Source organism: Amaranthus tricolor, chromosome 1 (genome assembly GCF_026212465.1).
Source record: "Amaranthus tricolor cultivar Red isolate AtriRed21 chromosome 1, ASM2621246v1, whole genome shotgun sequence".
Lineage (NCBI taxonomy): Eukaryota > Viridiplantae > Streptophyta > Magnoliopsida > Caryophyllales > Amaranthaceae > Amaranthus > Amaranthus tricolor.
The window spans coordinates 11,433,065-11,554,960 of NC_080047.1; the positions used below are offsets into that span (position 1 = coordinate 11,433,065).

General features: G+C 32.8%; 7 protein-coding genes, 1 long non-coding RNA gene, 1 other non-coding gene and 1 pseudogene across 14 annotated transcripts; 5 read left to right on the top strand and 5 right to left on the bottom strand.

Moving 5' to 3' along the window:
- The first annotated feature begins 7,603 nt into the window (after nucleotides 1–7,603).
- LOC130828073 (scarecrow-like protein 18) lies at nucleotides 7,604–9,053 on the top strand. Its single transcript, XM_057693906.1, has one exon. It carries the CDS (start codon nucleotides 7,650–7,652, stop codon nucleotides 9,051–9,053), a length of 1,404 nt encoding a protein of 467 aa, XP_057549889.1. The 5' UTR covers nucleotides 7,604–7,649.
- A 5,362-nt stretch (nucleotides 9,054–14,415) lies between these two features.
- On the top strand, nucleotides 14,416–14,506 carry LOC130801290 (small nucleolar RNA snoR114). The gene has a single exon (XR_009039552.1). It is a non-coding gene; the product is annotated as a small nucleolar RNA snoR114 (small nucleolar RNA).
- Nucleotides 14,507–18,432: 3,926 nt separating this feature from the next.
- LOC130800169 (pentatricopeptide repeat-containing protein At1g51965, mitochondrial) lies at nucleotides 18,433–22,675 on the bottom strand. Of its 2 annotated transcripts, XR_009039371.1 has the most exons (3): nucleotides 21,850–22,675; nucleotides 18,898–20,232; nucleotides 18,433–18,796 (listed from the first exon to the last, which is right to left on the bottom strand). XR_009039371.1 is itself a non-coding variant. In XM_057663567.1 (2 exons), the coding sequence occupies exons 1-2, from the start codon at nucleotides 22,597–22,599 to the stop codon at nucleotides 19,027–19,029; spliced, it is 1,956 nt and encodes a 651-aa protein (XP_057519550.1). In that variant the 5' UTR covers nucleotides 22,600–22,675; the 3' UTR covers nucleotides 18,433–19,026. The 2 variants fall into 2 exon arrangements, 1 of the variants encoding a protein (XP_057519550.1); XM_057663567.1 differs by having other exon boundaries at nucleotides 18,433–20,232.
- A 2,647-nt stretch (nucleotides 22,676–25,322) lies between these two features.
- On the bottom strand, nucleotides 25,323–26,497 carry LOC130800196 (uncharacterized). Its single transcript, XR_009039381.1, has 3 exons — nucleotides 26,171–26,497; nucleotides 25,934–26,016; nucleotides 25,323–25,435 (listed from the first exon to the last, which is right to left on the bottom strand). It is a non-coding gene; the product is annotated as an uncharacterized LOC130800196 (long non-coding RNA).
- A 172-nt stretch (nucleotides 26,498–26,669) lies between these two features.
- On the top strand, nucleotides 26,670–35,382 carry LOC130800189 (ATP-dependent 6-phosphofructokinase 3-like). The gene is made up of 13 exons (XM_057663588.1): nucleotides 26,670–27,105; nucleotides 28,565–28,611; nucleotides 28,734–28,773; nucleotides 31,582–31,644; nucleotides 31,764–31,901; nucleotides 32,106–32,264; nucleotides 32,358–32,411; nucleotides 32,502–32,570; nucleotides 32,677–32,806; nucleotides 33,189–33,454; nucleotides 34,236–34,281; nucleotides 34,359–34,513; nucleotides 34,936–35,382. Exons 1-13 carry the CDS (start codon nucleotides 26,929–26,931, stop codon nucleotides 35,077–35,079), a joined length of 1,488 nt encoding a protein of 495 aa, XP_057519571.1. The 5' UTR covers nucleotides 26,670–26,928; the 3' UTR covers nucleotides 35,080–35,382.
- Nucleotides 35,383–36,264: 882 nt separating this feature from the next.
- On the bottom strand, nucleotides 36,265–51,109 carry LOC130800180 (uncharacterized). Its single transcript, XM_057663578.1, has 15 exons — nucleotides 50,288–51,109; nucleotides 50,096–50,151; nucleotides 48,501–48,559; nucleotides 48,239–48,310; nucleotides 47,170–47,253; nucleotides 46,836–46,943; nucleotides 46,122–46,184; nucleotides 44,794–44,874; nucleotides 43,777–43,842; nucleotides 43,091–43,246; nucleotides 40,398–40,472; nucleotides 38,501–38,539; nucleotides 37,726–37,808; nucleotides 37,059–37,131; nucleotides 36,265–36,836 (listed from the first exon to the last, which is right to left on the bottom strand). Exons 1-15 carry the CDS (start codon nucleotides 50,983–50,985, stop codon nucleotides 36,669–36,671), a joined length of 1,881 nt encoding a protein of 626 aa, XP_057519561.1. The 5' UTR covers nucleotides 50,986–51,109; the 3' UTR covers nucleotides 36,265–36,668.
- A 4,115-nt stretch (nucleotides 51,110–55,224) lies between these two features.
- LOC130800201 (GDP-mannose transporter GONST3-like) lies at nucleotides 55,225–64,199 on the top strand (annotated as a pseudogene).
- Nucleotides 64,200–67,140: 2,941 nt separating this feature from the next.
- On the top strand, nucleotides 67,141–70,219 carry LOC130800213 (pentatricopeptide repeat-containing protein At3g49710). Of its 3 annotated transcripts, XM_057663667.1 has the most exons (3): nucleotides 67,141–69,527; nucleotides 69,637–69,896; nucleotides 70,057–70,219. In XM_057663667.1, the coding sequence occupies exon 1, from the start codon at nucleotides 67,220–67,222 to the stop codon at nucleotides 69,380–69,382; it is 2,163 nt and encodes a 720-aa protein (XP_057519650.1). In that variant the 5' UTR covers nucleotides 67,141–67,219; the 3' UTR covers nucleotides 69,383–69,527; nucleotides 69,637–69,896; nucleotides 70,057–70,219. The 3 variants fall into 3 exon arrangements, with proteins under 3 accessions (XP_057519650.1, XP_057519636.1, XP_057519644.1); XM_057663653.1 differs by having other exon boundaries at nucleotides 67,141–69,896; XM_057663661.1 differs by having other exon boundaries at nucleotides 67,141–69,896; nucleotides 70,098–70,219.
- A 3,227-nt stretch (nucleotides 70,220–73,446) lies between these two features.
- LOC130800230 (GDSL esterase/lipase APG-like) lies at nucleotides 73,447–77,494 on the bottom strand. The gene is made up of 5 exons (XM_057663678.1): nucleotides 77,023–77,494; nucleotides 75,896–76,026; nucleotides 75,551–75,784; nucleotides 74,539–74,794; nucleotides 73,447–74,448 (listed from the first exon to the last, which is right to left on the bottom strand). The coding sequence occupies exons 1-5, from the start codon at nucleotides 77,267–77,269 to the stop codon at nucleotides 74,252–74,254; spliced, it is 1,065 nt and encodes a 354-aa protein (XP_057519661.1). The 5' UTR covers nucleotides 77,270–77,494; the 3' UTR covers nucleotides 73,447–74,251.
- A 3,440-nt stretch (nucleotides 77,495–80,934) lies between these two features.
- LOC130800209 (probable LRR receptor-like serine/threonine-protein kinase At4g29180) lies at nucleotides 80,935–121,696 on the bottom strand. Of its 3 annotated transcripts, none has more exons than XM_057663637.1 (13): nucleotides 121,527–121,696; nucleotides 111,606–111,999; nucleotides 99,729–100,246; nucleotides 98,621–98,759; nucleotides 98,098–98,169; nucleotides 97,512–97,583; nucleotides 90,165–90,248; nucleotides 88,916–89,061; nucleotides 87,240–87,436; nucleotides 86,012–86,138; nucleotides 85,656–85,721; nucleotides 84,307–84,499; nucleotides 80,935–81,570 (listed from the first exon to the last, which is right to left on the bottom strand). In XM_057663637.1, exons 1-13 carry the CDS (start codon nucleotides 121,624–121,626, stop codon nucleotides 81,144–81,146), a joined length of 2,535 nt encoding a protein of 844 aa, XP_057519620.1. In that variant the 5' UTR covers nucleotides 121,627–121,696; the 3' UTR covers nucleotides 80,935–81,143. The 3 variants fall into 3 exon arrangements, with proteins under 3 accessions (XP_057519620.1, XP_057519600.1, XP_057519609.1); XM_057663617.1 differs by having other exon boundaries at nucleotides 111,606–112,134; nucleotides 121,527–121,693; XM_057663626.1 differs by having other exon boundaries at nucleotides 85,656–85,718; nucleotides 111,606–112,134; nucleotides 121,527–121,692.
- Between the last annotated feature and the right edge of the window lie 200 nt (nucleotides 121,697–121,896).

Here is a 121,896-nt window from a genome sequence, read left to right on the forward strand (position 1 = left end):
CAAAAATTGAATGCTACCATGTGAAAAAATCTTACAAAATGATGAATTAAATAAAAATTAATGAGAATTTAACGGAAAATACTACGACAGTTAGATAATGCATAAACTGGATGTTACCATGTGGAAAAATCTTATAAAAATACTACCACTGGCATTTCATAAAAACTAGATGCTACCATGTGGAATTTCCCTTTTTTATTAACAAAAATAACTCTTTTTTTTTAAAGAAACCTAATAAATTCATTGATAAAAATGTTATACGATATCTACAACATAATAACAATTAATCAAATATAGAGGTGTTCATTCTGGTGATAGGATAGGTTTCGGACGGGTGTCATTCGATTCGATTGTATTTCGGATCGGTTATATTTCGAATGCGTGTTGCTAAGGGTCACACTCGGGTCAGGTCGATTAGTCACGGTTTGGTTGAAGATCGGTTATTCGAGCTATCGGGTTAGCATCAGTTCGGTGTCGGTTGAAGTTCGTGTCGAGTTTCAATCGGTCTCGGATTGTCATCGGTTAATAATTGGTTCAGTTTTACCAGGTGCAGATCGGATTTTGGTATTTTTCAAGTAGAATTCGGCTACGAATTGCGAATTATTAACTACTATTGATCGAGTCAATATTAGATTATGTTGTTAGTCATTTTTTAATTGATGTCTTTACTTAAAGCAAAATAGTGAAAATACAAATCAATTAGTGATCATTAATACATTGTTACTTTTACTTATTTGACCAGAAATTAAAATTATAAAGTGCTATCAATTTTCATCTAATTCGATTAAAAGTAGTTAAATAAACGTTCACCATTGATTATTAACTCTAAATATATGAAACCATGTATTTATAAAATTTATTTTATTAAAAAATTTATCACTTATTATTTAAATGACTAATAAGATGATTGAATATGAGTCGATCATACTTCTATGTAAAAAATTGGTTCAGGTTTACAGTAGTTCGATCTAAACTTCGTTCGGGTTAAGTCGGTTTTAGCAGGATCGAGTTCGATCTCGAGCATGATTCAGGTCGGACATTATTAGGTTCGGGTAATCTCGGTTAACGGTTATGCATCGATTAGAAAAATCGGTTACAGCTCGGGTTCACTTTTCCCATTTTCGGTTGTCAACCGGTTCGGGTTTAGCTTCGGATCGAATAATTTCGATTCGATAAACCTAAAAAAGGAATATATTTTCTGGTCGGTTTATTTTCGATTTCGGATCGAATTTTCGGGTCGGGTCACTTTTGAACAGCTCTAATCAAGTACATAACAATTTTAATCAGACAAAATTCTATATAGTATAAGTCACAATTATTATAAAGGAGATCTAACATTGATGTCTTTCCTCTAACATATCGTTGCTTGATACAGTCTTCTCTGAGGGTGTCTTTAAATCTGGTGTAGCTTTGAAAAAGAAATAAATTTGATATTGTTGACTGTATTAGTCGAACTGATACCGATGATGATACCATTTACATTTTTACCATCAGATTGATAATAAGACTTCAAACTCTCACCATGACTTTAAAACCCATTATATGGGTAGATCGAATCCGATAAATAGATAAATAACTCTATAATATAGATAGAATGGACTTTATTTGGTAACCAAAACCGAAAAAATAAAAAATAAAAAAATTAAAGGCCTACCATTAACCATAAGGTTGATACACCAAAAGTAAATAATAGAAACTAGGGTTTTTTGAGAAAGAGAGAGAGAAGAGGAAACAAAAAGAATACTTATATACAAAATACTTAATTTGGAATTATTTTTGGAATTATTGTCTTCTAATTTAGGGCTCAATTTGTTTTTGTTTCTATATTTATTTAAAAATAATCTCATAATTTGTACATAAATTATTATGTGAGACGTTTCACTATAAGACGTATTTCAGACATTGCTCAACTAGTTTCATCTTCATTAATACAAATATTAGTATATAAGCTTTTTATTTTGAAGTTATTTCATCAAGAAAATGTTTCTCACATGGGTTGCTCTAATTTATATTTTTTTGTTGGGATTTTATTTGCACTTTTGGCTAATACACTAGGCCATACAAAGTAATAAACTTATTAATTTTTATTATTTTAAAATTATATTAATTTTAATTATACTTGCTTACATATATTTCTTTTACTTATTTTGTTAAAAATGATCAGCTATATGTTGTCGTTTTGGAAGTTTTATAATTATTTATTTTTGAATCAAAAAATAACTATTAAGGATAAAATTAGTTTCAAAATAAATACAATATCACAAAATATTCAAATATTGATTAATAATACTCCCTCCAACTCAATTTAGTTGTTCTATTTGATTTGGGCATAAATATTAAGAAAATGAAAGAACTACCTAAAATAGTAAACTTATATGCAATATTGAGTGTTTTTAATATTAAGAATTGGAAGGGGTCATCTAAAATACTAGATACATGTGCAATATTGGGTATTTTTAATAATAAGAAAATAAGTGGACTGCCTATAAATGTAAGTCTTAAAATAGAAATGAGACAATGAAGGTGAATTGCTCAAATAAGAAAATGGGACAACTAAAAAGAATTAAAGAGAGTATATAATTAATTTATTGTTTACACTAGTGATAAATTTTTGAATTCTTTTTTATTTAATTAAAATTTTTGTAATTTAATTAATATTTTTACATGATCACGTATGCACACAGGTATCATATTAGTTTGTCATATCTTATCTAGTTTTATTCTGTTTGTCTATTATTAAAGCAATCTATCATCTTATTAGACAAGTTCTTAAATACAGAAAATAATTTCAAAGAGGAATTACTAAAAGTAATTTGACAATTCTAATCTAAGTCATCACAGTAATAGGTAACTGGATAAAAAGTATTGTTCGGTTCTTTTAATTTATCTCATTTAATTATTTATTACTCCTTATTTTTTATGAGTTTGCAATATACTTTTCTATGATATTTTTAATTTAAATAATGTTTTCTCATAGTAATAAAGAGAATATTTTTTTATCAGGATTTTTTATTAAATGAGACAAATTCAAAAAATTACTTTTAAATTTTATTAATCGTTGCAGATAATAATATTTTGCGTAAAAAAAATAATCATCAAGTAATAAAATTAGAGTAAGTACCAAATATACAAGTTGTAAATGAAAGGAAATGGTACAAACTAGGTAGCTGACCAGCAGTCAGGAGCTAGCTATATCATGGAAATGAGATGGTTGGGGGTATAGACAAAGTAGGACATATGTAGGTGAGGACATAGAGCCATAGGGACATGTCTGAGGTACTTTTGATGGGACCCTCCGATTGAAGTTAGTAATCTTTCTGACCTTTCTTATTTCTCCCTCTTTGCCACACAATGCCATACAAAAATGAGGTACTCTAAGTAAATAACGGTAATTTGTATTATTGATAAATAAATCTTGTGTGTAAGAATTTTATAGGATGAAGTTTATAGGATTTAAATTTATTTTTTTATTTTATTTGTATTTGTTTTATCTTTTTATGGTGATTTACAAATCACGATAATTGATTAGAAATTTTGTTGAAAAATTACTCACTCTACTACTCTATTCAATGTCATTTCTCCTATTTTATGGATCCAATACAAAATAAACGAAATGGACCCTTTTTATAGAGGGTTGATTTTGATTTTTAATAGATGTGTGATTAAATAAGAGAGATAAATCTCAATATCATTATAGATACAGACGTGTCATATACCTCTTTATTGATAAAAGAACTAATCCATCTAATAAAAATGCATGTTGAATTGAGGTAATAGGCTAAAGTGAAATTACAATTTATAAATGGTATTTTACATTCTACGTGACGACATTGCTAAGTTGACATATTAGGCCTCTTCTACCTCTAGGCCCTAAGTTGAGACTTGAATTTCAAAGGTTTCAGTTTAAGAAGTTTGTTAACATTATTACTTCTATTACTTGGTCATACAGATACTCTTAATACTCTTTTAAAGACTTTTTTCAATGATAGGTATAAACACACCCTCATGTAAATTAAATCTTCCTATGCATTTCTTTTTCACTTACTATCTGCTTTTTAAAGTATGTGTTCCATTTCTTTGTTCAAAAAATTCTATTTTAAATAATGTTCTCTTTTATATTTAAAAAGTTATTTTGTGTTTCATTTTTATTTAAAACTTCACAATATTTTCCAATTTAAATTTTATCCACCGACTTTCATTTTCTAAAACTTATGTGAAAAAGTAATAGAACACTTGTCCAAAATGGATGAAGCATTTTTATCTTATTATATATTATTTCATTATCAACTAAGCTAAATTTTAAATTTGATAAGCCCACATCGTAGCAAAATTTGTGGGAATGATAAGTATTCTTTTGTTAGCCTAATAAATGTATTACATTAACTCCTCGTTTGTTTGGTGAGTGATTATGAAAATGAAAATTAGTACTCCCTCCCAACTAATTTAATTGTCCCATTTCCTTATTTGGTAAAGTCTTTTTACTTGTCCGATTTTTATTTTTGTCAATCTTTTTTTACCTAAATACTCTTAGTTCACACAAGTAATTACGAATATACCCCCATATACCTTACTTACCCAACTACCCTTCACTACTTACCCTTTACTACTTACCCTTTTTAGTGGACCCCACACCATCCTTAATAACTTTGCCCAAGCAAATGAGACATCTAAATTGATTCGGAGGGAGTATAATTTTATTTGAAAACTTTCTTGGATATTTTAATTGACATGCTTGATCAACTTCAATTATCTTATTTTCTTCATAAAATTCATTTTAATGCATTATTATTGGGAGATATGATATTAGGTGGTAATGAAAATTTATAAAAAAATAAATAAATAAATTGTATCAAAGTATCATCACTATGGGAATGACTTGAAACTGTTGATGAAATTTTACACTACAAGATCATTCTCATTACCACCATTTAGAACAACTCACCACACAGGCCGTAAAAAAATTATAGATTGTTGGAAATACTTCATTTGTATAAATTACCACTACAACGAAATATACTTTTCGCGAAATAGGATTTAGTGGCACAAATTAAATGTCACTAATTCATATTTTTAGTGTAATAATATTTGATTTTTATTGTAAGTTCAACAATAAAGTGATTTAGTGACACTTTATTTGGCTTTTAGTGACATATGTAATTGTTACTATTGTCTATAGTGACATTTATGAGAAATGTGACAAAACTTTAGTATGAATTTTATTATGTTACTAAAGGTGTAATAAATGTCACTAAATCCACTGCATATACCATTAGAAATTTAAAATTATGATATTTAAATTAAATGTCACTAAATATATCTTACTAATAAATTATGTTATAATGTACTTAGTGAATAATAATCCTTCTAATATGAAATGATTCATATAATTTAGGAAAAGAGTTAATACTCATGTGACAAATTATGGATGAGATAAAAAAATTAATGCAAGTAGATGAGACTGCAAAAAAGAATTGTGAAATCATTGCTTATGTATGAACGGTCGTAAATTTTATAAAGACAAGAGAATATACTAAATCCTTTTTCTATACTGTGTCATATAATATTAAATGTGACAATCTAATTAATCATTCATGTATGTGAGTTAGATAATTCAAGCACTATATAATCTACATGATATTTTCGTTCCTTCTTAAATACTTGCTACACAAGTATTTAGAGATCGTTTATTATTTAATTTAATTTTATATATTGCGGTTAATGTATAAAAAAAATATAGTAAATTGAAATCTTATTTGAATTGTTTGATTACTTATTTTCATATTATCAAAATTTTATAATTTTTAATTATGCATAACTCAAGATATATATAAATGATCAAATTACATACTAAATTACGGAATAAAGTAAAATATTACAATTATAATGAAATTGAGTAAGTATATTGCTATTGATTAGATCTCGAACTTGAAACTTGGTGACATATGATAGTTACTCCATTTCATAATATTTGCTTTGTTAAGAATTACTTGTTACATTATGATTATTATTGTTATTATTTATTTTGTAAGTTTATTTTATAAATTACAGTTATTATATAAAAAAATTTAGATTTGCACACGTTCATAACATTAACTTTTTTATAATTTTAGTTATGCATAATGCAATCTATACATGATCAAAATAACACATTGAATTGTATAATAAGTCAAATATAACAAGTATCATGAAACGAAGGAAGTAATTATTACACATTTTCCTTTTCATATGTTTCACGATACTTGTTATATTATTATTATATATATTTCATAAAATAACTTATAAAATATATAGCATTTACCCTTACTTTATTATTCCTATAATATATAACTTATAAAATACTTGTTTTAGTTGTTACATACCAGTTTTGCAATTAAACTAAGAAATAGATGTCTTACCTTTATGTTACTAATTAATGTCATTGTAAGTTGTAACCCGGATGAGTGTAAAATATGAAATAAAAAAAAAAGGAATAAAATAGATATTTATATAGTTAATTTTTTAACAAAAAATTAGTATAGGAATTAATTTGAAATGATTAAAAGACAAGCAATCCCTAAAAACCACCGTTATTTAAAAGAAAAAACTTAGTTGACTTGGTGGTTGGGTGGGTAACTACTCACTATTAATAAACAAATAAAATATACATCCTCTATTTTTATTTGTTTAATTATTTTTTGTGCAAATTTCAATGTAAACTTAAAAGTCAAATAATTTTAATTTTGAGTTTTTTAAAAATTCTAAAGAGGTGATATTTAAAAAATATATATTTTAGACAAATATATCATAATTACACATGGATATGTTTTTTCATATAGATAGAAGATAAATCTAAAATAAAATTTGACACTAAAATTAATAAAAATTCTATTTAATAAGAAGAATATATAAAAACGAAAAAAATATTTATTATTAGTGATCATTTTAAATTCCACAAACTCTTAATATCTATTAGTAGTAAGGTGCTTAGTCGATACATAGATGTACAAACTCTTATTTATACACAATAAGATGCCAATTGCACGAATGTACTCTCTCACTCATCACTGACTCACTCACTCACTCACTCACCCACCACACATCCTTTTTCCCAATTAGCGTAAGAAAGCGAACCAAAACTTGTTCCAGCTGCTTTACTTGCTCCCTCATTTTCCCCTTTTTCTTTCTCTTTCTCTTTCTATCTCCTCTTTTCCTTCATGATTATCAACTAGCAATCTCATCTCCCACAATTTCAACAACTCTATTATTCCTTTTGCTATTTCCTTACTCTCTTTGGTAATATTTTTTAGACTAACTTCTATCCTTATCTTTTGCATTTAATTTCCCTACTTCTTCCATTTATTGCTATTCCTATTCCTATTTTTTTGGTCTACCCTCTTGTTCTTTTAATACATCCTAGCATCTTTTCCCTCTTTTTACATCTGTCTTTTCTTGTCCTCTCTATAACACCAAATACCCAAAAATAAAAAACAAGAAAATTTCACACTTACTCTATATATTTCATCTATAATACAAGTAGTTTATTAATACTACTAGGGTTTTTGTTCTTTGATTCTTCCATAAAAATTCATCCCAACTAGTATACCAATTTGTTTCCATATATACCACTACCAAAACATAATCTAGCTAGCTAACGTTAGCTAGGGCAAGATATGCTAGGCTCTTCCTCATATAGTTCTGAGGAAGATCATCAAGATCACAAACAATCTTCACCATTGGATCTACCTCTTCACCCACCACCATCTTTTTTAGATTACCACCACCATCTCATCCCTTCCACTACTAATACCAATATTAATACTAATACTAATACGACTAATACTAATTCTTCAGTTCCTTCACCTTCGGTTTTACTTCCTTCAACCATTGTAACAAATCATTTTCCATTCATTCATCCTCGCCAACTATTAATAACATGCGCCGAATTAATATCTCGATCAGAGTTCACCTCCGCCCACCGTCTCCTCACCCTACTTTCCACCGATTTCGCCTCACAATCCGGCGACGCCACCGAAAGACTCGTTTTTTATTTCATCAAAGCATTAAATCAACGTTTAAATCGATGTAATACTATTGTTAACCATGATCTTACTTTATCACCAATCCCAAGACCGCCAATAATAAGAACAAGATCATATTCATCTTATCTTTCACTAAATCAAGTTACACCCTTTATTAGATTCACCCATCTAACTGCAAACCAAGCAATCTTAGAAGCAATGGAGGGTTTTTCATTGATTCATATTCTTGACATGGATATCATGCATGGTGTTCAATGGCCACCTCTTTTACAAGCTATCAAAGAAAGGTCAACAACTTTAGGGCGTATTTCTCCAAGGATCCGGATCACCGGTGCCGCTTTAGAGCCGACCCATTTAGAAAAAACCGGATCCCGTCTTCGTAAATTTGCTGAATCATTAGGGTTAGAGTTTGAATTCTATGAGCTCGTTCTTCAAGACTGTGATGAATTTGATTATTCTGAGGCTGTAACTCAAGCAATTATAATTAGGTCGTGTGATCAGGTGGAGGAAGGTGTAGCAATTAACTGTGGAGACTACCTACACCGTCTTTTAAAAGAATATGATACAAGGTCTCTGAGAAGGTTCCTTAGTAGAATGAAGTCATTAAACCCTAGAGTGTTAACAATAGGAGAAATAGAAGCAGATCATAACCACCCATTATTTTTAAGAAGGTTTGTGAATGCATTGGAACATTATGCGGCGATGTTTGATTCACTAGAAGCTACTATTCCTCCACAAAGTAAGGAAAGGGCGGCGGTTGAAGAAGGGTGGTTGTGGGAGGAGATAAAGGATGTTGTCGGGGAGGAAGGGGATCGGAGAAGGGAGAATCACCAGAAGTATGAGTCATGGGAGGTTGTGTTGAGAAGTTCAGGGTTTAAGAGTTTGGCATTAAGTCCATTTTCAGTGTCACAAGCTAAGTTGTTGCTTAGACTTCATTACCCTTCGGAAGGGTATCAGCTTCAGGTTCTTAATTCCAATTGTTTGTTACTTGGTTGGAAGAATTGCCCTCTTTATTCTGTTTCTTCTTGGCATTAAGCTAATTTTGATCAATTTCATATACTTTTTTTTCTTATCAATTTTCAACTTTATTTGCTAATAATATATATATATATACATATATATATATACATATATATATATATATATATATATACATATGTATATATATATATATATATATGTATATATATATATATATACACATATATATATATATATATATATATATATATATATATAATAAATGATTATCTATCTATATATGTGAATATTTGATGTATGATACTCTCCATCTTAGCTTACAAGTGTAGCTTGTCAAGTAATTAACTCAGCTAAAAATTTCAATTAGTATGTAGCTAAAGTGGAATATAAACTTGTAGCGTGACAAGAGGTAACGAGGTAACGAATTTGAATCTCAACCACCCTCATTTAAAGTAAATTATTTAGTGGTAAGTATGAAAAATTACATGTGTTGCATCCACACCTCTGGCCCAAAGGGCTCTCGTGTGAGGGTGCATGTTATAGAGTATATCACATATACGTGGGTCTCAACTATCAGTTTAACCTTTTGGTATAATTGGTTCCTTACAATTATACACTTTCCATGTCCCTTCATAAGTTATAAGTGTAGATAAAACACGCTCTTTTCATACTCTATGTGAAATAGTTTCTATTTAAAATGAGAGGAGAATAAGATATAAATCAAATTTGTGACCTTCCTTCATGTTTGTTTCACCAAAAGTAAGTAAAAATTTAGATATTTGGTTGAGTTGATTTCTTGTAGGTAACTTTGGAATAGTGATGAGAGTTGAAGCTTGAAGCTATGCTTTGTGTTCTTGTTGAATTGTGCTAGGGTTTTGCTAGCTTGAAATTGAAGGTTATTAATTATTTTAATAAACATTTTATAGTATTCCCCATTTTCTGCCTTGGATCTCCTGTTTTGAGACATTGATAATGGATAATATGTTAATTAATTGTAATTTTTCCCACAATGACCTATCTATGTTTGAGTGTTTTATTTCCCCTTTTTTGTGATTAATAATAATATGACAAAGGTTTCTTCTAACAATTACAAATAAGTCAATTAATTAAGAATATTCCTTAAATTGACTATTAGGGCATCTACTTGAAGATAGATTTTATCAATTTTGATTCCATAGAAAGTCGTTTTGTCCTTTTTGTATCAATTACTTCATTCGTGTGCTTCCATTTTTAATTAATTAATTAATGAATTAATTATTATCTATATTAATTCAAAGTGCTTTTTGTCCCTCCTATATAGTAATCCATAGGCGGATAATGAGGCATATTGTCTATATAAATAAGTATAAAAGATATTATTTTGTCTCCTAAAATTGGTTAAACTTTAAGAATTAAAAATATACTTTTAAGGTCAATAATTATTTTTTATATATACATATTGGATCCTTGTATGTAAAAAATGGGAATTGATGGTCTCTTGGACAAAGATAAGATGATTAAAAATTTCCCCATAATGTGGTCATTTGTCTCCTCAACAGAATTATGGAAGTTCTCAAATAGAGAAGGCAATGTTGCCCACTTTGCCTCCTATGAAAGCCTTTTCTTCTTTGATAAACTCCCAATAAGGGATCTTCCATGTCATATGGTTTTCCAAGAACATCATATCATATTTATCATTACCCTCCATCTAAAATAGGAGTATGTATGTTTTCCTATCATAACAATTGAGTTGATGGCTAGTTTTTATGGCTAGAGGTGCTATTTATAGGAAACAGCTTAAAGAAAAATAGGTCTTATTATAGGAGAAAATTTCTTTTATTGTAAAATTTTGTTAAGAAATCCTAGTATTATATTCGTTATTATATTTTCCTAATAATACTAGGATTCTTTAATTAATAATTTTCTTCTTCTGTAACTCATAACTTAATATTTTTTTGTGTGATCGAACCCATATTTTATAATTCGTATATGAAGGATTTGTTATTAGATTATCCCTCCTATTCAGCCTAAGTATCTTATTTGACTGGACATATTTGGTAATTTACTACTTTTATTATTTAATATCTTTTATTGTGTATAATTGAAAATAATAATAATTTGATATTAATAATCTTTATATTGAGATAAATTATATAAGATCTCACGTGACTATGTTAAAACTTAGATAGAATACAATAAAACTTGAACAATTAATAAACAGTGTTAAAAGTCAAATGAGACATAAATTAAGTATTTTATTCCTCTATTTTATTAAATAAATCCTAGATTAGACTAACCTATTTAAGTATGCTTAGGTTTGTTTCTCATAATAGTTATGATTTTTTTTTTTTTTTTTTTTTTTTTTGCAAGGCGACCTACTTAGTTAGAAATTAAAGCTCCAAAATGCAGGATTTGTTCCGAGTTACCAACCAAAAAATACTTATATCATTGCTATATATATTTTTTACCAACAAAAAATTGTGACATTTGTATGTGTTAATGTGCTTATAACTTTTTTTAAATGTGCATTGATAAAATAAAATAAAGATACATAGTCGAAAAAAGACATTATAAATATTACTTCATGTTTGCAGTGAAAATGGAATAATTGCATGGTAATCGTTCAAGATTTTTGGAATTTTTAAATTTTTTTGGTTAAGAGTAGGTTAAAGGTGGTGGTTGATGAGAACCAATTCCAAATCTCATTCAAAAAATATTATTTGCCGCCACTTAGACAATACTTTCTTTGAAAATTTATTAAATGTTGGATAATGAGTCTAAATGATAAGCCAAAGAATTACTTGTTTGCCCATTAATTTGAGAGAGAATTACATATATAGAGTACGACCTTCCTACTCTGTTAGACCTAAACAAAGTAAGTTAATATTTACCATAATTAACGTAGCTAATTATCCTCCTAAGAAAATGCACAAGATCACTAATTATACTCCTGGAATATATGCACGAAATATATGGCCTAATATTCCTAATACTAAACAATTTGGAATTGCTTGTATGTAGCAAAGCTTTATACTAATAATTAACCTTTTAATTAATTAGATATATAATTAAATCATGCATGTAACATGTGCTTCCAAAAATCATGTAACATGAAAATTTCTATAATGGATCCTTTTCAAAATCAATCACCACAAAAATAACTACATATTTATTTAGCTTTTATATAATAAATTAGAGATATCAATTTTCACTTACTGATAAAAAATATTTGTGAAAAGTTTACTATTTTTAAAAAACTAAATTATAGTGATTACTCATTAAAACCCACCAATGTAGAATCATCCAATTAAAAGGAGATACACCTAAAGACATTACATTATTGCATGCAAGTCGTCCGGCCTTTGCGCTATATTAACACAAGACATAGGTATTTTTAGAACTACTATTTGTGTTATTATTATATTATCACTTATATCAATTACAACACACACTTCCAATTGAAGAATAATTTGTGCATTAAAGCCTTAAAGTTTAGTATTTTTACAAATTACAACATTAATGTTTAATTTTTGTGTATTACAGCTATTAAAGTATCAAAATTTACAGATTCATGCCAAAATACAGAATTTCGACAATTTTGGTGGTCGGAATTTTAATTAAATGGTCGGAGTTTTTGTGTTTTGGCATGAACCTATAGACATTGATATTTTGGTCACTGTAATTCGCAAAAATAAACATTAAGGCTGTAATTCACAAAAGTGCTAAACTTTTAGACTATAATTCGCAAATTATTCTTTCTCGAAAGATAAAAGTTTTGTATTTGACTACTTCCACTTTTTATTAAAAGAGATTTGTAGAAAATTAGGAACGTAGGTATTTTTACACCCGATTTGATTTTAAGTGTTAAGTTTCATCTCATATGAGTTTGGTTAAGACTTAAGAGATCATGTCTAGAAATACCTACGTTCGAAAAAACAATGTAATTCATGTTGAATTTATAAACTTCATGAGATGAATAGAGAAAATAAACTCGTTAAACGAAAATAAAATAATTAAAATAAAATAATAAAAATAATTAATAAAAAAGAAAATAACTCTAAGTAAAAGTTATCAACTTAAATATAAATAAGAAAGTGGTAACATGGACATGAATGCTTTCTGGGGGCCTTTAGTTCATTTGATAATCATGATGAGCGAATATGAATTAATTTGTAAAATAATATTAAATGACTAACCAATAATATAAAAGCAAATTAGTTTTTCACTGATCGTTGTATATTTAAGTTACTCTGATGTTTTCACTCCTTAAATCTCAAATCGTTTTTTATAGTGGTAAACATGTCACTAATTTGTATTTTTAGTGACATATATAGTAACATTTGTAAAATAAACTTTATAGTAATAACAAATATATTTTTAGTGATATATATATTAGTGCCAAAAATTTAACTTTTTTAGTGGCATATATATTTTGACATTGAAAAATATGTCACTAATTTATATTTTTAGTGTTATAATTGTTAATTTTTATTTTGAATACCACTAGATTTAGTGACACTTTATTTAGTCTTTAGTGAAATACGTAGTTGTTACTATTGTTAGAGTAAATAAAATATATGGGGACCTTAATCATCAACTAAAGCTTTAGGTTGAGTTGGTTTCTTGACATGGTATTAGAAATTGGGGTGACAAGACGTCATAGGTTTGAATCTTAACCACCCCTTATTTAAAATGAAATATTCAGCGCTAGGTATGAGGAGTACATATGTTGCATCCACAATTCTTGCCCAAAGATCTCTCGTGTGAGGGGGCATGTTAGAATATATAACATATTTTGGGGCGTGTTAGAGTATGTAATTGTTACTTTAGCCTATAAAGGCATTTAAGAGAAATGCCACTTTGGCTATTTAACGTATATTAACAGCCAACATAGGTGATTTCAAACCCTTTGACGTTATTCCTCCACGGAATTGCATACTTGTAATGCAACATGAATGATCAAAAAATTTTGTAGAAGGTTCTTCACTTGAAACAAAGACTAAGATGGTCCCGAAGACTAAAAGAGTCCTTTCCAAAACTAAGAGCTAGGGTTGTGGGAAATTTTACCCTGAGTGGCTAGAGACTTCTAAACATGCTATTGCTAAGGTGAGGTTCCTTATTTATGAGGGAGATCGTTTCACCACTCTCCAACCTTTGATCAATCCTATGCTTGATAATGTATAGTGGTGCAAGATGGCTTTATGTTGAAATAGTTTGTCACACATGATTATTAAATTAAAAAATTGTGTATACACTTTATAAGTTATTGGAGTCCTTTCTCCTATAATTACGAAATGATCGTATAAAATTATCATAGTATGTTAGAGTGTATAACATTGTAACACTCCGGCCCCTCAGACCACCAATTCTAGTGGTAGAACACTATTCTATCACTCCATATACTCAGGTTTGAATTCTGAAGGTGAAAACGTCTCATAAGCTATGATGAAAATTGCGCAAAAGTGGTTGATTAGGGTCCTCCACTATCTTCCCCCCTCTTGGAAGAAACGATGTGCGCATCTGAGCTTATTCAAATGCTTTAGTGTGATATCTAAGATTTAGCTTTAAAAAGAATTGATAGATTACTCATATCAACAAGGTGCATCTTCTTTTCTAGGGAGCTTATTTGCTAAGAACTCCATAGTTATGCGTGCTTGGGGGAGAGCAATCTTAAGATAGGTGACCTCCTGGGAAGTTTTCTCGGATGCACACGAGTGAGGCCAATGTGCGCAGGAAATACCTGTGTTGGTTTGTGGGACCAATCTACAGTCTCTATGAGTAGTCATCGTCGGTGTTACAAACATATAATCCAGGAGCCTCAACCAAAAACTTAAGCCAATGGTAAACAACTGGCCAATATGTACTCTAACATAGTAACATTTTGAAAATTATGTAATTCACAACTATCTTATCATTTGATAGTCGTTACGCACTGCTAATAGCTTATTACCTTGTGAATGGAAATGGTGTTAGATTGTGGGGTAAAGAATTTAACGAGTAAATGAAATTAAAAGAGAATATAAATTTGTTGATGTGATTGAAATAGATTATTGGACCATTAGTAAAAAGAAAATAGGGTAAAGTAAAAAGACAATCAAAAATAAAAATAGAATGCAAATTAAAAATTGAGTGCAAATTTTATAGAACAGAATAGTATTTCATGCGATTCTCCAAAAAAATATAAGTAAAAGGACTATAATGAGAAAAGTAGAGAGTACTCTTACCATATTGTTTGTCTTTTTACAGGGAGAAGATCTTTCTAAAATCGTTTTGTCGTGCCAAACCCAGCATGAGATGCGGAAAGAAATATATGAACTTTTTAAGTCTTATTTTTTTTTATTAGTCTTTTAAAAAAAATAAGATGGGTTTTTTAAATAGTTATTATTGACTTGGTAGATTTAGTTGGTTTATTTAGCTTATTATCTGGTTTTATTTAATTGTTAAGTTTGACATATAATATGGATGTAAATATCGATTTATAGAAATTTTGGTTATTAGATATTGCATATCGGTTATTTATTTGAGAAAATATTATCCAGCATGCCAATAGTCAATGGATTTACATTTTAATTGTTTTAGAGTATGTTTTTACTTTTGAGGAAAAATTAATAAAAATAATCCAACTTTTTAATGATTTTCCTTTAATAATTTCACTTATTGATTAACCATGATTAATTAATATATGAAATTATTATAGGAAAATCATAAAAAAATTGTATTATTCTAGGTAATTTTTTTAGGTTAACTTTTCAACTAAATTAAAAAGTTATAATTTGCATATATCAAAAGTCTAAAAAACCCACAATCATTATGCCTGTTTTATAATGATTAACACATTTTATAATTTATTTTCAATTTCTCCTCAAACTTGTATGATCTGAATATATTCCACTTGCTCTTGATAAAACAACAAACCTATAAAGTACAAAATAGTTAAAGAGTATACTCTTTCCCTCCAACTCCTATCATTTATCATTTTGGTCCGTTTCACTTAATTTGCATTATTTCTATTTTTCGACAATGGTCCACCAATTCCTTTTAATTTCATTCATACCTTTTAACTCTTTTTAATTTCGACCACAATTCATTCTTTCTCTTTATTTATTACCATCATCTACCTTTTTTAAAAAAACACCAACATTCTCTTTGTATCAAACTAAACAGGACCGAGAGAGTTTTTTTTTTTTTTTTTGAGAGAGTACAATTATGGGTGTGTGCATTTTATTTTTATGCCAAACAAGAAAAAAATTAAATGTAATTGAAAAAAATTAAAACAGGTTAGGAATATCGAGAATTGAGGTGGTTGTATCTAATAGTTAGGAATTTAGAATACATTTAGGGGTGTTTGGTATAATGTAATGGAAAGGAAAATGATAAAGAGGAGTAAGGGTAAGGGTATGGGTTGTAGTTATATGTTATTTGGTATGAAAATATAATTGAAACATTTAATTGATCATAGAAAGGGAATTTGTTACTTAACATAAATGAGTGGTAACAAAGTAAGGGTATCCATTACCCTCAAGAAAAAGATTGGGTTAACCTAATATCATACCAAACAAATATGTGTAGTAATGGTAATTGAATACCTTACTTAGTATTAAAAAAATTATATCAAACACCCCCTTAAAGGCTAACATATATATCGTCTTTATATAGAGTTTTAAGTTAATATCTTTAATTATATAAATTAAAAATTATAATATTTTAAGTGTATGGACTATTGAGTGAGATTATATATATCGTCTTTGTATTATGCATTTGGTGAGATAATTTGCCAAAGTAAGGGGTATAATAGTACTCAACTCAAAACATTGAAATCACTAAGAATTAGATGAACTTTTAAGTTATATTAAAAAGTTTTACTTTTCCGAAATAAAATGTTATTTTTCATAGATTGAAAACAAAAAATCTAACAATGTAACAAAAAAATTACATTTAGACAGAAAATATTACTTTTGAGATAAGTTTTTTCCGAAGAAAGTTTCCAGATACTAAGCTCCTTGCCCTTCTTTTTATCCAACAATTGAGATTACGTTGTTACCGTTCTCATATAAACTTCATTTTCTTCATATATATTATATATATATATATATATATATATATATATATATATATATATATATATATATATATATATATATATATATATATATATATATATATATATAGGATTAGGTAAAAACAAGTAAAGTGGTGAAAACTGAAAACCATACTGAGATATACATATTGTCGCAAAAGGTGTATATACTATCTTATAGGGTATATATATTTTCGTGAAGGAAAATGTTTATATTTTTTACAGAAATGTCATCTTAATATGTACACGTTTTAAGCATGTTTGTATATCGTTTAGAACATGTCCAATTATTACAAAATTGCTATGCATATTATTTAAGTTTTTATGTACATTTGTTTTCAGTTTTTAAAACTTTAATTTGTTTTCACATGATCCAAAACCTATATATATATATATATATATATATATATATATATATATATATATATATATATATATATATATATATATATATATATATATATATATATATATATATATTGAACCAAAAAAGTATAATTTATTATCATCATCATCATATATCCCGCTCATAAAAAACTATGATCAGAGTTTGAGGAAGGAAAGATGGTGACAACTTATATCGATAAAAAAGAGCATGGTGAAAAAAATATAATTAAAATATGAAATAATTGAAGTTGGTGTTGGGTTGATCATGTGAAGCTAGTAGCATGTGACTGGAGAATGGAGATAGCTAAATGATGTAGCTAGTCTATGCAAAGAGCATTAATAGAGAAAACGAGCGTAAGTCAGTGGGCTTCAGATGATCCCAATTCCCCAGCCACAAACATTTGTAGAAAAGAGTGGATATTAAGAGAGGGCCAGATTGTGCAGTTATATGGGCACCCTAAGCCTATATATATACTCCAGTACACAGTAAATTTGATTGCGTGCTTATTGCTTTACCTGTGTCCTGTGTTGTGCACCTAAAACAACTACCTAATGCATTTAATTTGCCCATTTTCAATGTCTCTAATCATCAACCTTCAACGACTGAAATTGCTATATTTGACTTTTTAATGTGAGTTTCGAGAGTCTAAATGTCACTATCTTAGTATAGAGGAATATTGATGAAGTGAAAGTCCCTAAACTACATATAAATTTGTTTTATCAAGAATCATAGTATAACAATGCATGTAGAGAAATGAGACCTCCATTTGAATCTGACCTAAAACAAGGGGGTTAAGTTTAGACTAGTTATTATGATATTCATAAACTTATCCCGCTTCTTTTAGGGTTTAAGTTATTCATGAAATTCATAAACTAAAAGACTACAATATGTATCAATCATTGAACCAATGAATTGTGACTTCAAACCCTAAACTTCAATGAAAAATAAAGAGGGATAAATGTTTAGACTCTAAATTTGCAATAAAAAAATCTTTAAACTGTGAACTTTATTCTTTACAATTTGGGTTACAAGAACAAGACACACTGATGAAATAGAACGGCTCGGAGAGGATCAAGCCCCGAGACCTTTACCTACAGAAAGTAGGTAGTGCTCCAATTGAAAAAAAACCCGATTCTACTTAAAAATTATCAACTTTACAAAGGCGTCATGATATATAAATTACATGGAAAAAACTTCGAGGGCTGAGCAGATAAGCTCACACTCAAATATCTCTATAGAATGGAAGGTGCAACCATGAATACCAGCTTATCAAGACTGCAGTGCAGAAGACCAGGAGTGAATCTTTCTCAAACAATCAACAGACCCAGATATATCATGTGCCAGAACACCAGTCTGCATAAGACATCAACCGAGAATTCAAAGTTCATTCAAATAAAAATAATCTTTCTCGAAATCTAGAGTGATTGTGGTGCTCGTGCATAGTAACTTCTTACCTTCTCAATAAATATAGAGAGAAGAGATAACAAATTATGAGTACATGAGTACAGAAAATTTGCATCCCGGGCTCCGACCAAGTTTGATCATAGAAACAAGCAAGGTGCTTGGAACCATTCCGTATCTCATCATCGTAAAGGGCTAATAACCCATCCAGTAATTGGGTTTTGCTTACGAATCCTACGTGTCCTAAGAGAACCACTTTGCAGCCGTTCAAGAATGGAATAAGTTATAGAATCAGGTGTTAAACCCTGATGTTTGAGTTTAGCATACAAATCTACTGCTTCTGCTGTTCTCCCACTCCGCTCAAAACAATCAAGTAAGATATTATATGTAACAATATTAGGACTGCATCCCTGAGAAACCATATCATCAAACAGCCTGCTAGCCATCTCGACCTTATCCGTCTTTCCAAAGCATTCAATGAGTGTGCTGTACGTGACAACATCAGGACTCAATCCCTTCTCTATCATCTCCCGGAACCTCATATGAGCTTCATCAAGATCACCATTCTTCCCCAAGCAATTAATCAAAGAGTTGTATGAAACAATATCAGGTTTACAATCACTCTCCTCGAGCTGTTCGAATATTTTGACTGCTTCATCAACTTTTCCAGCTCTACCATAACTCGATATCAAAATATTATAAGTAAAAATATCTGGGGCAGGCCCATCCTTTTTCATCTTTTCATAAAGATCGTGAAGATGGGAAATCTGCTTTAACCTGCCAAGAGTAGAGAATACTGTGTTGTACATCATAGTATCGGTGCTTATCCCCTTTTCATGAATCTTATCCAGTAAATCAATGGCCTCCACAGTTTTGCCAGCATTACATAAGTTTTCCAGCATGGCCAAGAAAGCATCCCTATCTCCCTTATCATGAAATGTCCACATATTGCAAAATAGGCGATGTGCTTCACTTGCATGCCCCAGCTTGCTGAGTGTCCTCACTAGATATGCATATATTGACTTGGTCACACATTTCTTTGATAAATCAACAATCTCATCTAGTTTGCCAAGTTGTCCTTCCGCGACAAGAACATTGAGAATCAAACTGTATGTAAACTCATTGGGGCGACAATTGTTTTTTACCATCTTTGAAAAGAGAAAAATTGTCTTATCAACCATTCGATTTTTAGCAAGTGCCTCAATCAACGTATTATAAGCAATTGTATTTGGCACAAAGCCCTTCCCTAGCATGTCCTGAAATAAGGCCAGGGACTCATCAGGCTTGCCCATCTTTCCAGTCATTCTAATCATGATAGTGTAGGTATATTCATCAGGCTCGCAATGCTTCCTCTTCATGTCCTCAAAAACCATGTAAGCCTGATCAGCCTGTAGAGAGCTGTATATCAGATCATTAGGACTTAGGCCAGAGACAGGTAAAACAAAACCATGCAATTTTGACAGACATTATAAATGAATCAGAATCCAATATAAGGAACATAGTTCAAAATTTCAAAAGTTGAAATAGAAGCCAAACATGCTTCAACCAGCAGTCCACTAAATCCCCATGAAGACTACAGCGGTAAAACAAGATAAGATTATCATAATTTGCAATCAGTTCTCCTTATCCCAGAGGGGAAAGACGAAAAATGTGCTTTTGAGAACCATATTTTAAATAATCCATGTAATACAGAGAATCAATAACAATGGACTCGTACTTAATGAGGTGTACATTCAATGATTTTTGCAGGTCCTGGTAAGTTTCCTTTTGGTTAAGTTAGATTTGGATTGGTGAACCTTGGGTCTAAGCTGGAGAAAAGATAAAGTACTTCGGTTCGCAATCACCACCAATCCCAGCACCACTTTCCCTCCCCTGAAATCCCCCTCCCACACGACCCCCTTTCCCCTAAAAATCCCTCCCACTGACCACCACCAATTCCAGCACCACCACTTTCATTAACCATCGTTAAACCACAATCAAAAACCCTAGTCGCGTACCAATTTACCTCCAATTGAGACACCCCAACACCCATACCACCGTCATTAACATGAACCATTTGGGTGTATATTGTGTTTGTGTTTGTTCTTGCTACACTTGTGGGTGTCATGGAAGGGGAGGTGGTTGGGTGAGTGGTTAGTAAGGAGTGGGGTGGGTTCTTTTTCTAGGGAGGGTAGGGGTGGTTGGAGTGGGGGTTTGCAAGGGCTATTGTTGAAGTGAGGGGAGGGAGGGGGAGGTGCCAAGGTGGCGGTCAACGGTCAAAGGGAGAGGTGGGACGGTGGGGTTGTTTGTGAGTACAATGAAGGTGGGGGTGGGAGAGGGGGGGGGGGGGGGGGTGGGAGGGTGTTCTGTCAGGTATCCACCATTGTGAGTTATAGTACTTTGGATACTGTTCAACTTCAGATTTTTAAAATTACTTCGACTCCAAGTTGGTTCAGGTCACCAGCCTTGAATTACATTTGCACACCGCTTGATACAAGTTTAAATCCCATAGCAAGGTCAAACTTTGCAATCATAGCATACTTATAATCTTCCTATGCATGAATACACCCAAAACATTCAATTATCTAGTCCAAAAATTGTAAGCAAACTCCATGGTAAACCATCAAAGAATCCTTATACTTAGCATCATAGCAAAAAAAACTTTATCCCATGACCTTGCCTGAGAGGGGGCGATTGCATACATCAACTTGAATCCCCTTTGAAAGAGCAAAACTAATCAAACAATCCTCATAACCCACATTTTTCCAAGTAAATCACTCTACACTTGACCTTAAGCAAGCTCAAAAACGGTTCAAACTCGGTATGTAGAAATTCAAGAAATAAATGAAACGTACAAGTTACAACAAATATAATGACAACATTCAATCATTTTTTTTTATCCCATGACCTTGCCTGAGAGGGGGCGATAATTGTTCCAATAGAGACAAGACCCGATTCTCACTTAGAATCATTAAAATATGATATTAACATCAAAAATAATTATTCATAGAAATATATTACATTACCTTATTGTTTTTGGCAAGAGCATCCAAGAGCATATTAAAAGGAATAATATCCAACTTAAACCCTCTTCTTCTTATCATCTTATAAACATCAAACGCCTTTTCAATATCATAAGATCTCAAATACGCCTGTAAAACACACTTACAAGTATATGAATTCAGCTGTAAACCCCATTTTTTCAACAACTGAAAACACCAATCAACATCCTTAGCACCCAAAACCCCAATTAAAATATTAACAGTCGATATATTCCCCTTAATTCCTTCCTTTTCCATTTCTTGAATCACAGCACGAATTTTATCAACCCAAACCGACCCACCAAACGACGCTGCATTGGCTAGAATAAAAAGTAACCGATTATAGGAAAAGGTGTCATGGCGGAAATTGGCGAAATGGGTAGGACAAAAATGGAAGAATTGAAGAGAAAGTTGGGGAGAATATTGGATTGATTTGAGGATTAAAGAGGCTTCAGATGGAGTTAGGGTTAGCGCTATGGATTGGAGGTAGTTAGAGAGATCAAAGAAAGGGTCGGAAGAATTAGGGGATTTGAGGATTTGGGTGATTTTGCAAATTAGGTCACGGCGAGGAAGAGGGAAGCCGCGAGAATCGGAAGGAAGAGAGGGGGAGTGGACATGGGCGGAGAGAGAACGTCCGTCGATGGTTGTCGATGTTATTTTAGCGGTGTATTTTGTGGCGTAACAGCGGCGTTGTTGGTGGTTCCGGCGGTGGCGGAGATGTTGGAGGAGCTTCATTGTTTGAAGGGTTTATGATTTAGGAAGAGAAGGTAGAGCCGCTGAGGGTTTAACGGGAAGCAAACTGGGGGTGGGGACGTCGTCATTCATTTAGAACATAAAAATATAATAGTAAGAAACTAATATAAAAAATACTTAATACGTGACATTTTTTCATCTAATATGTCATATTCAGTAGTAAGTATTATAAAACGGGGGAAATAGCTTTTAAAACACAAATATTAGCTACTCCTATAATTTCTAGAAGTATCAAATTATAATGTTGTTTTTAATTAATGATTTTATTTTTTTATATAAGTATTATAATGTCTATTAATTTTAATTTATAAAGAATAAAAATTTTAAATAAAGTCTTGAATTTCTTTGAATTTACAATAAGGAGTAAACATTAATTTTATTTTATTTTTTTGGCAATTAAAAGGATATATTAACCTAAAAAAACCTTTTACAACCTAGATTATAAAAGGAAAAAAAAAAACGCCACCTAAAACATAAAAGGAAGGCAACAAACAAAGCAATCCGCCCACGAGAAAGAATAAAGAAACCAAAACAAAGGAAGACAAACTATACAATAAGGTTATTTTTCCTTTCATCCTTAAGTCTAGAAGCAACATAAAAGATGAGAGTGTTAGCCACAAGCCGAGCTGATAAGACTTTTCCTTCAAAGGTCCTGGCATTCCTTTGGAGCCAAGTCTGATATAACATTTTAGTCCAAACCATAACAGCGATACTAGCTTTGGAGAACTTCCTCTTGCACAACTTACTCATCAAATACACCTCATGCTCGAAAGAAAAAACTCAAAAAATGAAAATGTGATGAGTGATAAATTAATAGACCTTCTGAATGAAGCGACATCCATGAAAAGTAAACATTATTATTTATTAGTTATTTTTGGCTTATGGTTTCTCCGACTCTCTTCAAGATTAGGGATAAATATACCCTTAAACTTACAAATGCACAGGTTGTAATATTAAAGGTTCCACTACATCCCTTTAATTAGTATCAAAAATATAATAAAGTGTTTTTTAACAACTGTAAACATTAAATAAAAAAACTAAACTGCGTCAATAAAATTATACTTCCTCTTATTCATTATAATAGTATCATTTGACTTGGTATATTTGCGAATACAATAATTCAATCATTAACATATTTAATTGTGCATAATTAAAGATAAAAAAGTTGATATTAATGATTTTTGCATTGAAACAAATCAAACAAGATCTCACTTAATTATTTATAATCTATAGATTAAAAATCAAAACAAGTTTAGAGTGATTGATGAACAATGTCAAAAGTCAAATGAAACTAATAGCTTGAATTGAAGGGAGTAAAATAGTTAAAATGAGTAGATAAGATAAAATAAAATCTTAGTAAATGAGGCAAACTGCTAGTGAAAAAAGTTGCAAGGGTGTTTGTTAGACGTTAACTTTTTAGTCGACTTATTTGATCAACTGAAAATGTTATTCTTCTTACTGGCTTTTGAGCTAATTGAATAAGCCAATTATTTAAAAAGTATTTGATAAAATTAAATATTAGGTGTTAATTGTATATTAGATGAAAACTAAGCCAACAAACTAAAAACTATTTAACCAAGCTAAGTTATTATTATTTTTTTATTTTAGCTTAAAAACTAAAAACTAGGGGTAGAAATTTGACTTAAACTAAGTACCATGTTTGTTTATGGGGAATGGGTATAAGACTTTCAAGTCTCAACTTAAGTCCCACCTTTTATTTTAGGGAGTGTTTGGTATATGAGAATGAGAATTTGAGGATAAGAATGTGGGATTGGGATTGAGATTATTGGGAATTTCTGTAATATATTACCAATCCCTTGTTTGGTATGTTAGAACTGGTATAAGTTGAAAATTGTGGATATATATTGAAAATAGAATATGAATTGACAATTTTATCCCATTAAAAATTAAAAAAATTGTGAATTTTTTAAATAAGAGTATAAATGTCTTTTCAAAATAAAACTCAGTCCCCATTCCTAATACTTGCGCCCCTATGTATTAAAACCTTGGGAATTAATGGCCAAAATTTTCATTCCCATTCCCAATCCCTAATTTCAATCCCAATTCCACCGACCAAACATGGTATTTTATGATTTTTGAGAATTAAATTTTCATTTCCATCTCCAATTTTCACATGCCAAACACCTCTTAACGTCCTAAGGGTAGGAAGGAAGACATTTGGGATGAGATTTAAATTTGTTTAAAAATGACAATTTTGCCATTAATATAGTAAAAAAGACAAAATATAATAAGTATAAATTCGTAACTTTATAACTATTTTTAATTAAATCCTTTTCCATTGTTAAATATTACCAAATAAAAATATAAGACATTTTTTTAAAAATGTCATCCTAAATATCACATATAAGTCTCATGTATCATAATTCTTAGGGGTGTTCAAAACCGGATACCGGGTCGACCCGGTTCCGAAAAATCGGGTACCCGGTTTTCCGGATAGTTAAAATTGTGTTCCGGATCCGACCCGGTTTAAACCGGGTACCCGGTTTTGTTTTGTTTTTTTTTTTTTTTTTCTTATTTCTTTTATCAAATTTTTTAATATATAATTCAAATAATATTAAAATAATTAACTAACTTAGTCATAAACTATTAAAATACAAGCATTAGTTAATTAAAATACAACCACAATTCCTCAAATTCATAATTCCATGAACTATTAAAATTTATAAGTTCAAACTTCAGGCTCCATTACTCATCGAACAAGCGATCAACACTCTCTTCAAATTGAGTCCCTTCATTCGGTAGTGAATTTCCATTATCATCAAAAGACGACCCCATGTTCATCGCTAGTTGTACAATACTACAATCAAATCACAATCAGTTCATCATCATTTAATTTCAATCAGTTCATCATATTGATTTTCTGATTAATACAATCAATTATTTTCTCCAATTGTAAAGAAAAAAGCAAAGGATTAAAAAAGAAAATCAGAATATCAGAATATCAACACAATCAATTAACACAAAACGGTTCATCATCATTTAATTTCAATCAGTTCATCATTTTGATTTTCTGATTAACACAATCAATTATTTTCTCCAAATGTAAAGCAAAAAGCAAAGGATTGAAAAAGAATATCAGAATATCAACACAATCAATTAACACAAACGGTTCATCATTAGTTCACAATATCAAAACAAATGATATTAGATTAAAAATCAACAGTTCACTACCGAAAATCAGTTCATCAAATCAACAATTCATCAAATCAAAGGCTACCGAAAATCAAAATATCAAAACAAAAAAAAAGAATATTAGATTAAAAATCAGAATTTTGAACAAATGATAAAGAGCTACCGAAAATCTAGATGGTGGAAGCGGTGGGTAAGAATCCATGTAGATCTTCAATTCAATTCACTACCGAAAATGGGTGAATAAATCTGTGACAAAATCGAAAATGACAAAAAATAAATTAAATAAGCACTGAAGATGTTCTGTGACAAAATCCAAATTGCGAAAATGGTGATGAACTAAGATGCCGAAATCGAAGAAGAAGTGAAGAAGAAGATGGCAAAAAAATTAAAACAAACTTACCCAATTAAAGATGACGGCGTGAACGGTGAAGAAGAAGCAAGATGACGACGTCAAGAATTGAAGATTGAAGAAGCAAGATGGCGTCTCAGTGCAGAGTGAAGAAGACGGCAAAAATTGAGGAAGATTGAATGTGCAGGCGGGCGCAGCACGAAAGAAGGAGGAAGAAGACAGAATGAAGACGGCAAGGAGGAAGAACTGATTTAGGGTTTTCAATTGTCTTTTTATATTAAAATAAAAAAAAAAAAAAAATCAAACCGGATACCGGGTACCCGGTTTTCCAAATTTCGCGATCCGTATCCGACCCGAATTCCCGGTTTTAAAACCGGGTACCCGACCCGGATTATCCGAATTTTAGAAAACTTTAAAAATCGGAAACCGAATTTTCGGATCGAGTTATCGGAATCGAATTTTTTTGAACACCCCTAATAATTCTCATGCGAAACACCCCTAAAAGTGACCAGAAAAACAAAAGAAGCAACATATTTTCAGAAAACCATCAACGTGCTGCCCAGGTTTAAGCACGCAACACGAGTCACTTTTATTCTTCCGTCTTCCTTTCTAAAATCCCTCACAAGTCACTACCGTTTCTTCTCCATCTTCCACACCGCTTTTACAAAGTTCTTGCCATACATTCTTCTCATTCCTTCGAATTTCGGCTATCTAATCTTCCCTTCAATTACACGTTAAAAATTTACTTAATTGTTCTTAGATGAAATCTTGCACTTATCATTCTCAGTGATTTTTGATTCTGCTATGCGATGGATATGGATTCCAACTGTACTGCAATTGCACCGTCTAATAACCCCGTCAAATCCTCCCTCGGTAACAATGCCTCTGATTATTCCAATTATTTGTATCCCAAGATTGTGAAAGGAGACTGTGGCTTTGTTCTTGAAGATGTTCCTCACTTGTCTGATTACCTCTCTCATCTTCCTGTATGTTTTATTTCTTCCCTTATTTTCCGGCTTTAATTCAAACCATTTTTTATTTTTCTATGCCTTTCTTTAATTTAATTTTTGCCTATATATACGCGGTGGATTGTTGGAATTTTTTGCTGTTTTGGTCCCATATCTTGTATGGGTCCATTTCTTGGAGTACCTTTATTTAAAATTTGATGCAAAAAGTGGGAAAATTAACCCTATTTCATATCTTTTTAGTCGTTTTAGTCGCTTTTGTTGAATTTTTCAATTCATTCGTACTTGGTGCTGTAGGTTGAGGTAGGGAAAGCTCGGTGATAAATATAATTGAATTCATGCCTTATATGAAAAAGTAATATTTAATCCGTAAATGACAATTTCCGATTTTCTGAAAATACATCTGAAATTGTAAATATTTTGTGATATTTTCCCATAAATAAGCGGGTGACATGATTCACTCAAAATTAGATCAAAATTATTTGAAGATAGCCATGACCTTTCGACAAACTAACCAAGATCCGCCACATCAAAAATAAGGCTAAGTTGTCAATGTCTTCTGTTCTTTTATGTGGGAAAATTCCATATTTTTAAGTGTTGTTATCAATCATTTTCATTTGTGATGTTGGACAACTTTGTAGGCTAATCAGTTTGATGAATGTCTTCTTTTATATTATATGGCCCATAGGATGAATATCTGGAGTAATGCTTACCATTAATGGATTTAGCTTCTTGTAGTTACTGTATGCGTATGAAGTTTCCAACAATAATGTGGATTTAGCACATATATTGGTAATTTGGTGTAGGATAATTATCGTTTCTAATAGTATACCCAAATTCACCTCTGAAAAGAATCTTGGGTCAGTCTAGTGGTAGACCTTTCCAAGAATTGGTTCTTTTCTCCTTGCGTGTAGGAATACTTTAGCCTACCCCTGACTAATAATAAAAAAATACGTCTAGATCTGTAATTTGTTTGGATGAGTTTGACTTAATGTAAAAACTGCAAGATTGTTCGTTTTGATGAGTAGTAGGATACAGGGCCAATCTTGAGATTTTATGGGGTCAGGACGAAATATATTATGGGCTCTAATTTATAATTATGCTTTATGTTATCCGCTTTTTGTTTAATAATCGTGCATTTAGCTTGGTGGTTAAGTGCACAACCTAATTACACAAGGTCTCAAGCTCGAAGCATAAAAAGATAGTGTTTTTATTTCTGCTTTTATTGAGGAATTATTCATCAAAAATATTGGTATTGTTTAGGGGTCCCATTTTGAAATTTCGCTCCTGGCCCTCAAAATGTTAAAGACGGCTCTGACTAGGATTTATATTTGTAGGATATTCTGATTGAAAATTATGTCTCAATGAGTTTGATAATGAATCATTTGTGGCTTATCATTTTGAACCGGAAAGAGTTGCTTTTTAGTTCTTGCTAAAAAGAGATTTTTTTTTTCTGATATATTTTGATTTGTTTCTGCAGACATATCCAAATCCGCTGCAAGACAATCCTTCATATTCTGTTGTGAAGTAAAGCTCTCTTAGTAAAGCTAGTATTTCTTTCTTTTTGTAATTGGGACTTGCACATTAGTTTTACGCTTTATTTGTTCCGAGTATTAAACACTGAACATCGTAAATCTTCTTGGTTACAGGCAATATTTTGTAGATGATGATGACATGGTTAAGCAGTCGGTAATGACTTGTGCCTTTTTAGTGTTGGTTATATTGTCTTTTGCTTTTTTGAAAATTTTGTGTTTAACATAGTGGACTGAGAGATTACCATTTTTGATGATCTCATACTACATATTCATTGATATCACAAGGTTAGTTTTTGTAATTTGAAGTTAGAAAATATATTGAAATCGTGATCAACTTTGGGTGTATCTTCACAAAACATGACGTAGGATTATGTTATGAATTGGGTTAAAGGGCCCAAGGGCATTATTGACATTTTACTATTAGTTAGTCTTTTGGTTTTGTTTGTTACAATCGTTGTTATTTTTAGTATTTGTTGTTGGGCTTAGGCTATATAAACAGCCAGCCTTGTAATGTTTAGATAGTTTTTGGATATTTTGAATAAGAGGAATAAACAAGAGTTTGGGCGAACTCGAATTGCTCCACTAATAATCTGATTTTTGTTACGGGTCTTTGCCAATTTGTTACAATGGTATCAGAGCGGTACTATTTGGGTGGAAACTCGCCGGAGACGGCGTAAGATTTGACAATGTCCACGAAGTGGATCTTGAGGTGTTTTACTGAAATTTCACCGTTAGAAATGTTATAAAGGGCTGTCCAAAATAGTTTCATCCATTCATTCAAATCAACATCCACCAATGGAATTTATGAAATATTGGTAAAAAGGCATTTGTGAAATTTGTGATGAACATTTTGATTCGGAACATGATTTTAGTCAAAAAGGATTTTCACTCTTCATCCTCCATCAAGAAATGAAGGATGAATTAATGGTAATTATCTACCATAAAACAAAAGAAGTAGAAGAAAAAGAAGAAGAAGACAAAGAGATGGAAGACAATTCAGATTTGAAATACAAAGAGGAGTACCCAAATTTGGTGGAGAAGGAAAAGATAGGTTTGAGGAAAATGAGTAAGAAACTGTTACAACAGAATAAAGAAATAGGCCACAAGAAAAATAGAATGGACTGGAAAAAAAGGAAAATAAAGAAAAAAGGGGAAACAAAAAAAGAAACAAATAGGGAAAGAAGGAAACACAAAAGAATGGGAGAAAAGATGAAGGTAAAGAAATAAAAAAGATCAGTAGGAAAAAACAGGATAACATAACAAGGGAAAAGAGAAAGAAGGTACGTAAAAGAAGAGGCAAAGAAAGAGAGTACTTGGGCTCATGTGAAGGCATGCGGGGCGGCGCTGGTAGGGGTGCGTGGAGAAGGATCAGGAGAAGTGAGTGGAAATGCGTACCTAGGAAGAGAAAGAAAATCTTGGATGTACATGTTAATGAAGGTCGACACAAAGGAGGTGGTGGAAACGACGACGATACCTGGACGGTGCAAAAGGACGCCGAAAAATATGGAATCCTCGCCGGAGTTGAGAAGAAGACAGAAAAAGAATTGATGAACGAAAGATCAGAATGGCTCACTGTAAACATGGAACGGTTTACCGGCGCTAGAGGGATCTCCTGTGAAAGCATGTATCTTAGGGAAACCAGGAACCAACAACGGATTATCGGCATGATGTTCATAAAGAAGGAAGAGGGATCTCCTGTGAAGGAGTTGTTTACTTAGGTTTGGGTTTTGAAGACAGAGTGAATAATGGAGTTAAACATTCAACTGGGAAAGGCATTATCCAGGGTTTTTTAGGTTGAACTTTTGAACATGGGAATGACATTACAGATGACGTCAGGATGAAGTCAGCAATGCTTCAATCATACTTGGTTAATATTGAGACCATTCAGCTATCTTTAAATTCAAAGCCCAAGAATATTAGAGGATTTCAGCCCATTTTAAAATATTTTCAGTCCATTATTTTTTAGTTTTGACTCTTTATTTCTCAAATTCACACACCAATTTTTGTGAAGTTTTTTCTCACCCATTTATCCTCATTCTCGTTGCTAACGGTGGAAGGCCAACTAATTTTTTATCCACCTTGAGGGCAAGGTGGAACTTCAGGCGGTCGGTAATGTTATGAATTGAGTCCAAGGGTCCAAGGGTATTATTGACGTTTTACTATTAGTTAGTCTTTCGGTTTTGTTAGTTATGATAGTTGTTTTTTTTAGTATTTGTTGTTGGGCTTAGGCTACATAAACAGCCAGCCTCGTAATGTTTAGATAGTTTTTTGGATATCATGAATAAGAGGAATAAACAAGGAGTTTTGGGCAAACTCGAATTGCTCCACTAATAATCTGATTTTTGTTACGGGTCTTTGCCAGTCTGTTACATATTATTAGATAAAATCATACTACATATTCATTGATATCACAAGGTTATTTCATCATTGTTGTGTATGATGTTTTGCTATATGGATCAATTAGAAAAATACATACATTACACCCCAATGCCATTAAGTGACTCCCACCTAGAGGGGGGTTTTGGGGGGTCGAATTTATGTAACATTTCCCTTATTATTGATAACATAAACAAAGATATTGTCTCCGATCAATCAGAAATAACCTTTTTGTTATTACAAATGAAACGATGAAATTTTGGTACTGATGGACCTTGTTTTCTCTTGCACTGAGACAGAAGTTTCCCATATTATTAAATTGTTGTGAGATAAGATAACACCAAGAGTTGTGACTCGAAAATGGTGCATAGGCTATAGGAAACATTGATGATGAATGGGCTATTAGAAACTTCAATTTGGAAAAAATTAGGTGCTATTTATTTGTACCAAATGAATTATGTACTTCCACATTACCTTACATAGATAAAATGAATTACAGTATCCCTGAAACAAAGTTTGCTTGGTCCTTTTTGAGACAATTGACTCTTGTCTTGCACGTTTTGAGTATGTGAGTTTTCCCCTACAGATTATTGTTCATGAAGATAGTCCAAGGGGGACATATTTTAGGCGTGCTGGACCTCGGCAAAAGGTGATGAAATTTTCTTTCATGTTCCTCTTAATATGCTCTGGTTTCTTTTCTAATGTTGGCTAGTGCTTTGTCGTGGGATATGGTTTTAGTATTCTCTCTTTAACTTTGATATTTTACAGGTTTATTTTGAAGCTGATGAAGTGGAAGCTTGCATTGTGACGTGTGGTGGCCTATGTCCTGGTTTGAACACAGTTGTTCGAGAAATAGTTTGTGGCATGCACCATATGTATGGCGTCAGTAGAGTACTTGGTATTGAAGTAAGTTCATTTCTATAGCATGTTTATCTCTCTTTGATTAGTGCACCATGTTTTCTTCAAAATCCTTTGTAGCTTTTTCTATAACACGGTTCTATTTTTGTTATCTTTCATTAATTTTGATTATAACCAACGCATTCAAGTTAAAAGAGGGCCATGCTCCGGTTAATCTGCTCTCTATTAACTGAGTATTTGGAATGCATGTAGGGAGGATACATGGGTTTCTATTCTCGAAATACTAGACCATTGACTCCAAAAGTTGTCAACGACATCCACAAACGTGGTGGTACAGTACTGGGTACTTCACGTGGAGGACATGACACCAGAAAGATAGTTGACAGCATAGAGGATCGAGGAATAAATCAGGTACGCTAATCAGTACTAAATAATTACTAAGGCAGCATGTTCTACCGCCCGTGAAGATGTGATATACTGATATAGATTAGTTTTTTATTTAAGGTGTATATAATTGGAGGAGATGGTACTCAAAGAGGGGCATCTGTGATCTTTGAGGTAGTGAAATGATTGTTTATCTTCTCGAATTCAAGCTTATTACTTGTGGAGAGCTATTCTTAATGCTCAGTAATATATTGAATTTTATAGGAAGTTAGAAGACGAGGTCTTAAAGTTTCTGTAGTTGGTATCCCCAAGACGATTGACAATGATATTCCGGTAATACTCATTTCATTCTTCTAATTGGTTTTTTGGAATTTTATTTGCTAATTAGAAGTTTCATGTCAACCGTAATAAAATTCTTATTTTTGTTGGAACATATCAGGTGATAGATAGGTCCTTTGGTTTTGATACTGCAGTGGAGGCGGCACAGAGAGCAATTGATTCAGCCCATGTGGAAGCTGAGAGTGCTGAAAATGGTGTTGGTGTTGTCAAGCTAATGGGACGTTATTGTGGTAAGTAAGTTTTTTTTGGCTTCCTTATTCTACTGAGACCAGTGATGGACGCATGATTATAAAAGATGGACAGTAGTCTCTAGATTGACAATTTCTAATTGTATATTTGAAAAGATAAGTATAACTTATAAAATGCACTTGTGATAATCCTTGAGAAGCAAACCGTTATCTGAATGCCTTACACAGTGCTTCTAGAGTTGCTTCTTTTCGAAGTTATCAAGTGGTGCCACATAGGGCATATACTGCTTGTGGGGAGGGAATGAGTATAATTTTTTGTTTGTCAACTGTTTTTAAGCAACAATTCTGACTGTCACTTGGTCAGTGCTTTTTCTCATTAGACAACTTAAGGTTAATCTGATGCGAATTTGGCTAATCTGTACAGGATTCATAGCTCAGTATGCAACCCTTGCCAGCCGAGATGTGGATTGTTGCCTGATCCCAGAATCACCTTTTTATCTGGAAGGACCCGGTGGACTCTTTGAATATATGGAGAAAAGGCTGAAAGAGAATGGGCATATGGTCATTGTCATAGCCGAGGGTGCAGGAGAGAATCTCCTTTCGGAATCCATGCAAAATATGAATGAGAAGGATGCCTCTGGGAACAAGCTGCTTCCAGATGTTGGTTTGTGGATATCGCAAAAAATTAAGGTGGGCGTTGTTCATAATATCTTAACGCTCTGTGGGTTATTAGGTGCTATGTTGCATCATCTCATTAGCTTATATCTTTTACATATTTTGATCTTGCAATTAATGTCTGTTGTGTACGGCCTTGAGATTAATATAGTTATAAATTTCAAAGTGCTGAAAGAGTTTGTTCTCTTGCAATACCAGTCCTGGGTATACTTAGATAACTGGGAACATAATTTTTTTATAATGCACTATTTTTACTGAAGTCGTGACTCGTGAGAGCTTTTGGGAGAATTGGTGCACTTAGAAAACCCAGAAAGTATATTTACTTTATATAATGATTTATCATCCCCATCTAGTGGACTTTACAGAGTAAGCTTTACTTTTTAAGTGTGATCCTTCCCCTGATTACTTAGATGGTATGTTCATTCCAGACATAGCCAAAAATTCGCAGTTCTTTGGTTTGGATAGTAATGGACTATAGTAAAATGACTCATTGAATCAGGTGTATTTTGTATATATGTGAAGCAATTGATGATGTTTGCAATCATTGATAAATCAAAAACAGTGTCCTTTGTCTTTACAAGGGTAAGGCTGCATATACCCGTCCTCCACCCCCTCAACCTCGCCAAGGCAGTACTTTGTTGATTTTTTCACTTTTTCGCATCGAGTAATGAGTAATGCAATGATGTTATTGTTGATTGTGTTAATGGTAAACTCCATAAATTTTGAGCTTATATTCTGATGTGCATACATTATCATCATTTGTCCACTATGAAACTAAGAGCTTTTGTATCTGTAGGATTATTTCAAGCAGAGGGACTGGGTAATAAATCTCAAATACATTGGTGTGTTCTCAAACACTTTCTTTTGAGCCTGTGCTACTTCTCTCATGTGTCAGCCTCTGATAAATTTTTCTTGGCAGATCCTACATACATGATTCGTGCGATCCCTGCGAATGCATCCGATAATGTTTATTGTACACTGCTTGCACAAAGTGCAGTTCATGGTGCAATGGCAGGATACACAGGATTCACTGTTGGTTCGGTTAATGGTAGACATGCTTACATTCCATTTCAGGTAATGTCATTGACATCTCTATCTCAAAATAGTGTCAACCAAAAAATTTTGAAAGAAAAAGACAGAAATTTTGTTCTGCTTCCACCCAAGCAATCACTGTCGGAAGGTTGATTTGTATCGAGTATGTTCATGTTGTCAAGCCAAGTAGTAGGAGTATATAATGGTTATTTTTCCTGAGCTTTGTTTATAAGACAAACAGTATATTTTAGTGTTTTTTAGGATCTAGTAAGTAGTAACAAGCTTATGCTTGTTAAAGACACCATTTATGAAAAGTAGTTTACCATCAGCAGTTTAGTATGCTCAAGAATTGCCAAAATTAACGTCACCTGAAACCACTCAATTTTGTGACATTCGGTTTTATATATGTATCAAAGGTGGTCGTTATCATGCTTAATGAAGTGTATATGCCACTTTTTGTGCAGCGAATTATTGAGAAGCAAAACCAGGTTGTGATAACTGATAGGATGTGGGCGAGGCTCTTGTCCTCCACCAATCAGCCGAGCTTTTTGGATCCTAATACTCTCAAAGGACTGAAGATGACTGAAGAGTCGAAGAATAAGGAGTAGGTTGAGTGGCTGAAATCTAAAAGACGCTGATAATAATCTGATTGGAATATTTTAGACAGAAGTTTTGGCTGTCCTTTGCATAAGGTTTACTACTGACTACTGAGGTTCATCAAATTTTGAAATCAATCAGTAGGCATACTAATTGCTGGAACTTGTGGCAGTTTGATTGATGCAGGTTTGTTGATGTTAACAAGGTTTTTTTTTTGTTAGTAATGGTTCTTATACAAAATTTTGGGTTGTACACAATTTATACTATTTTTTGGTACTTAAATGAATAAAATTTGTGGTTGAAAAAACTGTAAATCCAGAGTTAATTCTTCAGGCCTTTATAGTAATGGTGTAGATTTTATTATGCACACCAAGTTTGATTTGTTGAAAACTTCAGTCCTGAAATTGATGGAAATCCCATTGAAAATCGGTAAGTTATAATCTGAGAATTTTAACCTGTAACTCGAAACTTGCCTGACCCAGAAAAAACGAAAAAACTAGGTTAAATTCGACTGAAAATTGAACCTGGTCCCTTAGAATATCTAATTTTGTCTTCAGTTCTAAGTAATTACTTTTTTTGTGGGGATCTACTATATTTTTTTATTAGTTTTATGAGTTTTTAACTATGTAGTCTTAAACGTAATATATTGGTCCTTGTCTTATTGATAAAAAATTATAAAAACCAAAAAAAAATTTTGATAAAAATTATTTAAATTATTTTTTAAAAAAACTTTAAGACCATTACGACTCATAAGGTAGGTGGTAATAGGAATGAAAATTAGTGTCATTGTAGTTGAAAAATCTCTTAGCTATCTTGATAACCATACTTGTCCAACTTCAATCATCTTATTTTCTTCATAAAATTTATTCCAATGCAATACTATTGAAAGATGTAGTATTAGTTGGCAATAAAAATTTGTAAACAAAAACTTTTTTGTAATTGAAGTTTCATCACCATTGGAATGACATGAAACTTTTGATAAAATTTTACACTATAAATCATTCTCATTACTACAATTTCATACCACTAACTAAACGGGCCGTTAGAGTAATCCAAATTGATCGAAACCAAAACAACTGACTCAAAAATGAACTGACTAACTGACTATTTTGACCGGTATAGACTATGTTTGAATAGAATGAAGTATTGCACATTTGTAATAAACCATGTCCATACCCTTTATGAAAAGATATAAACACACACCAACAATTCCCTCAACTTCGTAAGATGGATGCCACTGTGTTATGGTGCTAACTCTAAACAAACTTTGAAATACCAATCGAACCAGGACAATTAGCAATTAGCATTAGCAAATAGCATCCACAACAACTAACAAAAACATTAGATTAGCAAAATGGAACGCACATTTGTAGATTGCGCTTGTTTTATGCATTACATGAAGCTCTTTAAGTGGCCTCAACTTCCAAGTTTCAATACATGAAAGTATCTAGTGAGTAGTGACTAGTCTTAGCTTAATCTAACACATCCTATGTACATTTACATCCATTCACATTCCTAAATCTACATTACATAATAATATAAACAATCACATAATAAGATTGCACCAAAAGGTAAACTGAGATACCATACTTTTCTTTTCTCAAATTTTAAAGACTTCATTGATGACTTGTTTCAAATTCTTGCATCCCACTATCTTTAGCCCCTCAAAGCTAGAAGCTGGCAGAGATTTTTCAGCTGACTTTGGAACAATGCACGTTTTATATCCAAGTTTAGCCACCGTATTAACCCTTTTGTCAATTCGGGTAACCTAAAATGAAGTTTCCGATCAAATATACGACAAAAAAGCATTCAAATTAACTATCTTATCCTCACTCTTCAAGCGGTTTTCTGGAGTAGTATTTTAGAACAGATAGTTCCCAAATCTTGAATAAAAAAACATGCACAATAATGAAACTACAAGCAAACTTGCAAACAAAAATGTAATTTAGCAAAAGCCCTGTGAAAAAAATAGTACATATGATATACTTACCATTCGAAGCTCACCACCAAGGCCGATTTCTCCAATAAATGCGACATGGTTTGGAATAGGGACCTCCAAATAACTGAAGATGGCAAATGCAGAAATATTATTTTCATCATGATTAAATAAAAAGAAATGATAACTTTTTAGTTTATTTCATCATCAGCTTACATATGCATCAGAAAATGAAAACACAAGTTAAAAGAACTCAGCAAAATTACAGGCAAGTTATGTTGCCCACCCCATATGCAACTACTCACTAAGATGACAAATAAGATTATATAGTACTTTCTTTGTCCCTTTGAGTTTGCTACACTTTCTATTTTGGGTAGTCCCTTTGATTTTATATTTCAATTTTGGGTTGTGATCCTACATCCTCTCTGCTACTCTCATCGACGAATTAATTATCCCTCTTCATCTTATGTACATATTTTTTCATCTGCTTATCTTTTGTCTTATTTCTCCATTACAAATCTATACAAAGTATTGCCTCCAAAACTGCTGAGGCAAAACTAAGGCGTATATCACTTAAACTAGTGGACAACCATGTGAGAATTGAGTCAGGTTGGATCGAGATCAATAGACTAATGCTGCCATATCAACCTAATAACATGATTGCTTTCTTGAAATCAAAAAAACGGGGAAGTTGAACAAGCCCGTCGGAAGAAAAAAGTACCTGCTGCAAATTGCTGCCGCCACAGCTAAATCTCCAGCAGTTTCGGTGAGAGATACTCCACTAACAACATTCAGGTAAACATTCTACAAAAGAGGACTAATTCAGCATCTACCATGAGAAGAGATATATTCTACTAGGCAAGCAAACATTCTACAACAGGTAAAATATGAATCACCAAAATACTTTATCAAACAGGCATTATCAAATGAACACTCAAAATTTTCTCCTTCTATGTGAGTGTGGATAGCTTCTTTCTTTCTTTGTAGTTTTGGTTTGGGGGGAGGGGGCTAATTCTCCACAAATGGCAGAGTCATGCTACTAGCGGAGCTAAGGTCTAGCAGCATAAAGAAAATAAAGAGTTATATTTTGGATCACACACAGAACCATTAATTGGAATTTGGATCCAGCTGCAGCTCAACACTAATATAATGGGATAAATTTTCTTTTTTCTCATTGACATTGTCTTAAGAGGCTCAACATTATCATGTAACATAAATTCCAACAAATTTTAAAATAATCAATTAATTTGTAATTTGAGAATTTCAAGCAGGAATGACTATGAGGGCGGTTGGAGATGTATGCAGCCATGGCCCTAACAAGACAAAGAACACTTTCAAAAGAACCCTCAAAGAAAGAGGGTACAGAAATGCATTAGGTACTTCTAGTTATGGTTGGAATGATAAAAAGAAAAGAAACCCAGACACATCATGATAAACATTGAAATCAACAAAGTGAATACAATATGAAACGCAATGGAATTAGTGAAGAGAATTACACAGTCTTGCATTTTCATACCAGCTTGCTTCTTAAGAACCTGTAGGTAAACAATAAAAGCATTAGTCATATGCAGCAATAAGAAGAGTCACTCAACATCCAACATGAAAAATCAAGCTGCTACCCCTGAGCCGTGGCATATGATGTGCTCTTTGTAGCCTTATCCTAACTAAAAAACTTCAAGTTGTATGAAGTGGCTTTCTAACAAATATCTATTAAAACAATTATGAGCACAGCTGTACAATTTCTTTAAGAAAAAGCTGATACTAACTTTTCCATATCATAGACTAAAGGAAAAAGTAAAAACAATATATCCTTAATAAATATTCATGTATTAAAAAAAAAAACACAACTAAAAATTGTTCTAATTCAACTATACAAGTATATTTGAAAATATATAAACGTTCTAAAAGTATAGACTCCAATTTTTTCAAGTAGAGAGAACAAATATGTTAAAACTAAAAGTTTAGGGTTTAGGAACCAAAATCCATAGTACTGTAATTTGGGATTATACTTAACCAATACGGCTCATCAAACTATGTGTGATTCTTGTTTATGTCAAACACCGGATGGCATTTACAACAAAGGGCCGACTCAAATCAGCCTCTTTATTATTACAAGGGTAAGGTTCCCCTTATGGTGTCTAAATAAGAGCCCATTAACTGGCATTGGGAGTTTGGAACAATGTAACATTGTTGCTGATTTCCAACTCCACCCTAAGGTGTCTAATTAAGAGCCCATTAAATAAGAGCCTAACGTAGAATTTATGATAAACACAGTTAAACCAAAATATTACAAACTAGTAGAGGTGTTCATCCGGGTGATCGATTACGGATCGGTTTGAAATTGGATCTTGTGTTCATGTTGGTTTTTACATAATTGTAAATTCATTTTTGAAGTCGGGTCAAATCAAGTTTGGTTACAAGGTTAGGTAAATTTCGGGTTGTCGGATTTGTTTTGAACACCTATAGGTGCCCATGCAAAATGCAAGAATTGTGTTAGTATGGTTATTAATTTAACTTATTGTAAGTATTTATATTCGATTTTATTTTATTCACTTATTAGTAGCGAAATAAAATGACAATAGCAACATAATTGACGAATGCATGCATGAATACCGAATAAACATTATAATTAAACAATGAATATGTACATACTTAATATTGAATTCATTGCACTATTTGTCATTTTGCTAGCTGAATAAAATATGTATGTTATGTTAATATACGTTAGATTGTACACTCACCTTCAAAATAAAGAAATATTACCTATGAATCATGAAAACGCCAATTTTATCCGAAAACAACTCAATGTCTATTCTTATTACAATATAAAAATATATTAGCCTATTACATGTTCACTAATATAAATTGCATTAAGAATCGTCGGAATAAATACCTTAATTTGGATATCACCTAGTGTTTTTAATAGAAAAATTCTTTATTTTTAACCTCATGAGTCAAATCATACCATCATAATCAATAACATCATCAATAAATTGTACAAACACCTTACACTTACATTTTAAAATTATGATATGAGAAACATTATACATATTAATACAAACAAAGCTTAGCTTTATATCATTACTTCGAAGCCAACGTTCACTATAATCAGAATTATTTTTTATGTTTCAGAATCATATTAAAGCATCAAAGATTACACATTGATCTATTAAGAAAAAGACGATGTCACTAAAATGTTGTAATTTTTCATTTCCAACTCTTTTAATAGTATTAATGATATGATACCATTGCCAAAGCTAACAAAAAAAATTTAATTGTTTAAACAAAAAAGGATGTAATGGCCAAAAACTAGACATGCATTGCCACAACAAATAAATAAGAGCATGGCCCTAAGAGATTAAGGATACAAGAGCATGCAGCAAAGAGACATACCGAAATAATCATATCAGCTCTGCTTCCCTGAATACCGTTACAAGTTCTACCAACAGATTCCGCTACACATAATGCCTGCAAGTAAAATAGCAAGAGTATGTATTGCATTCAAAAGGCAGAAATATAGCCGGATGAAAAGGGAAAAAAAAATAGAGTTGAGCTGGAGAACAGTTTAACTATAACTTTTTTCTCAACTTTATAATAGCTAAGTTATTAGGCTGGTGACTTCTAGCTGAAAGAATTGCTTAGTAGTTTTGCAGGCAGCACTTCTGATATCAGTTTGTTTCCCGAAAAAGAAACTTAAAAAAACTCGGGACAACAAACATTATTCCTTCAAGATAATACTTATTCTGGTAGACATTATGACGAGCAACTAAGTCACGTCTATGAAGACATCTACGACTTTTGTTTCCTCCATTGTGTGGTGCATACAAGAAATGTATTCTCCTAAATCCTATCAGATAATTAGGCCGCAATATGCATTTAAATGAATGATACGGAATGTGCAAGTCTAATAATTTCCCAAAGTTTTGAACTGCCAACTCAGTAGACCCTAAGATCTAGAGAAATATCTGCAACCTCCCTCTGTTCCCCATGAGTCATAATGTTAGCATGTTGCAGCATTTGAAGCCAAAGAAGCTCCTTATATGATTACTAAGTCTATAACGGCAGCTTAGCAACTAGATCAGAGCAGGGTTCAACACGCTGATTTTCCAGAGAAAGAGTAGCATGTTAAGGAGATAATGTTGCTGCCTACTTCAAATGTGCGCCATAAAAAAGCAACACTTCACTAACTCCTATTGTAGAAAATTAAGTTTCCACAGGGTTGATCTAATCCTACCAATTACAGCTGCTGAGAAGTTCATCCCTGTTAGTTTTACTGTGTAAATTGTTAATAGCTAAAAGTTAAGCTATGATCACTTTAAACTTGATGCTTGTTAATAAAGGGATAATCATTTGTTGGTGTTGATAAAAAATGACGACACGAATGAGGTTGTGGATTAAGGAGAAGGTCAAGGTTCCAACTCTTAAAAAGGTTTTCAATTGTTTATCTTTTTTTCTAAGGAAAATATAATTCTAAAGGTCCGAACTTTTAGGTGGTTATCTTTCAAAGATCCAACCTTTCATTTATCCTACAATGGTGTGCGACCTTTGCATGTCATTTTGTTCTAAAGGACCTTCCAGTTTCTTTACCTTTATTCCAAAAAAACTGTCACGTGTCTAATTATTCTTAATTGTTATTTTTTGGAATTAAAAAAAAAAAACTAAAAGATATAAAACAAAAGGAAAATAAAAAACGCTTTCAAAATCAAAAAAAAAAAAAAAAAAAAAACCTTCCTCGCTGTTGAACAGCATTCCCCCACCCGCCCACACTATTGTCGCCACCCCCATCACTCTCTGCTTTCCCTGCGCCACCCCCACCCCTTCCCTTCCCCACTCAAATAACCTCAACCCCAACACCACTAACAACCCTCAAATTTTGTTCAAATTCAATCAAATTTGAGGCAAAATTCAATCATATTTGAGGCAAATTTTGATCAATTGGGGTTACGGTTTATTTAATTAATTGAATCTGAACTCTGAAGGGAAGAGGAAGTTGGGGTTTGTTTCATGTTAAATTTTCTAAGAAAAGGAGAAGGAAAAAAAGGGAGGCACTGGCACACACAAAGGGGAGGAGGGGGCGATGGAGAGGGGTGGCGCATTATGGTTGGTGGACGGCTGGAGATGAGGGGGGTTTTCTAGTATTTCTTGTTTTAATATTTTTGTTTTCTCTTACTTAAAGTATTTTATTATTTTCCTTTTTTTAAAATTGCCTTTCTTTTTTAGAAGTATTTAAGTTTTTTAATATTTTTCTATTTTCTCTTTTTCAATAATATTTATATTTTTTTAAAATTAGTTATTTATTTTCTTTTTTTAAGTTTTTTAATAAAATTACAAATGAATGACGACGTGACATGTGGCTTTCTTTTTTTTTAATTAAAATGAGGTAACCTGTTAGTAAGAGGTCATTTAGACCTTTAGAAGAGAATGGTATGCAAAGGTCCAATCTTTGTAGGATGAATGAAAGATCTAAAGACCTTTAAAAATATAATCACCTATAAGACAGACTTTTAGAAATAAATTTTCCTTTTCTTAAATGTTTTTAAATGTTTAAAATAAATTCAACCAAAAAAAAAGTTCTAAAATTTAAACAAAAATAACAATCATTTAGGGGATGACATGTGGCCCTTTTTACCTTTTCAAGGAAAAAGAATTCTAAAATAAAATTCAATCACAATATGTTAAACATGAGATTAAAAAAAATAAACAAGAGGTCAATTTTTTCTAATTACAATAATCATAATCATATTACATAATTCAATAGTCAACTAGTCATAAATTCATAATAGTAATCATAATTTTTAAGATTTTTGCTAGGCTATAGGGTTTAGGATATAGGGTAAGCGTTTTAGATGCGCTTTAGAGACTGATTCAAGGTGGTTTAGGGTTAGGGCCGATTAAGGTTGAAATTAGGGTTGAGGTAGGCCTAAACTAATCTGGTTTCTTAACCAGGTAAGGGCCATTTAGACCTGGTTTTTCTATTTCATGGTAAGGCCAGGCCACCCAATTGAAAAACCTATAGAGAACCCTTTGAAGATTTGAGAGGAAATCTTATGGGAGTAATGGGACTAAAAAATCAAAGCCACAATTACCTGGACTTCAATAAGAAAAGTGCGGGAGCCATCAAGGATTACAGCAACAGCAAGTCCAGCCAAAAGCTCTGAGTTTGAATGTTCCTGACTCATGAACATTTCACTAGGATTTGAAACAGCTTTCAGCCCAGACTCTGACATTTCAAATACTCCCAGCTGCAACAGATGTTCATACTCAATAAGTAACATTTAAACAAAATGACAACATCAATAAGACAATAATATCTATAGTAAGTTATTATTCCCAGGAGGTGGCAGCATAGTCCAATGTATTGGAAGAATTGGGACCCTATTCAAAAATCAATTGCTGAATTATAGTTGGTCTACTAGAAAAGGGATTTGACACCATACAACCGTTGATTTTTAGTTGCAAAATTTACAAATAGAAAAATACTCCCTCCGTTCACATTTTGATGTTCCCACTTGCTTTTTGTACTACTTTTAAAGAAGATAAAGATGAAATAAAGGAGCTACATCAATTGTTACAAAGGTTAACAACCAATACGCGCAGAGCAGAAGACATTAAAATAAAATAAAAGCACACGAGGAAGTATTTTCCTTTTTTCAAAAAGCATAAACAGCAAAACAATAGAAGTGCATGAGAGTTATTTCAGAAACTGGCAGAAGCCAAACTAGCCAGCAATAGGATTTGAGAACATAGAAAACTCAAGTAGGATATATAATACCTCATCAGTAGACCCAAAGCGGTTTTTCACAGAGCGAAGTAAGCGATGTAACGAATGCTTTTCCCCCTGAAACTCGAAGTAGAAAAAACATATCACTAGGTCTGCAAATTGCTTAACATATGCTTACCAGGAAATCTCCATAAAAGTACTCCCTCCTAAACATTTGTCACATTCAGGAGCGACAAAAGCTAAAGTACATGAAATTTTATCAGTCTACCCTGAGCTAAATCAATTCATCGACTTATGCTAGGAGACAGGTTATCATTCAAGAAACCGTTTAACTAGTCCACGTTTATATAAAAAACCAAATTTGAAAAATTACTTCAACATGAAAGAACTAGTAGATTAGGTTCCTGTTCTTTGAATGATATAAATCAGATAAAAGTAGTGAAGAAATTATAAAAAAAATGTCCTTTTAGCAAAAGAAAGTGGGCAGAAGAGGTATCCACAATCTGGGAAGAAGATGGTGTTTACACTTTACAATTTCAAGGAACTATATGCACAGACCAGCATGAACGTAACACTCACAAGGAAATTAAATAATGCTGATTAATCCATACAAATAACTTCCCTCAACCACAGACCAATAGGCTTTTCTTGTAAACAATATCCTATTCTTCTAAAAAGACACTAAAATAATGAGCGAAAATTTTCTGCAGTTCAAGTTCTATATACTTAAAGCCTATAATTATATAGAACTAAACTCCACAACAACAATAATGTCAGAGCTTTAATCCCTCAAGGTATGTCCGCTCATCCTTCGAAAAAGGAACGAACAAAATTTCCAATTCATTCCTTATCAAAGACTTAGAACTGCTGACTATTAAGTGGCATTACCAGTAATTGCATAACTGCTTACATTGTGCATTCCATATGTGTAATTTCAGAACTCTAAGGATCAGTGGCAGAAAGAGGTAGATAAATAATATGATGTGAATAAATCGTAAGCGGGAATAAACAATCATAAAATGTAGCTATCAAAAACTTTCCATTCAAACATTTAAAGGAAAAAACTACCTCCATATATAGAACAACATCTACAATGTGTTCCAGATATTGAGGTCCAGCAATATCTCCAGACTTGGTCACATGTCCAATCTGTCATAAAAAAAAATGAATGTGACAGAAACAATGGAATACATTTTCTGCAATAAAATACAAGCATTTACAAAAAGCTAAGCCCACACCAGAATACGACCATAAGAGGATGGGATAAACTGGCCAACATTTCAAGGTCAAGCTAATTATTAGCCTTAGCAACTCACACCATAAAACGCAGCACCCCCTCTGAGTGCCTCAAAGTTACACAGGGGCCAGGCCTCTTACATTGTATCAAGTTCTGAACTAACTTTTGCAGCATAAGGTTAAGTAAGAAAAAGGTATAAGGGCACTAAGCCAGTAACTAGCTAGTCCCACCACAAGGCCACCAAGCACTTCAAAAGAAAGGGGGGAGGGAGCCATCTAATAGTCCGTGCTAGTATAGACTATAAAATGCAGTGCAGTCCAATTACCGAGTATAAATAAGTAGATAGTACTATACAATTCGATACGCAAATAATTTTAAATGGAAATGACATTCAAACATATGTGGTCAACAAAGGAGAATCAGAGGAAAAAGTAGAATGTGGTCCAACAAAGGCCGGCAACTAAAATCCTTCATATACTATATTACATGGAGTAAATCAAAACAAATGGGACCTGGAGTGCCAACAGACTAAAACCATTTTACCTCTTGAGCAACCTAGGTAGGTTTGATGAGCACAATTGTCACACAACAATCAGATCTCCCTATAAAACAAAAACGTTTTATACCTCTGATTTTTTAAGTTCCAAAAAACTAATAATTGATCAGCTTCCGACAGCCCCACAAGCATCAATACTCATACAGAAACCTTAGAAACAATCACTGGATTTATCTTCACATTTTCAACTTCCAACTAAATTTGTAATACGAATGTAAGTAATAAATATTTTGAGGTGGATTTTTAAGTAGTAAATATAGTTAGTGGGTAAATCCCTAAAAATGGAGGAGAGATAAGAATAGGAAGAGGATTAACATTTGATCAAAGATGATGGTGGGAAGAAGATAAAGGGAGTTTATGAGAGTGTAAAGTAATTCACACCCTTTTTTAACAGTCATTTAACTTTTTCAGTATAGAAGGTCACATCAATATGTTTTCCAAAACATAAGGTTACCAGGAACTAGGAAGGAACATTAAAAAATGTCTACCATGCAGAATAGTCGGCATTGAGGTTACCTTATAAATTTTCCACACATTTAAATGATCAGAAAGCAAGCGAATAAGACAACAAAACAGCTTAAAGTTGACCAGCTCAATACCTACCAGTAGAACAGGGATGTTTGTCTGCTTTGCAAATCGGAGCAATGCTGCTGTGCATTCCCTCACCTATCGTCATAACGCAAAAATCAGGCCCCATCTGTAACTATACTTGAGCGTAGATGTATCATATATTATTTCTCAACAAGATGAATATTTAAGAAATTCACAGCTATAGCACAAACTGTGCTATACAGAAGCAACTCTATCTTCATCTTCTCTTTTCTTTTCTCTTTTTATTAATGGAGGTAAGAAGAAGGTTGTGATAGCATGATGGGAGACCAAGGATACCAAACCTAAAAGCAGAGGAGCTCAGGCATCAGTCACTTCTAGGATAGATATGTCAAGTACTTGGTAAAATGTTTTAGTTATAGACATAAGTTTATCACACTAGTTTCTGAAATGGATGCTGTATTTATGTGTAGTGAAGGAGTTCTCCAATTTCTAGTTTTAAGATGCGGTTTTCATAGAAAGTTGTAAAACTGATTGATGTTTCTGAAAAGCTGTATAGTTCCAGTTAAATCAATCAAAAGTATCCCTACAATACGCTTCTACATTGTGAGGTGACAATGCTATTAAGCGAATAGTCCACTAGGTACATAAGTTCAATCATCAGCCTCTTTTGGGAGCATTCATGGAAAATATCAGAAGCAACATATTATAACAGATTTTCGGAAGTTAATGATGTCTGAAAAATACTCTGGCATATCTGTATAATACCTGTGCCATTCCTCCGGGACTTCCAGGAACTCCTTTTAAATACACAGTCTGAACCGAATCAATAACCACAGCACAGGGATTAAGAAGCTGCACCTTGCTTAAAATATCCTGTAAAATAAAGGAAAATCAATCAATCACACTGGACTTCATAATTGTGAAAAACAGAAAATTTGTAATCCCATACGCATAGCATAAAATTATCTGCTTTGATTTTAAAAGGATTAAAAAATTGAATAAAAATAAATCAAATGCAAATGAAGAACAAGATAATTTTTATAAGAGAGATATGATGTGATCATCAAGTAAGCTTGAGGGAAAGTCAAATAAAATAAACCTCAACATCAGTACTTGAATACAGAAACAGGTTCTCTGCTTCAATCCTCAGCCGGTCTGCCCTATTTCCAATTTGCTCCACACTCTGGACAGAAAATGCCATAAATTAACAAAGATTGAAATGAAGGAAAATTTAAGAGAAGAAGAAAGCTTCAGCATTTCACTCATAACAGTTAAAAAAATTAAAAGAAACAAGGATCCTTATTAACATGTCCTTAGAAAGTAGTATTACCCATACAATGCATTGGTATATTAGGTAATGCACCTTATTTGGGGGTATTTTAGAGATTGCCTAGTTAATAGTTTGCTTGGGAAATAAGTTAGTAGTGGGAAGAAAACTGGTAATAAGTAGAGAGGAGGGAAAGAGAGAAGGTATGCAGAAACTATATCATTGAGGTAGTAAGTTATATACTCAATTTGGGAGATCTCAAAAAGTCAAGCTTATCGAATTGCTTGAAAACTATCCTTTTTTGTAATCTTTTAGGTTACATTTTAATATCAATATACATTTAGATTTCAATCTCTATACTCCCTCCGTTTCTTTTAAAATGTCAAATTCGGTTTAAGCACGTTTCCCAACGCACTAATACTACCCTTAATATCTATAATTGTGCATAATTAAAAATTATAAAAACTAGATATTAATAAACCTTATGTTGGGATGAACCAAACAAGATCTCATTTAACTATGTTTTAACTTAATAGATAAGAATGAAACACAAATTAAGAGTGAATGGTAAGTAGTGTCCAAAAACTAAATGGGACGTTCGAACGGAAGGAGTATTATCTAAGTATAGTACATTTTTCATCCCCATTTTTTGGCATCGCTGCAAATCCTTGTCAAACATCAGCCATGGATTTTTCAGTCTAACCATTGAGCCTAAAGTTAGTGTAGTGGATGTTCTATAGTGATTCACTAGCTCCAGTTTAATTGACCCTCAGAAATATCATCATCAAGCTGGGAGCAATTGTACTGCTAGGACAATTAATTAGCCCGCACCTTTCCTATATAAAATCATGAATACACAGCTGCCTCTATAAAAAAGTCAGGACATTTTGATGATACTAACCTCTTCACCAGATATATAAACCACTGGAGCCCCTGCTTGAGGATCACAACTTTCTGCTATTAAGGCAGCAATCTTCATTTAGAACACAATCAATTAGTGAAACATAAATACAATGAAATTCAAGAACACAGAAGAGTAAGGCAATATAAGTACAATGGAGAAAATTTTATCAGCCACATATAGCAAGTAGGGGTATAACAATGCCCCCCCCCCCCCCCCCCCCCCACTCTAGAGAACCTGATTCTTTTGTATAGATCCTCACCTGCAATAACAGAGTGCTCTTGCCAACACCAGGATCACCACCAAGCAAAACCAATGAACCTAGAAAAAGGAGAAGTGTGAATGAAATGCACCAAACTTTGCACATTCTTGCAGAAAGGAATGGAAATCTAGTCTTATTATCCATCAAAAGTTTTATAGCAAAAGTGGGAAAGAACACATAGAGATAAGAGATGTCTCATGAATTCAGGACAATAGCATAAAGGTATGTGTCATATACTTGTGTAACTATGAAAAAGTAAATAAGTTACTTCAAATTTGTAAACACAACAGAGTAAAAAAGTTACGCCTTAAAAGTATCAAGTAAAAAAAAAGAAATGGCTAGTCTACAAAAGTTTAATACATTATACATCCTAATCTCAATTTATCATCTAGAGGTCAGAGCTAATATACTTTGTTCGAATAGAGAAATGTGAAGAAAGGGAGAAATGTATTAACTGTATTCCTTCATTTGGAAAGAAAATTGAACAGTTTCAGGGAAATGAAAGAGAGATAAGTAGATTAGTTCAAAGTCGTATTTCAACTTGAATTACCAGTGCCACCAGTACTGTTATGATGAATTTACTCCCTTCTTCTTCTGTGTTACCCGAAAACGGAGCAGTTATTGATCATTTCCCTTCCTCCCATACCTCCTCTTTCTTTTCCTTCATCAAAAGCTATCCAAGAAAGTTGTCAATGCAGATATGATCACTTATGAGTTATGTTCATTAATAGGTTAGCACTATCTCCTTGGAAAAAGATTCATAGTGCATGAAGAGGACTAAGTAGACACCATTAGTTAACAGTTCCATAAACACAAAGTCCCATCAGCAAATTACCATAAGATGACATACTAGAATCTTTATACTACCACTGGTTTCAAAAGTTGATACACTTGCATAGTAGCCCGTTAGCCACCATTCATTAAGCAATATTGTCTTACATCAAACTTATTATTAATTTTTAATCAAAAAAAGTTATGTGGCATCTTATTTGATTTGTCTCGATGTATATTTTCATAATATCAAATTTAAAATAGTTTTTAACTTTGTGCAACTAAAAATATTAAAAGTCTAGATAATGCGTTGGATAGCATGAAAAAAGAAGTGTAACTATTAAAAACCGGAGAAAGTGTATTGGCACCACTTCGGCGAAAATTCGTACGCCCTAATTATCTACCCTTTGTACTTCCTGAAATTTTTTTAAAAACGCCACATTGCCTGATGGAAAATTCCTATTTAAGTGCATCGAGCCATCCATGGTTATTGGAGTGCAATAGACAATGTAATCCATGTTCACACTGTAGGTCCACATGGAGGTCTACAAATGACATTCTTCGTTCTACATCAAATCATCAAAATTGTAGTACATTCACATTCTACCTCATCATTACTTATTTTGAGAACCCATAAAAAATGATCCACTTAAAAGAAGAACCGAAGAAGTAACATATATATTTTTCTTTCTTCATAAACCAATTTAACCCCAAGCTCAAGACTTTTGTCAACAATAACAAAAAAGACCAAGTAAATCACAAAACATAGAACAAAAAAAAGAGACAATAAATGAAATTTGATAGGGAAATCGGTGAGTATATACCAGGCACAAGACCACCACCTAGAACTCTAGCAACTTCGCCTCCAAATATACCTGACCTACAAAATGAAAGATTTCACAACACAATTTCAGTAGCAAACACAAATTACAGACCATCCAATTCATGTTCCTCCTATTATTTCAGCTAAACATAGAAACACAACAATCAAACTAATAAATCATCGTAGAACTTACAATTGAATCCGCCAAGCGGAATCATCAAACCCACGATTGACATCAATTAACCTCACCGGAGCACTTTGTCCAGTCCTCTGTTGAGGCAACCAAGACCGCACCGCAGTCTCGGAAACCTCAAACCCACTAACCTTTCCTCTATCTTCATTCTCCGACACTGTAAATGGGTCCATAGTTCCAAAAGCTTTGCAAGCATTACAAGAACCCCACCATTTTGCTTCACTATGTCCACATTTAGAGCACACCCAATTCACTTTACTCTTTCCTTTCTTCCTTTTCCCATTGAAATCCCTAGTAAACGCATTCGTTGACGAATTTTGAACTGAATTAACCAAATTCCCATTCGTTTTTTGTTCATTGTTGTTTAATTTAGGGTTTATAGAGGTGGAATTGTAAACAGTCCAACTAGGGTTTTGTTCAATAAGTGGTTCTGGGATTGGAAATTTTGATGGATTATCTTCATTTTGAGGCTTAAAAGCAAGAAGAGATGATTCCGCGGAGTTTTTTTGGGTGAATGAGTGGAAGAAATTAGAAGTTGTTGGGTGTAGAAAGTGGCGGGAATATTGTGGGTTTTGAAGAATTTGATTGCAGAATGTGATTGAATTTGCTGGTGAGGAGAGAAGATGGAAGGTTTTATGGTTGAAATTGTAAGATTGAAAGCGAAGTAAGCGGAAAGCTGTCATGTCTGAAACCTGCATGCGGAAGAAAGAAGAGAAAATGGAGGATTACAGTTGAAAACACTTGAAATGGCCAAAAGCCGCGGAAGAGTAGGAGATATACCAAATTGTTAAATGTTCCCTGACCCCAGTCCTGACTCCTGAGTACTACTAATCTACAGAGTATTTGAATTAGAAAAAAAATTACATTTTTATATAATATATCCATGTGTTTGTCTATAATATACTTAGGTAACCAACTGACCTGTTATAGTTGGCAATTTATAAAAAATTAAATTGCAAATTAATGTAAAATTATAGAAAAATTTTGAAAGATTACATAAAAAAATTTGAATGATAAAAAAAATCAGAAATTTTTTTTAACATTTTTTAATATTTTTTCGATATTTATTTTAATTTATCTTTTAAAAATAAAACTTGCTATAGCAGGTCAACAGATTACCTAAGTTTACTCTAGGCAAACATTCACTAAAATTTGAGATTATTCATGGTTAATCAATAGATGAGATTATTATAGGAAAATCATGAAAAGATTGAATTATTATAGGTAATTTTTTTCTTTTAAATTAAGTAATTTTTATTAAAAAAATTAAGCTCAGAAAAAGTATTGTTTTTAGATAAGCATCTCTAGCCCAAAATTAAGGTAAGATTTTTATTCGCTATTATCAACAACGAACAAAAGAAAAAATGGTCAAAATATGTCAAACTCTTTTGTTAGTTGCTACTAACAACAAATAAAAAAAGTTTGACTTTTTTGACCGATTTATTTACTAACTATTAGTAACAGCAAACAAACAGAGCTCACATATCCACATGTTCTTCTTGAACCCTCAATTAGAATTTATTCAACCTCTCAAATCACTTTGTCTTCTCCCAATTTAACACTATTTAAGTGTTATGAGAGACATACTTGGGTTGCTCTATGGTAACAAAATTCTCCAATTTATGCATTGTTTTCATTTTAAGATTTTATTTTATATCTTATATTAATAATTCAAATATAGGTCACGTATTTGCACAATAATACTCATTAATTGATTTTAGACTTTATTATGTATGATTTTCAATCATAATTGTTGATGGTGAATCGCTAATCAAATTAAATTTATCAATGTTGAAGTTAATTGTTTTGTAAATTAGCGAATTTATTATTGAAAATGTTTATATTTTTTACACAAAAAAAGATATTTGTATTTCTTTATTACATTTCGTATTATAGTTGGTATTTAAATTTTTACTTTAGTTCACTTTAGAAATTAGTGAACAAGTAATATGAATGTTGAGTATGTTGCTCTTTATTGTGTTGTAGTGATAAAGATAGATCCAGCAACTCCAGGACTTCACGGTCCTAGTGTCCTTATTATGATGGTCGATCATAGGAATAGTTCACTTTGGGATGCCTAGGTCTCCGATAGGGACTCATATAATAACTTATGTGAGCAAGGTTCATGACATAGCGTATTTTTTGATAGATAGTGTCATAATTACAACACTGGTAGTGTCAAGAGATGCACAATTCTCATTTCCCATTAGGTGAGGCTAACATCACCTTTACTAGACGTAGATGTACATACACGGCTTTTCATTGAGGGGCATTGTGTGTCTACTATTGTACGCTAACTATCAAATAGGCAAGATATAGTTGAGTGTGTACTTGGTCAATACCCTCTCGCTAGTACAGTTTGAGGGAGTGGGTTGCACATCACTTGGTTGGCACATATCTTCTCACACGTCCCTAATGGTTCTAACGAGATCATAGTTGAGAGATACGCGAAGTCGTATCTTTTATATATGATCGATGTTGTCTTGTTTGTTGACAAGACCCACAGCCAAGTCTAGTTGTTGTATTTGGCATTACTAGACCAATCAACAATAATCAATCAAGGAGATTTTACGGGGCATACTCTTAGGTTTTCAGTTTAAACATTTCATTCATGAGGCTGAGCCAACCCAACCTTCTGATGAATCTACCATTGAGGGGGCAAAGCTCGTCTCCACCATCCAACGTTCATTTGGAGCAGATGGACTTGTCATATCTATACAATGGTGTGGGCTCCTCGCAGATTGAAAATGTCCATTACCATGCACTTCTCATACCCGATCGTCACATTACTACTTTTTACTACCGTTAGAGGAATACTAGACCACCACAGTTAGATAGGTTAGACGAGGAGGGTGAGGATTAGATTATGTTAACTATTATATTATTATTAATTTTATTATTGTATAAAAAGGACAATCTATAAGCAAAAGCAAAAAAGGAGGGGAGCTCCCAATAAAGCTCTAATACACTAGGCCTTAGCAAATCAAACCAAACAGAAATGCAAAAGGAAAAGCGCAACTAAAGCTTCGAGACGGTGGTTAATTGAGTTTTATTTCAATTGGTGTATATACCACTTTTTCTAAGAACAACCTGAGTTTGATTCTCACTAACCCTTTTTCTCTCCTCAACTTACCCAATAAAGAAAAGCTTAGAGAGGGTGATCAAACAACCACTCTTTAAGCTCATTACAAGCTATAGCACGACCCTAAAGTGGATCAAATTTACATCATTCCTTGGCCTTACTTATCAAAGAACATCTCCTACTCCACATAACATATAGAACCTCTGTCCATTACACCACAATAAGTTTAAAGCTTCAATTCTTTTTCTCACTAAGCTGTCATATGAGAATTTGCAAGTCAAAATCAAGTGCTATATACCTTGAAACCATGAAATCTGGTCATACGAAGGAATAAACAAATACAGTCAACTAATAAATGAGGATGTGACTCCTTATCAACACCACAAAGCACACAAATCTAGTAAACATACAAAACATCATTGGCTCAATCTCTATAGAGTAGGAAACCTTTTCCAAATAGCCATCCCAATATAGAAGACACTTTTTAGATTTGCTTGATTGTTGATAACAAAACTTATCGAAGGCACCTTTTGATGATCCTCTAGAGACCTGTTTGGTACGTTGTAATAAACGATGGTAATGAAAATGAAAATTAGTGTAATTTTGGTTGAAAATCTCTTGGCTATCTTGATGACAATGCTTGTCCAACTTCGATCATCTCATTTTCTTCATAAAATTCATTCCAATGCATTATCATTGGGAGATGTGGTATTAGGGATAATACACGGAAACAAAAAACTTTTTTTGATCAAAATTTCATTACCATGAGAATGACATAAACTTTTGATAAAATTTTTCAACTATAAATCATTTTCATTACCATTATTTAGTATTACGAGCTGTAAATGCTATGAGTAAACTTTAGAAATAGAAGTTTGAAGGGATCACATATTAGCCCAATCATTCTAATTTTGAACTGCCCTCCAAAAGTTTCCAAAGCATCCAAGAAGCATGGGCATAAGAAAGTCCACCAAAAGTAATCTTTGACAAATAAAATAAATTATTATGACAAAAAAATTTATTGTATTTAGTTTTTGACATAATGTCAGTTTTTTAATTATTTTTTTACAATTTTTCTAATACTCCATCTGTTTTAAAGAAATAAACCTAAATACAAATTGGGGCGATCAATAGTGTGTTTTTAATGATAAGTTTTCAGATGCGTATGATATAAAATATTCCTACTCAATAACCATGATTTGTAAATCACCATAAAAGAACAAGAAGAATAATAATAAACGAAACCAAAAAAGATAAATTAAATCAACAAAACTCTCACCATATCAAATTATACCACATATAGATAATTTATTAATCTCATAAATAACCGTTATTTACTAAGATATTCTCGTACCACATAAAGAGAATTTGTTAATCTCCATCAGTTCCCAGTAGGATGGTCATGGGGCGGGTCTGAAGCGGGTCTGGCAAGACTTGGACTTGAACCCTTTTATTTTTTATAGATACGGACTCTAAGGGTCCAAAATTTTCAGACCCAGACCAGACCCAGACCCTTCGGATCTAACCGTCTAGGGTCCTTGATGGGTCTTTAATGGGTCTTAAACAAAGTCTCTTTGATTGTCAAAATTGAACATTTTTGGAGTCTTTTTTATTTTTGTAAGCAACTTATTCTCGTATTACAAACACTTGTTCGAATCCATGAAATTCAAATACAAAATAATTACTAAAAAGTAAAAAAAAATTCAAATACACCTTGAGACCCGGACCCAGACCCGTCAAATATTTTCTGAATCCAGATCCGACCCGAATTCAATGGGTCTCAAAAAATAAGACCCAGACCCTTAAAAAGAGCGAGTCCGGAACGGGTACGTCCTGGACCCCTAGTTCCCGGTCTTCCACTATACCCAATTCCCGCACTAAAGTCTCAACAGTCTCTTTCTCTGGTTTCTCTTTGCAGTAATCGTTGTCGTCAACTTTCTCTACTCAAGTCTAGTTCATTACATTCTGCATCCTCTCTATTTTCCTCTCATTCTCACCAGACACCATACTAATTTCTATCCTGTAATGGTGTTTGGTTACTTCCATCGCAATCTCTTATAGCTCTTTGCATCTGGGTATCTTCCCCTTCCTCTTTCTCAATATGTTATTATTTCCGTTGTTTTAGTGATTAATCTGGATATTTTTTTTATGATAACTCATTTTTATTTGCAATCATTTTGATTTTTGTATTAATCTGAATATGTACATCTTCAAGATTGAAGGTCGGACTCTTTATTGCGTGATGGAAGCAGACAGCTAGGCAATACAGCAAGGATCACTGGATTATAGCTTGCATTTTGTTGCCCCCATTTTATGGTAAATAGTTGCTCAAATTTCTTTGCATCTAAATGGGTATTCCTAATTTCTTCTTTTGGGTGTTTTTAGTTTTACAATCTCAATCTTTAGAGCTTTTAGTTTAAGTTTATTGAAGACTTTTGAATTGTTCTGAAATGGCTTAACTGAAATTAGGGTGATTGACTGATTGGTACATCTGAGATTGCGTAAGACTATTAGTGATTGCTGAATTTGATTGTTACCGGCGAAAAGTGATTTCCTCTTGAATATTTTTTGTGTCGGTACTCCCTTCCTCTATATTCTGGGCTTTGCAACTGATTGAGAGTTATTTCCAGTAAGTAGAGAGATGTGAACAATGTGTATTTTTTTGTGTCCATAGTAAACAGTAGACCTAGGGCAGGTTGTGGGTAAGTTTAATGAACAAGGGCAAAATTTGGTCTGTCTGATTATTTTCACATTACATTAACCAAAACCAATCCCTTTGACAGAGATCATAGTAACTCATAGCAAAACTCTATACACGACAAACACAGAAATCCCAGCAACCTACTACCCTCACCCTTGGTCCTAGATGTGCTTGTTTCCGTGGAACATGTGTATATCACACGGGGTCTGGCCAAATTCATAAGCGTCTTAAATGCTATAATAGATGTGCCTCATCTCTACTTCATGTTTAGAACTTCATCCATAAACCTAACTACATCTATTTTGCCCATAAAACTGTGAGGAATAGAGGGGAGTAGGAGGGAGAATAAAAAATGGGATGTCGATCTTGTGGTTATTATGAAAGTGTTATGGTATAAAGGTATACGAGAATTAATCTGCTCAAGAACTATATTGTTAACTTCAATGGATTAATTGGATTTTGTTGGTACTTTCTTAGACATCATTGCGCAGCATATTGGCTGCATCACCACATCACAGTGGTAATTATTATAGGCCGCAATAAGCATGAAATCATCCACATTAGATAAACTAGTTTTCACTTGTCAACTGGAATGATTGCTCTAATTTTCTTTTTCCTTCAGCCTGGGAAACACGTAGGGAGATTTAGTTTGAACATTTGGGGCCTAATTTTGTAAAATTTTCTTCAATCCAGAAATTGTATTCAGGGTTGTTTTTAGCTTTTCATTGAATTCGTTCAGGCCCCATTCTCAGGTTTTGAATGTAATCTGTTAATGTTTACTGTCACTTTTTTTTCTTCATTTGATTTGCCAATATGTTGATATCACATCGTAGTGTAAAAATAAGGCCGCATCGCATTGCGTTGGCTGCATTGTAAAAGTTCCTTCCTTTAACAGTCCTATGTGACTTGCACCCTATTATACAAATATCTTTTGTTGTCTACCTGTCTCTCTGTTTAGTTGCTCTCTCATCTTTGTCGCTAGCTCCTACCTGTTGAAGCTCACCCACACTAAACAGCTAACACGATTGTCGAACCACTGAAAACCACCAATAAGTCATCTCCATCCTATCCTCTCTACTTTACCACGCCCTCAACCTCTCAATCCCTTCGTTAGTTACTGTAACCTTTAATAACTACTATCGTTAGATTAAACGACAGTAAAGAAATGTTTCATTGTTTAATTATACTGTAGTAATCATGGTTTGATATAAAAGTATATCTTGAGTTGCACAATAGGGAATGAGGAAAGATGTGTGAATTTTTTCAAAGGGGCGAAAGAGGAAATGAAAATGATTTTGAGAGCAACCTTGAGAGAGACCTTTTTGGTGCAAACCATTTTTGGTAATAGTGGTTCAAAGCATGATGGCACCAAAATTGAGGTGTTTAGTGTTCTAGTGAAGTGAATTTGGAACATAAGGTGAAGGAAAAGGGTGATAGAAGAAATTAGTTTTCAGTTTGATTAGTGTTAGGGTTTGCGGTGGTGTTGTTGTTGTGGTAAGGCTTGGGCTAGGAAAGAGAATCTGGTTGGGGAAAGAATGAGGAAGAGGGAGAATTGTGAGTTGAATTGGAGAGCTATGACGGGAGTGTTATGCAAAATTGTGGAAAACTGTAATCTTAGCTCCTAAAATCTTAACTAATTTTAGAAACTTTAAGAAGTCATGTGATAGAAAATGTGGATACTCTGATAGATGTGTGGATATACTTTGAAGGATAGAAAACGAAACTAAGATATAAAAAAAGTTTTAAACGTTGTAGATAGTGAGGATAAAATAAAAGAGTTTTAAGGTGGGTTTTGCATCTTCAATGGGAAGAATGTTGACAAACTGGTAAGGAAGATCAGAAGTTTTGTAACTTAAGAGATTTAACAAGAAGGCAAGGAAGACCAAATATGACTTGGAGGCAAGAGTGGAAAAAGATATGAATAATCTAGATTTACGAGTTAAGTTGGCAGATAATCAAAATGAATTAAAAAGGTGGATCCACGTGGATGATCACTAAGATTGATTTAATAGTTCATTTAGCCGATTCCAATGTTTTGGGATTAAGGTTTTGACATTGTTGTTGTAATGTCATAGGAAAAGCCGCTCTGGTATTATAAATACTCAATATAATACAAGATGAATTTCCAACACTTGCATAATCTAAAACGGGAGCTTTTGTGACCTTTTAGAGTGTGTTTGGATTGAAGGAAATGGAGGGAAAGGAAGGGGAGGAATTTGGAGGGATGAGGGATCTCTTGTTTGGATAACAAAATAAGAGGGAACGGATTTGGAGGGATTGGGTGTATGTTTTTTTGTTAAGGTATCGATCTTTCCAAAGTTGGAAAGATTTGAGGGGAAAACTCTTATCTCCCTTCATTTCTCTTCTCTTCTTTCCTAACAAACATGACTTTCTTCCCTTCTATTTCTCTTCCCTTTCTTTCCCTTCTCTCCGTTCCCCTTCCCCTTCCTCTTCCTTTCCTTTCTTTTCTCTCCAAAGTTGCTATTTAAACATTGTGTTATCTCCTTATTTTAGGATATCAACTTGGTTCTAGTTGGTTGTTTATTTGATTTTGAAATGACTAATTTGTAGGATTTTCTTACCTGAAAATTTTCTCAGAAAAAATTGGTTTTGTATGATTTGGGTTACTTAAGGATGAATGTGTTAAATGGAACTTCCAGATCATGGATGCCACGGTGGGCACTTGACTAGCATGGGTATGCATATGATGCAAGTAGTTCAAATTATACAGAAACCATGACTGACCAGGCATGAGTTGCGTATATTTTCTTAGTCACTAATTCTTTGTAATCTAATGTACCATTTTAAAAGTTACTGTAAATTAGATCTTATTTTCAATAGTTTACATATAATTCTTTTATTTGAATTAATTTTTGCCTTCATTTTTTATGGCTTAGACTAATGTCACTTGAGGTTTTTATATATGATGATGCCCCTATATATAATAAGCTTCTTTAGGATGTAATGCCAACCTTTTGTTGATTAATAATGAAAATTAAGATTTTTCTATCCATGGGACTCTGTCACCTTTCTTTGTAATTTTAGGGTTTGATTAGTTCTTACTTTGTATCTGGTTAATTGTGCTTAGCTCTTGAAGGAGTGGTCTTTCTGCCAAGTTCATATGCAAGTTCACATCTTTTGTTGCATTATTAAACTAAAGTTTGATCCAAATATCCTCAGTAGACCTTTTTGTTGATCTAAAATCTCCAGAGTTCCTTGGACCTTGATTGTAATCACCATCCATGTAGATCAGTTATGGAGACTGTTTTAATGGTCTGACTTGGTTTTTGATTGCGTTAATAATTTACAGCTGTGATTTAAAACTTGCTGACTTCTTGAATGGAATTTTAAGTACAAAAGAGCTCCACTTAAGTCATATGTTGGTTGTTTCAGCAAACAAACTCGTCTGAATTTTTGAAGCTTTGTTACAGATGTCTGCTGACCTCGAGAATCCAAAGTCCGCTGATGTGAATAAAAATTCTGATACTAATGGATCCTTTGAGTCTGAAGTACAAGTGACGTGGTATACCATCTTGTTGCAGCCTGCATCTGTATATGGAGTAGCTCCTGGGTATTGCCTTTCAGCATCGTTACTCTCGATCATCAATAAATGAGCTGTAATGAAATTCCCATATCCTGGCGCACTCACTGCACTGCAGTATTTCACCAGTGCTGCAGGCGTTTTAGTTTGTGGGTGGCTTAATTGGGTAGAACATAACCGCCTTGACCTTATGACCATGTGGCGGTTCCTTCCTGCTGCAATCATCTTCATTCTGTCTCTTTTCACCAATAGTGAGCTCCTCCTCCATGCCAACGTAGACACATTCATTGTCTTTCGTTCAGCAGTCCCCATTTTTGTTGCAATTGGAGAGAACCTATCTGCATCAGCCATGGCCATCGGCTAAAACTTGGGCCTCACTTGCCACCATCTTCGGTGGAAGTGTTATGTACATGATTACAGATTATCAATTCACAGTGATGGCTTATAGCTGGGCTTTAGCTTACCTAGTAAGCATGTCAATTGATTTTGTTTACATAAAACATGTGGTTATGACCATTGGATTGAACACATGGGGGTTGGTATTGTACAACAATCTCGAAGCTCTCCTTTTATTTCCTCTAGAACTGCTCATTATGGGCGAGCTGAAGAAGATAAAACACGAGATAACCGATGAGTCCGACTGGTATTCGTTTGGCGTCATCCTGCCAGTTGGGTTATCATGCTTGTTCGGACTATCTATCTCTTTCTTTGGCTTTTCTTGCCGAAAAGCAATCTCTGCTGCAGGCTTCACAGTTCTTGGAATAGTAAACAAGTTACTAACAGTAGTTATCAACCTTGTCATCTGGGACAAACATTCAACTCTTGTGGGTACAGTTGGACTTCTTATCTGTATGTTGGGTGGTGTTTTGTATCAGCAGTCAACAAGCAAACCAAAGCCAGTGAAAGCTGCAGAAGCTCAAAATAGCCAAGAGGAAGAACAAAAGCTGTTAGAGATGCAGAACAACAGAGAAGGCGATAACAATTTGGAGCCTAGCTCTGAAGTAAGCGAGGCAAAATAAGATGGGTTTTAAGAACTTAATATTTTTTTGTTGCCTGGTCTTTTCTGCTATGCCAAGGATCAAACCTGCCCGATAAGATCGGATGCAGCAGAGTGGTGTGTTCTTCTGGTGATTTGCGACGTTGCTGTGGCCTAGAACCTACTGATTCAACCACCATGTAAGCGATACATTCATACTTGAACCTTCATTTGTACACATCTTATTCTTTGGCTTCACCAACTGTTGAACATCAAGTCGAATTATTCATGCTATTTCAGTTCTTTTTATACGCAATATGTGACGTGAAATTTCATTTTGGTTGCTATATAGAGGCCCGTATATATTGGATTAATGCTTTGGCATTTTTGACATTATTTTTGGAGCCGATGCTTGTAGAAATCTTTCCTTTACATGTTTTTTTTTTTTTCATAATAGTCATTATTATTCCATGTGACCCGGTCAAACATAGTTGGATCGGTCCGTGTCGTCAATTTTACATTTTTCTCGGCATTTCCTACATAAGAAGCATCAGGAAGGTTCTAGAATGGTCTAGCGGCTTCTAGACTATTCTAGGGTATTCTAGAAGCATTTAGAACACTCATGAAGGATCTAGAATGTGCTAGAGGCATCTAGTACATTCATGAAGGTACTAGAGTATGCTAGAAAGTACTAGCATACTCAAAGGGTCTGGAAGGTGCTAGAAGGTTCTCGCTCTATCTTGTAAATACTAGAACATACTATAATAGTATAGAATCGTGTGGTGTATTTTAGAGTGTTCAGGGCATGTCTATAACCATATAGGTCTTTCTAGACATGTACATACTCTAGGAGAGTAGTGTAGGGCATTCTAGAGAACTCTAGGTTAGGAGCATTCTAGAATGACCCCAAGGTAAGGGGCCTTGCCTAAAAATAGGCTCTTAGGTTTATTTTTGCATTCAAGTTCCAACAGGTTCCAATAGCTCTTGTAAGTATCTAACTCTCTTATAAAATATCAATACAAAGCCTTTTTCCCACACAAATACTTTCTTACTAAGTCTTTCCTTAGCAAGTCTAACCAAGCTCATCGGCTTGCACACTTAAAGGGTCGAGTTTGAGGCTGAGCTAGTGCAATCATTTGTCATTGACACTAGTGCCGCACGGTTTTCACTAGGTGAATAAGTGAGCCCGTGACACATGGATATTGAATTGACGAAGATTAAGGTAGAGATTAGAAATAAAACTTCATACCATGCGAATGACATGACTTTTCATATAAGTTTAAGCTAAATGGTATCACTAGTAGACAATAATAAAAGTTATACACTTTTCTTTCAAAAATAAAGAGGAAAAGAACAACACTTGAATGATGACCCTAAAATTAGTTTACAAAGTCAATTATTTGGACTTTGGCTAGGCCACAAAGTCAACTCTCCCATCTGCTTCCACGATCCTCTTTGTAGACTTGGGCATCTTACAATTGATCAGTAGTAGAGTTGACTTTCCCAAGTCTTCCATAAGAATTCATTATCATAATTACTTAATCTTTATATACTTCAGTTCATCTCCTTGTAATCAATCAATAAGAATATATATAATATACTAATAGTTTAAACAACACCAATGGCAAAATTTCCAGGATTCTCCTCCAACAATTCTTCATCTTCCTCTTCATCTTCAAGCATTCCTTCATTCGTGTTCGGATCCTCCCCCTCCACACCTGCCAACCCATTATTCGGATCTTCTTCTTCCTCAAATGGGTTTTCATTTCCTTCTTCAAGCTCCACACCCACAACACAAACCAATGATGAAGCAACCATCAAAAAGATTCTAGAAGCCATAGAAATACTAGAAAAACTGGCTCAAAATGGTACTTTTCCCAAAGAAAAATTACAAGAAATCAAACAAGAGCTAGAAAAGAAATACCCAAATCTAGTCATTCCTCAAAGTACTTCTCAAAAACCAGGAAATAATAGTACTAATTCTTATCAAAATTCCTTAAATGTTAGCAATAATACTAATTTCTCTCTTGGATGGGAGAGTTTTATAAATCAACAACAAGAATTTTATAATAATTATAATTTTCTTCTTCAGCAACAGATAAATCAACAAGTTCAAGCACAATCTCAAATGATGGATCAGTATATGAAAATAATGCTTGCAAGTAGTACTATTCCTGCAAGTATTCCTAATTATTATGGTTATAATCATAATTATAATTATCCTAGTTTTAACCCCCCTATCCCTACCCCTAGCAATTATGGTAACAGTATTAATGGGTCTGGAGAAGCAATGAAGATGTTCTTTGAAATGATGGGGAAAATTAATACTCCTAATGATGCTCTTTCTAACAATGCCTTTGGATTTGGAAGCACCGGTACTTTTGGAAGTGATGGTTTTACTGCTATCAGGTTATTTTTTTCTGAATTACTTATCCTTTCCATTCTTTGGATTATATTATGGTTTTTGTTGGTTGCATACTTCATACTTGCATGATTTGGATACTGGTTTACTCTTTGGAAACAAATCCCTATCTGTTATCAATAAATATTACGCAAATTCTTGTATGAGCATGCCTCATACTTGGTTTGAATAGCCTAATAATAGAAACTTTTAACTACTAGGCTCTTGAGAGACCGTCTCTTTGAGAGATGTATTTTAAGCCCAACCTATTAAAGATTAATGTCTACTTACCCTATTTTTAATGCCTACTTACATTATCCTTAATACTTACTTACTGTATCCTTAATGCCTAATTTCAGTTTCTTATTAATGCCTAAGTACAATATTTCAAAAAATATGTAATGGGCCGGCCCAACTAGAGATGGTCTCTCAAAGAGACCGTCTTTCACAAGAATTTGTGAAATTTTAGCTTATAAGTTTCTTATTTTGAGGTCGTTTCACCATGAGACGGTCTCATACAAAACGGGCTGTAAATAGTAATCTTATCATTGCTAATCTCTTTAGTATATAATATACATGATAAATAGATTTTATTTCTTAATGTCATTCAACCACTTACCTTTTGTCTTATACTCACCTTTTAAATTGCTCCCTCTGTCTCCAAAAGATCATAACACTTTTCACTTTAATTAGTCCGTCATTTTAACTATGCTAGATTTCTATTTTGAGTAATGGTCTCACTCCTTTCTTTAATTCTCATACACACATCTTCTTTCATTTTCTCTTATTTTTAATCTCACAAACATAATTTAGTTGTCTTCATTATTTTAATAAACGTATAATGTCGTGGTGTTGCAGTTTCTTAGGACAGATAGGACATAGATACTATAAATGGGGGAAAAGCTGATACTAATTTATAATGATTTGAATTTGTGCAGTTTCCTGGGCAGTCTCCTAGGTGGTTTTGGCTTCTAAATGGTGTGATTCTATTGAATGTCCTTCATCCCTTTTTCTCAGTTGAAAGGTTGCCATTTGTCATTGTTTCCGGCAACTGGTTCAACTCGCTTCAGTTCACCTTTCTATATTTGTTCCTACGCATTTTAAGTTGTCTTTAAAAAGAAAGTGTAAGGATCGAGTATGTTTTCATTGTTGCAAAAGTACTTCCATCATACTTAATATATAATCATGGATGATTGAAGTTATGCGATTCACTTTTGATGTGTGAATTAAATTGACACTACTGGAAAAAAAAGCTATCAATTATGTGATATATGTTACAGTTTAATTTATAACGAAGCATAAAAATAATTGGTAAAATTAGGAAATTTTTTTTTACATTATATGCTTCATATAGTGGCTTATGCTCTGTTTTTAAACCGAAGCATCAACTAAACTTTATTTGCTGCGATTTCAAGTTCTTGAGGTCTATACCGCAGTATATAAGACCTAAAAAATCGTAATATACGAAATTTTTTTTCTACTATTATGATCTACTTTAGTCTTTATAAATTAATTTTTGTGTTAAATTACATCAAATTTCATTGTCTATCCGATTATTAATACCAAAAACAATCTGATCATAATAAATTTTAGAAGCTTGTTGTATTAAAAATTTAAATTACATTAAGTTTTATTATGTTATTACATTAAAATTTGGATCAATGAGAATTAGATAAGTCTAGCTATTGATTAAGTAGAGTTTTCCCTTTTTTAGTTTGTGATATAAGTTTAGTTTTCACTATTATAAAAAATAATTAATTTCCTCTTTTTGCCTATAAATTTTTTTAAGTCTTATGGCCGAATCAAAAAGTTAGATCAACACTATTAGTAATTTAGTTGTAAAAGAAAATGAAAGAAGATGTGTGTATGAGAATTTTGTTAGTGTCTTTAATAGTATTTATGTCCTATCTGTTCTAAGAAATTGCAACATCACAACATTGGTCGTATGAAGACAATTAAATTATGTATGTGAGATTAAAAGTAAGAGAAAATGAAAAAGATGTGTGTATGAAAATTAAAGAAAAGAGTGAGACCATTACTCAAATTAGAAATGTAGCGTAGTTAAAATGACGGACTAATTAAAGTAAAAAGTATTGCGATCTTTTGAAGATAGAGAGAGCAATTTAAAAGGTGAGTATAAGACAAAAGGTAAGTGGTTGAATGACATTAAGAAATGAAATCTATTTATCATGTATATTATATTACTAAAGAGATCAGCAATGATAAGATTAAAATTTACAGTCCGTTTCTTATGAGACCTGTTGAAATGATCTTATTATTTATACATTTTAAATTATTTTGATTTATTCTTTATAACCAAAATTATCACTAAAATACACTGCAATAAAAGACAATCATAACAATCTCTAAGAGACGGAATATAGTTGTAACACCCCGGCCCCTCGGACCGCTGGTGACTACTCTTGGAGACTGTAAACTAGCCCCACAAATCAACACAAGTCTTTCCAGCGCACTTTGGCCTCACTCGTGCGCACCCGGAAAAACTTCCCAGGAAGTCATCCATCTTAAGATTGCTCCCCTGTGGAGTTCTTAGCAAATGGGCTCCCTAGAAAAAAAGATGCACCTTGTTGATATGAGTAGTCTATCATTTCTTTTTCAAACTAAACTTGGGGTATTACAATAGTAATAGTAATGAGTATCTATGAGTTTCATAAAATTAAAAGGGTGTTATTAAACTTCGTCACCCCTTTTTATTTTATCGCCACCTCTAAAATAAAATTACGAATTTATCTCTGGACTTTAAAAAATTACAATTTTTCCATCTCCTTAAAATTTCTTATTTATACTAATACTAATAATAATAATAATAATAATAATAATAATAATAATAATAATATTTAAAAAATAAATTAAATATAATAATTAAAAAAAAAATAATATAAATGAAATTAATAATAATTTTTAAAAAAACAAAAAAAAAAACCCAGTCGCAGAAAAACCGCGGCTAGACCACGGTTTTCTTGCGACTGGGTATTTTTTTTTTGTTTTTTTAAAAATTATTATTAATTTTATTTATATTATTATTGTTGTTATTATTATTATTGTTGTTGTTGTTGTTGCTATTATTATTATTATTATTATTATTATTATTATTATTATTATTGTTATTATTATTATTATTATTATTATTATTATTATTATTATTAAATTTTTATATTAAATTTATTTTTTTAAATATTTTTTTTATTATTATTATTGTTAACTTTTTTATATTCTTCTTTAAATTTAATGTTTTTAAAATTATAATAGTGTTATTAAGTGCGATTAAGTTATTGTTATTTAATAAATGTTGTAATAAATTATTTTATTTTAATATATTATTATATTATGATAATGTTATTATAATAATTAGTTTTGAATTTTAGATAATTTATTTGAATGTTTAATTATTTTTTAATATAATAATAATATATTAATTAAAATTTAGTTGTTAATTAATTTTTAATTTTTTATTAATAATTTAAACAAAAAAAATAACAATAACAATCACAATAATAATAATAATAATAATAATAATAATAATAATAATAATAATAATAATAATAATAATAATAATAATAATAATCATAATAATAATAATAATAATAATAATAATAATAATAATAATAATAACAACAACAATAATAATAATAACAACAATAATAATACAAATAAAATTAATAAATTTTTTTTTTAAAAAAACCCAGTCGCAAGAAAACCTGCGAGCCAACCGCGGTCCAGCCGCGGTTTTTTCTACGACTGAACCGCGATTGGCTCACGATTTTTCTTGCGACTGGGTTTTTTGTTTTTTTTTTTAAATTTTTATTAATTTTATTTATATTATTATTATTATTATTATTATTATTATTATTATTATTATTATTGTTATTATTATTATTATTATTATTGTGATTGTTATTATTATTATTATTATTATTAAATTTTTATTGTTGTTTTAATTATTATATTTAATTTATTTTTTTAAATATTATTATTATTATTATAAATAAGAAATTTTAAGGGGTGGTAAAATTGTAATTGTTTTAAGTTTAGGGACAAATTTATAATTTTATTTTGAAGTGGCGAAAAAATAAAAAGGGTAACGATGTTTAAGGATTGAAATTAAAACTAAAATACTTACTTTTAAAACTTGTATCAGCATGAAACCAGGGCTATGACAAAAATGTTAATAGACTTTTAGTTCATTCATTGTTCATCATTCTTCTTATAGATGTACCAAACTTCATGGTTTACTCTAATCAACTTCTGTCAATTACTAAAATCTTGCATTGCCCACAAAAATCTTCTAACAGGAAAATCTCTTCATACCCTTTACATAAAATCTGTGATTCCTCCTTCAATATTTCTTTCCAACCACTTCATTCTACTCTACTCAAAATGCCGCCATCTTTCTGCAGCACGCAACACTTTCAATCTTACTCCATATCCAAATGTCTTCTCTTACAATACCATTATCGCAGCATACGTAAAAGAAGGTCAAATTCAAATTGCCCACCAACTGTTCGACAAAATTCCTGAACCAGATATTGTGTCTTTCAATACTCTCATTGCAGCGTATGCTAATAGAGGGGAGATTTGGCCTGCCCTTAAGCTTTTTGATGGAATTAGAGATATTGGTTTGGAGCTAGACGGGTTTAGTTTCTCTTCTATTATTTCAGCTTCCGTTAATAATGTTTTATTGATAACACAATTGCATTGTTTGGTTGTTAAAGGAGGGTATGATGTTTTGTACGCTTCTGTTAATAATTCTCTTGTGAGTTGTTATAGCAAAAATGGGTTTTTGAATGAAGCTAAGAGGGTGTTTTGTGAGATGAATGGGAGGGAAGATGAAGTGTCTTGGAATGCTATGATTGTTGCATATGGACAACATAAGGAAGGAGTAAAAGCTCTAGAATTGTTTCAAGAAATGGTTAAGAGGGGTTTATATATTGATATGTATACTTTGGCTAGTGTTTTGACTGCTTTTACGAGCTTAGTAGATCGGTTAGGGGGTCTTCAGTTTCATGGTCAGTTGATCAAAATGGGGTTTAACTCAAATCCACATGTGGGAAGTGGGTTAATTGATTTGTATTCTAAATGTGGGTGTAGTATGTTGGATTGTAAGAAAATATTTGAGGAAATTCCGGAGCGTGATTTGGTTCTGTGGAATACTATGATCTCCGGGTATTCCCAGTTTGAGGAGTTATCTGAAGAGGCTGTTACTTGTTTCAGAGATATGTTGCGCGTCGGTTATCGTCCAGATGATTGCAGCTTTGTTTGTGTTATTAGTGCTTGCTCAAGCTCGCAGTCTCCTTCACATGGAAAACAGATCCACTCACTGGCTCTGAAGTCTGATATACCATCGAATCTGATAGCGGTTAATAATGCCTTGGTAGCTATGTATGCGAAATGTGGAAATCTTCAAGATGCTAGACGGTTGTTTGATACAATGCCGGAGCATAATGTTGTGTCCTTGAACACCATAATTGATGGTTATGCCCAGCATGGGCTTGGGCATGAAGCACTGCATCTTTTCAATTGGATGCTTGAAATTGATATTATGCCTACTGCTATAACCTTCATTTCTGTGCTTTCAGCATGTGCACACACTGGGAAAGTTGAGGAAGGTCAGAAGTATTTTGATATGATGAAGAGGAAATTTGGGATCGTTCCTGAAGCAGAACATTACTCCTGCATGATTGACATGCTTGGCCGAGCTGGAAAACTTCTTGAAGCTGAACAGCTGATTGAATCGTTGCCATATAACCCTGGGTCTATTGCCTGGGCCGCTTTGCTTGGCGCCTGCAGAAAACATGGTAACATTGACTTAGCTGTTAAGGCGGCAAATCAAGTGCTTCTGACAGATGGTTCAAATCCTGCTCCATATGTCATGCTTGCCAATATGTTCGCTGATGCTGAAAGATGGGATGATGTTGCAAAGGTTAGGAGGCTAATGCGTAACAGAAACCTTAGAAAGAAGCCAGGGTGTAGTTGGATTGAGCTAAACAAGAAGGTTCATATTTTTGTGGCTGAAGATGCTTCACACCCCATGATAAGAGAAATATATGAGTACTTAGAGGAGATACTATTAAAGATAAAACATGTTGGTTATGTCCCAGATGTACGATTGGCGTTGGTCAAGGATGATGGAATAGGAGAAGAAAGAGTGAGGAGACTAGTTCATCACAGTGAGAAACTGGCTGTCGCATATGGGCTCCTGTCAACTAAAGAGGGAGAGCCTATCCTTGTTGGTAAAAATCTAAGAATATGTGGAGATTGTCATAATGCTATCAAGCTTATTTCTGCTGTCACTGAAAGAGAGATTACTGTCAGAGATGCCCGAAGGTTTCATTGCTTCAAAGATGGAAAATGCACTTGCGGAGATTACTGGTAGCACTTTTTGTTGTTCCTCCCTCATTTCAAAAAGAACCCCAGTCAATTCGGGGTTTCTTACAGAAATGCTGTTTTCCAACGTTGGACTACCTGGAGAAACTTGACTTCCTCGCTTACTTTCTGCCACTGATGAATCCAAGTCACAGGTATATAAGCCAGGAATCTGCCATAGGCCCATATTTAAACGATGACATATGTTAATGCTGTCGCCTTTTTAATGATAAATGATGATTCCTGATTTATTGACATTTGAAGTGAACTTCAAGCGATTAGCTCTGAAATTGAAGCGAAATCAAACAATGAATCCTGGTCACAGGTTTTTAAGCCAGGAATCATTACTTCTTGTGTTCAATCTTCATAGCCCTGGGGGTAAGAGATCCATTGGGTGGCTGGCATTTTGCAATTGCGATCTTGTAGCTCGCCATCAGATAGCATAACCTATATGAGCAAAGCAGTGTAGTCAAAAACACTTCATTGTTTTTGATCTGTTCTGGATTTACATGGGTGGTAATCAGGTACTCCATATTGAGATCTTAGTTAGTTTGTCATTTTGAGAAATATATTCCTCTAAACTACTATCTGGTCTCTCTTGACTGTAACAACTAAATTTAGTGGATTTCGTACATTTGGTTCTTGGCAAAACTGATGAATTATATATTTATATTGGATTTTTAGCTTCAGGAAATTTGGGTTTTAACATTCCTAAATCTTAATAGAGGAGTATATCAGAATGCTTCACATATTGCAAACATCTGCCATATCAATGTTGGAGGAAGGTGGTATCATTCTAGAGCTGCTCCTGTGTTTTCTGCAGATGGGGATGCCATGACAGTAAAATGTAAGACAACTCTGAACGCACTATTTTTCTTACTATAAAAAGGTTTCAAATGAAAATAAATTAATTAGCAAATTACTATCAAAGTTTTTGAAATTTTAGTAGATTTAATAATTGCTTAAAGATGATCACTAAGAATATCACTAAGAATATCAAAACAAATCACCGTTACCATCAAAGTTAATGTTCTATGTAATCACCAAGGATCAAACAATATTCCAAGAACTTATCGAGGGAGAAGTTACAAGATGTATCTTATTCGCCGATGACATCATATTTGCAAAAGAAACCAGGGATGAAGTCAATGGTAATCTTGAGATGTGTAGGCACGCGTTACAATCAAAATTGTTTTAAGTTATTCCAAAGTAATATATATGAAATGTCGTTTTGGAATAGAGTATCATAGCAATTGTGGTGTAATGTTTGATATGAAGGAATAAGGATCTCCGTCCAAGTAAGTGTTTCAAGTACCTGTTGGTAATTTTTTTATCAAGACACATATATTAATCAAGATGTTGAACATAGGATTCATTTTGGACGGCTCAAATCGAGAGTTATGATCGTAATCATATGTGACAAAAATGTGTCAATAAGGTTAGGAAAATTATTATCAGATTATTGTTTGACTAACATTATTATATGAGTTAGAATGTTTGAATTTCATAAAAGAACATTGTAGAAAATGAGGGTAGCTAAGATACACACATTATAATGGATGAATGGACATGTTGTAAGACATAATATTGGAATTGAAGACGTAACAAGGGCCTAGGAGTTGCATATATTGGAGATAAAACGAGAGAAAATTCTTTTATTTTGGTTTGATTATGTGCCAAGAGGATCAATATATGCACTTTTGAGAAAATTGGAAACTTTTGAGGTTTGAGTAACTTAAGAGGTCGGCCAAACTAAGTGAAATAGAGTACTTGATAGAGATTCAAGAATGAATAAAGTGGTTGGAACTTGGAATTATTAACCCTAACTTATCTTTATTCTAGTTGAATAAGAACTTTAGCTACTCATTTAAAATGATAAGAAAAATTCTAGGGTTAATTATCGTTTGTAGCACTAAAGAAAAGTTCCTCCAAGTCTAGTGGCAAAGTCTAAACCTTCTCATTCATTTAGATATGGAGCATTGTTGAAGTCTCCATAAATGCATTTAAAGTCATTGTATATTAAAGTACTTTTAGTTAAAAAGATTAGTATGTAAATATTATAATTATAAAGAACTTTAAAAAAATACTTACAAGAAGATAATCCTTCTCGACATTACTACTGACTTCATGGCGATAAGGAATATCATTCCTTACATACTTTCCACGACCTATTTGGAGGATCCAATTATTCAAAATAATATTTGATCAGTTGAAATTTATAACGAGGATCCATCATGACGGCAAAAGAAATAACAACACTATTATTTTCCCAATATTTATCAAATTTCATTTTCATATTCTTTGTCATATCTCTTAAAAACACATCTTCAATATCAGCAAATTGTACATATTGTACCAATATACATTCACTTCTCCACACACTTTTAAAGTACAAGTTGACAATTGGATAATTTCTCTCCAAAAACTGTTTTCTTATGTCATCAAAAGGTTATAAAAGTGCAACAATTTTTTCAACCTTTGACCAATCATCATGTGTCGGAATATTAGGAAGTTTTCTTTGTCAATTGTATTCAAGTTTTCATAACAAGGACAGTAAATCAATATCCTTTAAAGCATCATATAGGTAGAATTCCATCTTATAGGACAATTTGACCACAACTTCTTAGAAATATTGACACCGACACCAATTACACACTCCCTCAACTTTGCTTTTCGTGCTTCGGAACCATTTATATACTTAAGTAAGGTCTTAATGTTTTTTTTATTTCATCTCTAATGGTATTCAAACCATCTTGAACAATTAAGTTCAAAATATGAGCACTACAACGAACATGAAAATAATCATCATAAGAAGACAATGGATTATACACACTTAGACTATTAGCAAGCATTTTTTGCATATTATCATTGTACTTAGCATTGTCTAATGTGATGGAGAACACCTTTTATTGAAGCTTCCAATCTTTTATAAGTCCAATTAAATTTTCATGTATTATGTTGGCATTATAAGGAGATACATGATAAAAGGCAATAATTTTATTGTGTAACTTTCAATCATCATTAATATAATGGGCAGTTAATGAAAAGTAACCCTCATCCACAATTGAAGGCCACATATCAGTACTTAAGCAAAAATTGGAAGATACCTTGATGCTTATTTTTTTCTTCAACCTACGTTTTTCATGTTTATGGGCTTCTAAGCAATACTTCTTTACGGTTTTTCTACAAATAAATATACAATCTTCATTTAAGAAGTTATGTGTAGCTCAATTTTTTGCATCTTCAGCAAATGTAAAAGAATAATTATGTGAGCAACTAGTTGCTTATACAATGCAGGGTCAAAATGTTTCAAATTATTTCTCACCCCTTTTTTGTTTGTTAATTTCATCAGTTGCTCGTGCAAAGCAAGACTCACTATGACGCTTAAAATTTGTTGTTTCATTATTAGAATGAGCAAGAATGAAACCCTGTTTGCAATACTTACAAAGAGCTCTTGGAATATTATCCTCAAACATGTGGCCATCAAAACAATCATAGTCCTTCCAAACAGGAGAAGTCTATTTTCTTTTTTGATTCAGACGGTGGCACATCTATAATGTTCGTAGTAGATTGCTGTTCTACTCCACCTTGATCAGTTTCCATAACTGATTTCTTAGGTTGTTCTTTCTGTTATAAAGAAGTTGTTATTATAACTAAAAGTAGTTATTGTAACTAACTTTGGCTTTTTTCCTTTCCTCTACTTCTTGCCTCTTCTGTCTATATAAGCAAAGAGGTAGTTTAGAAGAATGACGTAACAGTTATACGTTCAGTCTTTTAGCAACCTGCTACGATCATTATAGAATCGCCACTGCTTGAATCTAAAAAAAAAAAGGGACTTCTCCTGTTTGAAAGGACCATAATTGTTTTGATGGCCACATGTTTGAGGATAATATTCCAAGTGCTCTTTGTAAGTATTGCAAACAAGGTCCTATTCTTGCTCATTCGAATAATGGAACAACAAATATTAAGCGACATAGCGAGTCTTGCTTTGCACGAGCAACTAATGAAATTAACAAACAAAAATGGGGTGAGAAACACAAGGGTAATCTGAAACATTTTGACCTTGCCATGTATAAGCAACTAGTGGCTAGGGCAATTATAAGACATGGTTATTAGTTTCCATTTGTTAAAAATGCTGGAAATCGAGCTATATATAGCTTCTTAAATGCACATTGTAAATTTATTTGTAAAAAAACCGCTAAGAAGTATTGCTTAGAAGTCCATAAACAGGAAAAACATAGGTTAAAAAAAATGAGCACTAAGGTGTCTTCAAAATTTTGTTTAACTACTGATATGTGGCATTCAATTGTGGATGAGGGTTATCTTTCATTAAATGCGCTTTATATTGATGATTTGAAGTTATACAATAAAATTATTGTCTTATGTCATGTACCTCTTCCTCATAATGCCAACATGATACATGAGAATTTAATTGGACTTATAAAAGATTGAAAGCTTAAACAAAAGGTGTTTTCCATCACATTAGACAATGCTAAGTACAATGATAATATGCAAAAATTGCTTGCTAATAGTCTGAACCGACCCAAATTCCGACCAATCGACCTTTTTTCCAGGTCTACCCATGAAGTACTGACTAGTCTAGCTCTGTATCTTACGGTTGGTCCAGAAATAAACGTTGTTTTATAGAACTTAAATATGCAAATTGGTTAATTTTGGATTTGATCATGTACACAAACACAAATCTTCTGATATAAATACTTCAATATCTACTGAATCGACATAATAAGTTCATGTGAGTATAATGTGTCATATATTTCAATACATACTGATCTCCTTCGCACTGAAAATGATACGCAGAAAAATACGTAGTACTTTCACACATCGTAGCAACAACAAAGACGAGGTTCACAGAACACAATCAACCGATGAGGGAAATGCCTTGGATGATGAGGGTATCCGCCAGAACCTGATTAGCAGCTTCAGAAGGATGCACACTGTCCCAAAATACATACTTACTAGCATTCTTGCATGTTCCTATCGACTTTGGATTACAAAGCAACGATGTTGTCTCGACTAGTCCTGTCCCACAGCACCCTCTCCTGGCCTCAGCAAATCCTACACAATATCTGAAAATGTCAGCAAAATTAATCTCATCAAGCTTGTATTGGATTTTTTACTTGTTGATAATGTAAGATGGTGATTTACCAGATTTAGAAGGATTCTGAACTAAACCGTAGAACGGTGTGTAAATGTCGAAAATAACAAGGGTAAGGTTAGAATGCTGCTTAGACAGTTTAGTAGCTGCTGAGTTCAGCTTCTTATTGAAGTTTTGGGCGTCTGAGTTGATTTTTGATACACAGCCTTCTTGATGAAACCCAAATAAGGTGATGGTTGCTGGTACACAACCTAATGGAGGAAGTGAAGTCACTCCAATTTTTCTTGCTCCTAATGCATACAAGCTCTGTAGAGGCCAACATTCATAAGTGTCACATTTTTACACCAAAAATAGTACTCCTCCGTATCAATTTGTTTTTCACAGTTTAACCAAAAAACTCTCACAGTTTTGTTAAAAATGTGACAAATAAATAGAAACGGATACGATAAAAGTTTAGGGCAAATCTAAAATAGTATAAGGTGGATTGAACACTCATCTTTATATATGTATTGAACTAACTCAATTGTTAATTTTCTATGTTATATGCAATTTAATTTTTTTATAGGATCTTTAATGAAATGACTCGGGCCATAACCTTAACAATAACGGATCCAAAATCCAAAATCGTGAGTAGCATCAATTTATTGAAGTAAATAATTTAAAAATAATAAAAAATTTGTCAGATTTTTACCCACAAAAATTCATTACTCCTTGATTCCTAAATCAATATAACTTAAAAATGTTAACTAATTTTTAAAAATTTTATGGGTAGCATGTGTTACCTAATATTTAAGTGTAGATCTGCATATGATGATCTAAGAAGTTCGAGCCTGAATTGTGATTGATGAAAGTAACATATGATTACCTGAATGATCTAAAATAATATAAGGTGCGTCGAACATTTGTCTTTATACATATATAATGTATTTAACCAACTAAATATTATTTTTCTGTGTTACATGCTATCTAATTTAATTTTCTATAGGATTTTTAATCAAATGACATGGATCATGGTCTGAAAATTCCGAGGCTAAATTGTGGTTGATAGTAACTTATGATTACCTGAATGAAGCTTGAGAAAATACCAATAAGGTAGGAAGAGTACTGATCAGGGGAATATAACTTGTTAATCAAAGGGTTAACATAATAGTTTTGGATCCAATCACTACTTCCAAAACTAACTAAATAAAGAGCATCCTTTATGATTGACTTTGCTTTGCTGCTACCACCTACTTTAGCCAGCTTTCCTTGGTACTCCTTGTACAACTCTAGTTGTTGTGACAGTGAAATTGCTTTCTGCACCCAACCAACATATAGGAAACCTCAAATCTACTCATTAATTTTCTACTTAAGTCAGTATACAGATGTATGTACTTCGTATAAAAAATATTTTTAAACAAATCTTACACTGAGGAGTGCTGTTTTGTCATCATAACCTGAACCGGCAGATGCAAAATTGGCACCGATAAGAAGGTTCTTTCCTGATGCTTGTGGGCTTAAATATGCGGGTGGGTATGTTGTGAAGCCCAGAGTATCAGCTACAACATCAAAACACTGTCGCCGTCATCATCATTATATATATACTTTTATTTCTACATGCGTATATTATTCTGTATCTGTTATTTTACTTCATGTGAAAATAACACGGAGATTAAAAAGTTAAATTGAATATGTTAGAGTAGTAAGGTCATTTAGAAATAAGGAGGATATATAGAGTAAATAGATCATGCTCTAAAATCATGGGCATCTCGTTTATTTTGGGTTTTGGGGCGAAAGATAAAAAAAACCTCTATAAATTAAAGTGTAATATACTTCCTTCATTTCATAATACTTGCTACATTTGAATAGCAACACTATTATCCTCCAATCTTGTTTCGGTAATTCCGGCTCATGTATAAGAAATAATATAGTCATATGAGATTTTGTTTTATTTTTCTTAAAACCTAGTTTTTTAATATGTGATTTTCATAATTTTTCGATCAAATTAAATAAATATATTTAATATGAAAATATATATTGATTTACGTGCAAAAAGAAATGTAGCAAATAATGGGTAACGAAGGAAGTATAATATAATTTTATTTAGTAATAAACATAAATAATATCTAAATTTAAATCAAGTTAATATCGACCTTATACATAAAAATACATTATTTAGACCCTATAAAATTTGAGATCGTAGGTGATAGCCCATTTTACCCTTGCTAAAAAAATAGCCATAATCTAAAATAAAAATGAGTAAATGACACGGTACTAAACAAAAGATGAGGCAAATTAAGAGCTACGAGTGATTAATCAATGAAGTATCATGGTAAACACTAATAACAATAGTTTTTGTATTATTAGTTGTTAAGTCAATTGTTTAATTTAACTGTTAAAAAAACGATTAATAAAAATTAATTATTTATTGTCCTTTTATTTGAGAAAAAGTAGATAAATGATAAAAAACAATTAACAATAATAATTTTTTGACCAATTAAAAAAATAAAAGACAAAGACATTTAAGAAGTAATGAGAGGGAGCAAAGAAAGTACCAGTGATATCAGTGGCTAATTTGCCATTACAAAATCTTCCAGTAGGTTTATGATTGATGAAATCCCTTCCATAAGGAGGATAATCAGCCTTAAAAACAGTGTAAATATAATCATTATTTCCAACATCCACTGAAGAATCACCAAATGTGCAGATTGCAGGAACTAAACTTTGTGCATTGCTCAAATCTACAAACACCCCACATACTAAACTTATACCCCAAACCAATCCTTCCAATTTCATGCCCATTATTATTGTCTTTCTTTTTATTTTTTAAAAATTAAGTATCTTTATTATTTTTTTCCTCTCTTATGATTAGTAAAATGTGGTAAATTAATTTGTGATCTTATGCAGTTTTAAGGGTCTAGTGCTGCTATATTTATTAAGGTGAGAGGAGTGCATTGAATGGGTGACACTTTAGTGTTTGATCTATTGCTTGTGATAGATGAAAGTAAGTGATCTAGGATAATCAACTTTATGATCTATTATCATGCTATGGGAGGGATGAAAGATGGCAATCCATATTTATAAATAAGGACGTGGTCAAAGAGTTTCTCGGCTCAAGAAATTTGCTAATTAGTTGGTCTTCTAATAGTTATAAACTTACTAATTTATCATTAATTAGGTAAGAGTCCGATTCTCCACCAATTAAAGATCGAATGATTAATTTTCTTTTCCCTTTTATCTGTAGGGCTTTCTGATCTTATCCCAATCAATAAAATTACACTTTATGATGATAATAAAAGTATCGAAGTCGGAGTATATGGAGTTAAGTAGTGATTCTAAAAAAATTATGATTGCAAACGATTGCAATTATATTTATACACCTATACTTAAACCTAAAATCTTTAACTGGGTACGTACTATAATATGGGACTCAAATGAAAATTTAAACTATAAAGGCAGGCTTTAATAAAAGTATGGTTTTACAAAATGATACTTCTTGAGAATAAAAATGATATATGTATTCTATTCCAATAACATTGCACAACAATTTTTTTGGCATATCTTTTGGGTCATTGAAAAAATATCACTAATTTAAATTTCTAGTGTCAAATTATTAGCTTATATTCTCTATTCTACTATAATATGATTTATTAACACTTTATTTGACCTTTAGTGACATATGTTACAATTAATATAGTCTATAGTGACATTCATTGAAAATGCCTCTATATCCAAAGTCACAAAAAACTTTAATGGGGTGTTTTAAATAAACTGCTAAAGAGTCGAATAAATATCACTAAAGACTAAAGTCATTATATATACCATTAGAAATTTAAATTAGTAACATTTAAATTATATGTCACCAAATACATGCAGCTAAACGCATATTTTGTTGTAGTATTGTAACAAAATTTATTCAAAATAATTTATAAGCAAGTTCAAGTAAATGATAAATGCAATAATAATTTACATGCAAGTTAAGCCAGTTATCTAAGATTTCATGTATCAAGTCCATCCATAGCTTTTACATTTAAAAAAAAAAAATACATATTCAGAAGTATAAACCAAACTTTTATATATTAGCCAACATAACGTTTATGAACCACATTGATATTATTATTGCTTAATTCTATTAGGAGTATTTTCTTGCACTTGTTATAAGTTATAAAAATTCTATAGTAATGCATCTATAAAATTGAATTCCAATGTTTTTAAAATTTTAATAATGTTGATTATTCTGGTTTTTCTCTACCAATTTTCCCCCAACCTTGAAGAGTGTTTTTTTTTTTTTTTTTTTTTTTTTTTTTTTTTACCATGTCAAAGACTCAAAGTTGTAGAGTAACATTTTGCAACAAACTTATCAAGACTTTGACTTAATAAATAGAACATACACAATAATAGTAAGTATATCAATTAAATAACCCTCATAATGGTGGCAATCCTAGCTTTTATGTTGTGACAAAGACAACCTACCTCTTACCTCCCAATAACTTCTATTAGTATGTAAACTAAATCTTTCACCAACTTCCATATTTACTACTAGTTATTAATTTCATAATTCAATACTCCATCTGTTTTTTGAAAAATTCCTCAGCGGAATTATGAATAATAGAATCTTTTAAATATTAGATATAATTGAATAATAAATTTGATGGAGGAAAAGTAGAGACTATAAACATTAAAAATTTAAAAGAAAGTTAGTGGAAAAAAATAGGGACCACAACTATTAAAAAAAATAGTTTTTTAAAGTTAGTGGAAAACATGTAGGAATTATAAACAATATAAAAATGTGAAAATAAAGTTAGTAGGAGATATGTAGGGACCATAAGTATAATAAAATATTAAAATAAAGATGAACAAAGTTAATTTTGTCCATAATTTGCAATACAAATAAAAAATTCTTTGTGGGAATAACAAATTAAATAGACCCAAAATGTCAAATTGGAACAACTTAAAGGAACTAAGGGAGTACTATAAATTTTTACAGAAGTTATGATTTGAATCTCTTTCACCCCAATTTATAAATTTCAAGTCGAACATTAGCACCATGAATTAGAATAGTGCATCCATACTTCTAATTCAAAGTGTCTCTTGCGAGAGGACATGATAAAGTATATAAGGTATCTTAAGGCTAAAGCTTATACCGATGGTTAAAGCCCATAATACATTATATACTCTATCACCTCCCTCACACGAGACGTTTTAGGCTAGAAGTGTGAATAGAGCATATGTTCTCTTTACACTTGACACTAATATAATTATTCCTCTTAAATAAGTGGTTAATTAAAATTTAATATACAACATTTAATCATGCAAACTCTGATACCATGTTAACGAACTAATTCACTTAAAAGTCGTTTAAACTTTTGGCTGTGTTAGCTCTTTAATAATTATAATAAATTTTATTAACAAAATGCATATCATTTAAGTATATATTCGAAGTATTAATATTTGTTTCTAAAGAGTTCATAAATACACACGTGAGTATTAAATTACGTCCAACACAAAAAGTGTCGTACTTGTGAATTTAAAGTGCACCTACTAACAATTATTGGGGTGACTAAATTTTAATGGTGGCAATGTTGAAAGTCCACTTAGAGGGAGTTCAGAATTCTAATGACTTGTGAACAATATTATTAGTGCTACACTTTCTGGCTTTCCTAACTAAATACAAGTATTTGGATATAGATTTGCAGATTACACTTTTTGGATTTGTAGATCATAGTTCTCACCTTTATTTTGACTTTTTTGGATTTTTTAAATCCGGCTTATGTTAGTTAATTTCGAATCTCTCACAAATTATATGAAGGAAATTAATTATTTTTTTAGGCGATGAAAATCGAAGTTCTGACATAAGGATATAAAAAAAACACTCCAGCCCTTACAAACTAATCTATAATTTTCACTTTAAAAGTAAAAATGGCTACATGCTTTGCCTTATCTTATAGTTTACAAAAAGGATATAAGAAATTAAAGAGGACTGAACAGTTAGAATGTCCGACTATGTACCATTTGATTAGCATGATCAATTAGAAAAGGCGTTTAATTAGCATGGTCAATGAAACGATATGTTTTTTATTGTTCAATGTTTTAATTTAAGAAATTGAACATTTCTTTGTGTATTTTGACTATACATTATACATTTTGATTATGTATTTTGATCTTCGTGTAAATATATATTTGATTCTGAGGCCTTGACGGGTCTTCGAGGCTATGGCAAAGCTTCAATAAATTGAAGCAAATTTGATTTTTTTGAAAAATAAATTATATCTAAATTTATTCAAGTTAATATATATTAACCTTATATAACAAAATAAAATTTTTAGGCCCTAAAAAATTTAAGGCTCTGGACGCGGTAGCCCGCTTTGCCCTTGCTAATCGACAGCCATGACTAACTAAGTACATTGCGTCAAAACCTTCACTAACATTCATCATTATATCTCAAAACAGACTTTAAAGTTCATCACTAAACATCTAAATGGGAGAAGTACATTAATATTGCTTAAGGAAATGTATCATCCCCTCTTGAATATAATTCAAGCAAACTACAAAGAAATGTCTTTTGGAGAGTGGAGACCCAAGTCTTTAATTTTTAGTTTGTCCCAACAGTATGAAAACAAATCACAATCAACAAGCAACCATAAACAAAATAACAAATACTCCTATAAATTAGGAGTTATAATTCTTGATGAGCTTGTTCAATATCAAATATTGCGTTGCTCGAAGTGGAAGAAGAAGCACGGTGCAGTTCAATTATAGAGCGTGGATTGTGCTCATTCTCGATTGCCAAGGACAACTTCAACTCACTCATCACTTCTTCCATGGTTGGCCTTTGGATACGGTTTAGTTGTACACATTCCCTTGCTATTTCTACAGCTTTCTTAACAGATTCAATGCTGTAATCTCCATTGAACCTTTGATCTAGAATACTTCGTTTATTGGCTTTGTCATTTGAAAGCACTGAATTTACCCAATCAATAATATGAATGCTGCCCTTCTGGTTTTGGCCTCTCGGCAGGATTGCTGGTTTCCCTGTGATCAACTCCAACAAAATGACCCCAAAGCTGTACACGTCGCTTCTCTCGTTTAATCTACCGGCGTTGCTGGATTTGCAAATGCCAACAAAAAAACACATTGTCAGACCAGTTTTCTGAGAATTTGGTGGCCTAAGGGGCCAAATACAGATAGATCATGTCCTCTGGGCGAAATTATATTTATCCAATTCTTTTTAGCTGTCCCGATTTCTTACTTGTGTAATTTACCTTTATTGTCTCATTTTTATTTTAAGACATGCTCCCTTTTAATCTCTTTACTTGTTCTATTTGATTTTGACATATTTACTAATGCACGTTTTCAATCTTAAATATCTCTAATTGTGTTTGAGTAAAATTTACAATAAGACGAACTAAGCAAGATCCCACATGACTGCTGTAACTTATGGATTAAAAAAAATTACATAATAGAAGTGATTGATGAATAGTGTTGAAAAACCAAATGGGACAAGTAAAGCGAACATGAAGGAGTAAATTTTTAGGTGGTCCCCTCATTTTCTTAACATTAAAAATACCCAATATTGCAGATGTGTTTACTATTTTAGATGATCCCTTTATTTTTTGAATATTTGTGCCTAAAACAAAGAGGATAACTAAATTGAATTGGAGGGAGTTTTAGTTTTTGCTCCTTTTTAAAGCAATTAACGGTTGGGATGGTTAATCCCATATTATCGACAAATTAAAGATAATGTGCACACTTTATAAGTTATTTAAGCTATTCTTCAATTGCCATATAATTTTGGAATGATATATATCTTCTCGGCTTACAAAATGTGCACTTTGTATTTCCTGTTACTATGCTATCATTTACGATAAGTCCAATTTAATTTAACCTCCCAAAAACAATGACATTATACTAATACTAAAGTATAAAATAGCCAAATAAGGTATATTTCTTGGAGCTCCTCGTCGTGATCATGGGATGTTGCCATCCGCGTTGTACGTCATCTCAAAAATTGTCCTTGTAAAGGCATTCGTCTCCGTTCCGATTGTGAACTTTCTTTGAATGGAGGGTATGATTTTAATTGAGTTTTATATACCAAAAAAACATAAAATTTAACTTCTTTGCACTTTGTTTAGTTTTATTTCAAGTTTTATTCAAGTTTAATTGAGTTAGTTATAAACCTAATTTTTATTCAAGTTTTATTTCAAGATTAATAATTTCCTTTCCCTTGATTTTATTTTCAAGCATGTTTATAATTTACTATTGTTCTTTTATTTCTTCCTTTATTGTTCTTGTTATTAATTTTTTATTTTGTGTTCTTTAATTTCATATTCATGTTTAGTATCATGTTTTATCTAATTTGTGATCAATATAATTAAAATTAGGTTAGAATCTTTGGCTAACATAATCAATAAAATGATAGTATAAGATTACAATTAACCCAATTAAATATCTCATTAAGCATAATGAAAATTCTAGGGTTGTTTTACAACTCTTATAATACTCCCTCAGTTCTACTGTCATCTTCTCATTTGTTTTTACAATAGTTATCAAATATAATAATTTTGTATTTTATTTTCAATTTATAAATTAAAACATAATTAAGTGAAATTATACTTGATTTATCATGTTATAAATTTTATTAATATCAAATTTTTATTATTTTAATCACGCACAAATAAAAATATTTGCAATTAAAATAAAACATTAACATATGTGCAAAACCAAATAAAAAATTAATAATAATCATAGCGATAAAGTAATAAACAATAGACTAATATATTGTGTGTATATAAAAAATTGCATATTTATCACTTTTTAACTCTTTCTAAAACGCTCTTAGAATGTTTGGTATGAGAAAATAAAATGTAAAAATGAGAATTTTTATTGTGTGTATCATACCTTTCATATTTGGTAAGTGGCTACGGGAATGGAAGTAGAGAGTGGGAATGGGATTATACCCTTTAATTCCCAAGAAAGTAATACTTTCTTAAATTACTTGTAACATTATATTACAAGATAATGTATTATTTATTCATCACCCTTAATTTGTGATTAGTTTTTAATCTATAATATATAATTTAAATTATAGTCAAGTGGAATTTTGTTTGATGCATCTCAATGCAAAAATTATTAATATCTGATTTTTATAATTTTTTATATATATAATTTGAGATATTAAGAAATAAATTAATACATTATACTAAGTGAAAAGTCAAATATTACAAGTATTTAAAAAGTCAAATATTACAAGTATTTAAAAAGTCAAATATTACAAGTATTTTAGAATGGAGAATAGTACCAAAAGAGGGATTAGTAATAGCATAATAGGTGAGTGTGAATTGAGAATGCTGCAAAAAGACTAATTTTACCCATATTTATTAAAATATCTACACATGTCATTAATTAAAAAAAATGGTATAATAATTTAATTTCAATCTTATTTGTTTTTTTATGGGTATGAGTTATTATTTTTCTTTCCTCTCCAAATTATAATCTTAGTTTTTCTATAAACGAGATATTATGATAATGATGATTGTAATTAGTAAAGTTTATAATTTAATCTCAATCTCATTCTCACAAGTCAAATATACCAAGGGTTAGATTCTATTTTAACAATTCACATCAATCAATTTTCAATCCCGAACCCATCTTTTAATCCCCAAATACCAAACACTCTTCATTTCCTAACAAACTCTTTACCGAAAAAGATTTTTTTTTAGTAATACCGAAAAAGTTTTATTATTTTTAATTTCCTAGTAAACCAAAAAAAAAATAAAGAAAATTAATAAATAAATTTCAAAGGAATTCCTTTTTTTTTAATAGAAAAATCAATGACTTACTCAGGATCCATATAACCGTGGGTTCCAACCAAATAACTCTTGGTATTATCATCTTCACCTTCACTTTGGAACATTCTAGACATCCCAAAATCAGATATCTTTGCGTGCAAATTATCATCCAATAAGATGTTGGCCGGTTTAATATCTCTATGAATAATGGGTGGTTTGCAACCACGATGTAAATACTCCAACCCTACATCACATATTCTTATCTCATTATATTTTCATCTTTAGTTCGCACAATTTTACACAAAAATCTCTTATAAAAATTAGTTAAAAGGGGTAAATTTAAAGGACAATTAATTATATATTTCCTTCGTTTCCTAATGAAATTCTCATGATGAATTTTCATGTGAAATAAGAAAAATAGCATTTTTTTAGTAGTGAATAGATTATTTTATTGAATAATGAATTCGATGGAGGAAAAGTAAAGACCATATAAATATTTAAAAAATATTTTTAAATAGTTAGTAAAAAAATATAGGAACCACAACTTATAAATAAATAGGGAAATTATCAATAAATACCCCTGTATTTTTGCACTTTATCTTTGGTACCCTGTGTTTTTTCGATAATCAATGGTACGCCCAGCATTTCATGCTAATTACAACTATGACATTATTCAAGTTTTTACCGTTATCTTACCGTTAAATCCTTTTAAAAGGAAATAAATAACAAACTGACTATGGTTGGTTTTTGAAAGGATTTAGCGGCAAGATAACGGCAAAAACTTGAATAATGTCACGGTTGTAATTAGCATGAAATACTGGGGTACCATTGATAATTGAAAAAACACAAGAGTATCAAAGATAAAGTGTAAAAACACAAGGGTACCATTGATAATTTCCCATAATATTTTTGTTAAGTTAGTGGAGAATATGTCCAGGCCATAAGAAATATAAAAATGTTAAAATGAAGTTAGTGATAAATATATGGAGACCATAAGTATTATATAAATATTAAAAAGAAAATCAACAAGCTTATTTTGGTCTAAATTATGATATAAATAGAAAATTTTTTATAAAAATAACAAATAAAACACTCAAATAAATAAATGGAAACTTTTTAAGAAACATAGGAAGTATAGCAAATCAAAGTCCAAGCTTCTAGTAGAAGATGTACAGGTAATTGACGCTTATTTAAGAAATTAGCTAGTAAAGCACCCCTTATATGGCCCTATTTTATTGGAGGGCTTTTGAAATTTTATTTTATCTTTTTTTTAATTTGTTTATTTTTTATATTATCTATTTTGTTTTTTTTGGTTATTTGCAAAAAAAAAAAAAAAAAAAAAAAAACCATTATTGTTTATGATTTACTACTACTCACAACAATAATTTAAGAAAACAAACCTTGTGCAATGTCTACAGCAATACGGAGTCTCTGTTTCCAGCCTGAAATATTTGTTTGTTCTGCTGCTAAATATACACACAATTTAATTTGTGAGATACATGCTGGTTGAATAGCGGGTAGTCTACAAAAATTGAAATGAAATTATAATTAACTAGTACTAAAATCTAAGAAATGAGTCAGAAGGAGACGATGTAACCAATATACTTACATATTTAAAGTATGTTAATTAACTGCTAAAGATTAATATCGTAGTAATTGTAATTATTTTGTCTTTTTTCAATATGAAACAACTCACATATAAGCAACAATTCAACCATATACTTATAAGAAAAAGGCTTGTCAATTTAATATTTACCTGTTAAATGCTTTTTTAGATCGCCTTTGGCCATGTACTCGTAAACGAGTGCCATAGTGTTGCCTGCATCGCAGTAGCCAACTAGAGATACTAGGTTTTTGTGATAAACTCTCATTAAAAGCTCCGCCTATACTTGATTTCATAAAAATTACTGTTAGTAACAATGAATATATATATATATATATATATATATATATATATATATATATATATATATATATATATATATATATATATATATATATATATATATATATATATAATCATATGAAACAAATCTACAATCATAAACTATATAATGAAGTTTTCAAGCATACATTTAAGCTTTGGGTTATCAACTTAGTTTATTAACATGATATCTAATCAAAAATTATACTCTAAAATGTGAATGCAATATTTGTTGTGGTAGTAGTGATTGTTGGGGTTATTTATCGAACATCGATGAATCAAAGACCTTCCTCCAATGCATTATCATATGATTTTGAAATAATATATCATTGACTTATAAAATATGTGTTTGGTGTTTTCCTAATTATTTGTTGGAATTCACAATAAGTCTAACTCAATAATGATTTCATTCAAAATCATTAACAACTATGATGATGAGTTGTGTTGCATCCGGCCCTGTTATTAACATTAGGCAAGGTAGATATTAGACTAGGGCCTAAAGCTTGAAAGGGGCCAAATACCTTAATTTATCAATGTTGTCATATAGTGCGTAGAACATCGCTGGTAAAATTATAACTCTACTTTTGTCAAATACCCATAAAAAACTGAACTCGACCCTTTATAGAAAAAACCAATTTCTTTTATTATGCATAGGGCTCATAAAATGTCAGAACTCATTGCATCCATACTTTTATAAAAGTGTAGCAATGCAAATATGACATACTCCCTTCAATTTCTTTTAGTTGTCCCCTTTTCTTACTTAGACAGTTCATTTAAATTGTCTCATTTTCACTTTAAGACATATTTATAGGTGGTTATCTTATTTTCCTAATATTAAAAATACCAGATATTGCACATGAGTTTACTGTTTTAAGTGGTTCCCTCCGATTCTTAATATTAAAAGTATTTAATATTGCACACGAGTCTACTATTTTAAATGTTCCCCTCATTTTTTAAATATTTGTATTCAAACCAAAAAGGACGGACAGAGTATTTAATTTGTTGTTCTGTACATGTTTTTTAAAAGAAAATCATTTGTTGGTTTGTAATATGAACTTGCCTCATCTTGAAATATTCCAAGAGTTGAATTTTGATTGAGGCGCTTGACCGCAACTTGAGTATCACCAAGAGTTCCAAGATATACAATTGCAAACCCTCCTTTTCCTATTTGTGTGGAATAATTGTTTGTAATATTTGCCATCTCAGATTCCGTAAACCGTCTATTCTTAGGATTTAATCGGCTACTTCCATCTGACTCTGTTCAAAGAATTATCACTTATTAGTACGTAACTACTACGTAATTAATACAGTACGATATTTTAAAATTTAATAGGATAAAATATTATACTCCTATTATGTAATACTCCCTCCTATTCAGCTGAACTGTCCCATTTGACTTTTCACACTTGCCGAGGCAACATTTTAACTCTTAATATCTCAAATTATGCTTAATTAAAAATTATAAAAAGTTGATATTAATAATCCTTGTATTGAGACGAATCAAACAAGATCCCATATGACTATGTTTTAACTTATAGATTAAGAGTAAAATACAAATTAAGAGTGATACGTGAATAGTGCCAAAAAAAAATGGGACAATTCAGCTGAATAGGAGGTAGTATATAATTATTTTAGTTGTCGTACTTAATTTATTTTTATATCTATTTATACACCTCAATTAATAAGAAAGATTAAGCCAAACATTCTCGTAGCAATTTGGTTTTGAAAATAAATTTTATCACTAAAATTGAAACCGTCTCGTACAAAAAGTCATAAAACATAAAACTTTCACCAAAACAAACGAATGTATGAGTTTAATAGTCAAATATATATTGTTGTAAAGGGAAAATCGGAAAAAATTGTTCTTTTGTTAAGGGTAAATATTAATGGTAATTGTAAAGTAGAAATGATAATATACTCTTTTCTTTATTTAATTTTCTCATATCATTTTAATCAGTTTCGTTCTTTTTTTCTTCGTCTTTTCTACTTAATTCAATTTCTATAGTTTGACTTCTCTTTTTCTTTTAAAGATTAACTCTCATCTTTATCGTTATAAAATGGTTTAATTTTTTGATATAAATATATAAAGTATGTCCAAATATAAATCTAGAATTGTGTTGGTAAGGAGGAAAGAACTAAAGACCACTAATTTGGTAATTATATTTACGCTCCATTTGGTAGGTGGTAATAAAACCATGGTAATGAAAATGAAAATTAATGTAATTTTAGTTGAAAAATCACTATAAATCTATTTCATTGCATTGCCATTAGGAGAGGTGGTATATGTGGTAATGAAAATTTGTAAATAAAAAAAATTTTTTGTGATCAAAGTTTTATTACCATGGAAATTATAAGGAATATTTGAGAAAATTTTACACTATAAATCATTCCCATTACCACCATTTAGTATCACTGATCAAATGGGCCGTTAAGAAAGTGTATTAGAGTATAAAGCATATCTTGAGGCATAAATCATTAGCTTAAATTTTTACTTGAGTTGGTTCCTTAACATGGTATTAAAAGCCAACGTGACAAGAGGTCACGGGTTCGAATATCAACCACCCCTCATTTAATTGGAATATTCAGCGCATATTCAACGCTTGCGCGCATCCACACTTCTAGCCCAATGGGTTTTCATGTGAGAAGGCGTGTTAGGGTACAAAATATATCCTGAAGCCTCAACCATTAACTTAAGCTTTTGGTTCAGTTAGTTTTTTGACAAAGTGTAAGGAATACCTTCTGTCTTCCAATTACGAACACATAAAATAGCTCCACCAATCACCAGCAAACTCAAGATACTCCCAGTGATAATCAAAGGAACCAAATACTTGGGCTGCTTCTTCTTCATACATGCGTATGAAGCACAAAGATTGCTGTCATACCTATTAGTTGCAACATCATCCACAAGTACATAAACTTCAATTTCGATTTATCATCAAGTGGATTTCCACCCATAAAAAAAAATCAATTTCAATTGTTTGCTTTAAATTATATACTTAGCCAACTTACGACTATAATTTAATTAATATTAATATATAAAGTTATCAACACCTTAGTGCTAAAATGAACTACAAATATTTTTACGGCATATTTGTTGGGATGAGTTAATATTCAACATGCTCTTAGCGATTTATTATACTTTCTTAGTTCTACTATTTGTGGTATATGTAACTTTTTACGCAATTTAATGTGTTATTTTGATCATTTATATATTAAATTATATACATTTAACAATTATAAAAAGTTAATATTATGAAAATATGCGACTAGATGATTCAAACAAGATTCTTCTTAATTATATTTTTTCTTACACATTAACCGTAATATATATATATATATATATATATATATATATATATATATATATATATATATATATATATATATATATATATATATATATATATATATATATATATATATATATTGAACAATGAATAATGTCCATATCCGTTAGTCGAATCAGGCAGGGCCCGGATTGGGTTAAATTAAACTGAGTCTTGTTGGATCTAGTCCTTTCTTTCGGTTCCAACCTGACCCGATTTGTAATGTTATAATTTTATTCTTTTCAATTTGGCGAAATAAACATGTTGAGTAAAATGCCCTTTATTAATTTTGCATTGTTTTTGTCAATTATAATCTGATTATTGACTATTTTAATTCAATAGTAATATATCAATATATTGTTCAAGCAAAATAATACTAATAATATAATAAAAAAGGTTCGATTAAGACTTTTATAGAGCTCGTTTTTAGCCTGCTCTATACATGTAAACAAAAATTTATTTAAAGTCGAACTTATTAAAGTTCAATCCATTTAATGCCTGCACATTTAAGGGTTTAATTAGGGTACTCTGGGATTAATTTCCCTTTCAATTTAAAATGGAAATTATTTTTTAAAAATTATTTTGGAAAAATATTTTGAATAGTGTTAATATATGAAGAATTTCATTCAAGTGATGAACAAAACAAAAAATAATGTAACCTTAATGTAATAATGGCGCCGCTCTTCTTTTTCTCCAGGAGCTTGATCGGAACGTTACCGCTAAGCAAGTTTCCACTCAAATCGCTACATTATTGAAATCCAAATTAAAAATATTAAATTAAAAAAATTAAATTATCATATCAAAATACAAATGTTGGCAAATACAGGTTATTTAGTAGAGGGAGTTCATACTAATAAAAAGCAAGACCATGAAATCGTTGTAAATTGTGATTTTAAATTAATAATCAAATTTATAAAATAAAGTTATGTAAACTTAGTAGGTTACAAAAACATATAACAAGTTTAAATCTTTGCTTAATATACACCAAAGATAAACTTCATTATAGGGAATCACCATATATCGAACATAGTAACAAGAAGATTTTATATGTGACTTGATATAAATTCTAGGCGAGACGATCTCTTCCTAAAACATCATTTATTCCCTACTACGGTGCTTGGGAATGTATGTCGGAAATATATTTTGAAATACAAAGAATTTCACTATTCCTAGCACAAAGAAATTAGAACGACAAGAGAAAACTTAAATGGAAGAAGAAACGAAAATTTACAGTCGAGGATTACAAGTCCTCTATGTAAAGTGCTAGAGAGGATAAGAAATTCAGTTTTCAGATGTATATTCCATGTATATCTCATGTAAAAATAACTTACACATGCCTTCTATATTTATAGAAGAGCATACAACCATTCATGAAGTAATATGTCACATCACGAACCGCAACATCGATTCACGAATCAATGTCGATCATAAATCAATCCATCCCAATATATTCAGTTAATATAACCATATTAACCGTAGGTAGTTATAGCATAACTAACAAAACCGAATAAAACGAACATTGCAAAAACCAGCGCGAAAGTCGCAGGCCGCGACCTGAGCAATTTCCAAAACAGATGCTTGTCTTGAAATCTCGCGATCCGCAATGCTTTTCGCTATTTGCAATATTGGGATATTTAACTTGATTAATAAATTAATTAATTTATTTGATTTAATTAAATATTAATTTTCGAAACCATTATACGCTCTAATGACAATAAAAATAGTGATGTGGAGCTACTTCCGCTGATTCACATTAATTGTCTCATTTGATTTTGTTAGATATGGTGACTATATAAAGACCAAAGTGTACATATGATATGATGGATATGTGTCTTGGATGTTTGAGATGATATATGGACGTTATGGTGAATAATGAGTGTTGGAAAAATTGTTCTGAGGCACACACTGCTCGCTCGACCTTGGCTCGACCCAAGGAAGGTTGCTCGACCAGTCGAGCAAGAGATCAGAAGCTACTGTCTACATTCTGATCTCTCGCTCAACCGGTCGAGGGGATGTTCGCGGGTTTCTGTTTTATTTTGATAAATTCAAAACAGTTCAAGGCTTGCTCATATTCATTTCTTCTGGTTCCAAAGCTTATATAAGGCTCTTGTATATCCCTTGTACATGCATGTAAGATCATTTGTGTTGTATAGCAATTCGGAATTGAGTTGAGAGCCACATCAAATACTTAGGGTTTAGTAAGAGATATTTGGGGAATTGTTCTCTACTTTGATCTTGAACAATTCTAAGGGGGTTCTTATACAGAGTGAATTATAGTTTGTAATCAATACTCTAAGAAGCAATCGTATTAATTTGATTATTAAGGGTGGAGTTTTATTGTCTAATATCACATTGATATTAAGATTTTCTCCACCTCCCAAATTGTGTGTGTTCTTCATTGTTTTGCATTTTCTATTTTTGATCTCACCTGAGATCTTTCTTGGTTTATTTGGATCAAACTCTAACAAATTGGTATCCGAGCTTGTGTTGTGGAGTAATGGGAAGATTAGAGTTCATTGACTTGAGTATTCTTGGAAGTTCTTGGTGTGGTTGAAGGTAGCCATGGGTATGACAAGATTTAAAATAGAAAAATTTGATATTGGGTTATGGAAACCCAAAATAAGAGAAATCCTGGTGCAAAATAGTTTGGAGAAAGCCATGTTGGGTAAAGCAAAGAAGCCTTCTACAATGTCCATGGAAGATTTTAAAGACATGGACATTAAGACTCTTACATTGATACAATTGAGTTTATCAAATGAAGTGCTAAGGGAGGTGGCAAAGGAGGAGACAACGGTGAGGCTTTGGGTGAAATTAGAGTCCTTGTACATGACCAAGTCGGTGACAAACCGATTGTTGTTGAAGAGCAAGCTTCATGATCTTAGACTTGAGGAAGCTAGTTCTCTCAAATCCCATCTTGATGAATTTGAATCTATTATTATGGATTTGAGTAATCTTGATGTTAGTTTAGATGATGATCATCTTGCCATTAAATTTTTGTGTTCTTTGCCTAAGGATTATAAGCATTTTAAGTAGACCGTTTTGTATAGGAAATATGTGATTACTCTTGCGGAGGTCAAGTGTGCTTTGTTGCAAAGAGAGTTAATTGAGGAACAATTAACTAAGGGTGATGATGTGACACAAGGTGGAGAGGGCCCTGTTGTTAGGGGGAGATCTAGGGGCAATTTTGGGGAAAATAAACCCAATCGTGATAAGTCTAGGTCTAAGTCTAGACACAAGAATGTGTTGTGTTACAATTGCAAGAAAAAGGGCCACATAAAGAAGTTTTGCCCGGAGAAGGGAAAGAACAAGGGGGAAGTAGAATGGAGGTGGTTCCACTTCATATGATTCGGAGGCGGTTGTTCATAGTAGTGTTGATGAGGCCTTTTGTGATGCTAGTCCTATACTTCTTGTGGTGGAGTCGAAGACTAGGTCTAAGGATGAATGGATTCTCTATTCGGGGTGCTCATATCACATTACCCCTAATAGGCATTGGTTTACTACATATGAGAGTGTTCATGGTGGTGTGGTGCTTATGGGGAATAATGCTTCTTGTAAGGTGATGGGCATTGGTTTCGTGAGGGTCAAGATGTTTGATGGGATTGCGGGTACATTGAGAAATGTCAGATATGTTCCCGACATCAAGAAGAATTTGATACCGTTGGGTGCTCTTGAAAGTAATGGGTGTAGGTGCATTCTTGAGAAGGGTGTGCATAGAGTTACTTTGGGTGCTCAAGTGGTCATAAAGGGCAAGAAGGTGGGGTCACTATATGAGCTTACCGATTCTACCATTGAGGGTTCCGCATGTGTTAGTTTCTCAATGAAAGAGGCGGATCATAACAAGTTGTGGCACTTGAGATTGGGGCACATGAGTGAGAAGGGTTTATTGGAGTTGTCAAAGAAGGGTCTTCTTGGGAGTAAAGCTATTGGTTCTATGGAGTTTTGTGAGCATTGTGTGCTTGGGAAGCAAAGGAGCGTTAACTTTAAGGCAACCATTCATAAGACTAAGTCAACACTTGACAATGTTTACTCGGATTTATGGGGTCCATCAAGGGAGCCATCTATAGGAGGGTCTAGGTATTTGCTCACCATCATAAATGATTACTTTAGAAAGGTTTGGGTGTTCTTCTTGAAGAGTAAGGATGAGATTTTTGGGGAGTTCAAAGATTGGAAGACTATGATAGAGAAGCAAACCGGAAAGCAAGTGAAGAGGTTGAGAACGAATAATGGGCTGGAATTTGTGAAAGATAAGTTCACAAGTTTTTGCAAGAAGCTTGGTATTGTTCGTCATAGGACTTGTCCCAGGAGACCGCAACAAAATGGAGTGGCTAAGAGAATGAATAGGAGTTTATTAGAAAAGGCTCAATGTATGCTTTTCCATGCTAAGTTGAGTAAGGGGTTTTGGACCGAAGCGGTCAAGATGGCAGCATTCTTGGCAAATAGATCACCGAATAGCGCTCTTCGGTTAAAAAATAGCGGAGGACATGTGGTCAGGGTCACCGGTGGATTATTCCGGTATTAGGATCTTTAGTTGTCCCGTTTATGCTTATGTGAATAATGGGAAGTTGGAGCCACGTGCCAAGAAGTGTGTGTTCTTGGGTTACACGAATGGGATCAAGGGGTTTAGATTGTGGGATCCTAGCACATCAAGAATCATCACGAGCCGAGATGTTACATTCAATGAGTCCGTGTTTCTTTATCTTGAGAGCTCAAAGAAAGCCGCAAGTGAAATGGTGGAAAATGAGAACGAGGAAGAAACTCAAGGGGAAGTTGTTGATGATGTTCTTGATAATTACGTTGATATGGAGACACCTCAAGAAGGTGGAGATGCTCCTTCCATTTCCTCTTATAGAAAGGCCACTACTCCTAGGAAGGAAACATAGCCTATGGTGCAAACAACAAGCATTGCACAAAGAAGACCTAGAAGGAAAATCAAAGCACCTTCTAGGTTGGGATATGAAGATGATGATCTTAGTTAGGCAAGAAGGAAAGTGAAGCACCCGGTGGAGGTTCCAAAGAAGCTTGAATTTGAAGAAATGGCCGCTTATGCTCTTTTGGTGGCAAATGACATTATTGATTTGAAGCCATCTTTATGAGGAGGCCATGGAGTGCAAAGATTCCGGAAAATGGCTTAGGGCGATGGAAGAAGAAATCCAATCTCTTCTTAAGAATCAAAAATGAGAACTTGTAGAGAGGCCAAAGGGGAAAAAGATTGTTGATTGCAAATGGATCTACAAGTACAAAGAAGGGATACCAGGTGTTGAGGAAGCAAGATGCAAAGCAAGACTTGTTGCTCGTGGGTTTCGCTAAGTACCGGGTATTGACTACAATGAGATCTTCTTTCTAGTGGTAAGACACACTTCTATTCGCACTCTTTTAGCTCTTGTTGCTTTGAATGATTATGAGTTAGAACAATTAGATGTTAAGATCGCATTCTTGCATGTTGAGTTAAAGGAAGAGATTTACATGAGGCAACTGGATGGGTATGTTGTTGAGGGAATAAAGGATAATGTTTGTGTGTTAAAGAAATATTTGTATGGTCTAAAACAGTCCCCTAGACAATGGTATAACCGGTTTGATAAATGTATGATTGAAAATGGGTTTTTAAGAAGTGAGTATGATAGTTGTGTCTATATGAGAGAAGTAAGTGATGGTTCCTTGTTGTATCTATTGCTATATGTTGATGATATGCTTGTGATAGCAAAAGACATGTTTGAGGTGAAGAAGGTGAAAGAGATGCTTAAGGGTGAGTTTGAAATGAAAGATTTAGAGGCAACGAAAAAGATTCTCAGCATGGAAGTCACTAGAGATCGTGATAAAGGAAGGTTGCACTTATCCCAAGAAAAGTACATTGAGAGGGTCTTGGAAAGATTTCACATGGATGATGCTAAGCCCATTGCTACACCTTTAGCATTGCAAACAAGGTTGTAAAGGAAGATTTTCCTAGAACTAAGGAGGACAAAGAGTTCATGTCATTGGTTCCATATTCAAATGTGGTAGGGAGCATTATGTACGCTATGGTTTGCACTAGACTGGACATTGTTCAAGCCGTTAGTGTGGTTAGTAAATATATGGCGAATTTGGGTAAGGCTCATTGGCTTGTGGTCAAGTGGATCCTTAGGTATCTGCGTGGCACATCGAATGTGTGTATTGAATATGGTAGAAACAATGTAGGCTTGCAAGGTTTTGTAGATGCTGATTTTGGTGGAGATCTTGATCAAAGAAAGTCAACTTCGTGATATGTGTTTTGTCTTGGAGGGTCCGCCATAAATTGGAGATCTAGCTTGCAAAGAGTAGTAGCTCACTCAATCTACTACCGAGGCAGAGTATATGGTGGTACCGAAAGGGTTTAAGGAAGCTTAATGGCTTAAAGGTTTTGTTGGTGAACTTATGATGAAGGAATATGTGCATACTGCCTTTTGTGATAGCCAAAGTGTAATTGATTTGGCTATACATCAAAATTTCTATTATAAGAGAACGAAGCACATTGAGATAAAGTTTCATTATATAAGAGACATCATTGAGAAAGGAAAGGTGCTGTTGGATAAGGTTCATGCTGATGATAATTCGGCAGATATGTTGACTAAGTCGTTGCCTACTCTAAAGTTTGAGCATTACTCAAACTTGATTGGTTGTTTTTGAGTATATGTTGTATATCACCTCTTTGAGGGAGGTGCACTTCTTGAGAGGTGGTTTCATCTTGTGATGATATGAAAAGTTGTTGATATTTTTTTGTGAATATTATTGCTTGTTATTTTGTGATGAAGATTTGGTTTATGTTCGTCACGATGGAGTATTGTTAGATATGGTGACTCAATAAAGCCCAATGTGTACATATGATATGATGGATTTGTGTCTTGGATGTTTGACATGATATATGGATGTTATGGTGAGTAATGAGTGTTGGAAAAACTGTTCTATGGCACCTGCTGCTTGCTCGACCTTTACTCGACCCAAGGAAGGTTGCTCAACCAGTTGAGCAAGAGATGAGAAGCTACTGTCTAAATTTTGATCTCTCACTCGACCCACTAGCTCGCTCGACCGGTCGAGCGAATGTTCACGAGTTTCTGTTTCATGTCGATAAATTCAAAACAGTTCAAGGCTTGCTCGTATTCATTTCTTCTGGTTCCAAAGCCTATATAAGGCTCTTGTATATCCCTTGTACATGCATGTAAGATCATTTGTGTTGTATAGCAATTGGGAATTGAGTTGAGAGCCACATCAAATACTTAGGGTTTAGTGAGAGATTTTTGGGGAATTGTTCTCTACTCTGATCTTGAACAATTCTAAGGGGGTTCTTGTACAGAGTGAATTATAGTTTGTAATCAATACTCTATGAAGCAATAGTATTCATTTAATTATTAAGGGTGGAGTTTTATAGTCTAATATCGCATTGATATTAAGATTTTCTCCACCTTCCAAATTGTCTGTGTTCTTCATTGTTTTGCATTTTCTGTTTTTGATCTTTCTTGAGATCTTTTTTGGTTTATTTGGATCAAACTTTAACAGATTTTACCCTCTATGTAATACATTAATTCAATTCTAAACATCTATAATTAGGCGCAGTTAAAAATACCAAAAAATTAATGTTAACAAAAATTATATTGAGATGAATCAAATAAAATCTGACTTGACTATATTTTAACATCTAATAAAGAATAAGATACAAATAAAAATCAATCGGTGAATAGTTTTAAAAAATCAAATGAAATAATTAGCGTAAATTGGACGTATGGAGTTTGAGGTAGCAGCTAGTCTCTTGAGAGACCATCTCTTTGAGAGACGTTTATCAAGCTCAACCCATTAAAGATTAATGCCAACTTATATTATCCTTAATGTTTACTTACTGTATCGTTAATACTACTTTTAATATCTTAAATGTCTACTTACATCATTCTTAATGTCTACTTACAGTATTTTAAAAATATATAATGGACCAGCTCAATTAAAAATAGTCTCTCAAAAAGTCTATCTCTCGCAAGAATTTGTGTTGAGGTAGCGGGACTTACATATATTGCAGATTTTGCATTTCACCTATATCTTCGGGTATTTCTCCAGTTAGATTATTATAAGATAAATTCCTGGCAATTGAACGATAATATTGTTATAATAAATTAAAGAAAAAATGAGGACAATCAGCGAAATCAACTTGTTCATCTCAAGCAGTCCTCAAATGACATTCTGCAGAGATATATTTTGTCCATTACTTTTAATTATTGCTACATTAACCTACTACTCCTATTTCTTTCAAAATATGGTAATTAATAAGTTCATGTAGCAATGCAATTTCAAAACTAAAAATAATATAATGTTTCATCCGTTTCAAAATACTTGCTAATTTAATTTAAAGCTCATTTTATACATTGAATTTAGTGTGCTAGAATTAAAAATATAGTTAAATGTAATTCTATTTGAATCTTTTAGTATTTGGTTAATTATGTGATTTAATTTACTATATGCATGTAACATATCAAGGATGAAGGAATTAGATTAACTAAAAGTTTAATTCTAATAATTTAAGCTTCAAGATATATTATATAATATTATATTATATAAATAATTAAAATAAGACAGTGCAAAAGTAATAATACTTACAAGCTGTTTAGCAATGTAAGCTGAAATACGGAAGTCAAAATAGGTCCAGTTAGATTCATATGTGATAAATCCCTGCAGTATTACAGGTATTAGTATTTAGTGTAGTGATCCAAAAGATATTAAAGAGGTCAAGAAAAGACCTATAAATATAGGGGGTGTTTGATAATTGGCTTTTTTTGTTAGCTTGTTTGATCAATTGTAAATGTTCGTTGTTTGTGTTGGCTTTTAAATTAATTGAAAAAGCTAGCTGTTTGTGAAGATGCTCAGTAAATTTGAGTATTGGTTGTTGGCTGTTTATCAGAGAAAAAGTAGGCCAACAAGCCAAAAACCGGCCAACAAAGCTAGCTGGAGCAACTTCTTGATATTGGCTTAAAGTCAGTTTTTCAGCTGCTTTAAAAGTCCTTTATCAACTACTTTTTTTTTTGTTATTTAACCGACCAACAAGTCAAAAGCCAAAAATCAAAAACTAAGCAAAAAGATAAGAACCAAACAACCCATAATCTGGGGCCAAATTGAAACTTACAAACCAACTATTCTTTGGGAATCAGTACTGCTGATGCTGCAATTAAGACCGTGCCATGGTATTATCGGTAGACATGGATCTCCACCCCAGCCCTTTATTTGATGTTGGTATTTTTCCTTGACATCCATTATGGCATTCACTAAATTTAATAATATTGACACAAAGTCAGGAAATTCAAAACCAATCCGATACATCATCATCTCATCATCACATACACCCGGTGTATCTCCTTATAGAAAACTATGATCAAGATTTAAGGAGGAAAGGAAGACGATAACTCATACCCATAAGGCAACATGCAGCAAAAGAGTCATTCAACTCGAGAAATATACACGGATAACTTCAAATACATAATTGACTAATTGCACAAGCAGAAAATATTAAAGTCACACTGACCACCAAAAAATGTGAAAGCACATAACCCCCACAACATCTACACAGACATCCAAGTACTACGGTAGCAGCTTAGTCTATGCTGAAAAAACGACGCAGACATTACACAATCTACGTTTTATTAGCTTACTAAGATCCAGAAACATATATGCTTATTGCTTCTCAACATGACATTAAAGATCACAGCATAATAATTTGGGTTTATTTTCAATTTATTTAAAAAAACTATGAATTTATTTTCAGCCAAAGTCGAACAAAATTTAATTTATTTATTGACAATTTCACCTATAATAAAATTTTATAAAACAATACCATGTTATATTTTGGCTATTTATGTTAAATTAGATTGGACTTATTGTGAATGTCAGTATATTATCAGGAAAACACGATCTGCATGCACTTCATAAACCAAGGAGATATATGTCATCCCAAAACCATATAACAATGAAAAGAAGGGTTCTAATAACTTATAAAGTGTACACACCATCTTTAATTTGTTAATGTGAAATAAACCATTCCAACAATTTACAGCGATAAGCATAATTAAAAAAATACTCATTCTTTCTCTATTAATTTTTTAAAAATATTTTAGAAAATAATGGGGCTAAAAAAATGAGTTACCAGAACGTGGACTATCCCATTTTCCAACACAATAATGAATGCTTTATAAATATTTGAGAAGGAAGATGTAAAATAAAAGAGAATTAAATCTAACCATCATCTTGATGTGTAGGTTGAACTGAAAGATTCATATCTATGAAAACCTCAACTGCATTGAGGATAGGAAGATGAAGAGAATCGGCAGACGCAATGGAGAAGTAAAGGCTTGGATCATTCATTGATTCAGGGTTAAGTTTAACAGAAGAAGAATTAACAGTAAGCGGCGTCATATATTGAAGTGTGATTAGTGGTTCCATTGGGTTGGGATTATTCATGGTGGTGATTTGGATTTGCCTTAAATTACCATCACTAAAGAGCTGAGTTTCAGCGAAGTGCCAGTAAAAGTAGTATTCAGCATTAGGATCTGTCCCAACTTTTAGAATACGAATATTCAACTCTTTTCGACCAGTAGCTGGCGTGGCTGCTGTCATGAAAACTTTTAATGGTATTTGGCATTCACTTTCTTTTAATTTTCTCAATGCTTCTGATGTCGTAGAGTTTGTAATACTCCAATCTTCAAATTTCTCAGTTGGAAGTTCAGTCCAATATCGATCCAAAATGTCATTGTCATAACTATATTCAATCACAAAATACAAAAACAAATTACATCATAACTCCACAAGCTAATAATAAGAGAGATAAATAAAATCAATAAATCAATCATGATAAGTCTTGATTAATACATTGATTATTATGTGAATACTATGATATCAGTGTTGTATATTGTGACTTTAAATAAATAATTAAACTTATAAAAATAAAGTTACAAAAAGTTAGTAGGTTACAAAAACATATGACAAGTTTAAACCTTTGCTTAACATACACCAAATGTAAACTTCATCATCGGGAATCATCATATATCGAACATAGTAACAATAAGATTTTGTATGTGACTTGATATAAATTTAGGCGAGATGCTCTATCCTAAAACATTATTTCCTCCCTACTACGGTGCTTGGAAATGTATACCGGAAATATGTTTTGAGATACAAAGAATTTCACTAAATTCCTAACACAAGGAAAATAGAATGACATGAAAAAAACTTAAATGGAAGAAGAAACGGAAATTTACAATCGAGGATTGCAAATTCTCTATATAAACTGCTAGAGAGGAGAAGAATTCAGAGAATGCATGTATATTCCATGTCTATCTCATGTACAAAATAACTTATACATGCGTTCTATATTTATAGAAGAGCATACAACCATTCATGAAGTAATATATCATTTCATGAACTGCAACATCGATTCACGAGTCAATGTCGATCATAAATCAATCCATCCTAATATATTCAGTTTATATAACCATATTAAACGTAGGTTGTTATAGCATAACTAGTAAAACCGAATAAAATGAACATTGCAAAAACCAGCGCGAAAGTCGCGGACCGCGACAAAAGTAGCGAGCCACGACCTGTGCTTATACCAAAACAGAAACTTTTGCAATCTTGGGATATTTCCAATTTATTATTTAATTAATTAATTTACTTGATTTAATTAATTTATTATCTCCGTTAACCATTATACGCTCTAAATGACAGCAATCAGAAACTCTAATGTGAGACACTTAAGCATTGGAATTGGTTCAAGCCCAATATTTTCTTTTTAAAATTTTGACATACTAATTTCAAGACTTAAAAAGTCAATTTCAAAGTTTTTAATATCAATTTGCTGCGGTTTTGCCTCTGACCGCAACAAATAATGCCCTTTTTTGAAAAACCGCAACATTTAAAGTAGGACATTTGCTGCTATCACTATTGCTGGGGGCCAAAACCGCAGCAAATAATGGCCAAAAAACCGCAGCAAACGAGGCTTTTTCCACTAGTATTCAAATCCAAGAAATTAGTTTTTTAAGTTTTCAAATTGATCTTAGAACTCTTGAAATTGACATTTTAATTTGTAAAATTGGTAAAAAAAATATATAAAATTGGGTCGGCCCAATAAGACGCGTCCCACAAGTGATTCGGTCTCACCCAAGATTTTGTGTTATGATATTACCTTTCATATTATTATTTTTATGTTTCTTTAATATTATTATTTTCACGTATCTTCTAAAATAATTTAGTATTATAAATATATAGGATGTAATTTCAATTCAATTAGTAAACAATTATTTTAAAAACATCCGTAACTCTACAGGTAACATCCATAATTTCTATTCAGTTAATAAACAATCATTTTTATACCATTGTCTTTACACGCTTAAACAACTATGTAAAAAAATAAAAATTGTTTGACTGTATATTTTAGACAGTTAATAGTGTCGAGAACAAAGAATAAAAAGTGTCAAAAAGACAAACAATTAAGTGGTATATTTCCCGTTAAATTAAAAATCAAAATTCAAAAAAATAAAAATAAATCTTCGAAAAACTATGGTTAAGCGTCAAAAACTGCTTGTATTGTTGTTATTGATGGTCTAGATCTGATGGGTTTAGGATTCTACATAGATCTTTAATGAGTCTTAATTTAGTTATTTATTTTTAAATTTTTATTTACATTTAAATGGTTTCTTTATCATTAATACTAAAATCATCTATGAGTTGTGTCATGGTAACATTTGTTTAATTTATTTATTTATTTAAATTATTAATGTCATATTACCTTAATACCCTTTGACCTTTCGTGTTGACCTTGACTTTCGGTCAAGAGGTTTTTTCTGTAATCCCCATCTTCCTTACTTGGCCCATACGTTAATAACTTCTCAGAACCCTAACTTCCCTCTGATAACTGCCCTTTACTCCTCACCATCATGGTTCCCCTTCTTTAGTGCTGATAACCGCCTACCACTATGCATGATAACCAACCTTCTCCCAAAAGTAACTTCCTCTCCATCATTATAAATAGAGGCAGTCAGCATCAAGGGAAGGATCATCTGATGATAGCCCTTTTAAAATCCTCACGACCCTCTTCACTAGCCTTCCAAAAATACAAGCAACTTCCGCCCCTACACTCATATTCCTACATTCTCCATCTCATCGTTTATTCATTAATCTCTGATTTCCGTTCTAACTTGAGCGTCAGAGAGGTTTTCCAGGAGATCACCCCCCAGACGAGGCTAACGTGTTGTGTTGCAGTAATTCAAGTCACTTCCTTCCGCGAATTGCTGTTCCCGAAAACGCTCCCACTTTCAGTATTTCAAGTGCCTTGCACTTCCTCGTTTTTTCATCACCGAAACAGTTTGGCGCCGTCTGTGGGGAGTTGAACAAAAAGTCATGGCTCCCAAGAGAAATCCAACACAAACCGCAACCGTGCATAGCACAGATACAGACACTTCAGCGGGTCACGCTAACAATCAAGCAGTGACTCGCCGTGATCTGGACATGCTAGCACGAAACCTCACTGCTGCCTTTTTTCGAACAACTCCGCGCCGTCATAAATAATAATAACCCTGCTCAACGACGAGTATTGGAAGACATGGCGGACCAAATAAAGAATTTGCGAGAACGAATCGTACCCCCTAATGAGATACCGAAATCCCACGAATCTCAGTATGGGAACTCAGGGATGTCACGTTCCAACAGAAGAAATAAGAAGAGACGGGAGAGATCAAGGACCCATGCAAGCCTCAACAGAAGTGACTCCCAAGATGGTGAATCTAAAACCGCCTCTCGAGATGCCCGTACTTACCTGGAAAACAAGAAGCAGAGGGCGTTCGAAAGTGTTCAATCATTGGTGGAAAAAAGGAGGGAAGAAAGGAAGAAAGCGCAACTCACGGGATCTAGCCATCCTACCAGCCCCGTCATAATGCCACGGAATGAGACTGGCGAGGGTAATCTTCCCGAAGACCCCATGCCAATAAGCTCCCAGCTGGCTCCGAAAGTGCTGAATACTCCCATTCCGGCGAAAATAGAGATCCCAAATATGACGGCCTTCGATGGAACATCCTGCCCCGAGGAACACTTGATGGCATACAAAAACTTGATGTTGCTGTACACCACCAACCCAGCATTGTGGTGCAAATTCTTCCGAACTACTCTCACAGGAGTAGCCTTGATGTGGTACACCTCTCTTCCAGGGAGAAGTATCCACACTTTTGCCCAATTAGAGAGCAAATTCCTGGGTCACTCTTTGGCATCCAGAAGGCAGGAGAAATCAAACTTCCATTTGCTTAGCATAACGCAACTGGAAGGGGAATCCATATCATCTTATCTGAAGAAATTCCATGAGGCAGTGCTGGAGGTAACGGATTTGGAAGAATCAGTCGCCTTAAACGCCCTGGTCAACGGAATGAAGGCTCAAAGGCTGAAGTTCCAGTTGGTCGAGAGTCAAGTGAAGACATACGCGGAGGCAATGAAACAGTGTCAAAGCGACGTCACGGCCTCTGAGATATGTCAGGCACATGACCTCAAAAAGCAAAAGTCAGAGAAGAAGGATCCAATATTCTCCCATCACTCCTCAAGGAACAGAGAGAAACATCCATTAAGAAGAGATAGAAACTACATGTCGCGTCATCTGGAACCCCCATCAGACATGGGACCTCCACGATTCAGACATGTATATGTTACGGAAGGGGAAGCCAGGACACGGAATTTGCTCAACGGAGGTAACGACCCGATGTTCAACCGCAACAGAAAAGACATATTATTCGCCATTCGGGACGAGTTGCCAACTCCACCTCCTACTGCCACTCCCTCTGATCGTTGCAACTACAATTTGTGGTGTGATTACCACAAAGAACATGGCCATACCTTGGCCCAATGTCGCGAACTCAAGCATATTCTACATCAGCTAGCCGACGAGAGGGAGCTATTAAGGTTTATCAATCGAAAAGACTATGGAACGAGAGGCGACTCGGAAAGAAGATTGGAACCAGAAAAGAGACGAGGCTAGGCGCGAAAGTTCCAACACACAAGGAACCATCAATATGATTTTCGGCGGCTACACCGAGGAATATCCTACAATCCGCGCCGCGAAAGACAGCGTCCATACTTTGTTCAAAGGACCTCCAAAAACCACCTTAAGTGGGGCGATCATGAGATTTGATGCCACTACTTCCCAACCGTTGCAACAACCACACACGATACTTTTGTGGTTACCATCAAGATTGGGCAAATGATGGTAAGGCGAGTATTGGTGGATACCGGAAGCACGACCGATCTTATAACGATGGAATGCCTCAGGCAAATGAAGTTCAAAGAAAATCACTTACAGCTCCTCGATAAACCCTTGATCGGGTTCGGAGAAAATCAAGTCATATCCCTGGGAACAATCATACTCCCTGTACGGGTGGGGGACAAATACAGAAATAGAACAATGCCCATACGATTCATGGTGGTGGACCTGACATTCCCTTATAATGCCATCATGGGACTCCCACTTATCAATAAAATCAAAGCCGCAATCTTCCCTCATCAACTTTTATTGCAATTTGAACAAGACGACGGACAAGTATGTGTGCTTAAGGGAGACCAGGTAATGGCCTGCCAATGCCTCATCAACACCATGAAACGAGGAACTTCCGTCATCCCCTCCAAAAGAAGAAGGGGAGAAAAGTTTCCATCCGTCATGAGTATAGATGGACAATAGCCCTCATTCATCAGTCTCAATTTCAACTAAAAGCAACGTTAGTCGAATTAGACGATAGCTTTCATTCATCAGTTACAATCGTTTGTCCGTCACAATTTCAATTTCAATATAACAGAAGTTTCACCAATTTATTCATCATCCAACGTCAAGTTCCAACGTTTCCAATTATTCGGTCTTATATTCTACTTTCTCATAATTATCTAGTCTTCAAAATGTAGAGTTGTCGGACGTACTCGACATCCGTTTACACAGCCTTAAGTTATCAAGTATCAGACGCCCACTATTCCTTATTGCAAATCTTGTTAAAATCATTGTTTTCCATAGACTCGGCAGAAATCAGTGGCATCTGTAAAGTCGGACCCCAAAATAGGTCTTAAAAGCTAAGAACCTCGGGATAAATCTAAGTATGAAAGGATTGCTCATAATTCGTCCGACTTATAGACGTGACTGGTCAATTGCCGCATCATCCATGCTAGCCGTGAAAGGTGTTGAGGTCACGTCATCCTCTTCAACGTTGCACTTTGTCACAATTCCTTCAAGCGCTAATCTAAGACGCCACCAATATGGCTGGCACCAATACGCCCGGTCCGTAAAGTCGACAAATCGGGCCCCTTATACTATTTAGTCCTGAATTCATTTGCTAATTGAAGCGTTCACCACACATCCGCGGAAGTATTCCATTTTCCACGAACAGCCCGAAAAATGCAAAAAGTAGTTGAGGCTTCTGAATTAAATCTTTAAAACTTGCGGAAGATATCACGAAGGAGCCGCAGTGGCTATAGAACTTCGAGAATATTGGTTGTGTCTTTAGAGTCTATAAGTCGGACTCTATATATGACCAACTTTCTTGCAATTTTTCTAAGTTATGAAAATTCCACAATGAGTCCATGTAGGTATTATTTATTCCGCGGTAATGTTCTATATAGCTGAGTTCACTTACCTTGGTGTTGCCCTACAATTCCTATAAGGCATGAAAAAATTATTGTGGAAGATGTCCGTGTCATCGATAAGTCGGACCCCCCAATGGGAGGGGGAATATCGATAATTTTTCTAAGTACCTAGACACTTGAATGTGTCCGGGGAATCGATAAGTCGGACTCCCAAGGTGTGTGAAGATGTCGATAATTTCTCTAAGATCAGGCTTCCTCATGAAGCCGTAGGGTCGATAAGTCGGACTCCCAAGGTGTGTGAAGATGTCGATAATTTCTCTAAGATCAGACTTCCTCATGAAGCTGTAAGGTCGATAAGTCGGACCCTAATTTAGACCCCAAAAGGTAAAAGCATTGGGAAAAATCTAAGTATGAGGATTGTTCATTCTACCGTCCGACTTATAGATGTGACGGATCTTTTGCCGCGTCACTCGTGATAGCCGCGAAATAAAAATAAAGTCGCGTCATCCTCCTCATCTTACAAACCCCTAAATGATCAGCTTCCAATTTTTCAAAGTTCCAATAAATCCGTGCTCATTGTGGAAGGTGTCCGTATGGTTGAAGACGTGTACCCTTACATTCATTCCGCGGCATAAAAAATATGAGACTTGTCAAGAAAGATAAGGGGATCGTTGAGATGAGTAAAATTATTCTAAGTATTTTTATCATTCCGTGATATCGATAAGTCGGACCCCCAGGTGTCCCCCATAATTTTGGAAATATTCCAAGTATGGAAGGATTTTCGTATTGCCCGTACAGTTGAAGACGCGGACTGTTGCACTCATTTCGCGTCATGGTTAAATAAGAAGCTCGTGAAGATGAGGAGTTATTCAAAGACCTGTTTCATCACATAGACGAGTAGGACCCCCTAGGTCCCCTCGGGAAGACTGAAAAATCAAAGTGTAAATCCAAGCCGCATCATCAGCCGCTCATATGATTTATTATTCGGACTCTAAGGCGTATGTGGGCCAATCAAATTCACTTCCTCGACATATTATCCTTCTAAGACTCCACGGTATGTAGTACTGTAATATAAAAAAATAATAATAAATAAAAATAAAATAAATAAATAAATAATAATAATAAAATAAAATGAAAAATAAAAATTATTGTGATTTTATCCATATAGTAGACAAGTCGGACCCCCCTTGGGGGCGATCTTGTTCCAAAAATATTCTAAGTATTGGAACTTCCGCGGCATTAAAGTAGCATAAACTAGGCTGGAAGCATCAATTTATAAGAAATCCGTGCGAGTTACTACACAATAGCAAGCATGTCTTAGTTGGTTAGAGCATCCTTACCATGCATTCTGGGTCGCGGGATTAAGCCTTCTTATCTACATTTTTGCTGCTGGATGGTATAGACGGCAGGGGCTACCTCGCGGCACGCTACAAGCTGCGGCTCGACTTGCTTGTTTGCTTTCCTCTTGGACTTTGTGTGTCTCATGATCATTTTGAAGATGTCGTAACTTTTTCGTTACAACTCGGAATTCGACGTGTGAGCAGTCGATTCGAAGCTTACGAGCCCAATTTTCATAATCCGTCAGAAGGTCTTCCAGATTGTGGATATATTTGTCTCCTTGGGCATTCGAGTGTCTTTCACATCCGTGTTTCTTCGTGAATTCGGTTTTGATGGACAATTATTTTTTCCGCATAAAGGAAGTTTCCGATCGTTGGGGCTATTTCCTCACATCATCCTTCATGCGTGGGGCTAAATGTCATGGTAACATTTGTTTAATTCATTTATTTATTTAAATTATTAATGTCATATTACCTTAATACCCTATGACCTTTTGTGTTGACCTTGACTTACGGTCAACGGGTTTTTTCTGTAATCCCCATCTTCCTTACTTGGTCCATAAGCTAATAACTTCCCAGAACCCCAACTTCCCTCTGATAACTGCCCTTTACTCCTCACCATCATGGTTCCTAGGGATGTAGGCGGGGCGGGGATAGGTCCCGGTTTGATGGGTCATGGGGCGGGTACGGGAATAAAATTCATACCCACCGCAGGGATGGGGATGGGGATGGGTTTTAGGTGATACCTGCCCCATCCCCGCCCCGCCCCGCCTCAAGATATGTACAAATTTTGGGACGTTGGATATTTGTTTGAGACTTTGGTTGTGTGTTTGTTTGAGACTTTTGATATGTGTTTGTTTGAGACTTTGGATATGTAATTGTTTGAGACTTTGGATGTATGTTTGTTTGAGACTTTGGAGTTTGGATATGTATTATGGGTTTTAAGGTCCAAATGATTGAATATAAATATGTGGCACAGATGGGTATTAAGCGGGGATTTGACGGGTGGTGAGGCGGGAAAAATGGGTATTAGTCGGGGATGGATACCCAGATGGGTGGTGGGGCGGGGATGGTTTTAGGTACAAACCCATCGGGGAGGGGACGGGGAAAAAAGTTATACCCGCCGCGGGGATGGGGACGAGGATGGGTATTGCACTAACAGATGGGGATGGGGATGGGAATTTCAATCCCCGCCCCGCCCCGTCCCGTTTGCATCCCTAATGGTTCCCCTTCTTTAGTGCTGATAACCGCCTACCACTATGCATGATAACCAACCTTCTCCCAGAAGTAACTTCCTCTCCATCATTATAAATAGAGGCAGCCAGCATCAAGGGAAGGATCATCTGATAATAGCCCTTCTAAAATCCTCACGACCCTCTTCACTAGCCTTCCAAAAATACAAGCAACTTCCGCCCCTACACTCATATTCCTACATTCTCCATCTCATCATTTATTCATTAATATCTGATTTCCATTCTAACTTGAGCGTCGGAGGGGTTTTCCGGGAGATCACCCCCAGACAAGGCTAACGTGTTGTGTTGCAGGAATTCAAGTCACTTCCTTCCGCGAATTGCCGTTCCCGACAACGCTCCCACTTCCAGTATTTCAAGTGTCTTACACTTCCTCGTTTCATCACCGAAACAAGTTGTATATTAATCTAAATTTAGTTCAATAAATATAGAAATAGGTTTAGAACGAACTTTAAATTGATTTTAAAATGTTGTATACTAGAGGGGTTTGGGACAGGTCCATCAAGTCTTGGTCTTAAATGGCTTCAGAGGGTGGGTTTGGAACGGGTATGGGTCTGAAGACCCTAGACCTAGACCCTAACATTTATTTTTTTGGATTCGGATCCGAATTTAAATTCGCGGGGTCGCAAAAAATTGGACCTACACTCTAAAAATATAGGTTGTGTTGGAGCGTATTCAATAGGATCTTAGACCTATGACCATTCCTAATTATTGTGTAATATACTGAAAACTACACAATTTTTTTTTTTAAAAAAAAGAAAAAAAGAAAGACACTAAACTGAAAACAACACAATCACTGTTGCCTGTTGGTAATAATTAGGCTCAAAGATGCAAAACCAAGAGGAAAACAAACGTTACTTGCATTACTTATTTACTCGTGTTGGTAATGGTGAATATGAAAAATCACAGGTTTTAATAGTATTTATGGCTCGGTTGTAATTGTGAAAGAAGTAGAATCATATCTATTAATAAAAATACTGAAAAATGATAAATGTTATTTTTTGAGAGCCTTTACAAATGAATTTATTTTAGTGAATTATAATTGCTTATATGATATTTACCCATAAAATTTGATATTTTTTTATTTAAAGTTGAAGCCTAATTAGATAAAGTATCATTTCAATGAAAAAAAGTAAATTATTTATATGATTTATTATCGTAATTCTATTTACTTAACTTTAATTTAATATATTTAATTAAATAAAAAAAAAGTTTTTTATTCGATAAATATTTTTTAACAAAGTCAATAATTATTTTCTATCTAAAAGGTCATATATTTGGTAAATTTAATAACAATAGTATATACTTGCACTATTATTTAAAACTATTATTTGAATGTATTCAATTTTGTGCATTGCATGAGTTTTTATACTAGTAAAAGTAAATTATAAAATATCAATAAAAAAGAAGTATGATTTTTCTCATTTGGAGGAAAAGATTTCCCCCACCCTTCCATGGTAAATCTATACCCAAATTAAGTAAATTAAATTTTATTTATTCATTTTTCATTGCTTTATAAGTTATAATCAATTTTTTCACATCTCTAACAATCAAATTTCTCTAATCATCTATTTAACTAATTTTATTAATCTACTTTGATTTTTATTTAGCTCTTTAATATTTATAATCAATGTAAGCGATTGTTATAGATTATAAAAGTATCTCCGTAATTTTGACCCAATTCCAACATATAGTTGCTCGATTTTGCCCCCAAATATTTGGCAAAAGTTCCAAAATTTGGAATGTGTCATATGTTGGATGATGCTCTAAAATCAAATTTTCGTATTCCCACGTCAATTGTTAGTTAGCTAAGTGGTTAGTAGTTAGATCTGATGGAAATGAATAAGTTAATGGATTTTTAGTTGTTTATTAATTGGGAAATTTCACATATTTGCATTTAGAGATAGTTATGGGTCTAAGATCCTGTTGGATCCGCCTCGAATTTGTCCCTTCTTTAAGAGTTTGGGTTTTGTTTTTTGAGACCCATTGAATCCAGGTTGGATCTGAATCTAAAAATTAATTAACTGGTCTGGATCCAAATCTGAGAGTTTGAACCCGAACCTGTACCCAGATCCGACCTCTTGACCCGAACCCTAGACCCACTGCTCAAACTCGAACCCGGACCCGGATAATAAATAAATATTCTAACCCCATTTTATTTCATATATAATCACCATAGTCCATATGCTAAGTTGCTAACCCTTTACTTTCTTCCTCAATCACGCAGAGGCACAGTCCCTCACATATCCTTCTGTTCTTCAATTCTTGAAAAACTAAGAAGCAACTTACTCTCTCGTTCTTCTGCAGAAGTTGAATATCACTCTATGGTTGCGCTTACATCTGAATTAAAATGGCTAAAGGCACTACTGTGCGGTCTTCGAGTGACTTTGCAATCTTCCTGGCGCATGTTTTGTGATAGTCAATTAATCAACGTTGTATATTGCTTAAAATCCGGTCTTCCATGAACGCAACAAACATATCGAAGTTGATTGCATTATATTCGTGATGCTATCAAGGATGGACTCATTTTGCCTTCTCATGTTTTCACTACTGAGCAACGTGCTGATATTTTCACAAAAGCTCTTAAAGTTCAACAACTACACTATCGTTTTTACAAGTTGGGTATTTTTGATCCCCATGCTCCAACTTGAGGGGGTGTTAAGTCATGTTAAGCCCTAAGGGTTATTTGTGTAAATATGCTCTTATGTGTGGGCTAGGCACAAGCTTGTGGTCTCCTATAAATATTGTATAGTTTCTGATTCAATACAACACACTAAAATTAAACCCTAGTAATGATTTTCCTGTCAAGGAAAGATAAAAAGGACAAATTAAACCTTAATAAGTAGTACTAAAACAATATCATCTTATGAAACACTAGTACGTTGCATATCCAATAAACAAGCTAGAAAGGGAGCTAGTATGGACAAACCTGTGGTAGAATGCATTTGATACCTTTTCTCCTGTATCATAGCGTCGAATAGTTCGAAGTGAACCAGAGCCAGAGTTGTATAGTAAACTGTTGACAGGCCTCAAAACCAAGTCGGATATGAATGGGGTGCCATGACCTGTGTTTACTAGACACACATGAATGAGATCGGAAACCGGCTTGTATATGATTTCAACGACCGAGTAACTGTGATTCAGGGTACCCCAATAGTCGACTCCAATGTACAAATCAAATTTTGGAGGTGCATTGAGGTTATCATAGTTACCATACAGAAACCTTGCTCTGATTAAATACTTGCTTTCTTTCCCATTCTCAGGTTTTATGGAGTAACAGTTTCTCTTACCATCTGGAAAGCTTCTTAGTGTTTTCAATGGTTCTGCATCAAAATAATCAATAATATCTTGATTCAATATCTCCGCGTTTGTTCCAGTGTCTATGTATTCTGAATCTGACTTTATCGTCTCATTATTAGTTTTGTTATTGCCGCAATCGATATTGATATAACCGGTACCTATGCATGCCAAAAATAATGGAACTTAGGAACTTAAATGTTTTGTAATCCAACTAGGGAAAAGATTATTTTTCCTATGCTTAAGGGTTAATCATATATACTTACTCCGTTCTGAAATGCTTACTACATTTCAATAGTGTACACTATTTGTCGTTCAAGCTTCTTTTATGTATTACGGCTAATGTGTAAGTAAAAATATATTCAAATGAGATTTTGTTTAAATCGTCCAATCGCATACTTTCATAATTTTAACTTTTTATAATTTTTAGATGTGTATAATTCAATATATAAATCAACAAATTAACATATTAGATTGTATAAAAAGTCAAATATAGCAAGTATAATGGAACGGAGAAAGTACAAGTATATACCTCTTATAGCCTGTTTGGTAATCGCTATTAAATTGTGGGAATGTTAATGAAAAATTAGTGTAATTTTAGTTGGAATATATGTTGACAAGTTTAGATCATGCTTATTCTCCATAAGCAATCTCATTTTCTTCCCAAAATTCATTCTACTATATTATCATTTGAAATTTAGATATTAGGCGATAATGAAAAATTATAAACAAAAAATTATTTTATGATAAAATTCTCATTACTATGGGAATGACATTACTCATCATATTATAAAAATTTTACATTACAAATCATTCTCATTACCACTAATTAGTATCGAAAACCAAATGAATAGTTAAAGTACAAATTTTGTGAAAAATTAGTTGAATTAATCGTTATTTGTGTAATTGTTCCATTCTTTTTTTATTTGCTTTCCAGTGTTGAGTTCCCTTACATTACAAGTCACGACTTTAACTTGCTAAAATACGACTCATTAGTTTTTGATCGGATTATTTTTGTCAATTTTAAGGTAGATTTGTATTAGTTGAATTATTTAGCCAATTAATAAGATGCATCTAAGAATTTGTGTTATTAGGTAGCCCCTCCAAACTTTTTTTTTACTAAAATTATTTTTTTTATAATAGCATCTTTAAAAAAATCACAAAATGATGGTTGACATAGTGGTTAGCGGTTAGGTTAATAGTTTCTACTATTTCTAATACTTGCCTCATATATTTCTTTCCACATTATACATTAATTACTTATAATTTGAATTTTATTCTTAATCTATAAGTTAAAATATAATGAAATAAAATCTTATTCAACTAATCCTAATATATATATATATATATATATATATATATATATATATATATATATATATATATATATATATATATATATATATATATATTAATATTAATATTTATTTTTATTTTGCATAATTAAAAATATTTTAATTCGATTAAGCATTCAAACCTTTGCCCCTTAATATTTTAGTCCAAGTTTTATCGATGTAAAGGGTCCATATTAAAAGTACTCCTATTTCACTTCATTAAAAATAAATTATTTTCCTTAAAATACTTTCTGTTTTTTCTATCCAAAAAACCAGTTAATTAAGCAGGAGAATATTATGACATAATGGAAAACCTCCACAAATAAATACTACTTGTTTTGAAGTAAAATAACAAATCAATGGCTAGGTTTTAGAGTTTTGCCGTTTAGAATTATTTAATTGGGTGAGAAGTCTATGTGGACATTAATATATTTGTATGTTGATTTTTGTGCTAAAAATATAGGTGGAGAAAAAAAAAAGGGAATTTAGAGGTAAAATAGGAAATTAAGAGATAGAATAGAAAAAAAATATTTCATACAATCAACACAAATAATTAGCCTTATTAATCATACTATTTAATAATTTTACTGCTAAATGACAAATGACAGTCTAACAATCATTTACCGAATGCAGTAATTTTATTGGTTAATTGAATTTGACGTGGCAACAATACTTTCAAATATAATTTGCAAAAAAATATATATTTTAAAAAAATGTTAAATTGTACTATTATCAAATAAATTCCTTATATAACAATTGTATCTAAGGCTTAATTTTATCTTAAAAATAAATTTGTTAGAACAATATGCCAAAACATCTTTTATTGCAATCAATTTTATTCTTGTAATAAAATATCAAAACATAATTATAGGCATAATAATTGACATGATCTTTTAAATTAAGTATGTTTTATTAGACTGGTTTCAACATAATCTTCTTCTATCATTTGTTCTTATTTTAAATATTTTTAAAATATATGCCTAATTAACTATATTTTTTCTTGGAAAAGATTTCTTAAATTAAATAGACAATATTTTTATCAAACATAAATGTAATTTGAAAATATGTTTTTAAAATCAATAATTTTGATATTATTTAATTTGGAAATTTTTTTATCATTTTTTAATTTAGCTATTTAGTAAGTGTTTTTAGTTAAGTTTAATTTGTGATTATATTAAATTTTGTTATGCCGATATATTAAATGACATATTATTTAAGGTTTTTACTGCATTTAATAAAGTACACATTAATATATATTTAACTAATTAATACTCAAACTTTAGAATATAATTAAAAAAGAAAATAGGGATAGAAAATATATATACTTGAATCTTTATCTTAAATTTACATTTAAATATAGTTTCATACTAAAAAATACCGTGCATTGCACGGGTTTCATACTAGTAAAGAATAAACATGGAAAAATCATACAAGAGAATAATATAGGAGAAAAATAGGGAATTAAAGAGAAAAATTAGAGGATAAAAATTACAAAATATTTGAAATTGTATTATTTTCGAGCCTTGCCCGATATAGGTTGGGCTTGGGTCCACCCAATAAGTCAAGGATTAAAAAATAGTACATTTTATCATAAATTATCTATATATAAACACATAATATTATTCTTATTTTTTAAGAAGTAATTTTTATAAAAAAGATCAATATGCCTATTCTCATGCTACAACCTAAAATAAAAAAAATTTTGACTTAAAATATAAAAATTAAGAAGAAACCGAATATGTTGACCCAATATATAAAAATTGATAATTGTTTGAAATGGTCGGGTTTGGGCTTTGATCAGGTTTGACCCAATTATTCTAATCTTTTCAGGCTGTGTTATTTTTGGGTTACGGGTCAAACATTCTGAGTTATTATAACTCACCAATTTTTGTTCGGATCTCCGATAAATTTTGGGTCAGACTAATTTTTGACAAGTCTAGTTACAATCGTATCTAAAATACTAAGAATATTATTATTCAACGTTCGAATCAGATCGCTCACCTACTTTGGTAATTTACATTCGAATATCGTTCATAATATTGATACTTTAAAAACTATTCTTAATTTAGAAAAAGAAAACAATTTCTCAAGAATAAATTATATTCTCGTATGAGTGTTGTTTAAAACAGATCTGATGACCTGATATTTACCAAACCTTGTAACTAGGGATGGCAATGGGTATTGGACCCGACACGGATTTGTGGATCCGTATCTGTTTTCACGGATCTGGGTCCTAAAAAGTTGGACCCGTCGGATCCGGGTCGGATCCGGATCCGTTTAAATTTCACGGCTCCGGATCCGGATCTGAGAAAAATACCCAGACCCAGACCCGTGGATCTGGAGGACCCGTTTTTTTTTTAATTAAATATATATTAAAATTTAAAACGCTATTCCCCTCCCTCACACTCACAGACTCACTTCCCTCACGCAGTCACACAACTCACAAGCACCCTCAGTCCCTCACTGCCATTTCCATTTCCCTCCCAGACTCGACATCCACAAGCAGTCAAGCACCCTCACTGCCTGTCGACAGCCACCGGAGGCAGCCACTGCTTACTCCTCCTCTCTCCTTCTCTCTCCTCACTGCCTGGCGAATTTGGGTAATAAACCCTAATTTTTTTTTATTCTCCTTGGCTAACCTCACTCTCTCCCCCTCTTTTACCGTCGGCTGCAACCTCAAACTCACAAAAATGGTGGTTCTTCTATCCAAATATTTTCAATTTCTCAATTAGATTTGATTTTCTTGGTTTATTGCTATTATTATTGGGGTTTATTTTAATAGTTTGTGTTTTTAATTGAAAAATGCAGGCGCCGGAGAAGAAGTTATCGAATCCCATGAGAGACATCAAGGTGCAGAAGCTCGTCCTTAATATCTCTGTTGGATTTATTTATATGTTGGTTGTCTTGGAGTTCAGCCTATAATTAATAAATTAATTGGAAATGGGCTGAGCTTAATAAAGTCAATCACTTAGATTTTAAGTTTAATTGTACCAGGAATCAGAATCACCCATTCGTTGCAGAGCTCTGTTCTTCAATGATTTAGTTCTTGAAGATAATTTACCAGTAGTTGACAATTGGTACTTGGATTATTATAAAACTATTATAAATTTTGTGGGTAAGTTAATAACTAGCAGTACATATTTGGGGATGCAATGTTTTTTTGGGTGATTGATTGTAAAATTATATATATTATTAACATTAGTCTATAAATATCGCTATTGCAATCTCAACACATCCAAAAATACAAAAAAAAAAAGGCAAAAACAAGTCAGACCCGTTTTGGACCCGGATCCGGTACTGAATCCGCAGTATCCGTGGATCCGGATCTGGGTCTTGCAAAATTGGACCCGCGGATCCGGGTCCAGATCTGGATACTGTTCCTGAAAACGGATCTAGATCCGGGTCCACCTGGACCCGGTCCAGATCCGACCCGTTGGCATCCCTACTTGTAACTAAATCCAATTTGACCCGACTCTAAAAATGTATTTATAATTATATATGTAAAATCCAAATTGGACACAAGACTCGATATTGAACCGACCTAAAACATCTGACCCAAAACTGACTCGATAATCCGATTAAACACCTCTGCGACTAGGAGTGAACATGGTCAACTTTTGTCTGGTTTGACACTAAAATTAGACCAAACTAAATATTTTGGTCTGAAAATTTTCAGACTGGATCATTAAATCACCAGACCGAATCAGACCAAATCGTTTTACAACGTCAACATGTGTTTGGTCTAAAAAAAAACCATAGAGCAGACCAGACCGTTGTAAAACGGTTTGGTCTGGTCTACGTTTTTGTTTTAATATTTTTATCCAAATTGATACATGTGTTTATGCAATTATTTAGTACCTACAATTACTAAACATAATAATTTGTACTTAGTTGATAACGTCAACATCATTCAAGTATATATTAGTTTATAAAAATAACTACATCTTGAAATATCTAAGTAGAAACTTATTATTTTTAGGAAAAATTTTGATTTTCGAACATAGTGTGGTTAGCGTTCTGGTTTAATTTGAAAAATAAAAAATCGAAACCACATCTAAACCATATTTTATTTTGAGAAAAAACCAAATCAGACCAAATATTAAAATTTCGATTTTGTTTATGGTTTATTAAATCAAACTTTGTTGAGGCCTGTATCCACGTTACTCTCTATGTACACACTAGTGGAAAAAAACGTATTTGCTGCTTATCATTTGCTGCGGTTTTTGTATATACGCAGCAATAACTAGAAAAAAGAATTAGAAAAAAAAAAAAAACCCATAATTGCTGCGGTTTTGTGCCTCGACCGCAGCAAATACACATGTGCACCTTCAATTGCTGCGGTTTGTTTCATGCCCGCAGCAAATAAAGCTAGCAATTGCTCCGGTTCTTCACCACCCGCAGCAAATAACAAATAATCCTTAAACCTTATTAAACCTTGATTCAACAGCATTAATTGCTGCGGTTTATCCTATTGACCGCAGCAAATAGGGTTCATAATATAAAACCCTTAAGCTTCTGTTCTCTCGCCTTCCCTTAAGCTTCTGTTCTCTTCTTCATTCCTTCATTCCATTCCAGACGCACAAACCTTCGTTCCATTCTCTCTCCTTCGTTCATTAACTTCAAACGCACAAACGAACAATAGTAATTCCTTCATTCTCCTTCGTTCCATTCCAGATTTTGAACGCAAAAACCCTTCGTTCCATTGTCCTTCGTTCATTAACTTCAAACGCGTTCTTGTTCATTATCGTACTGCTCTTTCATAAACAGTACTGCTCTTGTTCATCATCATTTCTTCAAAACCGTTCTTGTTCATTATCAAATTAAACTTCAAACTTCGAAAATCAAGGTAATACATTTGAAAATTAAACTGCAAGTTCAATATAATACATTTGAAAATTAGTGCTAATTTTTTTTTCTTTGTAGATTATTACATAACCCACGAAATCAAGGTAATTTCTATTTGTTTTGTAAATTTGCAAGTTTATATTTTTATTGTTTCACTTGTAATTTAGTAATTTAGTTAAAAATGTGGTTTGTTAATTAGTGATTTTTTGAATTGCTACCTTATTAAATTTAGATACTAAGTAGTAGACTATGATTTTGTGATATTGTAGAGGAGGGTTAATTAAGGGTTTTTGGAAGGCTGAAATGTGAGTTTCATTTTGCTTTATTTTTGTGATTTAGAGTAATTTTTAGATCATAATATATTGTTCCTTCTGAATGTAGATGATTTGGTGTGAGTTAATTGCTTTTGTAATCTTGTTGCTTGTTCAGATCCCATTATTTTCTCTGTATTTGTTTCTGCTAGTCAAGAACCTTATGTTGTTGAGTGTTGGCAGCTTAACCTTCCAACAAATTGGTTTTGTGCTCTTCCTTTATTTTGTGGATTTTTTAATGCTGGTTTGTATTTTCTTGCACTATATTTATGAAATTTCATTCATAATTGCAAATGCTCAAGACAAGGATATGAACAAGGATATGAAGGAGTTTTACATGGGCATTAAGCTCTAGACAAGAGTGAATGGAAAAGTAGGATTATAGTACAAATTTTTAGGTTTACGTAGGTGATCTCATCTTATGAATTTAAGGTTTGTTTCTGTTGCTGTTTCCATGCTCAACGAGACACTTTCGACCTGGTTGATTGAGCTTACTGCATCCAAACACAGTTTCAGTTTTCAAGAGACTTATCTTGATCTGTTCTTAATTCACCGAACTCGCTTAAATTTGATTTCCTTGTTATTTGAAATGTTGGGTGTCTTTTACTACAAGTCTGGGAGGGAGCACTAAAAAAGATGCCTTAAATGTACGTCTAACTTTGAGGCTTATTGCTATATTCCATGGACTCTTTGTGTCTCTGGAGTACATTTGTCAAATGCTTGTAGACACTTTGGTACAGGTTCTGGACATTTAGTAGCGAGTACTTGAGTTTTAGCAAGCAACTTGTGTTTCTTGCAAAATGGATGTCCAGCTATTTTGCATCTGCCGAATATTAATAGCAGTGTCCTTACAACATTGAGGAAGAGCAAATCTTTTTGTTTTTCTAGTTTTGTGTTGCACAAAATTTTCAAATGTCCAGATTTATTGACTATATGTTGATAACATAGTTCATAGTGGCGTTTTTTTTCATGCTGTACAGGATCCTAGGGAAGAAGTCATTCAAGCATGGTACATGGATGACAGTGATGAGGATCAGCACTGTCTCATCACAAGGAACCTAAAGAATTAGTTTCTCTTAAGCAGCTTAACGGTGTGTACCCACTTCCCATCATAACTTCTTATTTGCTTTCTTGTTTGTCATAATATGAATGAAATTGAGTATTTGAGCGAGGGCTGATCGGCATCTATCATGACTGGTGCGTGATGACTTTTTAGCTAGCTAGATTTGATGTGTGCAGTGAATTTGCTGTTTTTACTTTTCTGTTTCTTCATCCATTCTTGGTTTCGATTGACTTAGCTTTCGTGATGCAGGTGTGAAGGTTTCTCTACATACCCAAGAACTTACGACTTGATTCACGCCAATCGTGTCTTCAGTCTGTACAAGGGCAAGTAAGTCTTCAGCTTAGGGAACTATAATTGTAGTAACATATTGGACAAATGCTCTGGACATGGGTACGGAAACGTGCACGGGTGTGGATCCGAGTATCCAGTATGGAAATTATATGAAAAGATGTGATCTTTTGTCCGTGTAATTCTCAATCGTTTCATTTGATGAATGCAGATGCAACTTTGAAGACATTCTTATAGAGATGGACCGTATTTTGTGCCCTGAAGGAGCAGTTATTATTCGGGATGAAGTGGACGTGTTGGTCAAGGTGAAAAAGATAGTAGCTGGTATGAGGTGTGACACAAGGATGGTAGATCATGAGGACGGTCCCTTGGTTTCCGAAAAGATACTGTTTGCCGTTAAGCAGTACTGGACTGTCGATGGAGGTAATAGCACATCTACCCAGTGACAAAGCTGAAACAAAACCTGCGAGTTACCACTCAGTTTCTGATAATATCAGACGTTCTGAAAGTAAAATCACAGCTACTATTACTGAAAATGAGCGCTTCTTGTCATCGGTTCCTTCAGCCAATGATATTCTCGATAGCTTCCTAGGTTTGTCTGCTTCGACTTATGGCTACCCGTCATTGTAATTAATTTTAAGCGATAGATATATAGTCTCCTTTTGCTGGGCGAAAGAGAGTGATTAGCATGAACTATATTTACTGTCACAGTTCGATCACACTTCTCGAGTCTGTACTCCCCTTAATTTTTTTGATTCTGTGTACTGCTAATTTATTTGTCAATTTCTGTATGTTAACAGTGTCCAATCTCCATGAGCATACAAATTTCTAGTAGTAGTATTTCTAGTAGTAGTATGTAGTCTAGTAGATGTATTTGTAGTAGTATTATGAGTATAAAACGAAAAAAGAAAAAAAAATAGAGTTATTTGCTGCGGTCAGGGGCAAAACCGCAGCAAATAATGCACACTTATTTGCTGCGGTTTTGCCCCTGACCGCAGCAAATAACCCTCCTTATTTGCTGCGGTTTTTGCCCATGACCGCAGCAAATAATGCCCTTATTTGCTGCGGTTATGAACCGCAGCATTTAAAAAAGGATATTTGCTGCTATCACTATTGCTGGGGGCTAAAACCGCAGCAAATAATGGCAAAATAACCGCAGCAAAAAACGTTTTTTCCACTAGTGACACTTTTGAAAAGAGCAAAATGAGACAACCTTACATAGATCAAAAAGTCATTAGTAACTTAAAGAATGATTGATCAATTTCCATGAAATATCAATGACAAATACACATCAATTAAAATTTATATAGAATAATTCACTTTTTAACCGATTTTTCTATAATACACTCAATTTTTTATTACCAATAAATTTTTAACTTTTTTATCCTAGTCCGCAAACATTTTATCCAAATGGTGACTAATTATATGAGCTTATTTCAGAAACTATCTCATACATAACAAGTTGTTTAAAAATCTCTAATTTTTTATAATTTAATTTTGTTTTTTCTTTGTTATCTAATTTTTTTTTCAAGTTGGCTTGTTATATAAATTATAAATTATCGACCAGTTTTGTAACAAACACTCTCTAACTTAAGACTATTAATAATTTTCAAAAATTAAACTTATGGCAAGAAAATAAAGAGTGGAGAAGGAAAAATTATTTGGTAGCTTATGTTGAAAATAAATAAATGAGTATATTTAACCAATCTTACCTGTACGGTACGCATAGCCAAATCTGTTCCCGAGAAGAAAGAAAAGCAACACCGTCGTCAATGTTTCCATCTGAACCTGCCTTACTTCTATTTTTTTCATTTTCTTTTTCTACCAGAAAAAAGGATCATAAAATAATTGTATATCCATTTTTTTTTTCCCGATACTCTAATAAATACATAATATGAATATTATTACATGTGGGCAGTGGCCCACCAACTTTGGCCGCAAGCAATCGCAAATTAATTGTGAGAATTACTAAAATGAAAAAATAGAAAAATTGAGAGGGACATAGAGTATACTTCAGCCATTGACCCGTACAAAGACCTCCAAAGACTTAAGTCAATATATTCCTTTTCCTAAGAGAGTATC

Coding starts and splice junctions, on each gene's coding strand:
- LOC130828073 (XM_057693906.1), top strand. CDS start 7,650: ATGCTAGGCTCTTCCTCATATAGTTCTGAGGAAGATCATCAAGATCAC.
- LOC130800180 (XM_057663578.1), bottom strand. CDS start 50,985: ATGCAGGTTTCAGACATGACAGCTTTCCGCTTACTTCGCTTTCAATCT. Junction 48,311..48,500: donor AGAGCACTCTGTTATTGCAG/GTGAGGATCTAT, acceptor TTCTAAATGAAG/ATTGCTGCCTTAATAGCAGA. Junction 43,843..44,793: donor ATGTTGTTCTATATATGGAG/GTAGTTTTTTCC, acceptor TTCGAGTTTCAG/GGGGAAAAGCATTCGTTACA.
- LOC130800230 (XM_057663678.1), bottom strand. CDS start 77,269: ATGGGCATGAAATTGGAAGGATTGGTTTGGGGTATAAGTTTAGTATGT. Junction 75,785..75,895: donor ACAAAACAGCACTCCTCAGT/GTAAGATTTGTT, acceptor GGTTGGGTGCAG/AAAGCAATTTCACTGTCACA. Junction 74,449..74,538: donor TCAGAATCCTTCTAAATCTG/GTAAATCACCAT, acceptor GATATTGTGTAG/GATTTGCTGAGGCCAGGAGA.
- LOC130800209 (XM_057663617.1), bottom strand. CDS start 121,626: ATGAAAAAAATAGAAGTAAGGCAGGTTCAGATGGAAACATTGACGACG. Junction 98,170..98,620: donor TCCCAAAGAATAGTTGGTTT/GTAAGTTTCAAT, acceptor GTAATACTGCAG/GGATTTATCACATATGAATC. Junction 81,571..84,306: donor CACGGTTATATGGATCCTGA/GTAAGTCATTGA, acceptor TTGCAAATCCAG/CAACGCCGGTAGATTAAACG.
- LOC130800169 (XM_057663567.1), bottom strand. CDS start 22,599: ATGAAGCTCCTCCAACATCTCCGCCACCGCCGGAACCACCAACAACGC. Junction 20,233..21,849: donor CTCTTGCCAAAAACAATAAG/GTAATGTAATAT, acceptor AGCTCTCTACAG/GCTGATCAGGCTTACATGGT.
- LOC130800213 (XM_057663653.1), top strand. CDS start 67,220: ATGTACCAAACTTCATGGTTTACTCTAATCAACTTCTGTCAATTACTA.
- LOC130800189 (XM_057663588.1), top strand. CDS start 26,929: ATGGATATGGATTCCAACTGTACTGCAATTGCACCGTCTAATAACCCC. Junction 27,106..28,564: donor ATTACCTCTCTCATCTTCCT/GTATGTTTTATT, acceptor TTGTTTCTGCAG/ACATATCCAAATCCGCTGCA. Junction 33,455..34,235: donor GGATATCGCAAAAAATTAAG/GTGGGCGTTGTT, acceptor TTGTATCTGTAG/GATTATTTCAAGCAGAGGGA.